At 41.9% G+C, this 144,179-nt stretch overlaps 1 protein-coding gene, 1 long non-coding RNA gene, 1 other non-coding gene and 2 pseudogenes across 4 annotated transcripts; 2 read left to right on the forward strand and 3 right to left on the reverse strand.

Annotated features, from left to right (window-relative positions):
* Nucleotides 1-822: 822 nt before the first annotated feature.
* LOC140709479 (uncharacterized) lies at nucleotides 823-7,327 on the forward strand. Its single transcript, XR_012089983.1, has 3 exons — nucleotides 823-2,925; nucleotides 5,364-5,589; nucleotides 6,891-7,327. It is a non-coding gene; the product is annotated as an uncharacterized lncRNA (long non-coding RNA).
* Nucleotides 7,328-9,020: 1,693 nt separating this feature from the next.
* On the reverse strand, nucleotides 9,021-74,189 carry CTTNBP2NL (CTTNBP2 N-terminal like). 2 transcript variants are annotated; one of them, XM_007977557.3, is made up of 6 exons: nucleotides 74,066-74,189; nucleotides 58,575-58,700; nucleotides 54,670-54,777; nucleotides 20,227-20,457; nucleotides 14,681-14,788; nucleotides 9,021-13,313 (listed from the first exon to the last, which is right to left on the reverse strand). In XM_007977557.3, the coding sequence occupies exons 3-6, from the start codon at nucleotides 54,766-54,768 to the stop codon at nucleotides 11,832-11,834; spliced, it is 1,920 nt and encodes a 639-aa protein (XP_007975748.2). In that variant the 5' UTR covers nucleotides 54,769-54,777; nucleotides 58,575-58,700; nucleotides 74,066-74,189; the 3' UTR covers nucleotides 9,021-11,831. The 2 variants fall into 2 exon arrangements, with proteins under 2 accessions (XP_007975748.2, XP_007975749.2); XM_007977558.3 differs by lacking the exon at nucleotides 74,066-74,189 and adding an exon at nucleotides 73,753-73,990.
* LOC140709478 (large ribosomal subunit protein uL23 pseudogene) lies at nucleotides 38,098-38,677 on the forward strand (annotated as a pseudogene).
* A 23,067-nt stretch (nucleotides 74,190-97,256) lies between the features above and the next one.
* On the reverse strand, nucleotides 97,257-97,360 carry LOC119624644 (small nucleolar RNA U13). Its single transcript, XR_005240797.2, has one exon. It is a non-coding gene; the product is annotated as a small nucleolar RNA U13 (small nucleolar RNA).
* Nucleotides 97,361-104,951: 7,591 nt separating this feature from the next.
* On the reverse strand, nucleotides 104,952-105,271 carry LOC119624232 (thioredoxin pseudogene; annotated as a pseudogene).
* Between the last annotated feature and the right edge of the window lie 38,908 nt (nucleotides 105,272-144,179).

The raw sequence follows: 144,179 nt of genomic DNA on the forward strand, positions 1-144,179 counted from the left end.
AACAGAATTGAAAACTCAGAAATAAATCCACATATTTACAGCCAACTCATCTTCAACAAATCGCCAAGGACATACAATGGGGAAAGAACACCCTCTTCAATAAATGGTGCTGGGAAAACTGAATAACCATATGCAGAAGAATGCAACTGGATTCCTATCTTTCACTAGATACAGAAGACAACTCAAGATGGATTAAGAACTTCAATGTAAGATGCAAACTATAAAACTAGTAGAATAAAACACAGGGAAAATTCTTCAAGGCATTAGTCTAGGCAAAGATTTTATGGCCAAGACCTCAAAAGCACAGGCAACAAAACAAAAAAAAACAAAAAATAGATAAATAGGACTGTATTAAACTGAAAAACGTCTATGTAGCAGAAGAAACAATCAACAGAGTAAAGAGACAACCTCGTGAATGGGAGAAAATATTTGCTAACTACTCATGCAACAGGTGACTAATTCCAGAATATACAAGGAACTCAAACAACTAAACAGTAAATAATAATAATAATAGTAACCCCATTAAAAATGGGATAAGGGCATGAATAGACATTTCTCAAAAGAAGACCGACAAATGGCCAATGGACACATGAAAAAATGCTCAATGTCATGAATCATTAGGGACGTGCAAAACAAAACCAAAATGATATATCATCTTACCCCAGTTAGAATGGCTATTATAAAGAAGAAAAAAATCACAGAGGCTGATGAGGGCACACAGAAAAGGGAACCCTTATACACCATTGATGGGAATGTAAATTAGTACCACTATGGAAAACAATATGAAGATTTATTAAAAACTAAAAATAGAACTACTATAATCCAGGAATCCTACTACTGGGTATCTAGCTAAAGGAAAATAAATAGTATATCAAAGGGATGCCTGCGTTCAGATGTGTGTTACAGCATGATTCACAATAGCAAAGATATAAACCTAAGTGTCCATCAACAGATAAATGAATAGAGAAAACTTGGTATAGATACACAATGGAATATTATCGGTTATAAAAAAGAATGAAATCAACTCATTTGCAGCCATAAGGATGGTGTTGGAAGTCATTATGTTAAATGAAATTAGCCAGGCACAGAAAGACAAATGCTGCATGTTCTTACTCATATGTGGGAGCTAAAAAAGTTGACCTCACGGCCGTAGAGAAGAGAAAGATAGAAACCAGAGTCTGGGAAGGGTGGTTGGTGGGAGGGGAACCAAGATAAGTTGATTAATGGGTACAAACATACAGTTAGATAGAAGAAATAAGTTCTAATGTTTGATAACAGAATAGGGTGACTATACTTGGCAATAATACTTTGTATGTTTCAAAGTAACTGGAAGAGAGGACTTGAAATGATACCAACACATAGAAGTGATAAATACCCAAGGTGATGGATATCCCAAATATCCTGACTTGACCATTATACATACTACATATATAACAAACTTGATCATTATACATACCACGTATATAACAGACTTGACCATTATACATACCACGTATATAACAAACTTGATCATTACACATAGTATGTATATGATATATACCCCATAAATATGTAAAATATTATGTATCAAGAAGAAAAGGGGAAAATTAAGTACAAGTATTAAACAAAGTAGTGTTTCACTCAACTTACTTTTAGTTGAATTCCAAAAATGCTTATGGCTACCACTCCAAGGCCGTCCAACATGGGGGAAAGTGTGATACAGGAGAAAGAGTGAAAAGAGACAGCAGTGTTAACTGATTGCAGTTAAGATTTATCTTATTTTGCAAATTTTACAACCACATTGCTTGGGCTCTTCAGGGTTTGGAAGGGGCCATGCCAGTGATGGGCCTCGAAGCTTAAACCTCATTAGCTTCTTGGTAAATGTGCCTGTGCTCATGATGTTCCTCAATTCAGGCTTCCAGCGGCCCACCAAATAACGGCCCAAATTCTTCGCCTGGGCAGACGACGCCCTTTCCTGTCGAGTTCCTGCTTACTTCTCCTGATCTAGACTTCCATCCCAGGCTTCTCACCAGAAACATGGCGCCTCCTGGCAACTTGGTGCATTGTATATGCTATCCTCATTCCTTGGAATGTCCTTCGTTCTCTTCTTCACCTGGGAGCATCTACCTCTCCTTCAAGACCAAGACAATTGTTCCTTCCTCTATGAGACCTTTCCTCACTCCACCGGGGGTTAACCGTGCAGCCACAGCTTGTTCCTCTATTTATTATTATCCACATAACACTGCGTTTCATGTTTGTCTCTCCCACGAGCACCTAAAATCCCTAACGGCCTGTAACTTATTTATTTATCTATCCTAGTGCCTCTCCCAGCGCCTGGCACCTAGTAGGAACTGTGGCATGGATATTTCAATAAAGGAAATCTCTTTGTTTTCCTCCCAGAGTGCTGGCTCTTGCTTACTTACTTGGCTTATTATGGGTCTTGTAGTTTACAGCATCGACAGTATGAAAAGAGCAAGACATTTCCGAAGCATAATTAAATGGATGAATGCATAAATAGAGTCCTCCTTGTCCCTTTTTAACAGTTATGCGCGTCTACTATAAGTCAGCCACTGTTCTAGGAGCTACATAATACTAATAGCTATCACTTTTTGAAGGTTTTCTTATGTCAATGACCTGTTTTAAGTCTTAAATTTGCTCATTTAAGGCTCACAACAATCCTGTGAGGTGGTGGTTTCTGTTCTCCTCTGTTTTTTTACGCAGTCTAGGCTTCGTTCCGCTTTTCAGGCAGGGTAAGCTGCTGTGCTCCGAACTTAGACACCAGAGAGGCGGCTGAGCACGCGGACGAGAGGAGGCACATCCTTGTTTGCACCGGCGTCTGAAGTGGGCCGCTTCCTGGCCACTGACCCTGTCCTTTCCTCAGAGAGGTAGCGCGCGCCCAGACCTCGGTCGCGAGAGTCACAGCATGCGGAACACCAGGGGGCGCGAGTAAGTCAGCTTTCCGAAGAAGGGCGGGGCTGCCAGCCGGGAGTAGCCCGTCGGGCACGTTGCAGCAGGGCCTTGGCGTCAGAACCACTTGGCTTCCAATCTAGACAAGCAACTTCTATCGCCGCGCCTTCACCCGTAGTGCCGCTCCACAAAGGGAGCAGCAAACCCACGCAATTCTTACTGTGTGCTGGGCACGTGCCTGCTTTATCTCACGGAATTCTCACAAAACCCTGAGAGGGAGGTTCGCATCTTTATTTCACTGATGCTGAGATGGAGGCTGGCAGAGGTTCACTCACTTGTCCAAAGTTGCGCACAGAGCGACAAAGCTCCTGTTCTGAACTGCTTTTCTTGCTCAGACTCCTTGCTGTAGTGTACCCAGAACCATATCAATGCAAACCGATCTCCTTCTCTCTTTTATTTAGAGCAGGTGCTTCTTAAGTCTCTAGACCCACGGATTTCCAGTTCTCCTGAATCTTAGGGGCCCCAACCCTCATTTGGAGCACTTGTAATATCCTGCCCTGCACAACCCTGAGAGTCACCTCTTTGAGACATGTTCCTCCACCAGAGTGTAAATGCCAGCCCTTAGCATGATGCTTGCTTGACACAGAGTCAGTGCATAATAACTATATGCTGAATAGATGAAGGGCAAGCACAGCGAGTGTGTGGTGTGTGTCCCCTTCTCAACCTGGGTGAGGTCCGCACAGAGCCAGAAGCAATAAAACCGGGTGAATATGTGAATAAGGATTTATTAGCGTAACATTTCTATTTTGTTCTACCTCCTATATGTTTGTATCCAGCTGGGCCTGCAAACTCTCAAAAGGCAAGGATGAGGGGTGTGTGTGTGTGTGTTGCTGGGGGAAAGTGAGGCGGCACAGGGCAGGGAGCAGAGCTTTCCCATGGTGAGAATAAGGCCCACATAGAGAATGAAGGAGTGAGAGATGCCAAGATTTGAGCAGAGGGAAAGGAAAACGAGCCCTGAATAGGAGCCTTGTGCGTGGCCCTGTGGCTCTGACTCACCAAGACTCAGGAGAAGGAAAACACGCTAGGGATGAAGAAGGGGCCTGTGTGCTTTGGTCGCCACCCCTAAACTGCCCCACCACCCTGAATCCCTTTGGATCAGGGTCTTCCTGAGGACACCCTGTCTGCTCAGAGGCACAAACCATCCTAGAAGGCTTTGATTTGGGTTGGGTGGGCTTGAGGGAGAGGGGGAGTAGGAGGGTAGGCACTACAGAGAAGGGAAATGGATAAGTCCTTTGAAGACACAAAAGACAAAAGCTCCTTCCCAGCAGAGCTGTATGTTTGAGTTCAGGTGCGGAAGGCCTCAGAGGAAGAGGAGGAGGAGGAAGAGGAGGAGGAGTCTCCCCTCAAGCACTCAGTTGTTCCCTCCTCCGCAGGCAGGTGTGGTAAGTCAGACTCCCGAGCAGGGAGGGGCTAGATGTTCAGGACTTTGGTGGCATCTTGTCCATGCCTGACCTGAGGAGCAAGACATGCCTGATGAGTGCTTCCCAGAGCTGGTTCTAGACAGATGGAGGTACAGCGTGGGAGGAGAAGCCCCACCACCCTCCCCGCTCCTACCCTTGCCCCAGCCGTCAAACCTGTTCAGAGACACGGGGACAGGATTTTTGTGGCAACAAGTGTGGCAGGCAGACAGCCCTAGGCAGAGGGCTAGGCCTGGAATATGGGGCAGCCCAGGTGAACAAGATCAAAGCCAGACATGGTAGAGCAGGTGAGAGGGAAGGAGTGCTCCAGGGAGCAGCCAGGGCTGGGCTAGGAACTGCTGGTTTCAGGTCAGCTCAGGGAGGAGCAGCTGGCTGAGGCAGGACGAGGGAGCCAGACTTTCCCTACAGGCCGGGCCTTGCTGTGAACTAGATATGTACAATTGGGCCTGTCCCCTGGCCTTTCTAGGGCTCATTTTCCTCATCTAGATTATGAGGGAGCTAGAATTAAGGGTCTCTAAGATTACCTCTAGCTCTAACATCTGATGACTCCATGTGTGGGGAAATCATCCTTTTCCTTTCTCTGCACCAAAACCCAATTCCTTCAGTATCTTGTTTCTAGCTGAAGGTCTCAAAGAAAGCTAGCTGATCAGTGTGCTTATACTTGGGTATTTGACTGACAAAAAGCTAATATTCAAAACTCCCCAAATGTATCATTACTGTTTTGATACTATAGTGTGGCCAGCAGAAAGAGAGTGGACTTGAAAGCCAAATAGGGTTTCAACGATTGGAATCCCAGCTAACACTGAATCTCAGCTCTGCTTTGCTGTAGGACCTTGGGCAATTTTACTGTGTCTCAGCAGGGGTTAATGATCACACCTGTGAAATAGGGATTATCTGCCTCTTTTAGTAGTTGTTGATTAAATGAAGTAACGTGTAAAATATCTGATTGAGAGCTTGGCACTATATAAATACTCAGAAAATGTGTCCTCCCTTCTTTAGAGGACTTCATCATGACCAAAGGAACAGAGTAGACTGAGATGGAGATTATGATGGAGGCGGCTTACTTGGGAATGCCCTTGGGATCCACACCTAGGGAATGGAAGCAGGATTGGGCAGAGGGAGAAGATGATCTGCAATATAGTCTCAATAAAGGTCTCAGGCAACTCTACAGGTGGTTTTGAAGCTGAGATGAACCTTCGGAATTCTCCTAATTTGGGACAAGAGGGTCAGTATAAACTTTACATCAATTAGTCTTTGAATTATTTTGTTTTTTTGGTTCGTTTTTTGAGACAGAGTTTTGCTCTGTCACCCAGGCTGGAGTGCAGCGGCAAAATCTTGGCTCACTGCAACCTCTACCTCCTGGGTTCAGGCGATTCCCCTGCTTCAGCCTCCCAAGTAGCTGGGATTATAAGTGTGTGCCACGACACCCGGCTATTTTTTGTTTGTTTGTATTTTTAATAGAAATAGAGATGGGGTTTCACCATGTTGACCAGGCTGGTCTGGAACTCTTGACCTCAAGCAATCCACCCGCCTCAGTCTCCCAAAGTGCTGGGATTACAGGTGTGAGCCACCATGCCCAGTCTTTGTATTAATATATGAGCTGTCCAAGTTGATTTTCTTTCAGTGAACGCGATTCCCATAAGGGGTTATATCTGAGGGCCACTTACTGTCAGCATTCCCCGCACCTAGGGAATTAAATTTCACTCCTGAAGGGGAACCCATGTGGCACATCCTAGCGTCTCACACATTGAGTTAATGAGTAGGATTCTTGTCAGGTTAAACGGGTGACTCCCCAGAGATAAGGCCAATCTTGTTTTAACACTTCCCCCAGTAATTTCTCAGAACCAACAATCTCACAGTGGTGTGGACAGAGCCACATGTTGCATGCTCCTTGTGCTCCAGTCTAACAGTGAAACAAACATTACCACTATTGGGAGAAGCTGCTGCCACATCCTTCGGAAGAAATAAGTCCTCTGCAAGTGTCCCAGAGGGACTCATCTGATTCTGTTCAAAGCTTAGTTTGCATTCCCCTCATTTGCTTATAGAGATTTAGAGGGTGTGAGAAGGGAAATGGGTAGGAGAGGACATTGATGGGTAATATGGTATTTTGGCAACCAGGTCCTTTTTCAAACCGCCTTTTGCGTGTTCCTAGATCTTCCCTACACGTTACCGGACAATGTATTGCAGAATGCTGTGACCTGGAAGCTCTTTCTTAGGTCAGCCCCAACCCTTGCAGAAAGCACTCACTGGTGTCTGTCAGTCTCCCTGAGACAGAACTCAGCTCTTGGGGACGTCCTGTGCTTCTGACCTTATCCTAGAATCAAGACAAGCCAATGAAAACAAAAAGCAAACACAGGGACATGTTACAGAACTCCAGGTAAATAATGCCCTGGAGAGAGGAGAAAAGACATTCATTCCCTTTCTAGTTAACGTTTTCCTGCCCATAAAGAGCTGTGTTACCTCTGAGCTACCAGAGTGCTTTTACCAGAACCACCTTCAATAACTCTGTATGGTTTTATTTTTTAGATGGAGCCTTGCTCGACCATCGCCCAGGCTGGAGTGCAGTGGTGTGATCTTGGCTCACTGCAAGCTCCGCCTCCTGGGTTCATGCCATTCTCCTGCCTCAGCCTCCTGAAGAGCTGGGACTACAGGTGCCCGCCACCACGCCCGGCTAATGTTTTGTATTTTTTAGTAGAGACGGGGTTTCACCAGGTTAGCAAAGACGGTCTCGTTCTCCTGACCTCGTGATCCGCCTGCCTCGGCCTCCCAAAGTGCTGGGATTACAGGCGTGAGCCACCGCGCCTGGCCCTCCCTATGGTTTTTAAAAGCTCGCCTGCATTATTCTATCAAACTGTTGCCTCTGGACTCATTATATATCATTTTGTTAATGTTTTGCTTCCCCAACTAGATTGTGAGTAACCTAAGGGCAGGGAACAGGATTAAACTTGTATCTTTCTTAATAACTACCTTGCTTTCTGGTTCATCTTAGATACTTAAAAAACATGTTGTTTGAGGGGAATTAATGATGTTTTGCTTTTGTTCCATTTATCTGACCTGATGCAGGTCTTCTGGCATTGGTTAGGTCCGATGATCCATTTTTGGGGGGGCTGTGGAGCAGTATGGTGTCCTGCAGGATATTCTAAACTTGCTCTATCTGAAGAATCACCAAGGCATTTATCTAGAGCTCCACCTTAGCCTGCTGAAATCAGAATCGCCAGGGGAGGAGCCTGGGAATCTGTAGGTTTAACAAGAGCTCCAGGAGACTCTCATTTGGGAAATACCGGTAGTGAAAGAACAAAGCACCAGGATTTAAATCCTGGCTGTCATATGCTGAGGGTGCTTGTACAAATCTCTACCCTCAACTACCTCATCACTACACTGGGGATAATAACACCACACAGCACCCGTGTGAGGATTAATAAGGTAATATGTATGTGAAATCATTAGCATGGTGCTTGGTACTCATGTAGGCACTCTTGACTCTGAATATCGCTGACATTCTGCTAAACCAGTTTCAGAAGCTTAGGACATTTCCTTAGGTCAGAGGCAAATAGCAAGTTGTTGTGAAAGAACAGGTAAGGGCTACGAAGGGCTGTTGCTCAAACAGACTAGCTGCATCAGCTCGTCAGAGGATCCAATCTCCAGAAATCTTTATTTTACCTGGCTTCCCAGGTTATACTAACACACAGTAAAGTTTGAGAACCACTACTCCAGTCTCCTTTCTCCTCCTTTATTTTTACTAATAAATTGGCCATTGATATACAAATAGTGGGTGGACAGGCTCTCATTTCTCAACTAGTTTGATAGAAATTAAATTAAAAATTATTCCTGTGGAACAATGCTCACTGCCCACTTTTGATTCATTAGGAAAACACATCCTATTTTGAAGCCAGAGTTTCGAAAGACATTTGAAGTTCCATTTCAAGAACTATGCATCAGAAGCACTCCTTATGAATTCACACACACACACACACACACACACACACACACACACACAAATTGACAAGGCAGCACTGCTGACAGGCTATTAAGGGAAACTGGATATAGCTACTATTTGTTGAAATGATCATTAATTGGCTTAAATGCTGGCAACATCAGATATGTAAACATCCACACTGTTTGAACATTTTTTGTACATCAAAGGATTTTCAAGTGCTTCTGTCTGGCTTGCATTTGCTAACATTGCAGCAGCAACAGCACTGGAGTAGTTGAAAAGGGTTGCATTAATCATTTGTAAAATGAGAGGGCAGAACAAGACTATGCTTTCTTAAGCAGGAATACATGAGCCATGGATGGCTTCAGGGTCTTTGGATCCTGTGAAGCCATCAAACAAATTTTGCATATAGGCATATTCATTTTTCTAGGGATAAACTTTATGTCTTTTCTAAGATTCTGCAAAAGGTCCAGAACCACCAAATGGTTAAAAAAATCACAGACTGGATTACTGTAAAGGTCTTTTCCAGCTCTAAGACTCTAAAGAAAATCAATGTTTTAGTTCCTTAGGGAGTCTAACCTGGATGGGTCATTGACTTCATTTGGTTTGTCAAAGCCACAGTCAAGTGCTCCCTCTATACCACCCCCTCTTCGCAACAAAATATGCCCAAATTGTGCCATTTTTCACTTTGTACAAACAAGACTATTTTTCCCCCAAACAGCATGATTTAACTTGTTTTAATGTAGTCTGTTATAAAAATGAAGACTTCTGCATGGTGTATTTGGCTTTACAAACGTTAATGCCTAGTTAATGCTTGTGTTATATGGTACACATCATTACAATCTGTTGGCCAGTAACAGCTTTTGCAACATGGGTTAATACTAAAATTGTGAATCATGGAACTTTTACTTAGCACACACACACAATCTACAGCAAACTTAAATACTAATCTATAATACCTAACTGGGTTATTGGATCCATTGCAAGATTGTGCTTATTTATCTCAGAAGATAGGCAACTAGCAAAAATACACATTTCTTTTGCATATCCCCACCCCCATATTACACTGTAAAAGAAATGCATTATTCAGTGCACTTCCTAAGAAATAAACTTCCTTATAGTATCTCTCTCTATATATATCTATCCCCAAACAAAGGAAGAGCACAATGCAACTTTTAAGATTACCATTTAAAGCAAAAGAGACAATAACTCTCTGGCACTGTAGCCTCCTCTCCAGTTTAGAAAGTTTAACTATTTTACCAACACTATTCATTTTGGCTCTGCATAGTTTTATAAAGTTCAATGCATGATTGCTTTGGGCGGTTTAAGATACCTCCTACATCATTTTGATAGACACCTTGGAGCATTAGTAGCATTTTTATTTTTCACGTATTTGCCTTTATCAAACTATAAGCTGTGGAGTCGCCAATATACTCCATTGTGATTTATACACTGATTTCCATCACCTGCCTTTTTACTATCAACTCTTATTAGACTAAAAGGAAATAGACTTAAATTATAGCAGGAGGTCAGGGCTGCTGGATAGATGTTGGCTAGGAGAATGTATGTGAGGACACCAAGGCCTCCCCTGTATGGACACAAAATCCATATAACCACTGTGTCTGAGCTGGGTTGTGGATAGTCTTATTTGGCAGAGGGGGATAGTCATTATATTCTATGAACCTTGCCAGCTGTACTGGCCTACACACTTGGAAAGTTTGGAGGCTTTTGTCCACATAGACTTGCTATGATGAAAATGACAGAAGTTTCTAGAATGAAAGAGGTTGCAACTTGGCAGCTTGCAACCTAAATCCAGCTGCAGAAGTGTTTGTTTAACCAGCACTATTTAAACATTTTAAAATCAGTTCTTGATATTTAAAAATGAGAATGTTTCTCATGAAAATCTGGATTTCAAAAAATGTGAAGAACTGGTTATCCTGGTTTAGCATTCTTGCATGGCAGCAAGCAGATGGAGCTGAACAGATGCCCTTTTGAAATGGGGCTTGGGCACTTCAGTTTGCCACAGCTCCCACTACTCCCAGCTGTTTTACACCGCTTGAGAGGCCTGCTTCACTCATTTATATGACCAGTTGAGTTTTGTGACACTGGGGCTAGTTTAGTTCTGCCTATTTATTTTTTTTAATAGAGATGGGGTCTCGCTATGTTGATGAGGCTGGTCTTGAACACCTGGTCTCAAGCGATCCTCCCATCTCAGCCTCCCAAAGTGATAGGATTACAGGCATGAGCCACTGTGCCTGGCCAGCTCTGCCTTTTTATGATACTGAAGATCTGGGCTTCATTTGGAATTTCCCCACCATCCTGTGGACAAAACTCCTCCTTTGATTGCGTCCCAGCCACATCTAGTTGCTTTGGTAGGTAATCTTAATGTGCAGTTCTACTTGTCCTTTATGCTATATTGCAAACTCCAAAGATATAATCACACTAATATTTATGTGTTTAAGTGTGTGTATGTTAAACATGTAAAGGGGTAAAGTTTCTGTACAGATCTATGTATACTTCCCATTTAAGCAAAAGTTAATTTGGTTTTAGAGATACAGATACCAGGTTCTGGCAGCTTGGAGAATAAGTGTAACAATTTGGTAAAACTTGTATAATTCTGACTTATAATATTACAAAGAGTGAATTTCAAGTTATTGCTTTTTGATTACAGAATAAAAATTTCATTCTGTTGCAAAACTTTTATACAGAATGAGTAACCATTTCCTATTCAAGTAACAGCAATCAGAATCAGAAGTTCCTTACACAACAGTAGATGTCTGAGACATTTTTTCAATGGAGATGTGATTTCATTCTGTTCAAGAACTTATGCAGGAAACCGGGAGTGACTCAATTTTTCAAAAGTACAAGAAAATCAGCACCCCAACTGATTTTCTCAGGAGGGTTTCTCAAGGGCTCTATAAAGCTCAGCTTGTGGTGAGTTCACACCCACCTTTAGAAGGATTCCCATCCTACGTATGCAGCCTTGTTTCAGAACACAAAGCTTGTATTAAAACATTAAAAGAGAATCAAAAGCAGTGTTGGTTTTTAACATTCAAAATTCGCAGAGGATGTCATTTTCTGCAATTAAATGATCCATTTTGTGTTTTTTGCTGCAGAATCACATTCATGTGGCAGTCATATTTCAGGCACTTTTAAAACATGTTCATCTGGAATAAAAATCTGCATGAACCACTTCTGCATAATTCAAAATGAGTGTTGAGTGATTTTAGTTCCCAAATAGATACCAAATCACCACCTGGTGATTTGCTTTCTTCATCACAACATGACGGTGACTGCTGAGCTTGAGACATCTTTGAGGTGCCTTTCTGGCTTCAGTAAAAAGATGTGAGCCATAAAAATCCAAACTACTCAATTTCTACTTAAAAAATACAAAATGGTGAAATACACTAAATGTATTATACAGATGGTTTCAGTTACTATCAAAATAAATAACATAATCTGACTCAAAAGTCTGACTGAGCTCTTGGACGAAATCTGATGGAATGTCAAACGTGGACACTCCCTCCTAGGGACTAGCTGCTGGTAGGCAAAAGTAACTCAACATCCTTACCATTTGCTACAACAGTATTGGAAGAGCAGCTGCTGGCAAGGTCTTCTGTGGTGGTCAAAGAGGCTGCCTGGGAATGAGTTTTGGTCAGTGGAGTGGTAGCAGATGGAGAAGGGGTGAGGCCAGGTTTTTTGGGTGGGATGGGTGGAGGGTTTCCTCTCTCAGCTCTGGGGATGGTTGGGGACTTGATTCCTGGAGACAGGGGGCTCAGGGGACTGGACACTTTCCCTGGAGTAGGTGAATGGCTTGTGTCACCTCTTGCATTGGCAGTATTGGCCAGATTTCGATAGTCTGTGCCAAAGGGAGAGCTGTTGGGAGAGACTGGCTTGATTGGCCCTTGTTGGCTAGTGAATCTGGAGAGCACCTGAGTGACAGTGTTTCGGGCCAGCTGCTTGGCGGCAGAGTTGTCTATGAGGGTGGGGGATAAATCCCTGGACGGAGGGCTTTGTAGGCCACTGGCTTGTTGCTCCTGATCTGCTTGGGACTGAAATTTGTGCCGAGCTGCATGGAACCGTTGGTTGATCCCTACTTGGTAGGATGATTGGTAGCCAGGGCTGCTAGCTGATGACCCCAATAAACGCTTAGTGAGTACCGGCGAAGAGCAAGGAGAGGATGTTAGAGAGGAGGAGGCAGTGCTGCTGGGAGACAGTGAGCTCCCACTGGAAGGGAGTGGACTGGGTATTGGGACTGGAGTCTCAATCCCCACAGGACACCCACCATTCTCCACTGGTTTCTCTTGGGCCAGTGCCACAGATTTTTCCCGTGGAGGCACTTGGTTTTCTACATGGTTGCCTGTAGTCAGCTCCCTGGTAGTTTGTATCTCTGGGTCACAATGGCCATTGGTTTTTGCATATGAGTAAGCAGGAGTGGCAGGACCAGGCAGCCCAGTGTTTGTCATCTTGGCTATGTTGCTCCCATGGGTTCTTTCTGCTGGAAAACTCTCTGTTTGGCAAAACACAGACATTAGCATGAGAGGCTCAGTTGCTGTGCCTTTGGACACGGTTACTGGTTTCTTCAATTGCTCATTAGGGCTACTGTGCTGGTGGGAAGCCTCTAGGTCCTTCACTATCTTCTTTAAGCTTTCCATTTCTTCTTTCAGAGTTTTGGTCCGGTTCTCTTCTCGGTTCAGTTTTGCTCTCAGTTGTTCCCTTTCGATGTCAAACTCTGATAACTGCTTCTCTACCTGGGCCTCAGTCTGCAAGCCTCTCTTTCTCTCAGCTGCCAACTCTTCTTCCAGCTTACTCACCCGGCTCTTCTCCTTCTCCAATTTCAGGCTCAGCTCTCCTGCCTTCTGTCCTTCCTCGGCTGCCTTGTTGGTGGCTTTCTTGCACTCAAGCACAAGCATGGATGAGAGCTGCTTATGGCGGGAGCGCTCATCTTCCAGCTGACTAGAGAGCTTCTTCTGTTCTTTTTCAAACTTTTTCACTTGGGATTTTTCAAATTCCAACTAGAAAAAAAGAAAAGAGAGATATACTGAAAAACTATGATCAAGGAGAGTGTCTTTGTTAGCTGTTCTCTGGTATACAGGATTAACATGCATATCACAGTGCTTAGATCAAGTACTTCTGAAGTTTTAGAACACCTAACAAAAAATGCACATACTATGATTTAATCTTTCTTTGATGATTTGGGAGGCACTTCTAGTTCCTGTACTGTCTTGGAGTGATTAGTGGGAATATGATGTATCTTTGCGTTTCATGTATGTGCAGAGCATCAGAACCAATCAAAACAAGGTAACAGAAAGCTGTATCAACCACGTTTTGTGATGAATGTTGCTGAAAACAAACCTTTTAAAGTTTCAGCAATAATTTTCTTGGGTCTTAGAAACAAACAAACACAAACAGTTGCATTTGAATCATACTTTTTTTTTGAGACTGAGTTTTGCTCTTGTCTCCCAGGCTGGAGTGCAATGGCGCAATATTGGCTCACTGCAACCTCCGCCTCGTGGGTTCAAGCGATTCTCCTGCCTCAGCCTCCCAAGTAGCTGGGATCAGTCACGTGCCACCACACCCGGCTAATTTGGTATTTTTAGTAGAGATGGGGTTTTTCCATGTTGGTCAGGCTGGTCTCAAACTTCTGACCTTAGGTGATCCGCCCTCCTAGGCCTCCAAAAGTGCTGGGATTACAGGCGTGAACCACTGTGCCCAGCCTGAATCATAATTTTTACACAAATCTGGTCTGTTTTAATTGTCTTCCCAACCCTATTTGAGGCAGAGATTCTCTGTGAGAAGGAAAGGGTTGAAGAAACTCAGTGTTTTTCAAACTCTGAGATCCATTAACAGATGGGGAAACAAATTGAGCCATGACTAGAATTTTAAAAAAATATATAAATAGAAAATATCAATGTGTACTGTAGCAGTAGGGGTTTTATATGATTTCATGAGATTTTTGTTTTACGCATAACTGTGTGTGTCTACATATACTGGGTTGTGACATAAAATATCATTTCTTACTGGGGGTTTTAAGTCAAAAGATTGAGAGCTACAAGCCGTAAGTTACCATTCCCCAAAGAGTGTTCTATGGAACAATAGTCCCACAGTGAGGGATCTATGCCAATAAAAGATTTTATAAAACCATGGATTTTCTAAACACAGAATACCCTATCTTGTTCTTCAAGACTCACAATGTGCTTCTGCATACTAAAGATCCTAACAAAGTTAGAAACCTGTTTAACTTTGGTTAATCCAGTAGTTCCTAAACTTATTTGACCACAAAGCCCCTTTTTTGAACAATACCAATTGGCATCCTGCAAAATAATCTTTGGGAAATGCGATTCCAGGCAAATGCTACCGTGAATCCCTCTACCTTAATTACCTGTTGAGTCAGCCTCTCTCTTTCCTTCTCTAGCATGTAGGTGACATCATCTCCTTCAGCCGTATCCTGTGCATGCCGCTGCCTTTCTTCCTCAAGGTCTAGGATCACCTTTAAAGAATTTTAAAAATTTCATTTCCAAATATCAAGGAGTCACATTGATTAATACAACCAATAGTAAGTGCCAAATCAGGCACCTAAGATAGTTCCAGAGATCAAACAAATGAATGAATGAAACCCAGCAAGGGCTATCAAGGAGCACACTGACTTACAGTGAAAGACATGAAAGCTCTGCGTTTAACAGTAAGATATTTACTTTACTTGAAGTATGCAGAGAATGATATGCAAACAGAGAGAAGAGAGCAACTAATTAGCTAGAGGGGTTGAGGAGGTTTCGAGAAATAACGGCAATTCCAAGAAACTGCAGGCAGTTTGGTGTTACTGGGGGCCAGGTGCAGGTGATGGAGCAAGACAGGATCACAGAAACCTGAAAGCTGAGACTTTCCTCTCAATGCTCAAATCACCGGAGGCACCAAAGGAGGAGCCTGAAATTCAACATTTCAAATAGGTGACATTCTAAGTGTGCCTTGTTTAACTAATAATATACCTTTTTACATAGTTAGGTAAGAGGTGAAAAGACTCTCTTGACTTCCTACTGCATGAAAAAAGGCTCAATTATACAGATCTTAAATGGAGATTTTTCATAAGGCCTTTTATTTAACCTGCCTACCCCTATTCCACTTATCCTGGTGCCAAAGGATTAAGCCCAATTTTAAGGAGAAGACAAATATATTTATTTTTCGAGACAGGGTCTTTGCTCTGTCACCCAGGCTGCACTGCAGTCGTGCAATCATGGCTCACTGCTGCCTCAGCCTCCTGAGCTCAAGCAATTCTCTCACCTCTGAGCCTCCCGAGTAGCTGGGACTACAGGTGTGCACCACCATGCCCAGCTAATTTTATTTTTTGTAGAGATGTGGTTTTGTCATCTTGCCCAGGCTGGTCTTGAACTCCCAGGCTCAAGTGATCCACCCTCCTCAGCCTCCCAAAATGCTGGGATTACAGGTGTGAGCCATCACACATGGCCGAGAATACAAATTTAAAGCGACATTTTTCACATAATCCCATCTACAACTGCAAATATTCTGATTGCTTAGTAGCTTCTGCTCATGCTTCAGAAGTGCCTTGGCCCAGACCTCCAGGGTAGAGCACTCTTGTCCCAAAGGCCATTTCTTAGTCTTCTCACTAAAAATTTTTATGAGTGAAGAGAGAAAATTTTCTGGGACATGAAACTGCCCTATAAAAATACAAATGAGCTCATGCCTGTAATCCCAGTACTTTTGGGAGGCAGAGGCAGGAGGATCGCTTGAGCCCAGGAGTTGAAGACCAGCCATTTCTTTCTCCCCTTTCCCCTTTCTCTCTCCTTCCTTCTCTTCTCTTTTCTTTTTGGGGACACAGGGTCTTACTCTCACCGAAGCTGGAATGCATTGGCGTCATGTCGGCTCACTGCAATCTTTGCCTCCTAGGTTCAAGTGATCCTCCCACCTCAGCCTCCTGAGCAGCTGGGACTACAGGCATACACCACTATGGCCTGCTGATTTTTTGTAGATAGGGTGTCGCCATGTTGCCCAGACTGGTCTCAAACACCTGGACTCAAGTGCTCCTTCTGCCTCAGCTTCCCAAAGTGATGGGATTACAGGTGTGACCCACTGTGCCCAACCCAAAACCCTATTTCTACAAAAAAATACAAAAATTAGTTAGGCATGGTGAGGTGTGCGTGTAGTCCCAGTTACTCAGGAGGCTGAGGTGGGAGGATCACCTCAGCCCAGGGAGGTCGAGGTTGCAGTAAATCATGATTATGCCATTGCACTCCAGCCCAGGCAACAGGGCAACAGAGTGAGACTTTGTCTCAAAAAAAAAAAAAAAAAAAAAGGCTGGGCACAGTGGCTCATGCCTGTAATCCCAGCACTTTGGGAGGCCAAAGCGGGCAGATCACCTGAGGTTGGGAGTTTGGGACCAGCCTGACTAACATGGATAAACCCCATCTCTACTAAAAATATAAAATTAGCCAGGCGTGGTGGCACATGCCTGTAATCCCAGCTACTCAAGAGGCTGAGGCAGGAGAATCGCTTGAACCCAGTAGGCGGAGGTTGCGGTGAGCCAAGATTGTGCCATTGCACTCCAGCCTGGACAACAAGAGTGAAACTCTATCTCAAAAAAAAAAAAAAAAAAAAAAAAAAAAAAGAGTGACTGGTGCTGTGGTGTGTGCTTGTAGTTCCAGATAATTGGGAGGCTGAGGTGGATCACTTGAGCCCAAGAGTTCCAGGATATAGGTTGTTATGATCGTACCTGTTAATAGCCACTGTACTCCAGCCCAAGCAACATAGCAAGACCCTGTCTCTCAAAATAAAAGAAAGAAAAAAATTTGGCACATTTCCTTTTTTCATCTAATTTTTCAATTTAATAGAAAGACATGCTTTTGGCCAAAAGTGGTAAGTCATATCTTCTCCCATTTGAGAGTCCTCTAAAATTACAGAAATGGAATAAAAACACTAAAACCCCACAAAGACAAAGGAGAGAGCCTCTAGCAGAGAAGGAATTTTAATAATATTTTGAAGAAGAAAAGACGCTGGAGGAGTGGTAACTACTTTAATTTGAAGGAGGGAAGCTGTTTTGCCTTGCAGAGCCCCAAAGAGATGGTACCTGGAGGTGGCAGGTACTACAGAGGAGAAGTGAAATGTAGAACAGAAAACAGGAGAACTGGCTTAAAGCCTGTTTTTGTTTTGTTTTTGAGACAGAGTCTCATTCTGTCACCCAAGCTGGATTACAGTGGTGCGACGTCAGCTCATTACAACCTCCACCTCCCGGGCTCAAGCTATTCTCCTGCCTCAGCCTCCCGAGTAGCTGGGATTACAGGCCCGCCACCATGCCTGGCTAATTTTTGTATTTTTAGCAGAGATGGGGTTTCACATGTTGGCTGGTCTGGCCTTGAACTCCTGAACTCAAGTGATCTGCCTGTCCTGGCCTCCAAAAGTGCTGGGATTACAGGCATGAGTCACCGTGTCTGGCCTTTAAAGCCTGTATTTTCAGAATTATTTGTCCCCTCACTCTGATTCCTGCACACAGACCATCAACATCTAGCATCTGTCACATTTAGTATTCCCAAATCCTGAGCCTGTCACACTCAAGAAATAGTGTGACACAGAATGGTGGTGGGAAAAGAGGATTAAATTTGTTCTGGGTAAGGGTTAAGGAAAGGGAGGTGGGGTGTAAGATAACTAAATATGCACCTATACAAAAGAAAGTAATATAAAAGTCTAAAATTGATAAAGCAAGAGAGAACAGTGCAGTATTTAGAAATATGGAGGTTAGCTACCAAAGTGAATGGCTAAAAGAAAAAAGTGGTTGCCTGTGAATACTAGGGAGGATGGGGAATGAGAAGAGGTGGAATAGGAAACTCTGTTTTTCATTGTAAGCACAATGACCATGTAATTTATTATTCAAATCAGAACATTTCTGACAGTCAAAGGGAATATGGTTAATAACTAAGCCAAGGTGACAGGCATAAGCTGAGACTATGAGCACTCTAATTATAAGCCTCTAGGTACTCTTTGATTTCTAACAAAGTCAGCATTCTACTTTGATAAACCACTTAAACTTGAACTGGGAGGCAGAGGTTGCAGGGAGCTGAGACTGCACCACTGCATTCCAGCCTAGGTGACAGAGTAAGACTTCATCTCAAAAAAAAAAAAAAAAAAATAGATAGGTACTTTGTTTCAAAAATTTAGTACTTAAATTAAATTTAGTACTTAAAACATTTAGCACTGCAATATAGTATTAAGAAATTTTGAATTATTTTTAACTTGTTCCTCTCTCCAATTACCTAGAGCCACAAACTGTCCATAGTACACCTTCCATGGGCATGAAAGCTAGCCCAACTAGCTTCAACACAACTCAGTCACCTCATGGATGAAGTGGAAATAAAGCCTGCCTATTAACCAAGAATGTTGTGAAGATTTTTTAGAGGATTATGTAAAAGCCGCCCCCCCGCCCCAAATTTAGGCAACTAACTCCCACCCATTGATAACCTTTTAAATTGGAGTGTAAATGTTTTCAGATTACTTCATTCTAATCAGAGGTTAAAACTTTTTTGGGTTCTGGGTAACTGGTAACTTGGAGAATCTAATTAAAGCTATGGAAAAAATACATTTCCTACAAAAATACATAAACTCTGAACATTCTATTTTCTGGGGGATTGTGGAACATCTGAGGCTTATCCACATGGTTAAGAAGTTCCACTCTGGCCTTTCATTTGGCTTCTGTGAAGGGAAAGAAAAGATCATGTGCGAGACCCAGAGCCTAGAAAATTTATCAGATGCAATTTAAGCAGATGGCTCTAATGCTGGTAACCAGAAAAGTAAGGTCCACCAAATTTTGCAGCTGCTAACCCAGTTTTTCAGATGAAAATGTTTCCTACCAAATGCACTGATAACCGCCTTGTTGGCATAAATCTAAACTGATAGTGTTTTAAAAATGAAGATTGTAGCCAAGCATCTTTTACAGGCCAAATTTGAGCAGTAAATGACAAGATGACAAGTTGGTGAATAAATTCACAAGCACTAGAATTCCAGTAAGATGAAGCAGAGGAAAGCACTGGTTTGCCTTCTTAGGGCTTGTTAGAAATGGAAACACACACACACACACACACACACACACACACACACACACTCTCTCTCTCTCTCTCTCTCTCTCTCTTTACTGATAGGGTAGAACAGCTTTAAGGTAAGTAATGTAAATAACCGTAAGGTTTGTCTTCCTAATGTAGGGCTCGTTAAATATGGAAACACACACATACACACACACACACACACACACAGATACACTCTTTTCTAATAGGGTAGAACAGCTTTCAGGTAAATAACTGTAAGGTTTGCCTTCCTAATTTAGGGCTCGTTAAATATGGAAACACACACACACACACACACACACACACACACCACTTCACTAATAGAGTAGAACACCTTTAAGGTAAATAAACCTAGGGACTGTTTATGGTTTCATGAGCAATAAAATGCAATGAAACTCAAAACTAGGAATAACAGGAATAAATGAAAATAATCTATTGGCTTCTGTGTTTATCCTCAGGTAAATTCTTTCTCTCCCTTGGATATAGCATGCCTCAAATACCTGTTAATCTTTTTATTTATCTCTTAAGTAAGCAAATAGAGAACACTCCCTTCAGCTACAAGCTTGGCCAAACCCCAAAGTTTGAATGATCAAGAACTGAAAAAACATACAAAGTGTTTTGGAGTGATATATCAAGAAGGAATGCCGTCTTAAATAACGTGTCTGGCACATTCTCTAAACTTAACACTTGGAATAAGCTGTGTTTTCTTTTCTATCTCCTGACTCTTACATAAACTAAGGGGCTTTTTGATACCCGCGAGATGCCCAACTGAATTACTGTGAAAAACTGGCAGCTGACAAGAAAGTATCAGGCATAATTTATAAAGACTTCACAAAGATTTACACATCAACTGAGGTGAACCTACCTTTCGGTGCCTGCTCTCAGCAGCAGCCAGCTGGGACAGCATGCGCTCCTGCATGTTCTTGCACTGCTTCATCACCACCTTAAGAATAGAGAGTGGGTTTGTGCAGACTGGCTGCTTTTCGCCATCATTTTTCTCCTTCAGTGTTTCAAAATCTCTCTGTAGAGCCATTAAAGGATCACTGATGTTATATTTTCCATAGCGTTCTTCAATGAAAGTATCTCTGTGTTGGGCCTGGGAAAGAGGAAAAAAAATAAGCATCTTGTTTTTTAAAACTACTGAGAAGGGGGTATTTGCTATCCAGTGGTTATACATTAAAGGTTGTGGTATTAGTATAAATGTAACCTGCTAATTACGAGTCAGATTGAGCCATCTAAAGAAACAGCATTAGAAAGGTGGCATGGTATATTAACACGAACAAATACTTATAAAGCACTGTGTATTAGACATTGTTCTAAATATTTATAGTCATATTAACTTGTTTAAAATGTACAACCCTGTAAGGTAGTGCTATCATCTCGATTTTGCTGATGAGAAAACTATTCCTGATTATTCATCTAGCAAGTTGTCTGAATTGGCATTTAAACCCAGGCAGCCCGGCTCCAAAATCTGTGTCCTTAACCTCTGTGCTTACTGCCTCTGCTTGTATCTGCTTATGAATGCTTATATTACCAGCAGATACATCTTATTTTTTCCCCATGTTATGGCACTAGCATTCCTAAAATATGTTAAGCATGACAATTTTATGAGTTTATATATTTAGAGACCTAACAAAATGCCAGCAGATATATAAAGTGTGCAAAATGTAAGTAGGATCACATTACAATCTAGGACGACTTGTGATCTGTACATATGAACCATTACTCAGTTGTTGATGGGTCAAGAAGGATGGAGGCACCTCACAACCAGAAATGCACACAAAATCTCTTCCACCTGCTGCCAAATTCCACCCCCTCTTCTTGTCTCTGTTTGGTTGTTACTCTCCATTCTCTTTTCTGTCTCTTTCAAGGCTTGATGAGCCTTGGGGATGAGCATGTAAGAAGGGGATGCAAGCTGGTGCTTGGAGTCTGGTCAAGGGCTTTAGCCCTGGGTACCCAGTTGGAAGTATAAGGATCAGGAGGTGGGTGGAAAGATATTCCTAGGCTTCCTTCCCTCTTTCCTTATCTCTGTAGGAAGACCTTGAAGAACTTCATATGAGCATCACATATTACACGCACATTACTTTTTACTTATTACACAGATATTTAAAAGTTTCTTGAGATATTTTGCAATGAAAAATGAAGTGTTAACAGGGTTGAAGAAACTAAAAAATTACAGCAAAGTACTATGTAATTTAAGCTTTCAAATTAAATCTATTCATGAAAACTATTATTTATCCATTTTAAAAAACTAATCAGTAGTTATGTTTTCTTAGCACCGCCATCCACAAATAGGAGCCTGTTTAAAAAGAAACGGAAATTTGCAATTCAATGGCTATGCTTTAATTTAAAAGAATCTTTAAGAAAATAATGCAAACATGGGGTTTCTTTAACACAGAAGTATTTCAGTGCTGAAAATTTGAAGACTTCTTCATTGACTGTCCAATTTAGGCCCCAGGAATCACTTAGTCTTATGGTAAAATTTTATGTTGTTATTAGCTGGCAAATATTCAAAGCAGTTAGAAGTTCGGGGTTTTACTTCTGGCTCGACTACAGCCATCTTACTTTATGACATTACTGGAGTATTTGGATGGTATTTGTATACTGGAAATATGAATAGAGAAATCCATTTCTTTAAGTTACTAATAACCATCTTTCTAGCCTTATTGTGTGTATATGTGTGTGTGTGTGAATTAAAGTGGGGGAGGTATAAAACACAGAGTCTAAGATGAAACCTGACTTTTTTCAGCTCCAAGTTAAAAAGGAAATTCACAGTAAAATTTCAAAATAACATCTAGTCCATTTAGGATGCGGAAAGAAAAGATCAACTCCTGAACCAGTCATTCTTTTTCTTATTTTAAAACATGGCGAATGGCCAGGTGCAGTGGCTCACATCTGTAATCCCAGCACTTTGGGAGGCAGAGGCAGGAGAATCACTTGAGCCTAGGAGTTTAAGACCAAACTTGGCAAAATAGGGAGACCTTGTCTCTACAAAAAACAAAAAATTAGCTGGGCATGATGGTATGTGCCTGTAGCCCCAGCTACTTGGGAGGCTGAGGCAGGAGGATTGGTTGAGCCCAGGATCTAGGCTGCTATGAGCTCTGATTATACCACTGCATTCCAGCCTGGTTAACAGAAGGAGAACCTGTTTCAATCAATCAATCAATCAATCAATCAATCAATCAATCAATAAAACATAGTGAAAATAAAACCAAAAAGCTAGTTATATTTTAAAAGCAACAGTGCCAAACAACATGGGACTCATCAATGTTTCCCTTTTACCATGTTTCTTTTAATTTCTTTAAATTCAGCTAAAAAACCTGAAATTGATTACCTATAACTCACTGAAAGCAAAAAAATTTTTTTTTTTTTTAAGACAGGGTCTGGCTCTGTCAACCAGGCTGCAGTGTAGTGCTGCAAGCTCACTGCAGCCTTGACCTCCTGGGCTCAAGTGATCCTCCCAACTCAGCCTCTTGAGTAGCTGGGACTAAAGGCACATACCACCTCACCCAGCTATGTTCCCCCCCCCCCCCCCCCACTTTTTTAGGCCATGTTTAGAAAAATAGAAAAGTTTAGAAAAAGAAGCAAAAGAAAAAATAATCTCTTTATGCAGCTGAAATACTACTTTTCTAACTGCCACATTTCTTATTCATGATAGCCATTTCAGCATGGTTAGTGATGGTAAAGGAATAATTATTGGCATTGTTGGTTTAGTAGGGCAAAAAGGAAATAGAAAAAGTACACCCAAATATTTTTAATAACCTTTTCCTTTTCAGAGCACCATGAAGAAAGTGGGATGGAAGAGTAGGAGCTAGACTACAATTCATGACCTTGACATCAGATCTGCTGAGAAGCTGTCTCTCTGGTTTGAGTAGTATATAGTTAACTAATCCCAAAAATATGACTTTTAAAACCCACACTGTGATTACTCTGTATAATTAATAAGCACCACAGAGTTATGAGTAATAGACAAAGAGCTTCTTTGGTGAGGTCTCAGCCTGAGAACAGTTGTTTGGCTGTCTGCTTTCTCTTGCAGTACTTCATAGTAATTCCATAATCACTTACATAGTAATTACAAGTTGTATAATACAGACAGCTTTGCCTGTAAAGGAAAAGGATCTGTGGAATAACCTAAAAGAGACTCCTTGTCAGAGAGCGATTCTCTTAAGTACATTCTAATATGGGATCAAATATAGGAAAGGTGAATTCAAAGTCTATATTTATTATATCAAACACTGAACTGGAACATGGAAGACAGAACATTGTATTTTTCAATCAACTTAATGATTCAATCAGCTGAACTATATGGATTACAGGTTTAATAATATAAATAATAATGAAACCCCAAAACAGATATTAAGATTTGAAGAATGAAGAAATGTAATGGGGGTGTGTAATGATCTATTCCTGCATACCAATCACCCCCAAAGTAGGCAGCCTAAATAATAAACATAAAAAAAAAATCTCACAGTTTTGGAGGGTCAGGAATCTGGGAGGGGCTTAGCTGGGTGGTTCTGGTTCAGGGTCTCATGATGTTGCAATCAAACTGTTGGTCAGGGCTGTAGTTATCTGAAACCATGACTGTGACTGGTGGACCCACTTCCATGCTTACTTACTCACATGACTGTTGGCATAGGCCTTGGCTCCTTACAAGTGCCAGCTTCCCACAGAGCAAGTGACCCCCAGAACCCTAAAAGAGACAGAGACCAAGATGCAAGTCCCAATGTCTTTTATAACCTAATCTTGGAAGTGACACACCATCATTTCTGATGTATTCTATCAGTCACACAGACCAACTCTGGTAAATTTGGGGGCAGACTACTCAAGGGTGTGAATATCAGGAGGTAGAGATCATTGGGAGCCATCTTGGAGGCTGGCTACAAGGTCAACGACTAGATGTGCTACTACTGTCATTTATATCTCATGTCAAAATTTGAAGGCCAAACACCTATATTCAAAACTATCAAAGCTGGGTTTTAATATATTAATGATATTTCACTTATTTTATAAGAAATTTTAAATGATCTTAGATTTATGTTTTGAGGGGGTTTAGTAATAAAAATAAAGTAAATTCAATTTTATTATTTTTAATCCAATAACAACATACACTTTAACTGAACAGAAATTACTACATTGTCAGAAAACATGATGGTCTTTAATTGCAGACAACAGAAAAATAAATGGCTGGTTAGACAGATTCAATAATAGAGGGTATTACCACAGCAGCCAGAGCACACTAGTCATCTATTACTCATTTATTTTTACTGTCACAGGCTGAATGAAACACACCACTACTGAAAGCTTAAAATCAAATCACATAATATTCTTAGAGTCGGCCATACTTGCTCTCCAGAAGTTTCAGTTGTGTTATTCCTAACTTCAAAACGAAATATGAAGTAGTCATCTCCACCCCACTTCCCAGGATAGTGTGTGTGTATATTCCAATCTTAAAGTAGGAAATCAATTTCTTTTTATTCTTTGGCACCAACATGAAAAATGGTTCAAAATCCAATAGTGAAGAATTAAGGCCCATTTAATTGGAAGTTTATATTCGACTATAAGGTTTTATTTTCAAGACTAAGGCTGGTACCATAACTGGATTAGGATGCATTTTTGCCACTAATGAGACAATTCTGAAGTGATATTTTAAAAAGTAATCAGCAATATGAACATCATAGGCCTTCAAAGAAATCTGAATACTTCATGCCAGGGACCAGAACAAGAATATGATTCCAAGCATTTGGTTAATGCTACCAAAAGCAGGTTAAAAGGAATCATTTTCACATGCACATTGAACCTATTTATTGTCAAGTAATTCACACTATAGATAAGCTATAAATAGTTTATAGCAACCTGAGCAACTGGAAATAAAGCAAACATTCTGGATAAAGATGATAACAATATTATAAGAAAATCTGGTTCTGGAAATTCCTTTACAATTGCTGAACAAGAACTAGATTTTAATGTTTGATACCAATAAGAGAGCTGATTTAGCCTCATTTAAATTAAACTTTAATTTTTGGAAAATAGTATAAAAATTTAACATGATAGTAAAGGGAGAAAATTTTCATGATTTAAAAATATTTCAGGTCAGGTTCAGTGGCTCACACCTATAATACCAGCACTTTGGGAGGCCAAGGCAGGCAGATCACTTGAGGTCAGGAATTCAAAAACAGCCTGGCCAATGTGGGGAAACCCCGTTGCTACTGAAAATACAAAAATTAGCCAGGTGTGGTGACTCACACCTGTAATCCCAGCACTTTGGGAGGCCAAGGTGGGCAGATCACTTGAGGTGAGGAGTTCAAGACCAGTCTGGCCAACATGGTGAAACCCCGTTTCTACTAAAAATACAAAAATTAGCTGGGCATGGTGGCGCACGCCTGTAATCCCAGCTACTCAGGAGGCTGAGGCATGAGAATCGCTTGAACCTGGGAGGGGAAGGTTGCAGTGAGCCAAGATCGCACCACTGCACTCCAGCCTGGGTGACAGAGTGAGACTCTGTCTCAAAAATATTTTAACTAACTGTGAAATAGAATGAACTTCAAATATTCCCTTTGGAGTCAACCTGACCATAAATATTTATAAGAGCAATTATTTACATAAGGACTGATGACCATTTATTATTATTTGACTGAAGTGTACTAAATTCAAGACTAAAAATAGTTTTGTATAAATAGGTACAAGTGTGGCACTTCTAGCCCCTAGGCTGCTTGTTGACAGCATGAGAATATGAGTAAACAGGCTGGGCACGGTGGCTCACGCCTGTCTGTAATCCTAGCACTTTGGGAGGCCGAGGCAGGTGATCACCTGAGGTAAGAAGTTCGAGAGCAGCCTGGCCAACATGGCGAAACCCCGTCTCTACTAAAAATACAAAAATTAGCTGGGTGTCGTGGTGGGTGCCTGTAATCCAAGCTACTTAGGAGGCTAAGGCAGGAGAATTGCTTGAACCTGGGAGGCGGAGGTTGCAGTCAGCTGAGACTGCTCCACTGCACTCCAACCTGGGTGACAGAGCGAGACTCTGTCTCTTAAAAAAAAAAGAAAAAAGGAATATGAGTAAACAGCATAATGTAGCTGCTTCAACATTCAATTTCCAGAGTCCTGTGAAATGTTCTAATGAAACTGAAATCAAACGTGTTGAGATTTTTTTTTTTCTTTTTTTCTTACTTGTTCAGTGTAGGTAGGTGGTTGAAACAAATTATATGTACATTCTGAACTGAGTCCATAATAATAACCTTTTGAGGTGGGGAAGAAAATGAGTTTAGGAATTCAACAAGTACCGAACAGATTAATGAACTAATAAAGGGAGAATGCTCTGAATATAAATTAAGAATTTTAAAGTATAATTTAAAAATAATTTATTTTTCGCCGAGGTGGGCAGATTACCGCAAGTCAAGAGTTTGAGACCAGTCTGGCCAACATGGTGAAACTCTGTCTCTACTAAAAATATAAAAATTAGTATGGCAGCACATGCCTGTAGTCCCCACTCAGGAGGCTGAGGCAGGAGAACTGCTTGAACCTGGGAGGCAGAGGCTGCAGTGAGCTAAGATCACACCACTATACTCCAGCCTGGGCTACAGAGTGAGACACTATCTCAAAACAAAACAAAACAAAACAAAAACCAAACAACTTTATTTTTTAGAGCACTTTTGGGTTCACCGCACAATGCAGTAGAAGATACAGAGATCTCCCATATATCCCCTGCCCCACACAGGCACAGCAGACCCCATTATCAGTATCATCACCAAAGTGGTACATTTGTTCCAACTGAAAAAAGTATTATTTCAAATGATACATTAGATCCTAATGTCTTTTTTCAGGAGACTGTACATTTCTGAAAATACAATGAGAAGATGCATACCTTACACCATATACAAAAATAGAAATGCATCACAGACCTAAAGAGAAAATTGCAATAGGCAAAAGCATATGAAAAAGTGCTCAAGTCATTAGGGATCAGGGAGGTATAAGTTAAAAAAATAAGAAGATACCACTATACAGCCACTAGAATGGCTAATATTACAGACTGACAACATCAAATGCTGGAAAGAATGTAGAGTAACTAGAATACTCACACATTGCTAGTGAGAGTATAAAATAGTACAGTTACTTTGGAAACTGATCTGGAAATGTCTCATAAAGTTAGACAAATCCTACCTGTAATTCTACTTCTAAGTATTAAATATTAATCCAAAAGATATAAAAAGACATATCTACAAAATAGTTTTATACAATTACCTATAGCAGCTCTATTCATAACAGCCCCAAACTAGAAATAATCAGATATCAATCAACAGGAGAATAAACAGAATGTGGTGTATTCATAAAATGGAATACTAGACAGCAATAAAAAAGAACAAAGTGCCAGGCGCAGTGGCTCAAGCCTGTAATCCCAGCACTTTGGGAGGCTGAGACAGGCGGATCACGAGGTCAGGAGATTGAGACCATCCTGGCTAACACGGTAAAACCCCGTCTCTACTAAAAAATACAAAAAACTAGCCGGGCGTGGTGGCAGGCGCCTGTAGTCCCAGCTACTTGGGAGGCTGAGGCAGGAGAATGGTGTAAACCTGGGAGGCAGAGCTTGCAGTGAGCTGAGATCCGACCACTGCACTCCAGCCTGGGCGACAGAGCAAGACTCCATTTCAAAAAAAAAAAAAAGCAACAAAGTGCTGATACATACAGTGACACTGATGAACCTGAACATCATACTGAACAAAAAAAAAAGAGGCCAGGCATAAAAGAGTATGTTCCATGAGACTCTGTTTAGATGAAGTCGTGGAATAAACAAAACTGAACTATGGTGAACAAAAAATCAGAACACTGGTTTCCTCTGGGGACAGGGGGATGAATGGGAATGGGCACAAGCTCCTGGTGTGATAAGAATGTTCTGAGTCTTGACAGGAGTGTGGGTTATGTGGATGTGTGCATCTGTGAAAACACACTGAATTGAAATGTTTAAGATCTGTGCATTTCACTATATCCAAATTATACCTCCAGCTAAACAATGTAGAATGTAAATATATGTAATAAAGGTTAAAAGGAAACAAGTTATATGTAGTATATGTTTCACATACAGTATTTCCAAAACAGATAGGAAGGTCAAATCAAAGTAATTTTAACAATAATGACAGCAAAAACAACAGAGACGTTAACAGTCGAGTGTTTATTGTGAGTGCTGAGCATTTTACATATCTAATCTATTCCTAACAACATTCCTTATGAAGTAAACATCACTATTATCTTCATTTTGTAGAAAAACTGAACATAAACATGTGACTTTCCCAAGGTCACAAAAGTAATTAAGTAGTGAAGAACAATAAGTGGTATATATAGTTAAGTGCTGACTACGTTAGCTGATTGAGTGATACAGAAACACATCCCCAGGACTTTGAAGGAATGAATTTCAACTTAGTAGGTCTTGATCAATAACTTAAAAATGAAACAAAACAGAATAAAAAACACTGCAGAGCACTGAATGTTACAAGATGCATTTTGAGGAACTTTTCTTCTAGCATAAGAATACAGGTGTGTACCCTGTATTCTTATGCTAGAAGTACCCTGCAAAGTCTACTTTTTAATACGTGTTACTGTCCAAAAAGTTTGAGAAACACTAGAATGGAATGAAGAATGCAAGAAATCTGAATCCTGAATCTATCATTTTAAACAATTTAAGCCATGATAAACATGGAAATTCTAACAAATGATAAGTAATCAGTATTATTGTTTTATTTTAAACTAACAAATGTTATAAAGTCTATAAACCAGGAGAGGTTTGGTCTAACATCAAATATACACAATGTAACAAAAAACAAACAACACAACACATTTCTGTGTTATCAGGGTTAAACAACCAAAATATTATTGGAGAAATGTGGCAAAGTTTTCTGGACTTGTGTGTGATTTGCAGAGCCTAGGCTTTGAATGGTTTGATTGAATACTTAATGTTTGCTGGGTACTGTGTATTATAAGTGATGTGAGTAATGACATGGGAATAGAGATGTGACTATGTAAGATGTAGTCCACTGCCCTCAAGGAGCTTAAAATTTGCTAGACAAGTATAAGGCCTAACATCAACAATGAACAAATAGCCTCTCTGTTTAAATGTTTTCTAAATGGTATCATTAATGTTTAGAGGAACACCAAGTACAATTTATTTGAGATCGGAATTTTCTAAGACTTAGACTTTACATTCACAAGGAATAGGAAGGAAAAGGCCAACCCTGGAAGTGGGTGGGTTCTGGCAGATAAATGGAGCAATTGGCAATTTAATGAATTACAGGAAACACCATGAGGTTGGCGGGGTTCGGGTAGAGGGCCCACACAACCCAAAATTCTCTCTGAAGTATTACACAATGAAGCCCAGCCTACAGACTATAGCTGTGTGTGACACTTTAAATTAACCCTATGAACTTGAAAAACCTTTGTTGGAGATGTGCTGGGCTCTTTCATTCACTATTAACAGAGAGTGCAGAAAACTTCAAGGTTAATATATTTTAAAAGAGCTCAGTAAACAAGATGTTAAAGGATATCCTCATTTCCTCTCGTTAAGGTACTCTATGGGAGAGAGATCTGAAGCTGCGTAACTGTGAGATGGGTCTTAACTCTAAAAATTTATTTGAAGCAAGTTTCTTAAATTATAAACAGACTGATATCACACAGAAACATGCCAAGAAACAAGCTGCTCAAAAGTAAGGTCCTGGGAAGAGGGCCTTATCATAGTTAAGAAGTAGAAACTATTCATATTTAGAAGTAATCAAGTAACAGGAATAAGAAATTTGTGGGGGAAGTGGAGGTGGAGGTGTGAAAAGAGACAGGGCAGAATGAAAAAGGGGATAGTAATACTTTAAGATCCCCAGCGTGGTGAGAGCAGGATGCCAGGGCAGGCAAACAGAAGCAAGGACAGTGTAATCATACATCCTAATGACAGAAGATGGAATAGTGTATCTAAGTAACATATTAAGAGAAAGAACAAGCCCTATGTCACAAGTCAGCAGATGGAAAGGGAGCAATTTCGGCTGTCACTGTAGCCTTATGTAGAGAGAAGTAGCTAGCTAGCTATTCGGTTTCAACCAGCAGTCAAATAGATAGATTGGGACTCAAATTAAGGAAGGATCATTCTTCTTTAGAGAACAAAATGGGGAAAGAATAAAAAGGTCAAGACTAAAAAGTAAGAAGTGGGCTATCGTTGCATTGCAGGGTGTTTAGTGATAATTTTGAATATAACCTGGCAATGGTCATCACTGCAATAAGGCACAAATATATGGTGAAATCATGCATGCTAAAGTTGACCACTGCAACTATTAAGTCCAAGTAATCCCAACCTAAGACTGCCTTTATCTTCTGTTCATAACAGAAGTATACAACAAACCCACAACCAACATCATACTGAATATGCAAAAGTTGGAAGCATTCCCCTTGAAAGCTGGCAAAAGACAAGGATGCCCTCTCTCACCACTCCTATTGGAAGTCCTGGCCAGGGCAATCAGGCATGATAAATAAATAAAGGGCATCCAAATAAGAAGAGAGGAAGTCAAACTATTCCTGTTTGCAGATGACATGATTCTATATCTAGAATAGACACAGAAATATAGACTACAGAAAATCCCATAGTCTCAGTCCAAAAACTCCTTCATCTGATAAACAACTTTAGCAAAGTCTAGGATACAAAATCAACATACAAAAATAACCAGCATTCCTACACACCAACAACAGCCAGACTGAGAGTCAAATCAGGAACGTAATCCCATTCACAGTTGCCACACTCAGAATAAAATAGCTAGGAAAACAACTAACCAGGGAGGTGAAAGAGCTCCACAATGAGAATTAAAAAACAATGCTCAAAAAAATCAGAGATGACACAAATAAATGGAAAAACACTCCATGCTCATGAACTGTAGAATCAATATAATTAAAATGGCCATAATGACCAAAGCAATTTATAGGTTCAATGTATTCCCATCAAACCACCAATGACATTCTTCACAGAACTAGAATCAACTATTTAAAAATTCATACAGAACCAAAAAAGAGCCTGAACAGCCAAAGCAATCCTAAGCAAAAGAACAACGCTGGAGGTATCATGCTACCCAACTCTGAACTATACTACAGGGCTACAGTAATCAAAACAGCATGGTACTGGTACAAAAACAAACACATAGACCAACGGAACAGAATAGAGAGCCCAGAAATAAGGCAACACACCTACAACCAACTGCTCTTCAACAAAGCTGACAAAAACAATGGGGGAAAGGACTCCTTATTCAATAAGTGTTGCTGGGATAACTGGCTAACCATATGCAGAAAATTAAAACTGGACCCTTTCCTTACACCATATACAAAAATTAACTCAAGATGGATTACAGACTTAAATGTAAACCCAAAACTACAAAAACCCTGGAAGACAACCTAGACAATACCATTCTGGACATGGGAAATGGCAAAGATTTCACGACAAAGACAACAAATGCAATTGCAACAGAAGCAAAAATTGATAAATGGGATCTAATTACTTAAGTGCTTCAGCACAGCAAAAGAAACTATCAACAGAGTAAACAGACAACCTACAGAATGGGAGAAAATGTTTGAAAACTATGCATCTGACAAACGTCTAATATCCAGCATCTATAAGGAAGGAACTTGGCCAGGTGCGGTGGCTCATGCCTGTAATTCCAGCACTTTGGGAGGCTGAGGCGGGTGGATCACGAGCTCAGGAGATCGAGACCATCCTGGCTAACACGGTGAAACCTTGTCTCTACTAAAAATACAAAAAATTAGCTGTGTGTGGTGGCGCATGCCTGTAGTCCCAGCTACTTGGGAGGCTGGGGCAGGAGGATCGCTTGAACCCAGGAGGCGGAGGTTGCAGTGAGCCAAGATCACGCCACTGCACTCCAGCCTGGGCAACAGAGTGAGACTCCGTCTCAAAACAAAAACAAACAAACAAAAAAAACCTGAAGGAACTCAAACAACTTTACAAGAAAAAAAACCAAGCAATTCTATTAAAAAGTGGGCAAAGGACATGAATAGACACTTTTCAAAAGAAAACATACATGTGGCCAACAAGCATGTTTTAAAATGCTCAATATCACTGATCATTAGAGAAATGCAAATCAAAACCACAATGAGATACCATCTTATACCAGTCAGAATGGCTATTATTAAAAAGTCAAAAAATAACAAATGGTGAGGTTGCTGACAAAGGGAACACTTATATACTATTAGTGGGAGTGTAAACTGGTTCAACCATTGTGGAAAGTAGTATGGCAATTCCTCAAAGACCTAAAAACAGAACTACCAGCACTCCCATTACTCAATATACACCCAAAGGAATATAAGTCATTCTACCACAAAGACATGCACATGAATGTTCACTGCAGACTATTCACAATAGCAAAGACACAGAATCAACCTAAGTGCCTATAGTGGTAGAATGAATAAAGAAAATGTGGTACATATACACCACGGAATACCACACAGCCATAAAAAAGAATGAGATCATGTCCTTTGCAGAAACATGGATGGAGCTAGAAGCCATCATCCTTACCAAACGCAGGAACCAAATACCACATGTTTTCACTTATAAGCGGGAGCTAAATGATGAGAACACATGGACATAAAGAGAGGAACAACAGACACTGGGGCCCATTTGACAGTGGAGGGTGGGATGAGGGAGAAGACCAGAAAAAATAACTACTGGGTACTAGGGGTGATAAAATAATCTGTACAACAACCCCCCATGACATTAGTTTACCTATATAATAAACCTGCATATGTACCCCTGAACTTAAAATAAAAGTTAAAAAAAAAAGTATACTAAAGGGAGCCAGGCACAGTGGCTCACGCCTGTAATTCCAGCTACTTGGCAGGTTGAAGGAGGAAGATCACTTGAGGCCAGACATGTGAGACCAGCCTGGGCAACATAGTGAGATCTATCTCTAAGAAAAAAAAGAAGTGTGCTAAAGAGGACTGGGATACGGATGGATAAGAACAGGAGTGACCTTTGGTGGCATGAGCTCTTCTTTTCATTCTGAAGGGTAGCAATACCATATAGAAACTTCAAATGTCACCAGATAAGAATAGAATAACCAAGACCCCCTTTTCCATTTTAATCCTATAAGAATAGGAAAATTGGCTCTATTCTAGGCCTCTTAGACTCTGTTTTGGCACCTTCTTCCTTTAATAATTTCTAGGTCTGTTGTGAAGATGTCAGTCATTTGTCCTATGACAGATATTCACAGAAAAGGATGGACAAGAGCCTGAAAAAGACATTTTAAAGGTTAAAGAACTCGAAGTTATCAATTTGGAAAGCAAACAGACAAAGGGGGATGATAAAGATTTTGTGAAAGCCAAAGAAACAAACAAACAACAACAGTAAAACGGGACAAAAAATAAATAAAAAAGCAAATCTCAAAAAAAAAAAAAAAAATCACAGGCGAAATGGAGGATCAGTCGATACATTCCGAAAGATAGAGAACCCGTGTAATTTAGACAGATGACCATAAAGGTCCTTAGCTAAAAAGTCTGGGAAATAATATTTTTGTATGTATTCAGATGAAGAAAGACAAGCAACACCGTACTCTTTTTTTTCATACTGAACTATTTTATCTGATAAAATAACCTGTCAGGGAATGCAGATGATCACGTCGCAGTCTGATAGGAAAGGATACTAAGATTAAATGTCAGTAGAAAATTAACAAATAATAGGAAATAATTTCCAAACGATTTTTTCTTTAGATGAATACAAAATAGTGAGCAAAAGCACATATTCCAATTATGTGGTATCCTTCACTACCAATAAAGAAACAAACACAACGCAATGATTTCCTGTCTGAAGAACAAATTGTTCCTTCTTAGTACAGGGTAAGATGTACATAATGTCACTAAATGGAAATTATCAACAACAGTAAAAGTTATAAAACTGTATTACTAAAGTTAAGCTTCTTTTCTGAGAAATATGAATTAATAATTAGCAATCTATTTTGAGCCTTGAATATATTCAAAGTAGACTTACAGGGTCTGAACTCATTCTCTTGTATGACAAATACTTATGAAGTACTTACTTGGGTCAAGATACCTGGGATATAGTGGCAAATAAGATTAAGGACCTGCTGCCCCCCCCCCCCCCCGCACCGAGGGGCTTACATTTAGTGAAAAAATAAAAAAATAATAAAAAAAGTAAACATAAAGAAACTAGACAAATCCCTATAATCTGTGATGCTTATCAGCACAAATACGTAAATTCTCCTATTATCACTAATTCAGTGTAGACAACAGAAAAAGAGAAACCATGTTATGTATGATTCAATTTTATGAACATTTATTGGGTACACTTTTTGTTTTTGAGACAGAGTCTTGCTCTGTTGCCCAGGCTGGAGTGCAATGGCATGCATCTCGGTTCACTGCAACCTCTGCCTCCCGGGTTCAAGTGATTCTCGTGCCTCACCCTCCCGAGTAGCTAGGGTTACAGGTGTGTGCCACCACGCGCGGCTAATTTTTATATTTTTAGTAGAGATGGGGTTTCACCATGTTGGCCAGGCTAGTCTTGAACTCCTGACCTCAGATGATCCACCTGCCTTGGCCTCCCAAAGTGCTGGGATTACCAGCGTGAGCCACCACACCCAGCTGGATACACTTTTTATATGAAGGGTTCTAGGTGTGAAGAAGAAGGAAAGGAAAATAGTATTCCAAGCAAGGGAACAGTTCAAGCAAGGTTATAGAAGAATGAAAATGCATAATTTGGCTACAGAGGTCAGATTTATAGCTAGTAGACTGGCAGGAAATGAGACTAGGTTCCAGCCAGTCTGTAAATGTCTTGAATTAATGTCTTTAAAGCCTAATTTTCTAGGCAGCAAGGAGTCACAAGAAGTTTTCAAAGAGAAAAATGACAAGATCAACTTGATACTAACGATGGTTAGGCTACAAATCTAGGATATAAGATGAGTAGCAGAGTGTCAGATAGGAGGCTAGATCCAGACACCATTTGGATCTAAAGTCAAAATATAAGAGGGAAAGAGATACCACATTTAAGGGGTATTCTGGAGGAAGAGCCTATAGGTTTTGGCACCTCGTTAGACATGAAGAGGGAAGACACACAGATACTTTGAAGTATTTAGGTTGGGTGAGTGGATGGTTGGTGATACCCTTAACCAAAACAGAGAACAAAGGCAGAACACATAGGCTTTTAGGGAAGGATGCAGAGACTGTGATATGGGATATTTAGGTACATATGTCAAAAAGGCACTTGGATATATAGGTCTAGGTATAAGAAAATAACAAATCTGGGTGTTAACAACCCATAGAAACCAATAAAACAGATGAAATCATCCACTGAGGAAAAGAGTAAATAGGTTACGATGTGACAGGGCTAAGAACAAAGTATCAGGAAACATCTGTTTATGTATTATTTATTCAGCTAACATATTCTACATACCACTGTGCTATGCTAGGTGTAGACCTGAAGTCACACAGGAGGCCAGGTATGGTGGCTCATGCCTGCAACACCAGCATTTTGGGAGGCCAAGATGGAAGGATTGCCTGAGCCCAGGAGTTCAGGACTAGCCTGGGCAACATGGCAAGACCCCGTCTCTTTAAAAAAAAAAAAAAAAAAAAAGCCACATAGGAGACTCAGTAAAATAAGTGTATACTATGGAGTATGACACAGCAGATAGAAGCAATAGATCATGTGAAGACATGGCAACATGATGGATTGCAAAGGCACAGTAATTATAAAAAGTAAGAAACAGAATGAGCTAGATAACAAAATACCATTTATGCAAATTGATACACACAAGGCAATACATTTCACAAGAATATATACAAATAAAAAATGTATAAGAATAGTTGCTTATGGAGACCAAGAAGGGCATGGGAGTAGAAACTGAGGATACAGGGAATTTTATTATTATTATGTTTTTCTTTTTTGAGATGGAGTCTTACTCTGTTGCCCGGGCTGCAGTGCAGGGGCACAAATCTTGCCTCACTGCAACCTCTGCCTCCCAGGTTTAAGCCATTCTCCCGCCTCAGCCTCCTGAGTAGTGGGATTACAGGCATGCACCACTGTGCCTGGCTAATTTTTGTATTTTAGTAGAGACAGGGTTTTGCCATTTTGGCCAGGCTGGTTTCGAACTCCTGACCTCAAGTGATCCACCCGCCTTGGCCTCCCCAAGTGCTGGGATTACAGGTGTGAGCCACTGCGCCCAGCCATGGGGAATTTTAAAACAAAACAAACACACACACAACCACACAAAAATGGTAACACTTTGGCTTCTACCCTTTAGGATCTTAAAAGTCTATAGGGCAAGAGACAATGCTATTTCAATATAGTTATGAAAAGTGCTATAGTAGATTTTGAACAGTATGCAATGGGAACTACAGGAAAGGACATTTTATCTAGTCACAGAAGATATCAAATTTAAGAGGAATATGGAAGAAAAAAACACAAAGGAGTCTGAGAAGGACCAAGACAAGAATATCACAGAAGCCAAAGAAAGAAGTTTAACAAGCAGAATGGTCAATGCCATTGAATGCTGAGTTAGGTAACTGTAATCGAATTAAAAGAGGCCATCAGAGGTTACTTTTAACTTCAAAATGTAAAATTCATTAGAGTAGTAGAAACAAAAGGCAAATGAAAAACGAGGAATGAGAAACTAGAAGCAGGAGTACAAATTACATTTAAATATTTCAGTGTAAAGGGAGAAAGAGAAATAGGGTGATAACTCAGAAGGACGGCAAGATTGAGAAGGTTTCTTCTTCTTTTTTTTTAAATATAGAATGGAAAGTTTCAGACAGGCTTTAGCCAAAGATAAGTAGTAGTATTAAAAGAAGAAACTGGGTCACTAAGCGAGAAGGCAAGGTGTAACTGATGGAGTAAGGTCATGAAGAAACAGGGTAAAGATAAGATCAAGAGGACAGGTGGCATTACTCTTAGAATAGGCTGGTGTAAGAAAAGAAGAATGTGTTATTAAATGGATGAAAAAAATCTCTAGACATTTCCAATCAGTAAGAACAGAGACTTAAAAATAATACAATCATATACTCATTTCTACCAATGAATCCAGTCTCCTTGACATCCCACTGTGCATACTGTATTTCTTAAAAATTTTTATTTTAATTCCATCATCAGTAAATATTTTCTCATAAAAATTCAAACTATAGGCCAGGTGTGGTGGCTCACACCTGTAATCCCAGCACTTTGGGAGGCCAAGGCGGGCGGATCACGAGGTCAGGAGATCGAGACCATCCTGGCTAACACGGTGAAACCCTGTCTCTACTAAAAATACAAAACATTAGCCAGGCGAGGTGGCGGGCACCTGTAGTCCCAGCTACTCGGGAGGCTGAGGCAGGAGAATGGCGTGAACCCAGGAGGCGGAGCTTGCAGTGAGCTGAGATCGTACCACTGCGTACCACTGCACTCCAGCCTGGGTGACAGAGCGAGACTCTGTCTCAAAAAAAAAAAAAAAAAAAAAAAAAAAAAAATTTTAAACTATATAGATAAAGCTGAAGCTGTTCCTGACCATAACCCCCTTTCACGTTCCTCCCTAAAAGTTCTTAGTATGTTAGGTATCCTCCCAGACCATTTCTTTTTCTAATTTAGGTTTTTTAATTTAATTATTTGTAGAGACAGGGTCTTGCTTTGTTTCCCAGGCTGGTCTCAAACTTCTGGCTTCAAGTGATCCTCTGTGCCCAGCCGCCATTTCCAAGAATATACATACATTCACATGTGTGTGGTGTCTGTGTGTATAAAACCTAAATACGGACCCTTTTCACAAGATGGCGCCGAAAGCGAAGAAGGAAGCTCCTGCCCCTCCTAAAGCCGAAGCCAAAGCGAAGGCTTTAAAGGCCAAGAAGGCAGTGTTGAAAGGTGTCCACAGCCACAAAAAAAAGAAGATCCGCACGTCACCCACCTTCCGGCGGCCCAAGACACTGCGACTCCGGAGGCAGCCCAAATATCCTCGGAAGAGCGCCCCCAGGAGAAACAAGCTTGACCACTATGCTATCATCAAGTTTCCGCTGACCACTGAGTCTGCCATGAAGAAGATAGAAGACAACAACACACTTGTGTTCATTGTGGATGTTAAAGCCAACAAGCACCAGATTAAACAGGCTGTGAAGAAGCTCTATGACATTGATGTGGCCAAGGGCAACACCCTGATTCGGCCTGATGGAGAGAAAAAGGCGTATGTTCGACTGGCTCCTGATTACGACGCTTTGGATGTTGCCAACAAAATTGGGATCATCTAAACTGAGTCCAGCTGCCTAATTCTAAATATATATATATATCTTTTCAACATAAAAAAAAAAAAAAAAAAAAAAAAAAAATAAAACCTAAATACATAGATATTATTGTGTAAAACCGTTCTGCAATTTGTTTTCACTGTCTGAAAGAGATCTTTTTAAGTCAGTACATAGCTTTTTTTCTCATTAAAAAAATTATATAATATTCCATACTAAGGATGCACCAGTTTATGCAGCCATTGATGGAACTTAGTGATGAACATTTATGTTGTTTACAGTTTCCAATACTGTATGAAACAATGCTGCAATAAGCAAACTTGTGCATATGTGAGAGGACTGTTTTGTAGAATAGTTATATTACTATGCTTTTCTAACAAAACAATTTTACATAATAAAACTCCCAGTTCATTCTATAAATGCCTCCTTTCCATAAAGATTTTCAGCAAACATACAAGATGGTTTTCTCCTATCTTCCAAATTATTCTTACAACTGGCTAACTGGAATACTAAATGATACACCATGGGTTTTAGTTTTAGAAGCAACCTCTTTGTCTTCCTTTGCTTCTCTTCTCTTTATGGGGACAACTAGAAATAACCCCTGATTAATCTCAAATCACAAGGCTAACACATGCAAGGAAGATACAATAAGAGGAAGTCAAAATAGAAATAAGCTATTTCCCTTTTTTATTTGTTTTAGTTACAGGCTGAATAAATGCAATGAAATTCCTCACTGCTGTAATCTTTCCTGAGCTCCTCCATAACTGCTGGAAAACTATATGTTCTCTAAATAGGTACTGTTTTATGAACTGAATTTCCCCTTTCTTCAAAAACATTAAAACAGCAACAACAACAACAAAACGAAACACAGAACCCACAGGAAGACATCAGTCAAACGAGAAATTTGCTTATTCTTCTGGCATCTTCATTCTTGAACCCCTAAATGCCACAATTTGTAATATGAATGATGACAATGATAAAAAGTTATACAGTGAACAGCTGATGCCAGACAATAATTTTTAAGAGCTAGCTGGCCAGGCACACTGGCTCATGCCTGTAATCCCAGCACTTTGGGAGGCAGAGGCAGGCAGATCACAAGGTCAAGAGATGGAGACCATCCTGGCCAACATGGTGAAACATGTATTTTAGTCTCTACAAACATGTATTCTAGTCTCTACTAACATGTATTTCAGTCTCTACTAAAAATACAAAAAAATTAGTTGGACGTGGTGGTGTGCACCTGTAGTCCCTGCTATTTGGAATGGTGAGGCAGGAGAACCGCTTGAACCTGGGAAGCAGGGGTTGCAGTGAGCCGAGATCATGCCACTGCACTCCAGCCTGGGCAACAGAGTGACACTGTCTCAAAAAAAGAAAAAAAAAAAAAGAGCTAGCTATGGCCTGGTGTGGTGGCTCATGCCTGTAATCCCAGCACTCTGGAAGGCCGAGGTGGGTGGATCACTTGAGGTCAGGAGTTCGAGATCAGCCTGGGCAAAATGGAGAAACCCCATCTCTACAAAAAAGTACAACAACAACAACAACAACAACAAATTAGCCAGGTGGGTGTGGTGGTGCATGCCTATAGTCCCAGCTACTTAAGAGGCTGAGGTGGGAGGATCACTTGAGCCCAGGAGGCGGAGGTTGTAGTGAGCTGAGATCACGCCACTCCACTCCAGCATGGGTGACAGAGTGAGACCCTCAAAAAAGAAAGAAAAGAAAAGAAAAGAGAAGAGAAGAGAAGAGAAAAGAGAGAGAGAGAGAGAAAGAAAAAGAAAGAAAGAAAGAAAGAAAGAAAGAAAGAAAGAAAGAAAGAAAGAAAGAAAGAAAGAAAGAAAGAAAGAGAGAGAGAAAGAAAAGAGCTAGCTGTTATACATGGTTTTCTGAATGTTTTTCTGAATGGAGCAAAGACATTTACTCGCTTAAGAATGCAGTCCTTTTTTTAAATAAATAGCCAATTTATGAACAACCAACACATATGACTAGCCTGTCCTGTACCTTTTGGCTCTTTTCTGTTAGGGTACTCTACCGCTGAATCTGGCACTTCCCTCTTACTAATTTCATGCTCTTCCTAGAACAGATCATTAGAGGAGTTCCTACCATTCTCAAGAGAACCAAGCTAAAAGGAAGGAAGGAAGAGGCTTTGTGAGATGTATTTCTGGCTTCACCAGTGCCAACTTAATACTGTCTTTTTTTAAGAATTTAGTACACAGCTCTGTGACTTTATTATATATAAAGATCTTCTATTTTAATAGTTTCACAGTATTTTATTCTACAATCATACCATAATTTACTGACCAGAACCCTAATAAGAGACACTAAATTGTTTCTGGCATTTTGTTTCTATGAATTATGCTGCAATGAGTATCTTTACACATACACTTTATTGTGTAAAGATCAGGTCTAAGAACATCTGTACTGTAAAGGCTTAAGAACATCTGTAGCAGAAATTCCTAGAAATGAAATTTCTTCTAGATACATGCATTTTTTTAAGAAAGAGGTAGGGTCTTGCTATGTTGCCCAGGCTGAAGTACAACAGCTATTCACAGGCAAAATCATTTTACACTATAGCTTGGAACTTCTGGCCTCAAATGATCCTCCCACCTCAGCCTCCCAAGTAGCTGGGACTATAGGCGAGTACCACCATGCCTGGCTCTGCATTTTTAAATTTGATAGATATTTCCAAACTCTCCTCAACCAGTTGAGGACAACAATATAGGTGAGTGCCAGTTGCTCCTCACCTTTACAGGTACAGTTTGTAATGAAACATATTTTATCTCTTATGGTCAGATCCTATAGTTCATTTAGCTGAGCACAGTTAATCTGAAAATAATATGTTAAATTACAAGAGATGAGCTCCAGGATCTGCATCTAGAATATCAACTTCACATGGGTATAGAGATTTCAGCAACATATCACACATAGAAACACTCTGAAAACTATAGAGGACTATATACAATGCTAGTTCTTGTTAAAGGAATTAACTTTGGGAATAGCTTATGATTCCATAGCTCAGCAAAATTCTTTTAGAATTTTATAAGAAACATACCTAAATAAATCTTATTTCCAGTCTCAGGACCTGGCAAGATGAAACAAAGTACAGTTTTGCCACTATAAAACAAATTAAGACATTACAAGAAGTGCTTTAGACTAATGTTTTTCAAACTTTGGATCACAGCTCATTAGTGGATCATAAAACTAGTCTAGTGGGGTCACAATCAGCATTTAAAGAAAAAAGAAGTATAACAGAAAATATTACAGTACAGTATGGTATAGTGCAAATATTATAGTATAGTAAAACACAAAGTAAATTCTAGTGAAATTTTGGTTTTAGTTAATATAAGTATATGGGTGTGCATATGTGTCCTGGATTATGGTGAAATGTGAAATGTATTTCAAAAATGTTTAAAACACAACTCTTTAGACTGTGGTACGATAAAAGGTATCTTTATTCCAGTCTTCTTTTTTCTTCCCCCAAACTCTGCAATCTTTTTACTGGATAGTTTGGAAATTTAGGTTGGTTTTTAAGGCAGAGACAGGTGAGTTATTTCAGGTGGGTTGGAAAGAAATAACATTAACTTAGTATCAGGAACAACAAAAAAAGAAGAATTTAACGGTAGGTCTGATTAGCTCTAACTTATTTTCCTACAAAGTGAATAATAGAAGGCTAAAGTATCTTCTCTGGGCAAGAATGTTAATAAACTGAGAGTTGAGAAAAAAAATGTGTTGTACAAGATTATTGTTACTTAGAAAAATCAACATTTCTGAAATAAAAGTAATTAAGATATAAAGCAGAAGCTCTGAAGAAAAAATTAAAATATGCATACGATTCTACTACCTAGGGCCAACCACTATTAACACTCAAACTACAAATTTCAATGTATTTGCTTGAGTCTTTTACGTGTGTATATATGTGTGTTTGTGTATATATATATTATATATATATAAAATACTTACAATTGAGATTAAAGGATATATTTAATTTTGTCCTAGGAACACTACTATGTCATTAAAAGTTCTTCATATGCATCTTATTATAAAATGGTTTCATAATGTTCTATCATGTGGATATACCACCCAATTCATGTACCTATTAATAAAGGAGTTACTTTTTTTTTTTTTTTTTTGAGACAGAGTCTTGCTGTGTTGCCCAGGCTGGGGTGCAGTGGCGCGATCTTGGCTCACTGCAACTTCCGCCTCCTGGGTTCAAGTGATTCTCCTGCCTCAGCCTCCCAACTAGCTGGGACTACAGGCGTGTGCCACCATGTCCGGCTAATTTTTTTGTAGTTTTAGTAGAGATGGGGTTTCACCATGTCAGCCAGGATGGTCTCGATCTCCTGACCTCGTGATCCGCCTGCCTCGGCCTCCCAAACTGCTGGGATTACAGGCGTGAGCCACTGCACCCAGCAGGATTTACTTTTTCTGAAGACTTAACTGCCAGATCAATATAACTATGTTATCATGGGTTGTTTGAGGGGTAATTGGAAGTAACATACAAAATGTTGTTTCGTAAATGGATTTTTAAGTAAAATCATGTCGACTACAGCAACTCTCCTCAATAGGTGTCTTAAGATTAGTAAATTCAGTAAAAGAAACCAACCCTGAATTTTTTTACCCAAAAGTAAAACAGAGAAGCAATACTGTTTACTTATTCTGCAACAACTGACTTTGGAGCAGCATTCAGATATAGGTGATGTCACCTATAAACACAATGCCCTTTAAAATGCATGTTCTTGTCCTCCCAGATTAACGATGACAAAAAATGCCTTCGGAAAAATACTAAAGGAATGGTACATTTTGATGTCTATTTCCTGACTGATCCACTAAAAGTCAATTTAAATGGTTTACCATAAAAGGAGCCTTTAAGATTGTTTCAAATAGATTATTTCTGTTATTCTTGGGAAAGGGGTAATAATATTCTATCAGGTATAAAAATTCACACTTTGTATTTTTGTCTTTGGAAAAATGATCATAAGCAGCCAATAAAATATTAAAACTAATAAAAGACAAAGGAAAGTTGCTTTAAAGGAGAGGAGTTCACAAAAGCAGTAGAGTTATTCTTTGTTTCTTCTGTTGAAATGTTTATGATTTTTAAATTATTAAGTTTTGCCATTGGGAGGCCAGGTGTGGTGGCTCACTCTTGTAATCCCAGAACGCTGGGAGGTTGAGGTGGGCAGATCACTTGAGGTCAGGAGATTGAGACTAGTCTGGCCAATATGGTGAAATCTCGTCTCTCCTAAAAATACAAAATTAGCTGGATGTGGTGGTGGGCAACTGTAATCCCAGTTACTCAGGAGGCTGAGGCAGGAGAATTGTTTGAATCCAGGAGGCAGAGGCGGCAGTGAGCCAAGATCATGCCACTGCACTCCAACCTTAGTGAAGGGCAAGACTCTGTCTCAAAAACAAAACAAAACAAAAAAGTTTTGTGATAGGGAAAATGATTTAATTACTGGACTCTACTCAGCAAAATTTTACTTTCTTTTCTTTTTTCTTTTGAGATGGGGTCTTGCTATATTGCCCAGGCTAGTCTTCAAGTCCTGGCTTCAAGTGATCCTCCTGCCTTGACCTCCTAAAGTTCTGAGATTACAGGTGTGAGCCAGTGTGCCCAGCACAGCAACATTTTAAAAATTAAATTACATGTAATCCCAGCACTTTGGGAGGCCGAGACGGGCGGATCATGAGGTCAAGAGATCGAGACCATCCTGGCTAACACGGTGAAACCCCGTCTCTACTAAAAAATACAAAAAACTAGCCGGGCGAGGTGGCGGGCGCCTGTAGTCCCAGCTACTCGGGAGGCTGAGGCAGGAGAATGGCGTGAACCCGGGAGGCGGAGCTTGCAGTGAGCTGAGATCCGGCCACTGCACTCCAGCCTGGGCGACAGAGGGAGACTCCGTCTCAAAAAAAAAAAAAAAATTAAATTACAGAATTTAGTTTCTTTTTTTTTTTTTTTTTGAGGTGGAGTTTCGCTCTGTCGCCCAGGCTGGAGTGCAGTGGCCGGATCTCAGCTCACTGCAAGCTCCGCCTCCCGGGTTCACGCCATTCTCCTGCCTCAGCCTCCCGAGTAGCTGGGACTACAGGCGCCCGCCACCTCGCCCGGCTAGATTTTTTGTATTTTTTAGTAGAGACGGGGTTTCACCGGGTTAGCCAGGATGGTCTTGATCTCCTGACCTCGTGATCCGCCCGTCTCGGCCTCCCAAAGTGCTGGGATTACAGGCTTGAGCCACCGCGCCCGGCCACAGAATTTAGTTTCTAAAAAGCAGCAGAATAAATCTGAAAAAGCTACCCCACATCACTCTACTTGATCTCAGAGAAGGTCAATAAAAAAGGGGATGAAGCTCTCTTTCACACAATACTTCAGACACACAACAAGGACATAAAATTTTTTATGCTTTTAATAGGTACAGAAAAAGCAGGACAAAATCCAGTATCCATTCCTGATAAAAATTCCCTGCAAATTAAAAATAGAAATTTCCTCAATCTGATAAAGAGCATTTGCAAAAAACCTACAGCTAACAACTTGACAGACTGAATGCTTTCTGGGAAGAAGACACAGATATCCCCATCATTTCTACTTGACATTGTACTTGAGGTTCTAGTCAATGTAGTAAGACAGAGAGACAGACAGACAGACAGACAGACACACACACACACACACACACACACGGCATCCAGATTAGAAAGAAATAAGTAAAACTGTCCTTATTTGCAGACATAATTGTCTGTAGAAAATCCAATGAAAATGACTGACTGATTATTGATTGAGCCAGGGTCTTATGCTATCTCCCAAGCTGGAGTGCAGTGGTGCAATTATATATAACTCATTGCAGTCTCAATCTCACTGATTCAATCAAGTCTCCTACCTCAGCCTCCCTAGTAGCTGGGGCTACAGATGCAGGCTACCACCCCTAGCTGATTTTTTTTTTTTTTTTTGACAAGGGGTTTCACCATGTTGCCCATTCTGGTCTTGAACTCCTGGACTCGAATGATCCACTTACCTAGGCCCCAAAATACTGGGATTATAGGCATGAGCCACTGTGGCAGGCCCCCATGGAATTTATTTTAAAAGCTACTAGAATTAATAAGTGAGTTTATTGGCATGGTTGCAGGATATAAAATCAATGTATACAAAAATCAATTTTGTTTCTTTTTTGGAGGGGACAGAGTCTTGCTCTCCCACCCAGGCTGGAGTGTGGTGGCATGATCTCAGCTCACTGCAAGCTTTGCCTCCCAGGTTCAAATGATTCTCCTATCTCAGCCTCCTGAGTGGCTGGGACTACAGGCATGTGCCACCTCGCCTGGCTAGTTTTTGTACTTTTAGTAGAGATGGGGTTTCATCATGTTAACCAGGCTAGTCTTGAACTCCTGACCTCAGGTGATCTGCCTGCCTCAGCCTCCCAAAGTGCTGGGATTACAGGTGTAAGCCACCCCACCTGGCCAATTTTATTTCTGTAAAACAGCAATAAACAATCAGAAATTAACATTTAACAAACAATACTGGCTGGGTGCAGTGGCTCATGCTTGTAATCCCAGGACTTTGGGAGGCTGAGATGGGAAGATCACTTGGGTCCAGGAGTTCAAGACCAACTTGGGCAACATAGTGGGATCCTATCTCTCTAAAAAAAAAAAAAAATTCACCTGGGCATGGTGGTGTGTGTCTGTAGTCCCAGCTACTTGGGAAGCTAAGGCAGGAGGATCACTTGAGCCTGGGGACTGCAGTGAGCCATGATCATGCCACTACACTCAGCCTGGGTGACAGAATGAGACCCTGTCTCAAGAAAACAAACCAAACCAAAACAACAACAACAAAACCCAATACCATTTACAGTATCATCAAAAGCATGAAACACTTAGGGGTAAATCCGACAAAAAAATGTGAAAAAGTTATACACTAAAAGCTACAAAGCACTGCTGAGAGAAATTAAAGACAACCTAAATAAATGATGAGATATAGCATATTCATGGATCGAAAAACACAATGTTGTTAAGATATGAATTCTCCCCAAATTGATCTCTAGATTAAATACAATCCCAATCAAAATCCCAACAAGATTTTTAGAGAAATTGGCGAGCTGATTCTATTCATATGGAAATGCAAAGGACCATAAATAAGAAAAACAAGTTTCAAAAAGAATACAAGTTGGAGGACTAACACTAACTGATTTTAAGTTACCAAAGGCCATGATAATCAAAACAGTGTGATATTGGCATCAAGGTAGACAAATAGATCAAAAGAACAGAACAGAGGGTCTAGAAATAAACACATGAATATAGGGATAACTGACTGACGAAGATGCAAAGACCATTCTAAAGAGGAAGGATAATCTCAGCAATTGGTGCTAGAATAACTGGAGAGCTATAGGCAAAAAAACAAAAAACAAAAAACAAAAAAAGGGTCCACGCGTTGTACTACATAACATTAACTGAAGATATATCATAGACCTAAGTGTAAAACTTAAAACTATGAGACTTATAAGAAAAACAACAAAAAAACAGGAGAAAACAGGAGAAAAACAGGCAAAGATTTCCTAGATATAACATTAAAAACAAAATCCATAAAAGAAAAATTGATAGGCCGGGCGAAGGGGCTCACGCCTATAATCCCAGCACTTTGGGAGGCTGAGGTGGGTGGATGACCTGAGGTCAGGAGTCCAAGACCAGCCTGACCAACATGGTGAAACCCTGTCTCTACTAGACACAAAAAATTAGCCGGGTATGATGGCATGTGCCTGTAATCCCAGCTAGTTGGGAGGCTGAGGCAGGAGAATCACTTGAACCCAGGAGCCAAAGGTTGCAGTGAGCCAAGATCGTGTCATTGCACTCCAGCCTTGGCGATACAGCAAGACTCCATCTCAAAAAACAAAACAAAAAAAAATTGATAAATTGGACTTCATGGAAATGAAAAACTTTTGCTCTTCAAAAGATATAGTTGAGAATGAAATGAGACAAGGTTAAGTATCTTTTCTTAAGATACAGTTAAGAGAATGAAATGAGACACAGTTAGGTATCTTTTCTTTTTTCCTGTCTACAAAAGATGCACTTTTTTTTTCCTGGTCTAGATTATAGCTGGGTTTTTATTTATTTAAAATTTATTTTTTAATTGATAAAAAATTGTAAATATTTATAGTGCATCACATGATGTTTTGAAATATGTATACACTGTGGAACAGCAAAATGGAGCTAATTAACATATGTATTATCTTACATATCATTTTTGTGTAGTGAGAACATTTAAAATCTACTCTTAGTGATTTTTCAAGTATACAATACATTGTTATTGACTATAACAGTTAAGTATCTTAACTGTAAAAAAAACAGAGTTAAGAGAATGAAATAAGTCACAGACTGGGAGAAAATATTTGCAAGACATATATTTGATAAAGGACTTGCATCCAGATATATAAGAAACTCTCAAAACTAAATAACGAGAAAACAAATAACTTTAAAAAAATGGGCAAAAGATTTTAACAGACACTGCGCCAAAGAAAACAACACAGGCTGGGCTGGTGACTATCTCTACAAGCCCAACACTTTGGGAAGCCAAGGTGGGAAGATCACTTAGGGTGAGGAGTTTGAGACCAGCCTGAGCAACATAGTGAGACCTCATTTCTACTAAAAATTTTAAAACTTAGCCAGGCATGGTGGTGTGTGCCTGTAGATCCAGCTACTGGGGAGGCTAAGGTTGGAGGATTGCTGGAGTCCAGGAGGTTGAGGCTGCAGTGAGTCATAACTGCACCACTGCACTCCAGCTTGGGCAACAAAGTGACATCCCATCTCTAAAACAAACAAACAAACAAACAAAAATAAAAAAAAAAACCCCACAATACAGAGAACAAATTAGTAAGTACATGAAATGATACTCAACAACAGCCAACAATATGGAAATTGTAACTATAATGAGATATTACACACCTATAAGCATGGCTAAAATGAAAAAGATTGGCTATACCAAGTTTTGGTGAGGATATGCAGCAACTGGATATATCTGTGGAATGTAAAATGGTACAATCGCTTTGAAAAACACTTGGGCAGATTCTTAAAAATTAAATATACATCTATCATATGATATAGCCATTCAATTTCTAGCTATTTATTCAAAAGAAATGAAAGCATATATCCACACAAAGTCTTGTACATGACATGAATGTTCACAGCAACTTTAAAGTCCCAAATTAGAAACAATACAAATATTTATCGACAGATAAGTGGATAAAACCAACTGTGGTATATACGTATAATGCCAACACTATTAAGTAACAAAGAAATGAGCTATCAGTATACACAACAACATGAATAAATCTCAAAGTAATTATGCTGAGTGAAAGAAGCCAGGCAAAAATGGGGTATGTTCTGTATGATTCCACTTACATAAAATTTCCGAAAAAGTCAACTAATTTCTAATAACAGAAAGCAGATCAGTGGTTTGGGGTAAGGGGCAGGGAGTAGTGGGGAAAGTTGGGCAGGAGAGGTCACAAGGGGGCATAAAAATTTTGGGGAGCAATTTTGGATATGTTTGTTATCTTGATTGTGATAATGGTTTCATGGGGAAATACATATCAAAACATCAATTTGCACATATCAAATAATACAGTTTATCATATGTCAATTATACTTCAATAAAGCTGTTTCAAAAAAACAAAATAAGCTGAATCAAACAATGGAAGAATAAACAAATCAAAGAAAAAAAAGATCTGCTACAAAGCCTTCTGCATTATCCCTGTATTTCCTGTTTTCATCATAAAGAGAAGGAACTATAACATCTGCTCCATGCCCCAGAGTACGCCCTTAACCTTTGCTGTCTCAAAATACATGCTTTTCGGTGTGTGGATGGGAATGTGTCAACTCAAAACTGTCAATTACAATAAGAAAAACAAGATAATGGCCAAGCTCCACTAATAACAACAAAGATTTAATTGAGAAGAACTGTCATTCTCCTTAAGAAGGACAGCATATTATCAGTATTTCTTTCTTCCTCTTCTCTCTCTCTCTCTCTGTTTTTTTTTGTTGTTGTTGTTTGTTTGTTTGTTTTGTAGAAAAGGGGGTCTCATTATGTTGCCAAGGCTAGACTCAGACTCTCAGCACTTCAGGTTAGGAGTCTGAGTCTAGCCTTGGCAACATAATGCCTCCTGCCTCGGCCTCCTAAAAGTGCTGGGATTATAGGCATAAGCAACAGTGCCTGGCCTTGTTAGTATTTCTTGCTTTATGGAATGTATCTTTGTCCCTAAATGGATGGCTGGACTTTGAACCTATGTTCTAATAATAATAACTAACAGTAAATGAGCACTGAGCACTTCAATTAGCATTTGCTATCTCATCTGGTCCTCATAATAACCATAACATTTTACAGATAAAACTTACAAGGTAAAATAATTTGTCTAAGATCACACTACAATTGAGTGGCAGAGCTTAAACCCTAAGTCCATCTCACTTGAAAGCTCACGTTCCTAACAGCTACACTTAATTGAATGTTCTGGTTGATAGTTTTTAAGAGTGCCTAGTAATTATCTTTATGTTTCTTTTTAGAAAAGCCAGGAATCCATGTATAAACTTTACTCAGAGAGAGCAGGAACTGGCTGGCACGGTGGCTCGTGCCTGTAATCCTAGCACTTTGGGAGGCTGGGACAGCAGAATTGCTTGAGCAGGAGTTCGAGACCAGCCTGGGTAACATGGCAAAACCCTATCTCTACAAAAAATACAAAACTTAGCCAGGTATAGTGGCATGCCCCTGTAGTCCCAGTTACTCAGGAGGCTGAGGTGGGAGGATTACTGAAGCCCAGCAGGTTGAGGCTGCACTGAGCTGTGCACTCCAGCCACTGCACTCTAGCCTAGATGACAGAGTAAGACTCTGTCTCCAGAAGAAGAAAGAGAGAGAGCATAGGAATAAAAATAGCCACTCCAGGCTGGGTGTGGTGGCTCACGCATGTAATCCCAGCACTTTGGGAGGCTGAGGCGGGTGGATCAGGAGTCAGGAGTTCAAGACCAGCCGGGCCAACATGGTGAAACCCCATCTCTACAAAAATATTAAAACATTAGCTGGGCATGGTGGCACATGCCTGTAATCCCAGCTACTCGGAGGCTGAGATAGGAGAATTGCTTGAACTCAGGAAGCAGAGACTGCAGTGAACTGAAATCATGCCATTGTACTCCAGCCTGGGCAACAGAGCGAGACTTCATCTCAAAAAAAAAAAAAAAGAAGCCACTCCAACTCTAAAAAACACATTAAAATACGGCCACAAATGGTCACTGATTAATTCATTAACATGTTTTATAATAAAGGTCATGAATGTAAATATAAAAACCTTATAACTCAGTAACCTAAATAAAGTTCTGTTTTTACCCTATATCCCAGTTGGGAACTAGACAGAAATTGGACTTCTGTCAGTTATAGCCTATGTTCATGTGTTCAGGTGATCTTTCTCAATGATTGAAACCACCCATCCCAATCTTAAAAGCTCTTCCTAAAAACCATCTATTAAAATGGGATTATTTTTGGCCAAAGAATTGTTAGGTCCAGGCTTATGGGTGCCAAAGAATGTTTCAACTTGAGTCCATTTAAGACTTTCAAAGATCTGTTATCAAGCAAGTTAATATCTGATTTTTTTAAAAAATGCAAACTCCTTTCATAGGCTTATTAGTATAGGACAATGTATGGTGATTGCTAAGTTCAATTTTACCTTTTTCCATTTCAGACCAGTCTTTATAATAATCTGCTTCCATAATAAGTACAAGGCCATGACCAAAAGCAGATGTTAGACTATGGACTTACAGTGAACTTGAGATATTATCTTTTTTTAATTTTTGGTGCCACAATTTGGATCCAAACTGAGGTTGCTGCAGGCACAACACAGAGTACTAACCACTATATGATCGTAGCTATGATGTTCTTAAGCCACAGCACCTTCCATGGTAACTTTTATTTTGTTTTCTGTATCTGGCACTGTCATTAGATCCTTATGATTATTTTTTCAAGAATATTTTCAGTGAAAGTAAATTATTTGTATCAACACAGACATAACATTTAGATTTTTTCATTTTAACCCTTTGTGGCTGAAAAAACTCACAAAGTTAAACCTATAGAATGATGTATTACATAATCTCATACTCTAAATATACTTCTAACTTTGTCATGTCTGCAACACTTTTACCCGTAAATCTTCTTGCTTTGGGAATTTTGCAACAGCCTTTGGCCAAACACAACAAAGTTCTATCCTCAGTTTTAAAAGAGTTATACCTGCTGTATGATTGAGGCATCAGTGAAAAGGAATTCAAGACTCCTTAAGTTAATTCCACATGAAAGCTGTAATATTTCACTATTTATCATTGTATAGATGATTTAAAGAATGCTTTAAAATAAAGTGATACCAATAAATGCAAGGTGGATTCTATTTAGTCACAGAAGCCATTTAGTGCAGCTTTGCATCAGATCTAAGATGTGCAGATGTAATATACCTGATGTGGAATATTCAGAAATAAACTATTTAATCTAAATTTTATTAGCAGTCAAATCTATTTTTCAGGTTTTTAAAAATGATCATTGATTAACCTTCCTTTATTCTCCTCTGGAGCAATCACAGACTCTAGTAGGAAGCCATTTACTAGATTTGCTTGGAATTAATGAACTGAGGCTTTCCTGCTGAACTGTGTGGTTCCACTCTCTGCTTCCCCCAGACAGTTCACGAGCAATGTAATTTTCTTTCTTTGTAGAGGGTATTCCTTTAGTGTTCTTATTCATGAAATTAAAGTAATAAAAGGGAAAGATGTTCATAAAGAAGGTTTTTTTTTTTTTTCTGACATGATTCCTTCTAAATCAGAAAACCACTTTAAATAAAATTTAATTAGGACCAAATATAGTATAGGTCCCCTCTGTAACAATTAGATTTGAAATACACAAGACACTGAATAATTTGTTAAATTATTTTCTATTGGCTTTCCCTGGTTCTATGCCAAACATGTCTTGGCTGCAACAGAGAGTGAGTGAGGAGGCTTCTGGGAAGAAAAAGAACATAATTATGGGGGCTCTAGAAGAGCACAGCTGCAATCTGGCACTTTGCAGAAATTTTGGAATAGGAATATAGCTCTTTTACAATTCTAACTCTACAGGTAAGGTCAACTTATAGCCTATGGGAGCTTTACAACATATCCCGAAAGAAACTCAAGCCTTGCCAGAGAAGTGACAGTAAGCCATATGGTTTTGTTTAGAGATATAAGGTTAAAGAATAGATTTTATGTACAGACAAAAATCTATTTTGAAGCTAGGGAGAAAATAAAAAGATTTTTTTTTTTTTTTACTGGAAGCAAAACAGAAAAGAAAAACAAATCATAGCTATTTAGAACAAAGACTAAAACCTTTTCAACCACTAAGCATCATTTAGGAACCAATATTAAAAGGAAGAAAATTAGTAAGTTGCCATATTAGTTCATAAAGTCCAACAAGTGTTTATTGTTAAGCAAAAGCTATACAAATAATGCAGTAAAATCATGATATATTGGAGAACCAAAACAAATAACAATAAAAAAATCCCCAAAACTCCATAGATAAAATGACATTCAGTTTCAAGAATGCTATGGCAGTTACTTTTCTTAAAGGATTGAAACAATTTTAATCCCAGCTGCCCCCTATTTTATCTAACAATAGATTGTTTAAATATGTGTCACTTCTGGTGAAGCTATTCATTTCACCTAAACTGCACAGAGTTAAGCCTCAGAATAATTTTATCACCTACAGACCATATGCAGACTAAATACAACACTTGTGCCTGATTCTGAATGGTATCTTATATCAAAATGCTCCCTTAATTTTAGCTCTTGCTTCTCAGGCTTCTCTTTTAACTTATCAGAACTGCCTATAGTAACCAAAATTGGATTCATGCAGAAAAAAATATATTTTAGGAACACATGTGCAAAAAGCATCTAAGCATCTGTTAACATTAAAACCAGAAGGCAGTGTATGCTGCAGAGCACATAAGAAGAGGCTTTAAAATTTAGTAACTCACAACATCCACTTAGAAGTATTATGGTAGTCTTTTAAAGTAACACACCACAATGGTACAATCATTTCATTTGTTCAACAAACATTTACTGAGCATCTACATGCCTGGCACTAAGCTGGGTACTGAGGATACAGTGATTAGTAAACAGAGATATAAACCACTACAGGTTTGTACAGTTTCTAAGGCTGAAAAGCAGAGACGTTATCTTGGTAAAACTATAAAAGAGAAAACAAGGTCATCCTCTGATTGTTCCATTAGAGGCAGCTGTCACCCCTACTCCTATCCTAATTATGAAGCGATTGAGACAGACGATAAATGGGGGAAAGAAGTGAGAATAACAATAGGTAATTAGTGGTGAGAATTAGAAATGGGCTAAAACTACCAAAAGTAAGAATTCTTAATCTGGGGTCCAAGGAATCCGTGGATGTTTTCACGGGATCCTTGATCTCTCAGATAACTATATTTCAAATTCTGATATATGGATGTATATACATTTATTAGGAAGTTGGTCTTATCAAATCTAAAAGGGGTAGCATTCAAAAACAGCTAAGGGTCACTAAACTAAAAGAATGAAGTTCTGCCGGGCGCGGTGGCTCACGCCTGTAATCTCAGCACTTTGGGAGGCCGAGGGTGGGGGTGGATCACCAGGTCAAGAGATCGAGACCATCCTAGCCAACATGGTGAAACCCTGTCTCTACTAAAAATACAAAAATTAGCTGGGCGTGGTGGTGTGTGCCTGTAGTCCCAGCCACTCGGGAGGCTGGGGCAGGCACTTGAACGCAGGAGGCAGAAGTTGCAGTGAGCCAAGACAGCACCACTGTACCCCAGCCTGGTGACAGAGTGACATTCGGTCTCAAAAAGAATGAAGTTCAAGGTCTAGACATCGGATCGAGAAACTAAGCCAACTATTTTGAAAACACAAAGGTTTCACCAGTGTCCCTAATATCACACCATGTAGGTGGCTACCTATCCAAGTATCTGTCCTCCATTCAACTTCAATGGAAACTACAGAAATACCTTAGTTAAATAAATTACAACCAATGCATGACTTTCAAAATGTATGATGACCTCTCTTTTTTTTTTTTTTTTTTTTTTTAACATACCTTTAAGGCTTCTATAACAAGGTCCCTTGCTTCAAGCTCTCCTTCAAGAATACTAAATAGTGTCAGGAGTTCAGGCTTGCTGAGTTTTTCCAGATTCATCTTGAAAGCCTAAAACAAAGGTAACAATCAGACAATCTCCAAAGACATCGTTAATTTGATACAATTAAAGAAAAAATAAAGTGAGAGATAAGGGCAATTATAGTATCAAATGCCTTAATAAAGGAAATAGTTGCAATTAAATAGAAATATAAGTTTTCTGATGTTAATCACAAACTGAGCAGCAACAGAAAATAAAATTCACTTTAATTATTGATTTCACTACCACTCACAAAGATCAATTTTTCGTATTTCCTCCAGACATGTTTACAAACAAACATCCTAGAAAATCTCAGAAAGAATTAGCCGCTAGGGCTGGTCGTGGTAGCGCACGCCTGTAATCCCAGCACTTTGGGAGGCTGAGGTGGGCGGATCACGAAGTCAGGAGATGGAGACCATCCTGGCCAACATGGTGAAACCCTGTCTCTACTGAAATACAAAACATTATCTGGGCATGGGGGTGAGCGCCTGTAGCCCCAGTTACTCAGGAGGCTGAGGCAGGGGAATCACTTGAACCCAGGAGGCGAAGATTGGAGTGAGCCAAGACCATGCCACTGTACTCCAGCCTGGGCAACAGAGTGAGACTCTGTCTCAAAAAAAAAAAAAAAATTAGCCACTAATTTTTCAGGTAAAATTGTGTTATAATGAATACCATTTCTCTGAAAAATGATTAGACCATCAAAAGATTTCCCAGTTTTAGATAACCAATTTCCAAAACTGTATATAAAACATTCTGATATCCCTCTTCAATTGGTTAAAATAAAATTTGGGCAAAGAGATAATGTTGCTGGGAGTATGGGAGAAATTTTTCTTTTAAATTGTCTACCTTCACAGACAATAGCTATCACAATATTTATATTTTGTATAGTAAAATAGACTTAATTCAACTATATGCAAACTTACTTTTAAATGAATTCTTAAAGTATAATGTTTAAACATTTTTTTTTTTTTTTAAGACAGGGTCTTGCTCTGTCACTCAGGCTGAAGTGCAGTGGTGCAAACATGGCTCACCACAGCCTCAACCTCCTGGGCTCAAGCGATTCTTCTGCCTCAGCTTCCCAAGCAGTTAGGATTACTGATACATGCCACCATGCCTGGTTAATTTATTTTTTATTGTTTGTAGAAATGGGGTCTTCCTGTGTTGCCCAGACTGGACTCAAACTCCTGGGCTCAAGCAGTCCTCCCACCTTATCCTCCCAATGTGCAGGGATTACAGGCATAAGCCACTGTGTCAGGCCTATTTATACATCTTAATTGGCTAGGCTACTACAAACTGAATTTATCTGACTTAATAAGTTCACATTTCTCTGAGAATCTGCATGTTCCAAAGTATGTTAAATGGCAAATTGCATGGCACAAGCTCAATCCTTTCTACAAGACTAATTCTCATAAAACACATAAAGATAGAAGTTAGACTGCTGTACAATCTTGGAAGGGCCTTCTGACCAGTGTGTACGGTTAAGATATACTTTATAATTTCCAAAGTAGAACAAATATTTCTCTCTCCACTTTTTATTTCCAAATCGCCACTCTTAAGGAAAATGAATCACAACATGACCAGTTCACCCATCCTCCAGTAATTTATCACTCTTACTAAATTTTAGGGGCCACACACACAAAAAAGTGATTCCTTCCAGAGCTACTGCTTTTAAGTGAACATGTATAAAATGCATACTTCACTTTGTTGTTAGTTTGTGTTCCAAGACATGCTGCACAAGCCTTTTAAAGCGCAGTAAAACATCTTCAATGTAACCTCAGCTCTAATTGCTAATTTTCTTTTTTTGAAACGGAGTCTTAGTTGCCCAGGCTGGAATGCAGTGGGGTGATTTCGGCTCACTGCAACCACCGTCTCCCAGGTTCAAGTAATTCTCCAGTCTCAGCCTCTGAGTAGCTGGGATTACAGGTACCCGCCATCATACATGGCTAATTTTTGTATTTTAGTAGAGACGGGGTTTCACCATGTTGGCAAGGCTCGTCTTGAACTCCTGATCTCAGGTGACCCATCCACCTCAGTCTCCCAAAGTGCTAGGATTACAAGCGTGAGCCACTACACCTGGCCTTTTTATTTGTTTATTTATTTATTTATTTATTTATTTATTTTGAGGCAGAGTTTTGCTTTTGTTGCCCAGGCTGGAGAGCAATGGTGCAGTTTCGGCTCACTGCAACCTCTGCCTCCCGGGTTCAAGCGATTCTCCTGCTTCAGCCTCCCAAGTAGCTGGGATTACAGGCACATGCCACCATGCCCAGCTAATTTTTGTATTTTTAGTAGAGATGGGGTTTCACCATGTTGGCCAAGCTGGTCTCCAACTCCTGACTGCAGGTGATCTGCCCACCTCAGCCTCCCAAAGCACTGAGATTAAAGGTGTGAGCCACCGCGCCGGCCTCTATTTTCTAACAAGTGAATTTTAGCAACTAGTAAATGATGTTCATTTTAGTATCAGGGATATATCTCATAACATTTATTTTAAAACTAAAAACTAAACAAAAAAATTCTAACAAACCTAATAAAGCTACACTTTATAAGAGGTTATACTGGAAAGAACATGTAGCTTGGTAGTCAGATGCCACATCTGCATCTTCCTAGTTGTATGACTGGGCAAGTTATCTGACTCTGTTTTCTAATCTGTGAAAGGGGGATGATGATATTTAACTCACAGGGCTGCTATGAAGATTGAGTTAATAAATGTAGAACATCTTACCACATTGCTGATACCTGGTCTCATTATTAATGGTTTCATTATTAGTAACTATTACTCTGTCTCATTTTTCAAAAGAATTTAAGAAAGGCACTATCAAAAATTGCAGACAGCCAAGATCGATGACCTCAGAAATAACTTCAGCTGCCCTTTTGTAATTGGGAAGTCCTTCTTGGTTCCATTTTAAGCTTCTAAGTAAAAATCAAGTATTATTTGTTAGAGTCTAATTAAATAAAAATAAGAGGTACATATACAAAGAACTAAATTACATTGTACCTAAAGTCTTTGACATGTAAAATGAAAAAAGTCTTTGATCTGTTATGATAAATATACATCCTTGTAAAAGAGTAAAACTAAAACAATCTTCAGAGTCACTTTAATTACAAAACAGTTCAGCCCAGGCAAGAAAAAGTTCTATTCCTTGTCAATTACAAAGAATTCTTTTATTATCTCTGTGTTTACAAATCACTTCTGCACACAAATGTTAATAACTGGAACATTTCACTAGTATGTCCCAGCTCGGGTGGGCATGGTTACTTGTGCCTCTAATCCCATCCCAGGACTTTGGGAGGTGGAGGTAGGCAGATCACTTGAGGTCAGGAGTTTAAGATCAGCCTGGCCAACACGGTGAAACCCTGTCTCTACTTAAAATACAAAAAATTAGCTGGATGTGGTGGTGCACACTTGTAGTCCCAGCTACTCGAGAGGCTGAGGCAGGAGAATAGCTTGAACCTGGGAGGTGGAGATGGCAGTGAGCCGAAATCACGCTACTGCACTCTAGCCTGGTCAACAGAGTGAGACTCTGTCTCAAAAAAAAAAAAAATACCAACTCAGCTTAGTGTCTACATGAATACAATACAAATATTACACAGAAGGAAAGAAAGGCCACTGCTGTGTAATGTAAGAACCAACAGATCTGTTTTTGCATATTCCAATAACCACTATTTATAAGTATTAAAATTTAACAATTCCTTCTGTTCTATGCATTTGAATGTAATCTCAATATATAGGACAATGCAATAAATTTTTGCCTGAAATATAAAAGAATGATAGTAAAACTGCATTAGATTTTAGGAGAGCAGTGATATTCTTGGAGGTGGGGGTGGTACTGACCTGACAATCAGCAGAGTCACACTTCAGTCCTCAAGTATAAACTCTTCAAGTTTTCTTCAGTAAAAAATTGGGAAAATTGCCAAATACATTTAAAATGCCATTAGCATGGTGGAAATGTGTCCAATGCTGCAAAATAAGGAGAAATCTATTGTTCATGTGATTATACTATAAACAATTTGGTAAATCTCATTAATGTCAACTGTTATCACTGATGAGGTCTGACAGCTGTAGGTTGATAATGACAAGAAAGAAGAAAATAGCCAGTTCTTCAAGTTGAAGTTGAATAATATATGAAAAATACCAGGAATCTGACTTCCCTTTGGTAACTAAAATAAGGAGGGGTAGAGGCTTTCGAGATCTTTCCTACTTTAAGATGTCCACTGCCATTTTAACTTCTGACTTTTCTCTTTCTGAAATGACAAAAACCTATTTGCTTGAATCACCACGACTTAAGCACAACGCACTCAGATTTAGCCGGGCGTAATGGCGGGTGCCTGTGGTCCCAGCTACTCCTGAGGCTAAGGCAGGAGAATGGCGTGAACCTGGGAGGCAGAGCTTGCAGTGAGCTGAGATCACGCCACTGCACTCTAGCCTGGGCGACAGAGTGAGACTCCGTCTCAAAAAAAAAAAAAAAAAAAGAGAAAAAAAAAGAAAAAATAATAATTACAACGGAAATTTTTAAACTGCCAAATTCATATAAGGAAAATTCTCATCTCCTCACCTCCCAACAATCCATAAACAAACAAATCAGCCTCTTAGCATCTCGACTTTGTCTATAAGGTTGATTACGCATCCTCAGCTTCTACTCTTTCACATTTATGATCAGATGTTAAATGTTAAATTATACGTATTTTTTTTGTTTATGATTTCCTAACAGTGTATTAGGCCCAACAAATTTTATTAAAAATGATAGGACTTCACTTTTATTTGATAAAATGTAATCTTTGTTTTGTATTTTAAGGCACTAAGTCTGAAAGCCCATTTGAGTTGCTGAAACCTAACAGTCAAATGGGGACAGTGTCAAAGAAAGAAATAATGCTGCAATAAGTCCTTGGTTGCTTCATTAAAACAAGAATCAGTAATTAAACTAATTACAAATCTCTCAAGTTAGGACAGGAAGTATGAGTTTGTTAAACAGTCAAGAATATAGACCCAACAACATATACACAAACCACTGAATAAGCTATTCCAGCAATTTCTGCCCAATATATGGGCAGAATTATGTGGCCAAGGATATTCAGAAAAAGCGTATTTCTAGCCCCATATTCATTATCAGAAATATGATTGACGGATATTTGGTATGCCACATTGTGTCTATAGACTCATTCCCTACTCGTGTTCTAAGTAAGCTGTCACTTGTCGTTTTCATCATCAGTGACTGAGGGATAAGATTAGTTCAACTAGATGCTCAGCTCATTCCTTCCAAGACCCAAATTACCTTAGAGTTTAGACACAGATATTTCTATGAGTCTATGGACTCATTCCCTACTTATTTTCTAAGTAAGCTGTCACCTGTCATTTTCATCATCAGTGACTCTGAAGGACAAGATCATTTCAACTAAATGCTCAGCTCATTCCTTCCAAGACCCAACTTTCCTCAGAGTTTAGACAGATATTTCTAAGGAATGCTACAGTCTATAAATGTGAAATAAAAACCACCTGTAGACAAATTGTCTGGATACATTACCATACACTGTGGTATAGCCAGCTATAGCTATATTAAGCTTTATAGTTTTCTCAATAAAAAATACACATATAAATATATACAATAAAAAAGATAAAGATATTTATCTTTAAAAAAGATTTAATAGTCTGGAAAAATAAACCCATTTAAGGGCTAAGTATAACCCCCTTTTTTTTTTTGAGATGGAGTTTCGCTCTCGTTGCCCAGGCTGGAGTGCAATGGCACCATCTCGATCACCACAACCTCCGCCTCCCAGGTTCAAGTGATTCTCCTACCTCAGCCTTCTGAGTTGCTGAGATTATAGGCATGCGCCACCACGCCCAGCTAATTTTGCATTTTTAGTAGAGATAGGGTTTCTCCATGTTGGTCAGGCTGGTCTCAAACTCCTGACCTCAGGTGATCCACCTGCCTCGGCCGCCCAAAGTGCTCGGATTACAGGTGTGAGCCACTGTGCCCGGCCTACACTTATTTTTATGTTATCAATAAGTGATTTCAAATGAGCCTGCCCAGCATACCATTTGGTCTATTCACAGGTTTCATCCCACGATGAAACCTTAGGCCAATAGCCAGGAGAGCATGAGTCTTTTCTGGATGAACTTTATTGTGCCAATAGTCAGAAGTTATGGGTATTAAAAACTGCATCCCCCCAACTACCCCACTGTGCCTCCTTAATTGTAGTACTGATTTTGCCTAGAAGTATGTTGGTGGGGCTTGGGCTCTGTTCATTTTATTCTGATATTTTCCCCTTTCTGGATACCATCCAAGCTCCACTCATTCTGGTTTCGGTTATGCTTTTTTTTTTTTTTTTTCCTTGAAGAAGTCCCAGTTTCTGCTCTGGAATTCTGACTTAATTCCATAAGATAACAAGCATTGCTGCCACTTTATCATATAGAGACTGAGTGGCAGAAAAAGAAACACCCCAAACAGCTTCTATAGCTATGTAAACAGTAGGACAGGGCAGGGCAGGGCAGGGTGGAGTACAAGCAAGATGTTTGTCTCTCTATTATCTGGGTGTGAGCATATCTACATAGTACTGAGGCTTTCTTTCTTTCCAGGTGGTAGGTTTTTCCACATAAGGTAGGAAAACAACATTTTTAGATGAGGCTTTAGATAGTTCCTGACATAGAAATGCCTCAAAAAAATCTATATAGATCTATTTAAATAAATCAACTGGACTAATTTTTTTAATCAGTAATTTAACCTAGGAGATCATTCTTGCCACACTGGATAAAAATCACTTTTTAATTATATACTCAGATATCAAATTTAAGAAATTTATACTCAGCTATCAAATTTAAGAAATTTATATTTGGACTACAAATAACTCAGATTAAGATAATTCAGTGAGTTTTTAGTATTGGTGAGCAAAGTGATTAGTGATCAGTGAGCAAAGATATAAAGGAGATTGACTCCAATTATGTAAAGATTCTTTTCTTTTCTTTTCTTTTCTTTTGAGATACAGCCTGACTCGATTGCCCAGGCTGGAGTGCAGTGGCGCAATCTTGGCTCACTGCAACCTCTGCCTCTGCAGTTTAAGCGATTCTCCTGCCTCAGCCTCCTAAGTAGCTGGGACTACAGGTGCACGCTATCATGCCTGGCTAACTTTTGTATTTTTAGTAGAGATGGTGTCTCAACATGTGGCCAGGCTGGTCTTGAACTCCTGACCTCAAGTGATTCGCCCGCCTCAGCCTCCCAAAGTGCTGGGATTATAGGTGTGAGCCACCATGCCCAGCTCGTAAAGAATCTTTCAATACATATAAGCCAAGCCAAAATATAGGAGGCCAGTAAATTCTTAAAACTCAAAAAGCCAAGATGGACAGGTGAAATGGGTGTTTTTGATAGTTTCCCACTAGATCATGTACTTTCTTAAAACCCAGTATACATGAAATAATAATAAAAAAGAAACTTGCCACATTTACAAACACTAAATCTGAATATGAACAGAAATGCACTGCTATTTTAAAAAATGCATTTAAAGCTTCAGTTAATCGGGTTGCTCCTTAACAAAAAATTAAAATGTATTCAAAACAACCTCATATTGGGGGTAGAAGGTGTTGACACACTACCTTGACTATCTCAAAAGATTTAAGATTCTAATTTTTCAGAAGGATTATTTATTCATTTGGAATAAAAGAGTGACAACATTCTAAATGGTCCCTTTCATTCCTCTTTGGCATTTAAAGGTTAGGTCAGGAAGCAAAACATGTCAACGTGCTACTAGAAAATAATTTTCTGGCTGAGTGCGGTGGCTTATGCCTATAATCTCAGCATTTTGGGAGGCCAAAGCAGGAGGATCAATTGAGGCCAGGAGTTCAAGGCCAGCCTGGGCAATAGCAAGGCCTTGTCTCTACAAAAAATAAAAATAAATAAAAATAAAAAAAGAATTTTCTGGTTAAGAAAAGCAGATCTTTTGTACATTTGTTAAAGAAAGCTGTTTTTGAAGGCTGTGGCTCACACCTGTAATCCCAGCACTTTGGGAGGCTGAGGCTGGCAGATAACCTGAGCTCAGAAGTTTGAGACCAGCCTGGACAACATGGCAAAATCCTGTCCCTACAAAAAATACAAAAATTAGCCAGGCATGGTGGCGTGTTCCTGTAGTCCCAGCTACTTGGTAGGCTGAGGCAGGAGAACTGCGGCGAGCCCAGGTGGTGGAGGTTGCAGTGAAGCAAGATTACGCCACTGCACTCCAGCCTGGGCAGTACATCGAGACCCTGTCTCAAAAAAAAAAAAAAAAAAAAAAAGAAAAAAGAAAAGAAAGCCGTTTTGTTACTATTTACAAAAGTTCTCAAATTAAGGTATGATAACTAATCTCATTTTATTCAATTCCAATATTAAACAGTATAAAATTTATTATATCTCAAATCAAGCTTCTCTCAGTTGAAGGTGAAAGATATTACTGGAATATTTGGATTACTATAATACATGTGTTAAATATACATAACACAGGCTGAATTGTACCTCCCAAAATTCGTATGTTGAAGTTCTAAGCCCAAGTACCTCAAAATGTGACTGAATTTGGAAACGGGATCTCTAAAGAGATAATAAAGTTAAAATGAGGTCATTAGGGTGGGCTCTAATCCAATATGACTGGTATCTTATAAGAAGAGGAAACAGAGATATGGATGGGTCAGAGTGAAGACAATGTGAAGACAGACATCTTTATAAGCCAAGAAGAGATGCCTCAGAAGAAACCAATCTTGCCCACACATTGATCTCAGACTTCTAGGCTCCAGAATTGTGAAAAAATAAATTTATATTTTTTAAGCCACCCCATCTGTGGTACTTTGTTATGGCAGCCCTAGCAAACTCACGCAACATGCTAACCACTAACTACTTTGACAGACTATTAGAACAACTAGATCTAATCTAATTGTAAGTAAGGGGGATCTAAGCCTTCCTCTTATCATGACAGCACTACAACATAGTATTTCTCAGAATGCCTTATTTTGCCTTATCAGTCTGTTTTTTCCCAGCCACACTATAGATAGCATTATATAAAACAGAATGGTTTGGGAACATTTTTAGAGAAAATCAATTTCAGGATCCCACGAGGAAGGATGTTTTGAGCTATCCTGAAATATAATATGAATAGTGCACTTACAAAGAAATTACAATGGTGCCAAGGGGTCAGGATGCTTGTTTATTCAATACTGCCAACATAGACTTTGAAGTAGGCCTCAAGAGGTCAGCTCTATAATTAAGCTAGTAATTTTTAGGGTCAACATTTATAATACTGTAGTACTCTATTCAAATACATAGTGCTCTATTTATATTAAAGCAAATTCCAGGTTACCAGATTATCTGGATCTATGCTTAATAGAGAAATTAATTATGATACACGATCAGCAATAATCATCACCACTTCAGAGTTCTATAGCATAGTTTTCTAAGAAGAATTTAAACAATAATAGTAATAATGAAAAAAAGATAAACATTTATTGAGCTAAACATTAATGTATGCCAGACAGTGTTCTAAGTACTTGACATGTACAGGTATTAACTAATTCAGTCTTCACAACAACCTTAGGTGATATGCTATAACCATCCCCAACAAATTCATCATTATCATCATCCTCCTCATTTAACAGATGAGAAAGCTGAGGCATAGAGGCTAAAAAACTTGCTCAAAGCCTCACAGCTAGTATGTGGTAGAAATGGGATGTGAACCCAGGTAAACTGACTCCAGAGACTCCCTTGGTAACCACTGCTTACATCTGATCCTCTCATTTTATCAGCCTTAGGAATTGTATGGTGGAAAAACCTCAGCTAAAGAATGATCCACAAAGCTGGAAGGAGCCTCAGCAATAATCTAATCCAGCACTCTCATTTCACAGAGGCCAGAGTTGTTAATGTGAATACAGTTAAATAAAACTAGGTCTAACACACATGTCTTTTTAAGATCCAGTCTAATTTGCTTTCTGTGACAACATAATAGGTATCAGGTTTTTATTTTGCTTAGTTCTAAGACTCATGCAACTGTGCTGTATCTCTCTGTGAGTGTGAATGTGTAAGTGTGTGTGTGTACACATCTGTCTCTTTCTCTGTCTCTCATATATGGTGTCAGCAAGATTTATATGTATACTGAAGAAAAGAAGGAAGTAGCCTTATGCCCATAAACAAACATTCAAATATCTTTTCCCTCAAATGAGAACATTAGCGCGAAGTTATTAAAAACAGGTCTGGGCTGGGTGCAGCGGCTCACGCATGTAATCCCAGCACTTTGGAAGGCCGAGGCAGGCAGATCACCTGGGGTCAAGAGTTCAAGACCAGCCTGGCCAACATGGTGAAACCCCATCTCTACTAAAAATACAAAAATTAGCTGGGCGTGGTGGCACACACCTGTGATCCCAGATTCTCAGGTGGCTGAGGAAAGAGAATTGCTTGAACCCGGGAGGTGGAGGTTGCAGTGAGCTGAGATTGCACCACTGCACCCCAGCCTGGGAGACACAGCAAGACTCCATCTTAAAACAAAAAAACAAAAGGTCTGTCTACTTGGGTATCTGTTTACACCACCTCAAGTATTCTCATCTGAGACAAGGCCAAACTAGAACTACATTAGTTAAGCTACTGGAATGGATGTTAATGAAAATGAATAACAACTTTCATTATTACCAGGAGACTGGTAATAATAATAAAATTTTTGTTTTTTTTGATGTGGAGTTTTGCTCTTGTTGCCCAGCCTGGAGTGCAATGGCACAATCTTGTCTCACCTCAACCTCCGCCTCCAGGGTTCAAGAGATTCTCCTGCCTCAGTCTCCCAAGTAGCTGGGATTACAGGCATGTGCCACCATGCCTGGCTAATTTTGTATTTTTAGTAGAGATGGGGTTTCTCCATTTTGGTCAGGCTGGTCTGGAACTCCTGACCTCAGGCGATCCGCCTGCCTCGGCCTCCCAAAGTGCTGGGATTACAGGCATGAGCCACTGCACCTGGCCGAATCATTTCTACATAATTTGTTAGATGGCTTTATTTCGTTTAAATGAAATTGTAACATGATTTCAATTAAATATGTATCTGACCGTCTCTACTGTCTGTCCATCAGTCCCCTAAATTTTTGCTTTTCTGAAATAATGTCACCATAACTTGTAAAATACCACAACAAGGGAACAATAACACGTAGATTGATTATTTTCAGTAAGATGATTCATGGGCCACAATTCTAGAGGCAGCCTGGATCGCAAACCCTTCAAATGCTAATGTAGGATGATGACGTCACTGATTCCACTAAGATTCCACACTGGGAAGAAACTCCACAGAGTATGGTATGAAGGATTAACCATCAAACAGTTAAGGAATCTGTTTTAGCTATGCCCAGAACCTGACTTTATCTGAACTGCAAAAAAAAACTTCAAATAATCCTCTAACAGAAATATAACTGGTAATGTTGTTTTGTCTTCTAATCTTCTAAGTCAGATAACTGACTTAAAAAAACTTTAACAATTTAGTATCAGTTGAATACTAACAACAACAAGCCTGTCAATTTTTGTTCTATGGTTCTTCAGGGACAGTAATTCTGCCGGAGACAATGTGTTATAGTGGAAAGCACATGGATTTTGGAATCTGACAGAGCTGAGTTTGCATCCTGGCTCTGCCACTTGCTCTTTGATCAATTTAACCTTTGAACTTCAGTTCTTTATGTATAAAATGGACATAACAATACATACTGTAACAGGAGGCTGCATGGTTTAAATGAGTTAGTGACTGGTCAGTTTCTCATTTCTCATCCTTAAAGAGCATACTTTTGGTTTCATCTGCAAGGATAATGACCCTTTTCCAATGGGTCATCATTGTCTATCATTCATATGTCTAATTTACAAACCAAAACAAGTTTACTTCTGACTTCTGGCAGGTTGACCTGTTCCAAAAAGAAAGAGATGGCCTGGCCAGTTCCTGGGAAAGTCAGTTTAGGGACATGTTCAAGCCAACTTTATCTGCACAATACTTGGGCAAAGAAAAGGCCATTCTTCTTAGATTAGTTTTTTGTGCCTTTAGCATACAGGTAAACGCATGCCTTTGTTTCTACTGAATTTTAACAGGTTTTAATCAAGTCACAACTTTAACTTGTGATGACTGAGAAATGGGTTTCCTAAAAATATCACAGCTCTTTTTTACATTAAATTAAATGCATAATGGACATGTATCTACATTCGTAATTCAAGAGCAGTTACCACATTCTATTACATCAATTCACCTGTTTACATATCTGTCTTCTGTCTCACAAGACTCTGAACTCATCTGAACAACTACTCTGTTCAACTTGATCACACTTAGCACTAGGAGTCTCTGGTTCAAAGAGATACTAAAAAAATGCTGGTTGGAAAGAAATGTACAGCACTTTCAATCTCAGCCAACACAACTGGACTTTACCTTTTAGAAAATGAGAAGCCACTCAACATTTTTAACCTGGTGAAAATCATAACAAAAGCATAGTTTCAGGAAGGTTAATGCTTACAGTATAGAGCTGACTTGACTGAAAGAAAAGGGAAACAGAAAGAGTAGTCGGGAGAAAAATTTAACAGCATAGGTATGAGGCAAAAATGTATGAACTAGGATGGTAGCAATAAGAATGGAAGAGACTGACAAAAGAGACATTAAAAAGAATTTACTTAGTTATTTAAGAATTTACTTACTGTAAATGACTGATTTTCATTTAGGGAGGTAAGAGGGGAAATAATCCCAGATCAGTTGAGGTTTTGAGACTGGGTGACTAGAACGATGATACCATTAGCAAAAACAGGGATGTCAGAAACGGAACTGCGTTTACTGGGGAAATGATGACTGTGATATGAGACAGGCCGAATGAGAAGTAATTCAACCCCTAAGGGGAACGTGTTAAGAGTCTGTTAGTGTGGTGACAGCTAAGGGTTTAGAAGTGAAGAAGTCTTTGGGTATAGAGCCTTTTAAGGAAATTTATTCTGTGGCCTCAATTTAAGGACAAGAGGCAACAAGATGAAACTGATATATAGGGCTAGACCAGATCATTGTTATACCCTCAAACATTAAGTCAGTTAAGAACTAGATTGGTTCTGCTGTTACTTCTGTAGCACCTGCTACAACAGAAAGGACTATTTAGCAGAAACTAAGTAATGAGGGCCTCCCCCAAGCCCCCATTCTCCAACAAAAAAACCAGTTTGTGCTTCTTTCTTTTTCCTATAACCTACCTGTCAGTTATCCTTCATCCTTCTCTCCATTATCACTTACAATTCTTATCTCGTGTTAAAACAATTTATCCCTGCTTCTCCTTTCTGTTCTCCTTCCCTGGCTCTCACCTTTCTTTTTTTTTGAGACGGAGTTTCACTCTTGTTGCCTAGCCTGGAGTGCAATGGCGCAATCTCAGCTCACTGCAACCTCCGCCTTCTGGATTCAAACGATTCTCCTGTCTCAGTCTCCTGAGTAGCTGGGATTACAGGCATGTGCTACTATGCCTCGCTAATTTTGTATTTTTAGTAAGATGGGGTTTCTCCATATTGGTCAGGCTGGTATTGAACTCCCAGCCTCAGGTGATCCACCTGTCTCGGCCTCCCAGTGCTGGGATTACAGGTGTGAACCACCATGCCGGGCCTGGCTCTCACCTTTCTATGGTGGGTAGACCCAGAGTACACTTCAGCTTCAGCCTAGCCTTTCCCAGCAGTTTTGCACATAGAATCTATGCAGATGCTCCCAAAGCTCAGGGTCAGGAATCTTTGTCTGTAGATACCATCATCCTGTGCTTTCCTATTTTCCTTTCTTGTTTCTATTAAACTCAGTAACAATTAAGGGTTGCATTCTTTAAATTCAGTAACAATTGAGAACTATATTCTTTGTGGCTCCAGAAGTTGGAAAGGATTCATTAAACAGCAAATGACACATTTAGATTGGAAGTTCTGGCTCTGTACCTGAAATGTAGAGTTTGGAAATAATTGGCAAAGATGAGCCATATTACAGCATATTGCATTATCTAGTTCGATGCCTCCTTGTAGTCTTGTTTTCTCTAACCCACAAACTCCCACCCTTCATGTTCCCCCACCTCTTCTCAACTCCTCTATCCATGTTTTCTTCTCACTCCAGTTTTGGTTGTTCCTGTTGTCGCTCCTTACTTTGGGGACAGTCGGGGAGGTTGTCTTCAAAAGTAAGGTAAAAACCACTTTTAATCAAAATTACCATTAAAAGTTCTTTAAATTTCACAGAAGGTATAACTCTGCACAGTAATCACAGTATCCATGAAACCATTTATATGACATTCAGGATGGTGCTACTTAAAGAGAGTAGAGCTTGGAGTGGAGCAACTGACAATTCAGAAAGAAGACATCAGCTAGCTGAATCCCTTGCTTTTCTTTTTTCCTTGGACCAAAAAACTCAAGAAAGATAATTTGCATAACAAAATTATTAAATACACATACTCCAAGACAGATATACACTCTCCTAAAACTCCTTGGCTCAGATGCTTGAGATCATGACATATGCAAGCAAGCTTTCTTTTCCTCTATTTAGGACTTAGTCATATGTTGAAAAATTTAAAACAAAACCAATCAATAACTAAAATCCAACACTAAGTCTTCACCTTTGCTAAAATGCTGAAGGAGTAAAATAATGTTTAATATTAAATTCCTTAACTCACATGCCAAGTGCTAATAATAATACCTGTCAATTACTAAGTGCTTCTTACATCCTGGGTACCTTGCTTTGTGATATGTGTGCGTGTGTGTGTATATTCATGTAATCCTTTTTTTTTTTCTCTTGGAGACAGTATTGCTGTCACCCAGGCCGTAGTGCAGCGACACAATCTCAGCTCACTACAACCTCCGCCTCCTGGGTTCAAGCAATTCTCATGCCTCAGCTTCCTGAGTAGCTAGGACTACAGGCATGTGCCACCATGCCTGGTTAATTTTTGTATATATATATTTTTTCTTTGAGACAGAGTTTGGCTCTTGTTGCCCAGGCTGGAGTGCAATGGCGCGATCTTGGCTCACTGCAATCTCCGTCTCGGGGTTCAAGCCATTCTCCTGCCTCAGCATCCGGAGTAGCTGGGATTACAGGCATGCGCCGGTTAATTTTGTATTTTAGTAGAGACAGGGTTTCTCCATGTTGGTCAGGCTGGTCTTGAACGCCTGACCTCAGGTGATCTGCCCGCCTTGGCCTCCCAAAGTGCTGGGATTACAGGCGTGAGTCACTGCGCCTGACAATTCTTGTATTTTTAGTAGAGATGGGGTTTTGCCATGTTGGCCAGGCTGGTTTTGAGTTCCTGGCCTCAAGTGATCCACCTGCTTCGGCCTCCAAAACTGCTGCGATTACAGGTGTGATCCTCTGCACCTGGCCGATTCGTGTAATCCTTAAAGAAACCTCTCCAAGTTATTTCTATCTCACAGCTGAGGAAACTGAGACTGAACTATGGTGAAGACAGAAAATTTTTCTCTTGCCCTGGATCACACAGTGAACAGTAGCAGAGTTGGGATTTGAACCTAGGTTTGCCTTTAAAGTCTGTGTTGTAAATAACTACATTCTTGAGGCTCATAATAAATAAGCCATTTTCTCACTAAAATGCTTTAAATTGAACTTTGGAAGATTTAATTTTTAGTTAATAGCAGCAAATATTCAGAAATTTTAATTTTGTTAATTTTTTATTTTTTGAGATGAAGGTTCTCTCTTGTCGCCCAGGCTGGAGTGCAATGTTGTGATCTCGGCTCACTGCAACCTCCGCCTCCCAGATTTAAGCCATTCTCCTGCCTCAGCCTCCCTAGTAGCTGGGATTACAAGTGCCCACCATCACACCTGGCTAATTTTTGTATTTTTAGTAGAGAAAGGGTTTCACCATGTTGGCCAGGCTGGTCTCGAACTTCTGACCTCAGGTGATCTGCCTGCCTGGACATCCCCACGTGCTGGGATTATAGGTGTGAACCACCATGCTCAGCCAAATATTCAAAAATTTTAAAATGGCCTTTAGAAAACAGGCTAACAAGCCACTCCTGGGGCCAACCACCACAGACGGAACAAATTTCCTCTAGAAGCATATCTCTGCTTCCTGCTTCATGACGCCAAACACCAATTACACAGAAACCCCCAAGAAACACCATTCTGCTCCACTCAGTAAAACCAAGAATTCAAATTCTGTTCTGCAAACTAACTGGTAGCACTGCAAATGTGATTTTGCCAAGATACAAATGCAGAGAAGACCGATTGTATTATGCCCACCATAATCAATAATCAGTCTGTATAATTACACTTAGGGACCCAACGCTGCTCTGTGCCCCGTTCCTATTTTTAGTGTTACTTTAAAAACACAAAATAACTAAAAATCCATTTTACAAAACCAAACACTCAGGAACTATTCTTTTTTTTTTTTTTTTTTTTTTGAGATAGTCTCACTTTGTTTCCCAGGCTGCAGTGCAGTGATGCAATCTCAGCTCACTGCAAACTCTGTCTCCCGGGTTCAAGCAATTCTCCTGCCTCAGCCTCCTGAGTAGCTAGGATTACAGGTATGTGTCACCACACCCAGCTAATTTTTTACATTTTTGGTAGAGATGTGGTTTCATCATGTTGGCCAGGCTGGTCTCAAACTCCTGACCTCGTGATCCACCCGCCTCGGTTTCTCAAAGTGCTGGGATTACAGGTGTAAGCCACGGAGCCTGGCCTCAGAAGGTCAGATATTTAAAACAATAAAATCCTAAAATGATTAGCACTCATTATGTTCTTAAGTCTGGTGCAAATTTCATGACAGTAAAATAGTATTTTCTAACCAGTAGATTTTATATATATATATATATATATATTTTTTTTTTTTAACTGCTTTTTTTTTTTTTTTTTTTAAGAGACAGGGTCTCTTTCTGCTGCCCAGGCTGGAGAGTGCAGTGGCATGATCATAGCTCACTGTAACCTCAAACACCCGGGCTCAAGCAATCCTCCTGCCTCAGCCTCCCAAGTAGCTAGGATTACAGGGATGAGCCACCACATCCTGCCTCACAGATATTTCTTTATAAGAAATTCAAAATTTTAGTCACTTAAGACACTGGAATTTCATAAGACAGCAGATGGGGAAAATCAAGTTAAATGAAGACAACAAGTAGACGGTTTATACTAACAAGTTGTGCCACATCTAATCAGTGCATTGCCTTTCAGTCTACCCTAAGGTGACAGCTTCAAACTAAGTTAAACAAACACTCATTAAGTCATACTATATACTAGGAACTGTGAAAGAGACAAAGACGAAAAACAAAAAATACTACTATCTGCCCTCAAAGAATTTATAATTCAAGGAGAGAGATCAGACATATATCCCCTGCATACTATGCTTTTCTTCATCTGGCATGACCAAACAGGTGTTGAAAAGGTTAAAGGAAAGATTTTCAAGACCCAAAAGTGTAACAAACAGATCTTGCTTACTGTGCTAAATAATAAAAGAACATTATTTGCTTTTTCCTATTAAAGCTCAGCAATCACCACAATTTTGGTTTGCTTAGTCTCTTACCTTAGTTTATTTTCTGTTCTCTGCTGATGTAATACAACTTATCTTTTTGGGATTTTCTGTTCTACTTTTAGCTTTTTCTGCTGTTATTGCAGGGAGCCCATGTTTTACCCTTCTATTGCAGCACACATTGTGTTTGCTAGAGACACCCTCCAGTTTCTTCTTTGTATTTTCTTATTGGAGATTTGGAAACGATCACTAAGAAGATCTGTGAGCACTCTGAAACCTTCAATTCTAACTATTCAAAAATAATTACCCTCAGGAAGTCTAATCAAGAAGGTAAAAGACAACAGTCATTACAATCACCCTCTGTGATTCCAACTCCTTGAACTTCATTGCCATCAGCTTTGGCTATAGCTGACAGCGGGGAGGTGGACTTGAGATTGAAAGCAAAAAAAAAAACTATGCTAAAAATATGGTAAATTTTAATATATAAAAGTGCTAGCGATAGATGATTACTGGGGATTCAACGACATTAACTTGAGGTCAAAATCAACACTTTGCACCTGCTGAAATGAAGGCCACTTGACAAAACCTTTAGGAGCACACTAGAGGCACTTTTTGGTAAACATGAATAGCTAGAACACCTTGCCTTTATTTACTCTTATCTCTGAGATTAAAAAATTGTTCTTACTTTTCATCGTCTAAATTTTGATAGATGATCGTAAAACCAATCAAAATATACATGAATGTTTCCTGGGGGCGGGGGGGACACTATAAAAAAGGGGTTAGAGAGTAACCAAAGGACACAGGACTAGATTAATCATAAGCCTGGATGACTGACCCTGAATTTTCTTCAAACACTTCCTGCCTTTTGTTTCAAACTGCAGTATACCTTCAAGGTTAACTGCAGTCTCCCTGAGCAATGGACCAGCCCATCCTAGACTGGGATATACTCATTCCTAATCCACTGCTATTTATTTACTTATGTATACTGTTTCATTTGAAAACATGGTGTTATTCATTGACTGTCAAGCAACATACACTGCATTCCTGCCCACACAAAGCCAACTCTGCAGATATCCAACACACCCACCTCACTGTGAAATATAAGATGGCTTTTCATCAAGTTCTCAGAGAAGAAATAGGGTGGAAAAGGAAAAATGAAACGCAATTCAAACCTAAGAAACCCTTAGAGGCTGGGTTCTCTCAGAAGGAACAGAAAGTAGAAGGAAGGTACAAAGGGCGAGGGAGAGGAGGTCCTAGTTCTCCCTCTTTCAGAGTCCAAAGAAGTCCCAAAACAGGAGAGCTCTCGACTCCTCACAAGAGGCCAGAGGATGCGAGGGGCGGCGGGAGGAAGACTGAGCATCAGAGAATGGGGGATGGGAAGAACTTAAGTGGGAGAAGCCGTTTCCTCGGTAAAGCTGGCTGTCTAGGTCGGTCTTTGATTTTTGCTTCGCCCCATCCCTCCTTTTTGGGAAACACTAATTTTATCTTACGGAGGAAAGCAGCTCCAGTCCCACCCTGGAGAGCAGAGACAGGTGTAGGGAGGGATGTCTGGCCTTCCGGGGGTGCAAAACGGGGTTGGGGGCGGCAGCCTAGAGAATCGGTACGGTACCTGTGAGTCCTCTCCGCCAAGGCTGAGGTGCGGGGTGGGAAGAGCCTTTGAATGAGGGGTATCAGAGGGAAGCCCCTTCTGAGGAGCTGGGAATCGACCAGGGACAAAAAGTAGCTGTGAGGACCCTCAAAGGATGAGGAGCCGCCTCCTCGGGGAATACCGGGAGGTGGAGGAGACGGCCCCGCCCCCTCAGGGGATGGGCCCAGAGGCCGTTAGGACAGCGGCGGGAGGCTACCGGTGCCCCTATACTTGCTTTGCTCTTGAGAACCCGGCCTCTCAGCCATCATCAAGCCCCAGGGAGTGTGGTTCCTACCTTTCCACGACGCTCCGAGATCCGCTCCCCTCCGCCTCCACTCCCCATCCACAGCGGCAGAGGCCCCGCCCCCTCAGCCGCCCGGCGGGGGCATTGGCATTCACCAGCGCCAATCGCCTCCTTGCTTCTCCAGCATCGTCCCCAATCCGCGCCGGCTGGAGGCGGAGCTTCTCCAATGTCATTCAGGCTCCTCCCGGGGCCCCAAGATCCCTTTTGTTTGGGAAGAGCAAGGCTGGGATTGAGCTCGCGTCACTTCCGGGAGGAAGCGCCGTCCTCGGTCCCCGGCTTCAGGGTGGGCTCGTGCCCTTCCCGGCCCTTGGTCTGCAACTTTCCACCTCTGCGTGGTTTCTGGGCAGGACCGTGGCTAGTGCTTCGTGCTTTTCCCTGACTGTACGGGGAGTTTAGGAAAGGAGGGCTCTGGTGGCCTGATCGATTGGGATTTTTTCCAGACTGTTAATAAATGAAGTGGGCTTTGGTCTCTGCGTTGGAATGAATTAGTTGTTGAAAACCTGGCTTCCTTGCTTCCCCCCTTTTTTTTTCTTTTTTCTGGACGCGACTGTGGGCGTGGTGCTGCAAGCAAGGGTGCAAAGATGAAACACCTGGAGATCACCTTTCTCTCAACCACAGTTTGTACAGAAGAGAATACTAACTTTGGGGGACATAAATCCAGCCGACCTGCTTTCCAGGCAGAAGTCGAATAATTGCAAATTTGTGTGGCAGGTTTTTCCACACTATGCTTGCCAGCTGAGGCGACTTTTTTCTGTCCTTGGCCTCATTATATTGCGGGGAATGGTGTTTGCCGTGAAGTTGAAACAATGGAGAGTACAGAGGATGCAAGGAATGTCTGCCTTGTGAACACAGGAATGCAGATCTTGGTGGCAGCAAGTCTTAGGCAGGACCAAGTAACTCAGAAAGGGGAGTGGATGTATAACTAGTTGTATCCCTACCTGAAGTCAAAGTTTCTGAATTCCATTTCCACAGAATGGCTGTCAGCTCACAGATTGATTCAGCTGGTTACATTTACGATAACCACATTATTTTAAATACAATATAGTAAATATTTGAGACGAATATTTATAATGCGCAAATAATGTAGTACACTTAATACATTATCCCTAAACTTAGCAATCATAATTCGCAAGACAGCATTAGGGACCTAGTACTTGCCTAGGCAAACAGTCCTCAAGGCAGATGCCGCCTGCCTCATGCAGTTTACAGTCTGACTGAGGGATGTGATCAGTCTGTGTGATTATAGTCTGAAAGAAGTAAACGAGTATTTATCATGTTATCACTGTGCCATGTACTTTCATTTAAATGGTATTTGATGTCATGTTCAGTACTGTATGAGAAATCTGTCCTACAGTGTAGGATAGACACCATTGTGTCCAATTTACAGATGAGAAGATAGAGATTCAGAGAAGTCGAATAAAGTCATAGAGCTAGTAAACAGTAAATAATTTCCAGTAAGGATGTATGACTCCAAACTTATGCCATATTCTGCTCACTTCACACTGGCTCTCACATGGTGGACTAAGAATGGGTGCGGATGATTGTAAAGCAAACATTAGAGCCAGAAAGAAAGCTCCATGCCTCCCCCTGTTGATTTTAGGCTTGGGAGGGTCATCTCTATACATGAAGGATAGCAAGACTATGTGTGGAGGTGCTCAATAGCAGCGTAAGTGAATCTGGAGTAATGATGTGGGGTATACCGAACTTCAGAAAGGCATCATGCCTTGTGTTCTGAAGACTGACAATCTGAAAGGTAAGATGAAGGGCCAGGCACAGAGTAGGTACTCAATAAATACTGACTCGAAATAAAATGTCTGAAATGATTACAAATACGGAGTGTTAGGTGCTGGAACAGGCAAAGGAACTTGAAAAATCCCATTTCCTCCTCCTCCCCTTTGCTCTGCCTATGGGTATGCAATGAGGAAATGCCTCATCGCCTGACAATGAAGCAGATGTGGGAGAACAGGCTATTTTCTGCTGGCTTCTGAGTCACTCTAAGAGTTGTTCTAGTGAATCAGCTCCTCCCTTGTTTTTTTTTGTTTTTTGTTTTTTTTCCGAGACAGAGCCTTGCTCTTTTTCGCAGACTGGAGTTGCAATGGCGCAATCTCTCACTACAACCTCCGCCTCCTGCCTCCCGAGAAGCTGGGATTACAGGCATCTGTCACTGTGCCCCGCTAATTTTTGTATTTTTAGTAGAGATGGGGTTTTGCCATGTTGGCCAGGCTGATCTCGAACTCCTGACCTCAGGTGATCCACCCACTTTGGCCTCCCAAAATGGCTGGGATTACAGGCATGCGCCACCATGCCCGGCAGGTCCTCCCTACTTTCCCTCATTCCCTTTGTAACTGTTAACCCACCACCACCCATTCTTTTCCCTGGCTGAGTGGGTGGGAGCAGTGCCCTGTGACCTACTTCCTTTAGAGCAATGGGCAGCTCCCCTGACTTCCTAGCTTCCCTTCTGCATGTTCCTAAATGAGTGTAGATGGACTCAGCAAAAATGAAAACAACCCTTGTAGGATTCAGAGTCCTAAGGCTGTTCAGATTGCTTTCCTTTTAATTTTTCACCCCTAGAAGTAGGGAACAGGCAGGACTTGTGAACCTCGTGTATCTTTCAGACGGCAGCAGTGAGAGAGTTATGGAGCCTTGGGATTCTTCAATATACAAACCTTGTAAATAAATTTAGAGTCTGGTGCATAGGTGTATGCAGAGGTAAAAAATGGTTCATAACAATATCTTAGATTTGTATAACAAAATATAACATTTTAATGTCTATCATTTTATCAACTGGACAGTAAAATATTTATTAAATACCTATTGTGTGTCAGGCAACAACTTAAAGTGCTTAAAAATTATAGATTGTGTCGATTTTTTCCAAATAAGTAAACTTTCTAAGAAGGTATTCCATAAATGTTTGTTGCTGGCTTGGGGAGGCAGTAATGGAGTAAAAGAGGCCTAGACTAGAGGTTAAAAAATCTGGAGTCTAGTTCTCATTCTGTCATCAACTATAGTAGTTTCCAACTGGGTGGCCTAAAACAACAGAAATGTGTTCTGTCTCAGTTCTTGAGGCTAGAAGCACAAAATCAGGGTGTTGGCCAGGTGCAGTGGCTCAGCCCTGTAATGCCAGCACTTTGGGAGGCTGCGGTGGGCAGATCACCTGAGGTCAGGAGTTCCAGACCAGCCTGGCCAACATAGTGAAACCCCGTCTCTACTAAAAATACAAAAATTAGCTGGGCGTGGTGGCAGGAGCCTGTAATCCCAGTTACTTGGAAGGCTGAGGCAGGAAAATTGCTTGAACCCAGGAGGTGGAGGTTGCAGTGAGCCAAGATCGTACCACTGTACTCCAGCCTGGGCAACAAAGAGCGAAGCTCCGTCTCAAAAAAATAAAAAATAAAAAAATAACAGGGTGTTGACAAGGTTGGTTCCTTCTGTGGTCTCTGAGAGATGCTCCATCCCATGTCTCTCTCACCTGGCTTCTGGTGGTTCCCGGTGATCACTGACTTGTAACTACATCATCCCAATCCCTGCCTCTGTCTTCACATGGCCTTCTTCTCTCTATGTCTCAGCGTTTCTGTATGTCCTCTCCTTATAAAGGCCCCACTCACGTCATACTTAGAGCCCACTCTAATCCACCATGATCTCATCTGAACTCATGACATCTGCGAAGACCCTATTTCCAAATAAATTCACAGTGTGAGATGGGTGCACATGAATTTTGGGGGGACACCATTCGACCTGATACACAAACTTAGTTGGCAAAGTAGCCTTCTCACTTAACTCCATTTAAGTTCATTGATAAAAGGCATGAAAGTAGTGGACTAATTCCTAAAGATCATTTCAGCCTATGATTTAATATAATGATATATGCTAGATGCATTAATCAAGCTATTCAATCATGTGCTAAGCATTATGCAATTTTTTTATATGATATCTCATTTCATCCTTAAAAGAATTCCACAAGATAGATGTTAACAGTCCCCTTTTGCAGGTGAGGAAATTGAGGCACACAGAGGTCAAAGGTCATGGAATTCATAAGTGATGAACATAGAATATTTACTTAGAGCTGATTCCAAAGTGCACCCTCAAAATTACTATGCTCTATCATCTCTCCATCATGCTAAGTGGGTTAGGAAGATGGGGAATGCAACAAATATTTTCAAATTTGATATAGAATATTTGGAGCTGAGTAGCAATTTCCTGGAATTATGTGTATAGTTTGGACTTTATTTATTTATTTATTTATTTATTTATTGAGACAGGGTCTCACTCTGTTGCCCAGACTGGAGCACAGTGGCCCAATCTCTGCACACCGCAAGCTATTCTCCAGCCTCAGCCTCCCAAATAGCTGGGATTACAGGCGCGCGCCTTACCGCTGGCTAATTTTTGTATTTTTAGTAGAGACAGGGTTTCACTATGTTGGCCAGGCTGGTCTCGAACTCCTGACCTCAAATGACACACCTGCCTCGGCCTCCCAAAGTGTTGAGATTACAGGTATGAGCCACCGCGTCCGGCCTGGACTGATTTTAAAACAAGGGAAAGCAAGAGAAGTGGGGATAGTGGGTGGCAATAAAGGCTTGGTAGCTTGGAGGAGAGCTATGGGCACTTACCTGAACTTGTTTCCTTATTTGTTAAATGAGGTAATAGCCTCTGTCTACATGACCAGGTGGTTGTCAGTATCCAAGCGACCTGATGTACATGAAAGTATAAACTACCTGGGAGATCTTGCTCAATCCTCTTCTCTGAGTTCCAGCCTCCAACTAAACATCTGCGGCTCCATAAGGCTCCTTCTAGCTGTGGCCCACTGGACTGGGACTTATTAAGATGCTGAGTGCTGAGTGAGCTAGACGTAGAAGTTGAAATGAATGGGAAAAGTGATGAAAAGAAATGCTTGCTTTCTTCTGGCTTGTCTTCACTATCTCCTTTTCCTCACACTTCCCGGCCCCGCCCCTTCTCCCCGGGGTTGATGAGGAGGTCAAAATCTGAAAGCCAGACAGGGCTCTCCAGCCCGGGACCAGGCTGAAGCCGAAGGGAAGGTGTGCCCTCCACTGCCCCCTGCATTTCTGCATTTTCTCCCATCATTTGTTCCCACAAAGGCTTTTCTGGGCAGTTCTTAAACGTTCTCTTCTTGCTTGGATCTGCCCTATCTGGGGAGACTCGGGCACCGGGAAACGAGATTGCTGGGTGTGGCCCTAAAGTGTTCCTGAGCTTATTGTGCCCCCTAGTGTCGAGTAGTGAATCCTGCAGCCATCGGCTTCCTTTCTGACGGTCCCTCTGATGCCTCCCGCCAACACAGTTTTTCCTTTTATGGGTGTGGGCTGACAGCACAGCAGGTGGGGACTCCAAGGACTGGCAGCTCAAAAATCCACCTCAGGGACAGACAGATTCTTTGGTTTTTGGCAAAATGTAGGAGCCAGCTAGGCCATGATGGAAGCTTTAAACTCTCTCTCTCTCTCTCTCTCTCCTTTTTTTTTTTTTTTTTTTTTTTTTGCGACGGAATCTCGCTCTGTTGCCCAGGCTGAAGTGGAGTGGTGTCAGTCTCGGCTCACTGCAACCTCCGCCTCCCGGGTTCAAGCGATTCTCCTGCCCCAGCCTCCCGAGTAGCTGGGATTACAGGCGCCTGCCACCAAGCCCCGCCAATTGTTTATTATTATTATTATTATTTTGTATTTTTAGTAGAGACAAGGTTTCACTATGTTGGCCAGGCTGGTCTCGAACTCCTGATCAGAAGTGATCTGCCTAGTCCTCCCAAAGCACTGGGATTGCCGGCGTGAGCCACTGTGCCAGTCGGAAGCTTTAAACTCTTATGCTAGGTTGCATTAGGGGAAGTCCAGAAGTGAGAGGCATAGAAATCTAACCTTGGGTGCTTACCAGGTACATATGTGACATAAATAATCCTTGTAACCTTTACATATATAATTATTGCTACAATCCTGAAAGGTAGTTTTTATTACTTCTAGGTTTTCAGAAGAGATCGCAAGTTCAGAGAGGTTAAGTGTCTTCCCCAAGGTGACATAATAGCAATAACAATATGAGAGCAACATTAGCCAATTATTTAGTGCCTACTCCACACCAGGCATATGATTTCTTTTACTCCCCACAGCAACACTTTAAAGTGGTGATCATAATCTTCATTTTAATGATGAGGTAACTGAGATTTGGACAGTGTAAGAAAGGAATAACTGAGAAGCTGCCTGAGGTCACACAGTGAGGTCCTCCTGTTTCCAGTCCCACACTGTTTCCATTCCACCATGGCCTCATGGAGCTGGTGGGTGGTAGAGGTGGGACTCGAGCCCAGGCCTGTGTGACTCAATGTTCTTTCCATTACTGCTGCTGCTTGGCAGTTCTTCCTGAGGACCAGGAAACCAGGAAACCAGGGTCATGTGGTCTTTTGGAGTTCCCCACCTGAGATGATGGCAATGAAAACACCAAGGCAGAAGTCCAAAGGATCCTGGGGAAAATTTGCTCAGGGAAGCATGTGACCAGAGCAGCACTATGGGAACTGCACAACTATATTGCTGTCAGAGGCCCCGGGGAGGGTGTCAGAGGAGCTGAGTCCTGTCTCCCTTCAGTAATTCTGTTTCCCTCACATGTTTCCCTGAAGCTGGTGGGCCAGGATGGGGAATGCAAAGCTCAAAGGGACCTAAAAGGAAAGGTAGATGGAAAATTCCTGGCAGTAGATGAGAGAGAAAATTCCAGATAGAAAATTACCGGAAATAAGCAGGGCACAGTGGTGTGTGCTTGTAGTCCCAGCTACCTGAGAGGCTGGGACAGGAAGATTGTTTGAGTCCAGGGATCTAAGACCAGTATGGGCACCATAGTGAGACTCCTTCTCAAAAAAGAAAAATTTACTGTAAATATATAAGCTATACCACAGAGTTCCCAAATCATCCAGCAAAGTTCCCCTCACACCCAAAATATAGATTAGTCATAAGTGCCTGGAATAATGCTTTATGTCCCTTTGGGTGAGTCACAAATTTTCTTTTTCACTTTTCTCTTTTAAATTATTAAACAATTATTAAATTGTCACCATCACATATGCCAGGTGGTAAGTTCGCAAACTGGTTGACGTTATGTTTGTTATTTCGAGGTGTAAATTTCATATAAATAGTCTGGTGGGAAAAGATATCAGTTGGGAACTATTTTTTAAAAGCTAATTTGTAAGTCACCTTATTTCATTAAGGAGTAACTCTTTTCCTCTCTTCCCACCCCTCCCCTTACTGCCTCTCTTCCTCTGTCCCAGGTCCCTTCCTCTCCAAAAGTGTGGAGCCAGATTCCTTTTCTGTCCTCGTTGGCTGTTAAGACAAAGCTCTGAGCAGCCTTGCCGGAAGGGCTGAAGCTGACCCAAAGGCTGGTCCTCTTTCTTTTTCTCCTCTATTCCCCCTTCTTTCCCACACATAACCTCACATTAAGCAGAAAATAATTTCTGTGCTAGGGCCAGAGACAGAGCTTCAGCTTGGCTAGGCTGCCTTACAGTTTCAATTTGATGAAAGCCAATTACACATTTCCTCTGGTCTGTTATTTCAGCTGAAGCCCCACACAGTTGGCTGAATGGGTCCTTGTTGCACACAAAAGGGAGAAATATTTGTAGGGAAACTAATGACCCGGTTACGGCTGCACCGTCATTTCTAGGCAATTTCCTGGTAAATGGCTCTTTGGAACAGTCTGGTGCTGGAAGCTTCTGTGCCCTCATTTCCTGCTTCATGGTTCCTGCTGGGCTCCTGCAGGGTCAGTCTGCCCTGAACAAAGTGACCAGGTGACCCGCTTTCTTGGGAGGAGTTTATACATTTCCCATCCCCTTTTCTTTCTGCCACTTGCCTTTTTCTTGTCCTCCTTTTATTCCTAAAGATAACCATTAATGCCTGTTAACATTGCAGTGATAACTAACACAGGATTTGGACCTCAGGGCACTTAGTCTTGAATGGAGGTAGACTTGCGTAACTCCTTTCTGCTGCCGTACTTTCCAAATAAAATAACTCAAATCCCTATCTTACATCATCGTTGAGACTCCAGATGTAAGGGACAGAAATTGTTATCCAAAATGAAAAAAGGATTTTTATTGGAGCACACAATAAGAAAGTCCAGGAGTAGTCTGACCTCAGATGAGGCTTGATCAGTTTTCTCAAAAATGTTACCAGGACCACCAGGTTGGTTTCTTTCTTTCTTTCTTTCTTTCTTTCTTTCTTTCTTTCTTTCTTTCTTTCTTTCTCTCTCTTTCTTTTTTTCTTTCTCTCTCTCTCTCTCTTTCTTTCTCTCTCTCTCTCTGTTTCTCTTTCTTCTTTCCTTCTTCCCTTTCTTTCCCTTCCTTTTCCTTCCTTCCTTCCTTCCTTCCTTCCTTCCTTCCTTCCTTCCTTCCTTCCTCTCTCTTTCTCTCTTTCTCTTTCTCTCTTTCTGGTCTTGCTCTGTCACTCAGACTGGAGTGACAGAGCAAGTGGTGTGATCATAGCTCACTGCAGCCTTCAACTCCTGGGCTCAAGCAATCCTCCTGCCTCAGCCTCCCAGGTAGTGAGCCACCAGGCCTGGCTGATTTTTGAATTTTTTATAGAGATGGGGTTTTACTATGCTGCCCAGTTGGTCTTGAACTCCTGGCCTGAAGTGCTTCTTCCACCTCTACTTCCCAAAGTGCTGGGATAACAGGGGTAAGCCACTGTGCCCAGCCAGGACCAGGTTTCTGTCCCTGTGTCTCTCAACTTTGCTTCCTCTGTGTTGGTTCTGTTTTAGACATGCGTTCTTCCTCAATTGGCAAAAGCACAGTAGCTCAGGCTTCATATTTTATCATATTCAATAGGAAAGAGCACCTGCTCTTTTCCAGAAGTGGGAGACATATCCCATTGTCTCCTTGGCTCTGCTTGGACCATGTGTTCATCCCTGAACCAGTCATTGTGGCCAGGGATAGGCTGCTTTTATTGGCTAGATCTAGGTCATGTGCCTGCAGACATGGATGAAGAGTAGGGGAAAGTTATAGCCAAATGTTATATCTATCTATCTATCTATCTATCTATCTATCTATCTATCTATCTATCTATCCATCCATCCATCCATCCATCCATCTATCTCTATCTATTACCAGAAAAAGTGGGGATGGATGTTTGGGAAGAAAATAGTATCTGCTACATACTTGAGAGCTTGTTTCACATTTGCTCTCATGCACAGGTCAGCTTGAGCTGTCATCTCTCCAGCTCTGGCTAAGCCTGGGGCTTTTACGAGCCTCAGAGGGGACGAAGTGCATGTCAGTTGGTCCATGGGCAGCCCAAAAAAGGCACCACAAGTTCTCACTCGGGTCAGAGGGACTAGCAGCCTGGCCTCCAGCCTTCAGGCCCTCCCTGGCCTGAAGGTGGGGCCTCATCAGAGACCTGCCCCCTTCTACCCAGAAGCCTATCTGCCTCCTATTGCTGTCCATGGTGCCCAGGCTGCTCCCACCAAGGGGTACCTGCAGGCCAGCTCCAACCTGCCCTCTGCCCCACTCAGCTCCCCCAACCCCACTGCCCCTGCAATCTGTCCCAGTCCTGCTCTGAGATCAGAGCGGGCACCAGGAGTGGGGAGAGGCCAGGCAGTGGGAGAGACACCCTTGAGCCTGTGGAGGCAGCAGGGACTTTCCTGGGCCCGTGAGGATGCAGAGCACAGAGATGCCCAGGTCCTGTGCCTGGGAGGGCGGGGCTCTCACCCAGTCCCTGGATCATGCACGCAGCTCCGGTGGCATCTCCTTGCAGTCTGGAGTGGGGGGCTCCAGGTCCTCACTGGGCCCCTCTCTGCCCACCCCTGCATGCCCAACCACCCTCCTCCCCTGCTAGTGGGTGGCTCGGCTGGCCTCACTGTGGCAGCCCCCACACAGTGGGCTCTGGGGGATTCTCACTTGTCCTTGGCTCCTGCTGGCTCTTTCTTTTCTTTTCTTCTTCTTCTTCTTTTTTTTTTTTTTTTTTTTTTTGAGATGGAGTCTCACTCTGTCACCCAGGCTGGAGTGCAGTGGCGTGATCTCAGCTCACTGCAACCTCCGCCTCCCAGGTTCAAGCAATTCTCCTGCCTCAGCCTCTCAAGTAGCTGGGACTACAGGCACGGGCCACCACCCCCAGCCAATTTTTGTATTTTTAGTAGAGACGGAGCTTTCACTATGTTGGCCAGTCTGGTCTCGATCTCTTGACCTCAGGATCTGCCCTCCTTGGCCTCCCAAAGTGCTGGGATTACAGGCGTGACCCACCGTGCCCAGTCACTCCTGTTTCTTCATTAATTTCCGTCCCTGCTTCTCTCCAGACCCTGCCTCCCATCTTCTCTTCCAGAGATAATCCCCTTCTTAAAGCAAATTCATTCAACAAAAATATGTTGAGTACCTATGTGCTAGGCACTAGGGTTACAGTGATGAGCATGATGGTTGTAGTTGTCCATTTTGCATTGCCATAAAGGAATACCTGTGACTGGGTAATTTGCACTGTAAAGAGGTTTATTTGACTCATGGTTCTGCAAGCTGTACATGCATGGCAGCAGCATCTGCTCAGCTTCTGGTGAGGCTTCAGGAAGCTTTTACTAATGGTGGAAGGCAAAGGGGGAGCAGACACGTCACATCGCAAGAGAGGGAGCAGGAGAGAAGTGCAGGATGTCCAGGCTTTTTTTAGCAATCAGATCTCATGGTAACTAATAGAATGAAACTTCAGTCATGACTGTGGGGAGGGCATCAAGCCATTCATGAGGCATCCATCCTTATGGCTCGAATACCTCCCATTAGGCCCCACCTCCAATATTGGAGATCACGTTCCAACCTGAGATTTGGAGGGGACAAACATCCAAACTATATTTATGGCTATGGTTCCTTCTTCAAAATTCCTGTAACTTTGTCATGCAGAGCAAGTTAACTTCTTTGCCCTAACCTTTCTTATCTCAGCAGTCTTCAGGGGCCCTCACTTTTTATAGCCAGATAAACCCAAGAAGTCACTTTCTTCAGCAAAGGAATTGATTTGTACTGTCCTTGGAGATCAGCTGGCTTAAGCTGTGGCCGGCTTTGTGATAATATTCTTATTTATTTTCCTGTTTTATAGGCAAACAGATAATGAGAATATTGTAGGTGAAGTACCATGCTATTAGTAGAAGTATTGACTAGGTACAGCCTTCAGTAGTGCAAGAGGAAAGAGAGCATTCTTCAAGGAAGAACTGCTTGACTGCTGTATAACATAGTGGAGGGGGGCATCACTTTACAGCCAGACCTACCGGCTGTGTGATCCGGTCATGTCGCTCAAGTACTTTGAGTTTCAAATCCCTTATCCATAACATGGAGGAAATAATAATGTGTTTCACAGGGTTATAGTAAAGATTAAATGAGATACCAAGCCATTTATTGATACCTTTTTCTCCCTACCACCATTCTATCACCGAGTCCTGTCAGTTTCACCTTTTACATTTGTCAAATTCCTCTATGTCTGTTTCTATCACCACCATCACCTTGTTCTGCCCATTTTCTTGTCTCTATCCATGACGATAGTACTGGCAATCTAACTAGTCTTCCAGCATTTCCTTCTCGCCCCCTCCAGCCCATTCTCCACACAGCAATCTGAGTAGATTTTGAGAAAACACAATCTGATGATGTCATATAACTTTCCTCCCAATTACAACTTCTCAGTGCTCTTACGAGAACTAGATGTGCAAAGCCTTGACTGCTGTTCGTCTCTCCAGAATAAGCCAGAGGAGATCTGCCTCCTCTCTCTCTGTGCCCCAGCCAACTGGTGACAAGGACTCTCTCCTTGACCAAACTTTAGACAGGCTGCTAAGTGAAATAAGCCAGTTATGGAAAGATAAATACTGCATGATTCCACCTGTATGAGGCACCTAAAATAGTCAAACTCTCCCAGGCTGTTGGAATGAAATAAAATAAAATAGTCAAACACACGGAAGCAAAGAGTGGAATGCCAGGGGCTGAGAGGGGAGGCGGAGATGGGGAGTTACTAATCAATGTGCATGCATACAGTTTTGGTCCAGCAAGATGAATACGCTCTAGATATCTGCTGTATGATATCATACCTATAGTCAACAGTAATGTATTGTATACTTAAACATTTATTTAGAGGGTAGATCTCATTTTAAGTGTTCTTGCCACACATACACAAAAGCAGGGTGCTGGATGCCTCTGTTCTGGGACATGACTTCTACTTCGACCTCCCCCACAGTTCTCCCTGAGACACTGCCTGCTCCCCATTCCCACCTTGCAGTTCTCTTCTTCCCTTTGCAGTCTCACTCCTGCCTGCAAGTGAAACTGCACCATTAAGATTTGCAAACATCATCTTGTTGATAAACTGTGTGGATATGCCTGGGCCCAAACTTGTGTCCCTTGAAACCTTAGACACTGGTTTCCTTTTCCTTTTCTCTTGGGGGCCATGACGACATCAAGCTTTCTTGCTCGGTCTCCCTCATCTCTCCTCCTTCCAACTCTTTGTGGCCAGTTTTCTTCTTTTTTCTTTTCTCTCTTTTTTTTTCGAAACGGAGTCTCGCTGCTGCCCACGCTGGAGTGCAATGGCACAATCTCGGCTCACTGCAACCTCTGCCTCCTGGGTTCAAGCAATTCTCCTGCCTCAGCCTCCTGAGAGGCTGGGATTACAGGCATGCACCACCACCCCTGGCTAATTATATATATATATATATATATATATATATATATATATATATATATTTATTTATTTATTTATTTTTTCAGTAGAGATGGGGTTGCTCCATGTTGGTCAGGCTGGTCTTGAACTCCCAGCCTCAGGTGATGGACCCTCCTCGGCCTCCCAAAGTGCTGGGATTACAGGCATGAGCCACCCCAACTGGAGCATGGCCAGGTTTTTTCTTTGTATTTTCTTGTTAGGAGAGACACTAACACTGGATGATGTGGCCAGTTCTTTTCTTCTTTTCTTTTCTTTTTTTTTTTTTTTTTTTGAGACGGAGTCTCGCTCTGTCGCCCCGGCTGGAGTGCATGGCCGGATCTCAGCTCACTGCAAGCTCCGCCTCCCGGGTTCATGCCATTCTCCTGCCTCAGCCTCCCGAGTAGCTGGGACTACAGGCGCCCGCCACCTCGCCCGGCTAGTTTTTTGTATTTTTTAGTAGAGACGGGGTTTCACCGTGTTAGCCAGGATGGTCTCGATCTCCTGACCTTGTGATCCACCTGTCTCGGCCTCCCAAAGTGCTGGGATTACAGGCTTGAGCCACCGCGCCCGGCTTCTTTTCTTTTTTCTATTTTTTTGCTTTGAGGCACGGTCTTGCTCTGTCACTCAGGCTGGAGTGTAATGGTGGAATCATAGCTCACTGCAGCCTTGACCTTCTGGGCTCAAGTGATCTTCCCACTTCAGCCTCCTAGTAGCTAGGACCACAGACGCGTGCGACCTTGTCCAGGTAATTTTTTTTTTTTTTGAGACGGAATTTTGCTCTTGCTGCCCAGGCTAGAGTGCAATGGCGTGATCTCAGCTCACCGCAACATCTGCCTCCTGGGTTCAAGCAATTGTCCTGCCTCAGCCTCCTGAGTAGCTGGGATTACAGGCATGTGCCACCACACTCAGCTAATTTTGTATTTTTAGTAGAGATGGGGTTTGTCTATGTTGGTCAGGCTGATCTTGAACTCCCGACCTCAGGTGATCTGCCTGCCTTCGTTTCCCAAAGTTCTGTCATTACAGGCATGAGCCACTGCATCTGGCCCAGGCCATCTAATTAAAAATATTTTTTTTCTACAGATGGGATCTCCCTACATTGCCCAAGCTGGTCTCAAACTCAGATCTTCCCACCTTGGCCACCCAAAGTGCTGGGATTACAGGCATGAGCCACTGTGCCTGGTCTTGCAAATTCTTTTACTTCACACTCTACACACGCTCCTGGATAAGCCGCCTAACCAGCTGGCTTAGTTACCATCTGTATGTGGGTGATTCCCAAATGTGTGTCTTTTGCCCAGGTCTCTCTCCTGAGCTCCAGACTCAGATAGGACATCTCTCTGGCATCTGTAACCCTTCTTTCCCCTCACCCACCACATCTTCCCCATCACCAAATCCTGCCAGTTCTACCTCCTTGATCCACCAAGTTTTTCTGCATCTCTAGTCACCACCTTAGTTCAAGCCTGTTTCCTCCCTCTAATGGATCCTGGCAACAGCCTTCTGTCTGAGTTTCCTGTGTTTGCTCTGGCTCTTGCCTCTTCAAACCATTTCTGCATGGCAGCACTAATGATTTTTGTAAAGTGAAAATGTGATCAGGTCACTTATCTGCTTAATTTCCTAGTAAGCCATGTGCTTCCCATTAACTTCAGGACAAAGTGCAAATGTGAGCATGTCAGTCACATCTCCTCTTGATCTGGCCTTTGTGTATATTTCTAGCTCCAACTTTTGCTCCTTCCCTGACCCCAGGCAACACTAACCCTCCTGAACTATGTGGATTCATTGTGATTTCTTTGGCTTTAGGACCATCTGATTTGCTGTTCTGCCTGAACCACATTTTCCTGGTCCTTCCAGTCTAGACAAAATGCTCTTTCTTCAGTACTCTCCTCAGATGTCACTTCCTCCAGGAAACTTTCCACCATCTCTTAATGCCTGATTAGATGCCACCCCCACCTCTATCCCGATTGTTCTCCATGCACCCTGTGCCTGTACCCCTTGTCCTTTTAGTTGTATCTGTGTTTCCCTCAGACTGAAAGTTTCCTCAGGGCACATCCTCGGCCTGTTTCATGACTGTATTCCTAGTTTGTAGCATGGTGCCTGACACATAGTATGCATTAATTATACTTATTAAATGAAAGAACACATGATTTCCTAAAGCTTTGTCATAGCTTACCACAATGGTTAAGGACAAGGACACTGAAGCCAGTTGCCTCTGTTGGCAAATCCTGGCTCAGATGCTGACTATATGTGTACTCTTGGGCAAGCTACTCAACCTCTCCATGCTTTGCTTTGATTACTTTGAAAATGTTTCTTATCTCATGAGATTGCTTTGAGGATCAAATAGGTTAACGTTTATCTGCTCGGCATAAAGTAAGTGCTGTATAAATAGGATAACTTATTCTACTTTATGACCAAACATGATACTTTTGAGAGTGAAACAGATGCAATTAGTAATTATGCCAGGAAAATAGATGTTAATGGGGACCGTCTTGGGCTAACAGGGACATTTGGTTACCCTGTATGTAAGAGCTCTTAGGTAAATAAACATTTTCGTCTTTGTTGCTTTTGTTTTTCCGTGTCTATTTTCCTCTAGTGATTAGCAGTTAATTCTTCCAACCATAAAAGCTTGTGTGTTTGTCTTTAGAGACAACAGAGAAAAGGACTTGGGGGACAGCGTCCCAAGGTTCAGAGTTGGTAGGGTACCATTAAAGAAATAGAAATGAAGTTGAATTTTTAGGCTCTGAGTATAGAAAAAAAGGGGAACCTTTACATCCCACTGAAGATGAGTAGGCTGTATGGGTTTAACAATAGGAGGCCACGTGGTTTCCTGATGGTAGTATGATTTCAAGGGATCCAGCCTTTCCTGGAGCCTCATCTGGGGAAGATTTGTGAGCGAAGCAAACTGTACCAATCTGCTTGACATGTTTTTGCTGTCTGGTCATTGAGTGTGATGTTTTCTTTCAAATTGTTTCAGAAACATGTAGTTTCATTTGCTTCCCCAACAGGGAGTTCTTTTCATTACTTCAAAACAGTTGTTTTTATGAACTGGGATAAACACCTAGTGCGCAGAAGTTTTGCTGCACGGTCATTCCAATTTGAATTCTATTATTTCTCCTGCTTACCTGGGGAGGAGAAAAATATACCTTCTAAACACAGTTTTCCTTTTTCTGGTTTTCCAGACAGATGCACTATCAGATAACACACCTTGCAGCTGGCTACATCTGCCCAGAATACCAATTGCAGGCAGTTCTGGTGGTGACCACGATGTTGGAAGGGGGAAAGAAGGGGAAGAGGAGAGCAGCTTTTCTTATCTTGAAATACTGAAGCCTGTCAATCTGAGGAGGTGCCATTCAGAGATGTGTACCAACTCCATTCTCACCCTCTCTCCATCTGGGGTGGGAGTGGAGGTAGTAGTGGGGAGGAGAAAGGAATAAGAGAATGAACTAACATTTGTGGAAATAATTTCCACAAAGCATGTTGGTCATGAGCTTAATAATATAGGCGCTCACCAGAGAATTGAAGACATATTTGACTGTTAGTTATTTCACATTTCATTCATTCAACAAATAATATATAAAGTGTTTACTATGTGTCAGTCACAGCGCATCAATGCATATGAAGAATATTGTATAGGGCCAGGCGTCATGGCGAATGCCTGTAATCCCAGCACTTTGGGAGGATGAGGCAGGTGGATCACTTGAGGCCAGGAGTTTGAGACTAGCCTGGCCAATATGGCAAAACCCTGTCTCTACTAAAAATGCAAAAATTAGCCAGGGATGGTGGTATATGCCTGTAATCCCAGCTACTTGGGAGGCTGAGGCACAAGAGTCACTAGAACCTGGGAGGTGGAGGTTGCAGTGAGCCAAGGCTGCACCACTGCACTCTAGCCTGGGCAACAGAGCGTGACTCTGTCTCAAAAGAAAAATAAAAAAGAAAAGAAAAATTTTCTTTTTTCTGGTGTGGTAATTTTTTTTTAGAGATAGATAGACTCTTGCTCTGTAACCCAGGCTGGAGTAGAGTGGCACAGTCATAGCGCACTGCAGCCTCGAACTCCTGGGCTCAAGTAATCCTCCCACCTCAGCCTCCTGAGTAACTAAGACTACAGGCACATGCCACCATGCCTGGCTAATTAATTTTTTTTTTTTGTAGAGATGGGGTCTTGCTATGTTTCCCAGGCTGGTCTTGAACTCCTGGGCTCCTTTTGCCTTGGCCTCCCAAAGTGTTGGGATGACAGGCGTGAGCCACTGCTTCTGGCCTATGTATGGTAATTGTCTTAGTTTTGGATATGTTCAGCTTGAGATACAGATTTTCCATTAAGTATTTGGATATAGCTCTCTGGGACTAGTCTGTGCAAGGGAAAAGTCTGTGCAAGAAATATAGATTTGAAACGATCCTCAAATAGGTGATAGTTATAACACAAATACTGAGTGAAATAATTATGGTTATATGAGGGAGAAGAGCATCAAGAATGGAACATCAAGTAACCGCTGAGTTTCAAAGGGAAAAATGAAGAATTTATAAAGAAGATTAAGGAGGACTCTCCAGAGATGTTGGTGGAGAATCAGGAGAGAGGGATTAATTTAATTAGATTTTTTCTATTTTCTTTTTAAAAATCAACTTTATTGAGATGTAATTTACATATAACCAATGCACCTATTTTGAATATACAGTTCCCAGAGAGATGCCACCATCAGATGCTACCGCCTGAGCAGCTGACAGGCAGTTCTGGTGCAGTTTTGACAAGTATATACACTCGTGTTGCCCCTGCTCGAGAGGTAGAATATTTCCATTACATTAAAAGCTCCCTCCAAAGTAACACCAATTATTTTCAGACTATTCCAAAAGGACGAATAGGAGAGAAATACTTCTAACTCATTCCATAAGATAAGCATTACTCTAATACCAAAACCAGATAAGGATACAACAACAACAAAAATAAAATTACAGGCCAATATTCCTGATGAACATGGATGCAAAAATTCTCAACAAAATACTAACAAACATAATCCAACAATGCATTAAAAAGATAACACACCAGAATCAAGTGGGATTTATTCCAGGTATGCAAGGATGGTTCAACATACACAAATCAATAAATGTGATATACTGCATTGTACAATAGAATAAAGAACAAAACTACATGATCGTCTCAATAGATGCAGGAAACAGCATTTGATAAAATTCAACATCTCTTTATAATAAAAACTTACAACAAACTAGGTATAGAAGAAACATACTTCAAAACAATAAAGGCCATATATGACAAATCCATAGTTAACATCATGCTGAATTAAAAGCGGTTCCTCCAAGATCTGAAACAAGACAAAGATGCCCACTTTCACCACTTTTATTCAACATAGCACTGGAATTCTTAGCCGGAACAATTAGGCAGGAGAAAGAAATAAAGGGAACTCAAACTGGAAAGGAAGAAGTAAAATTGTCCCTGTTTACAGATGACATGATCTTATATTTAGAAAAGCCTAAAGACTCCACAAAAAAAACTGTTAGAATACATGAATTCAGTAAAGTTGCAGGATACAAAATCAACACACAAAAATCAGCAGCATTTCTATATGCCAACAGCAAACAATCTAAAAAAGGATACATCAAGAAAGCAATCTCATTTACAATAGCTAAAAAATTAATAATAAAATACCTAGGAATAAATTTAACCAAAGAAGTGAAAGATCTCTACAATTAAAACTATAAAACATGAATGAAAGACATTGAAGAGGAAACACACACAATGGAAAGATATCTCATGTTCATGGATTGGAAGAATTAGTATTGTTAAAATGCCCATACTACCCAAAGCAACCTATAGATTATATGCAGTTCCTACCAAAATGCCAATGACATTCTTTACAGAAATAGCAAAACAATCCTAAAATTTGGATGGACTCACAAAAGACATTGAATAGCCAAAGCAATCCTGAACGAAAATAGCGAAGCTGGAGGCATCACATAACCTGACTTCAAACTACACCGTAAAGCAATAGTAACCAAAACAGCATGGTACTGGCATAAAAACAGATACATACACCAGTGGAACAGAGTAGATAACCCAGAAATAGATCCATACATTTACAGCCAACTCATTTTTGACAAAGACACCAGGAACATACACTGGGGAAAGAACAATCTCTTCAATAAATAATGCTGGGGGCCAGGTGTAGTGGCTCAAACCTGTAATCCCAGCACTTTGGGAGGCCAAGGCAGGAGGAATGCCTGAGCCCAGGAGTTTGAGACCAGCCTTGGCAAGAAAGACTCTACAAAATAAAAAAAAGGATCCACATGTGGTGGTGCATTCTCACGGTCCTAGCTACCCAGAAGGCTGAGATGGGAAGATCACTTGAGCCTGGGAGGTTGAGGCTGCTGTGAGCTGTGGTTGCACCACTGCATTTCAGCCTGGGTGACAAAGAGAGACCTCTCTGTCAGAAAACTAAAAAAAAAAAAAAAAAAAAAAAAAAAATATGGTGCTGGGAAAACTGAAGCTCCATATGCAGAAGAACGAAATTAGATCCAGGTAAAAACTGAGCAAATGTTCTGAATAGACACTTCCCAAAAGAAGAAATACAAATGGCCAACAGGTATATGAAAAAATGTTTGACATCACTAATCATCAGGGAAATACAAGTCAAAACCACAGTGAGATATTATCTCGCCCCAATTAAAATGGTATTATCAAAAAGATAAAAATAACATGCTGGTGAAGATGTGGAGAAAGGGGAACTCTTGCACACATTTGGTGAGAATGTAAATTAGTACAGCCATTATGAAAAACAGTATGGAAATTCTTCAAAAAACTAAAAGTAAAAATACAACTACCATATGACTCAGCGATCCCACTGCTGGGTATAAGAAAGGAAATTAGTATATCAAAGAGATATCTGCATTGCCATGTTTATTACAGCACTATTTACAATAACCAAGATAAGGATTCAACTATTTTATACTGTCTTCAGTAATATGTGAGATTTCTAGATGCACTATTTTCTCACCAAACTTGGTATCATTACAATTTTTAATTTGTAGTCATTCTGGTAGGTGTGTGGTAGTACTTCATTGTGATTTTAATTTCTGTTTACCTGATGACTAATGATTAAACATCTTAGCATGTGCTTATTGGCCATGCATCAGGTCTATTTCTGGTCTATTTAGTTGTATTTGTGTATTTGTCTTTCCTTACCCTAATATTACATTGTATTATTTAGGGTCCTCTATCATAAGCCTTGAAGTGAGGTTATACAAGTCCTACAACTTTGTTACTCTTTATTTCAAAACTGTGTTGGGTATTCTAGGTCATTTGAACTTCCATATAAATTTTAAAATCAGTTTGTCAATTTATGTGAAATAAAGTCTGTAGGGTTTTTCACTGGAATTATATTGAATCTATCAATCATTTTGGTAAGAGTGGACAACAATATTGTGTCTTCCAATCCATGGACAAAATATATCTGTCAATTTATTTAGGTATTCTTTAATTTATCTCAGCAATGTTTTCTAGTTTTTCACGTATGGATTTTGCACATATTTTGTTAAATTTATTCCTAAGCATATTATGGTTTTGGTGCAATTTTATGATGTGCTTTGGTTTTTCATGTTTCTCGTGCCTGGGGTTTATTAAGTTTCTTAGGTTTCTGGACATCAAATTTTCATAACAAGTGGAAAATTTCAGTTATTATTTCTTAATATCTTTTTTCTGACCTCCCTTCTCACTCCCTCTGTCTCTTTCTTTTCCTCCCTTTGGAGTCTGATTGCCTCGTAGCTCACTAATGCTCTGGCCATTTTTTTTCAGTCTTTTTTCTTTCCATGTTTCATTTTGGATAGTTTCTATTGCTCTGCCTTAGACTTCACTAATTTTTTTCAATGTCTAATGTGTTGTTATTAATCTCAAATATTTTAATTTTTATCTTTACAGGTTCAATTTGGGCTTCTTATTTTTATTTATTTGTTTTTGAGACAGGGTATAACTTTGTCACCCAGGTTGGAGTGCAGTAGCCCAGTCTTGGCTCACTGCAGCCTTGACTTCCCAGGCTCAAGCGATTCTCCCACCTCATCCCCAAATAGCTGGGACTACGGCTGCATACCACCATGCCCAACTAATTTCTTATTTATTTTTTTATTATACTTTATGTTCTAGCATACATGTGCACAATGTGCAGGTTTGTTACATATTTATACATGTGCCATGTTGGTGTGCTGCACCCATTAACTCGTCATTTACATTAGGTATATCTCCTAATGCTATCCCTGCCCCCTTCTCCCCGCCCTCAACAGGCCCCAGTGTGTGATGTTCCCCTTCCTGTGTCCAAGTGATCTCATTGTTCAGTTCTCATCTATGAGTGAGAACATGCGGTGTTTGGTTTTCTGTTCTTGTGATAGTTTGCTGAGAATGATGGTTTCCAGCTGCATCCATGTCCCTACAAAGGACACGAGCTCATCCTTTTTAATGGCTGCATAGTATTCCGTGGTGTATATGTGCCACATTTTCTGTAAAAAATTCTTTTTGTACAGATGGGATCTTTTCTTATGGGATTTTTTCTGAAAAAAATTTTTTTGTACAAATGGGATCTTCCGATGTTCCCGAAGCTGGTCTTGAACTCCTGGACTCAAGTGATCTACCCACCTCAGCCTCTCAAAGTGCTGGGATTAGAAGCATGAGCCACGACAGTCAGTCCATTTGGTAATTTAAGAATATCTTTGATGTTTTTACTTAACATGCAATCTCGGCTCACTGCAAGCTCTGCCTCCTGGGTTCACGCCATTCTCCTGCCTCAGCCTCCTGAGTAGCTGGGAGTGCCCACCACCGTGCCTGGCTAATTTTTTGTATTTTTGGTAGAGATGGGGTTTTGCCATGTTAGCCAGGATGGTCTCGATCTCCTGACCTCGTGATCCACCCGCCTCGGCCTCCCAAAGTGCTGGGATTACAGGCGTGAGCCACCGTGCCCGGACTAATTTTTTATTTTTTGTAGAGACAGGGTCTCACTATGTTGCTCAGGCCAGTCTTGAACTTTTGGGCTAAAGTGATCCTCCCACCTCAGCCTCCTAACGTGCTGGGATTACAGGTGTGAGCCACCACGCCTGGCATTTTCACAATTTTTTATGGTAGATTCCTTAGGAGTGTCCATGGGCACAATCACGCTATCTGTGACTACAGAACATTTTGCTTCTTCTTTTACAACTTGTATTATCTCCTTCACTCTCTTCTGTGCTGGAAATGCTATACATTGTTGAATAGAAGCTGAAAGAGCAGCTATCTTTTTGCCTTCTTGATCTTGGGAGGGAAAGCATTCATTCTTTCACCATGAAGTATGATGTAAGCACTAAGTCGCTTTTCTACCTTTTTCTGAGACAGAGCCTTGCTCTGCTACCCAGGCTGGAGTGCAGTGGCGTGAATGTGTCTCACTGCAGCCTCAACTTTCTGGGCTCAAGGGATCCTCTTGTCTCAGCTTCCTGAGTAGCTGGGCCTATAGGAGTGCATCACCAGGCCCAGCTAATTTTTTATTTTTTGTAGGGCTGGGGTGTCATTATGTTGCCCAGGCAAAGCACTGTAGATGTGATTTATTTATTTATTTATTTATTTATTTATTTATTTATTTATTTATTTTTTTTATAGAGACAGAGTCTCACTATGTTGCCCAGGCCAGTCTCGAACTTCTAGGCTCAAGCGGCCTCCCGAAGTGCAGGGATTACAGGCATGAGCCACTGTGCCCAGCCTGTAGATGTCTTTATTGGGTTCAAGAAGACAATGTGGTGGGTAATGCAAGTATATTTTTGAAAGAAGGGGATAAGTTGAGAGTTCTTGGACTTAATTTTCTCAGTGAAGCAGGAGGCCAGGCTATCTGATGAGGGGATGGAGAGAATGAGGTGGATTTCTAATAGTCCTTCATGGGCCAGGCGCGGTGGCTCAAGCCTGTAATCCCAGCACTTTGGGAGGCCGAGACGGGCGAATCACGAGGTCAGGAGATCGAGACCATCCTGGCTAACATGATGAAACCCCGTCTCTACTAAAAAATGCAAAAAACTAGCCAGGTGAGGTGGCGGGCGCCTGTAGTCCCAGCTACTCGGGAGGCTGAGGCAGGAGAATGGCGTAAACCCGGGAGGCGGAGCTTGCAGTGAGCTGAGATCTGGCCACTGCACTCCAGCCTGGAGGACAGAGCCAGACTCCGTCTCAAAAAAAAAAAAAAAAAAAAAAAAAAATAGTCCTTCGTAAACCTCTCAAAACACAAATCTATGGCAGAGTGTACAGTTTTCTGTACCAGGACTCGGAGCTCCAGGTTTAGGACCAGGGTGGGCAGCTGTAGAACTGGGTTCTGTAGGGTTTTCCAGGACTTACGAGTGGAGGGAAAAGGGAGCATGGGTATTGAGGGAGCTGGTGGGAAATAATTCAAGTTGTTGGCCAGAGGTCTAGCTTGGGTTTTAAAAGACTGAAATCTGGGGATTGAGGGGAAGGGAAAGATAAACTGTGAGGCCACAAGGGGTTAAAGGGCTGGAACTCAGTGAGGCCAAGGAGTGGTGAAGTGGGAGGAACAGAATAGAGTTGGGAGGATTGTGGTTCAAGTGGGATGTTGAAGTTTCATGCTTTTCCACATCACAAGGGTAATGTGCCAATGTTGTGACAAGGTTTGAGGGAGGCACACCTTACGCATGAAAGTGAAAACCCAGTCATCACGCTTATGAACTACGAAAGGATCCAAAGTTTTTTTTTGAGAGGCAGTGGAGCTATGGTAGTAATGGTCTAATTGTGGCCTTGAAAAGTATAAGTAGAGCAGAAGGTTATTTGAAATGATTAGGAAAGTTAGGGGAAGGTTAGGGTGTGGGATGGATTGGGTTCGGCAGTTTGTCTCAGGATGATGGTGGAGGTTAATGTGTATGGTAAATGGGGGAGTCCTCAGCTGCTGTGAGCCAGGGTCAGTGACAGCCAGAAGAAGTAGAGGGCAATGAACCATTTGGTTTGAGGGGGGCTTTGACAAAGGTAGAAAAGTAATCATGTAGAACTGGCAGGGGAAGCTGGGAGACTGCTGACCCCAAGTGCCCCCTTCTTGGCTGGAAAATAGAACTCGTGGGAGGAAGAGCAGCTTTCCCTTAAGAGGGCTGCAAGGGAACCAGTGTTCTTGGGGCAAGGCCAGGCTTCCGTTACGGTAAGGAGGAGGAAGGTATAGTGAAAGTTCTTGCAGATTGTTATGGATATAGAAGAATTTGTTTTTAGTGGAATGAGGTTACCAAGAACACAGAAGGAAAACTGACAGGAAGATGGCTAGGAGAAAGGTGATGTCCAAGTGAAAGTGAAAGTCCCAGTGAAAAGACTTAAAGTGTGGAGACTGTTTCATCCATGTATCACAGTATCAGCCACATAGTAGGTGCTCATTTAATACAGCCAAGTGGAGGGCTGAATACAGTCCGTTTCTTGTGGCTTCTTACTTTGATTCTCTGAGACTTCATTTTTCCATGTTTCCTGGGGAATGCTGCTGCTTTTATCCCCCTAGTTCTGAAATTTATAGCAGTTTTCTCTCCAAAGTCCCAATTCTTTCCATCTGGCAGAGTTGATGCCTTATTATTCTATGGTGTAACACCCTAGGAGGGCCTGGAAAGCCAGAGGTGAAATCTCTCTCTGGTTACAACTTGGGAGAAGCTGAAGTTCAGAAAAAGCAAAGAGTTCGTTCAACAGAATAGATTAAGATTTACCATAGACTGTGAAAGAAATAAAGATGCTTCCCTCAGTCAAAGTTTGAGGCTACCAGCCTGTACTGTGGCCCCCAAACCAGTCCCAGCGGGGCGGCGTGTGGGACTCAGGGAGAGCAGTAGTCCAGGACGGGCTGTGGGCAGTCAGGCTGTGTGCAAGGCAGCCTCCAGCAGGTGGGGCTGTGGAGTCGCAGAAGGCTGGCCGCCTTGAGCGGAACGCGTCGCTGCTGCCACCGTCTGATTTGGATGGAATCATCCTTGCGATATGTGGAGTCAAGCTCGGGAGATTGCTACCTTCTCACGGAGAGCAAAGCTTGGGAGATTGACTTGGCTACTTTCTCATTCTCCACCATTACTACAGAGCCCTATTGCCTCGGAGGAGGAGAAGGTCTTGATGGGGAATGTCATCTAATGGAACGTTCACAGGGTTTATGAGTTTTAAGTCCCAGAGCAATCACATTCTAGCTGTGGGCACACAGGCCACTTGTTGGACCTCTGAGACTGAGTGATAATGGAAATATATGTGAAAGCCTTGATAGAGTGAAGACTAAAAATATAAGGATTTATTATTAATGCCTAATGGGTAGTTAAGAGCAAAAATATGTTCCTTGATCTATTCTAGAGAAGACGAACTCTGGGGAAGCTATGGGCTGAAGATTTTCCTATTTGCAGAAGAATCGGTCCTTCTGACTATATGTTTTCACTTCTGTAAGGTCACATAGTGGGGTGAGGGGTAAGAATGCCAATTTGCCACAGAACATTCTAGGGAGGTTGTAAGCCCTCAGAAAAGAGAATTCATAAAACTAATAGTAATAAACTACCATCTATATAACTACTATATACCAGGCACATTACATATGTTATTTAATTTAATCATCATAACAGTACAATAGGATAGGTGTATTTATCTATTGTAACTAGAAATTGAACATCAGCATCTGAGAGGTATGAATAGCAGATGGTTACACAGATAATAAGCAGTGATGGCAAGATTTGAACCCAGGCCTTTTTGGCTGTAATGGCTCATGGTTTTCCCACCATAACGTGTGAACTCATCCTTTATTAAATCTCTAGGCCATTTTCAAGGACCTGTCTTAAGCTGATTGCTTAAAAATCGCTCAAGGAACTTGTTAAAATGCATATTCTTAAACCCCACCCTGGGGGAGCCTCATGAATGATTTAGATTTTTCCTTTTCTCTCTCTCTTTTCATGCCATATTCCCTTCCATTACTTTAGTTGTTGAGCAGTCACAGTATTTTTCTCTCTCTCTCTCCTTTTTTCTCTCTCTTTTCGTGCCATATTCCCTTCCATTACTTTAGTTGTTGAACAGCGTTCAGGACTTCTGTTTTTTGAACGCCTTGTGCCTTACGCCTTTCCTTGAAAACAATGGCAAATGCAAACTCATTTTGTCAAGCCAAGGATCCCTGAGTTTCCCCACCAGAGGATTATACAATCAGCAACTCCTTTTTGTTTCAATAACACATTTTTATCTCCCTTATTTTGCTGGGGGTGCAGGAGTTATGTTTGGACACAGATAGCTCACTACTAGGGAGAAGCTTCTACTTAGGGAGGACTTAGCCCTGGAAGGGAGATAGGAGCAGAAACCAAGTGGATTCCTGAGGTTTTATTCACCTAGATCAATCAACAAGTATTTATTGAATACTCTGTGCCAGACACTAGGCCAGGTATTGGTGCTGGAGCAATGCATACAATAAAGTCCCTACAGTCATGGAGTTTTAGGTAGGTAGAGCGGGTATTCGTGCAGAGATTCAAATGAAGTGGCAAAGCAAACCATGAACTTCTGGGGAGAAGCATACCTGGCAGAGGGAATAGCAAGTGCAAAGACTCCAAGCAGGAGTCTCCTGGGAGTGTCTGAGGAACAGCAAGAAGGCTAAGGTCCACCAGAAAGGCAAGAGTGGAGTGTGCAAGGAGGAGCAAGGTAGGAGGTGGGAGGGGAGAGGCACCACTGGTTGTATCATGACCTTCCAGGCCATTGGGAGGATTTTGGGTTTTGTTCCAAGTGAGACAAGGAGCCACTGGAGGGTTTTCTGTAGGAAAGTGACATGATCCAATTTACATTTTAAAAGGATGACACCAGGTGCTGGGTTGAACATAGACTTCAGGGGGCAAGGGTACGTGCTACCTGAATACCAAGGCAGCTCTGTCTTCTGTATCTCTTGAACAGTTCTGGCAGATTCTATTCCTCGTCTCTCCACCATGGTCAACAGGCATTAGTCCATTTTGCATTGCTATAAAGGAATACCTGAGACTAGGTAATTTATAAAGAAAACAGGTTTATGTGGTTCATGATTCTGCAGGCTGTGCAAGCATGGTGCTGGCATCTGCTCGGCTTCTGGTGAGGCCTCAGGAAGCTTTTTACTTGTGGCAGAAGGCATCTCACATGGTGAGAGAGGGAGCAAGAGAGAGACGCCATGCTCTTTTAAACAATCAGCTCTCATGTGAACTAATAAAGTGAGAACTCACTTATTACCATGAGGACAGCATTAAGCCATTGGCGAGGGATCCACCCCCATGACCCAGACATCTCTACCATGCACCACCTCCAACATCAGGGACCACATTTCTACATGAGATTTGGAGGGGACACACATCCAAACCATGTCAGAGGTCAAGCGTTGCCCCTCCATCAGTCCTCTCTGCTCCTTTTATTGACTCTCAATCATAGCACCATGTTTCTCAAAAGTTGCAAATTGGTTGCAGTAGTGGATTTGATAATTGTGAGAATGTTGGCCAGAATTAGTTACGTCTGAATACCAGACCAGCCAAGCCAAAATGCCGCCATTATACTAGAATAAAGCAATTTCTACTTTATGGACAAAGTGGCAGAGCCATAACTCATTTACTCACTGACTCCTTCACTCATTCTTTCAGCTCTCATTGAGCACGTACCATGTGCACAAGCCACTGCATTAAGCCACTGGAGAACTAGACATTTTTAAAAAGCTCCCTAAGACATAAACTCTGCCCTTGAGCAAACTCTTAAACTAGTTACTAGCATTTATCAATCACTTTTGACGGGTCAGACACTGGTTTAAGTGCTTTTTATGTATCGCCATATTTAATCCTCAAAATTAATGTGATTAGTTAGGTACTATTTTAGTTTTTTTTTTTTTTTTGAGACGGAGTCTTGCTCTGTTGCCCAGGCTGGAGTGTAGTGGTACAATCTTGGCTCACTGCAAGCTCTGCCTCCCGGGTTCACACCATTCTCCTACCTCAGCCTCCCAAGTAGCTGGGACTACAGGCACCCGCCATCACGCCCAGCTAAGTTTTTGTATTTTTAGTAGAGACTGGGTTTCATTGTATTAGCCAGAATGGTCTCGATCTCCTGACCTCGTGATCTGCCTGCCTTGGCCTCCCAAAGTGCTGAGATTACAGGCGTGAACCACTGAGCCTGGCCTATTTTACTATTTTAAAGATGAGGAAATCAAGGCACCCTGAGGTTAAGCAACCTGTTCAAGTTGGTTATTAGGTGAACTGAGATCTGAGCCCAGATGATGTAGCTCTCGGGTGTAGATGACTGCTTCTTAGGCTGGAGGGATAGCTAAACACATGATTATAATGCAACGTGATGAGTACCCACTAGAGCTACTGGGAAATTTTAACATTATTGAGGGGCAAGGCCCAAAGCCTTTTCAAATTTCCAATCCTGTTAATTCCACTGTAGTATAGTATATAACTTCTCCCCGTAAAATGCTGTGAAGTACAACTAAGATTTTTAAGTGATCCTTCCAGATTCTTAATAAAAGATTAAAGTAATTTATAAAGCTATTTTCTGGTTAAGGACCATTCCATTTTTGGACTGTTTCACTCACTCATCATTTCCATCACCAGATGATAGTTTTTTGTTGTTGTTGGCGGAGAGGCGGTGGGGGCGGGGGCAGTTCATTCTTCATAAAAGAAAAAATAAAATTTGTTTTTGTTAAGTAGATGCCAACCAAGTTGGTTTGGGTTATGAAGTCTTGGGGGTGGGTTGGGGCTTGTCTTACTCACTATTTCATCTACTCCTTCTCTGTAGGGACTTCATAGCTGGCTGGAATCAAATTTATGCCTCAGGAAAATGACAAATCAGTACAAGTTGGGGGACGTTTATGGTCTTTTGGGAACAGCTGAAACCACAAATCTTACATCCTAGAATATCAAGGGGGATATATTACTGGATTCCCAGTTGCTGAGAGAGCACAGACTGAGCCACAAACTAACTCTGCCTGGAGAAGACAATGAAAGCTTCAGGGAATAGTTTAGATTTCAGCTGGGTTTGAAAGATACATTGATATTCAACAGCAATAAGGTGAGAGAAAGGTGTTCTAATAAAGGAAAAGTTTGTGTAAAAGATCTGGGGAAGCGTCAGCCAACTGGGCTTTCTGGGATTATTCCATCCTAAAACCCCAAGTCCTTTGGGTGGGACAGGATCTGAGCTGCAGTCTCTGTCACATTGTTTCCATTTTGTAGGATGTTATCATGATACTTTTTTTTTTTTTTTTGAGATGGCGTTTCGCTTTTCAGCCCAGGCTGAAGTGCAATGTCTCAATCTCGGCTCACTACAGCCTCCACCTCCCGGGGTTCAAGCAATTCTCCTGTCTCAGCCTCTCGAGTAGCTGGAATTACAGGCACCTGCCATCATGCCCTGCTAATTTTTTTTTTTTTGTATGTTAGTAGAGATGAGGTTTCACCATGTTGGCCACGATGGTCTTGAACTCCTGACCTCAGGTGATCTGCCCACCTTGGCTTCCCAAAGTGCTGGGATTACAGGTGTGAACTACTGTGCCTGGCCTAATGATACATTGTACATTTACTCACGAATTCTCTCTCTCTGTCTTTCTTTTTTTTTTTTCTCTCTTTTTTTTTTTTTGTTTCTCTAGCTTTATTGAGGTATAACTGACATGCAATAAACTACATATGAAGTTTACAATTTCATGAGTTTTAAACACATCCACAGAATCGTCTCCAAAATCAAGACAGTGAACATACCCATCATCCTCTGGAGTTTCTTTGTATACCTTTGCTGTTTGTCTTTCCCACCCACTTTTGCCCCTTTCCCCCAGCCTCGGGTGACTACTGATATGCTTTCAGTCACTATACATTTGCTTGCATTTCTAAAAATTTTATGTAAATGGAATCATATAATATGTACTTCTTTTTTCAAGAGTCTTTCACTTAGCATAATTATTTTGAGACTCATTCACATTGTCCTGTATAACAATAGTTCATGTTTTTTTAAATTGCTGAATAATACTCCATTGTATGGATATACCACAATTTGTTTCTCCATTTTACCATGAATGGGCAGATGGGTTGTTTCTGTTTTTTGGCTATTACAGATAAAGTTGCTATGATGAATCTTGTACAAGTCTTTTCTGAAATTATGCTATCTGTTCTTTCAGGTAACTATCTTGGAATATGTTTGGTATGTATTTAACTTTTAAAGAAACTACCAAACTGTCCAAAGTGGTTGTACCATGAAAGTTCCACCGGTTCCACATTTTTGCCAATACTTGTATGGCCATTTAAAAAATTTTAGCCATTCCAATAGGTGTGTAGGGTGCCTCATTATGGTTTGAATTTGCATTTTCTTAATGACTGATTATATTGAGCATCTTTTCATGTTCTTACTTTCCATCTATCTTCTTTGTTGAAGTGTCGGTTCAAATCTTTAGCTCATTTGAAAAATCAGTTGCTTTCTTTTGTTGGATTTTTAGAGTTTGTTGTATTTTTCTGGACATAAGACCTTTATCAGAAACGTCTTCTGCAAAGAGTCTCTTCAAATGTATGGCTTGTCTTTTCATTCTCTTAGCAGTGTCTTTCAATGAGTAAAATTTTTAGTTTTGATGAAGTCCAATTTATTTTTTTGTCTTTTATGGATTGTATTTTTGGTGCCATAGCTGAGAAATTTTTACCTGAGACTCAAGTTAACACAAATTTTTCTTCTATTTTTTAAGTTTTATAGTTTTAGGTTTTACATTTAGATCTATGATCTATTTTGAATTAATTTTTGTGTGTAGTAAAATGTGTGGATTGAAGTTTATTTTTATTTATTTTTAATTTAATTTAATCTTTTTATCTTTGGGCAGCCTTTCCAGCCAGAGCATGCTCAGAGAGACTCCTTAATTTTATTTTTGATATGATATCCAATAACTTCAGCACCATTTGTTGAAAAGTTATTGTTTCTCCACTGAGTTGCCTTTGCACTTTTGTCAAAAATCAGTTGTCCATATATGTGTGGGTCATTAGTTCTTTTTTTTTTTTTTAAAGAAGACATGACCATTTCATAAACTTAATAAGCCATATCAGTTGTTCATTATGAAGACATGATGCTTCATAGCCTTGGATCATTTCTTGAGGTTTGTGGTTGAATCTAGTTTCACAACTTGGTCTAGGCACTGGCCTCAGATTAGGACAGAATTATTCCTATAAGGCCAGATAACTTTTTTGTTTGTTTGTTTTAAAGGGTAGAATTAATATTTGTTTGTCATTTATAATCAGATGGCAGTTGGGTATATAGTCTCCATACTTCATTATTTTTGGTAAATAAAAAACTACAAGTTTTAAATAGTTAATGGCTTATTATGTTTTCAGAAAACTGATTAGACTAATTTATTAATGGTGGCTTCAAGTTTTCCCTTATTAGCTCCAAAAACTGGAGCCCACCCACCTTTCATTCCTTTTAAAAAAACTGGAAGATGGCATGCATTTCTTCATACTCTGAAGCGAACATCCCATCCTGACAGTTATCCACATCTGCTTTGAGGGACACCACGCTGGAATACTTTTCAGCAAGGGAATGAAAGAAGGGCTTGATCATTTTGCAAGGCCCACATCATGTGGCTGAGAAGTCAACTACAAGTTTATCCCCTGCAGCATCTGAGCCTTCCTGAAAAGCAAACTTTCTCTTCTGCTTCACCATTTTGACTGTTGGGATCTGATGACTGTAAGAACCGATGGAAATGGATTCAAAGTGCTGGACTGAGCTTTGACCAGAGGACCTTTGTCTTTTGGATTGTCCTCTAAACCCTGATGTTGAACTCATTTTCTAATAGGAAGGACAGACTAGTATTTCTGTTTTCTGGTTGACTGATCGGTTTTCCTGATTGTCCCTAATGCCACATCTGGGTTTTCACCGGGTCCCAGCTAGGTCTCTTCTTTTCTCCCCTAAATGAAAACTTTAATGACTTTACTTAATCTAGTCTCTGCCCTCAAGTATCTGAAATATGAGCCTCTTAGACCAAAGATAGGCAGTTTAATTTTATCAAAGACCATGAGCCTGGGGGGAGGAAATCAGTCAAAGGTCACTTAATAAGCCAGCTTAATTGAAGTGGTTTGGTCTCCTTAGGGAAATGTAAAATATTCAGCTCAGCAGCTTAAAAATGTTTTTATTGAGATATAACTCACATATCATAAAATTTACCCTTTAAAGTTGCACATTTCAGGGGTTTTTATTATATTCACAAAGTTGTGAACCATCATCACTATCTAACTCTACCCTAAAATAAACCTTATACCCATTAAGCAGTCACTTTTCATTTTTTCCTCCTCCCAGCCCCAGGCAAGCACTAATCTACTTTCTGTCTCTATGACTTTGCCTATTCTGGATGTTTAACATAAGTGGCATCATACAATGTATGGGCTTTAATATCTGACTTCTTTATATAGCATAATGTTTTCGAGGTTCATCCATGTTGTGGCACGTATCAGTACTTCACTCTTTGTGGCTGAATAATATTCCATTGTGTGGATATACTTCATTTGGTTTATCCGTTCATCAATTGATGGACATTTGGGTTCTTTCTACTTTTTGGAAATTACGAATGATGCTTCTGTGAACATTTGAGTATGAGTTTTTATGTGGACACATGTTTTCAATTCTCTTGGATATATACCTAGGAGTTGAATTGTTGGGTCATATGGTAACTCTTTATTTAACTTTTTGAGGAATTGCCAAACTGTCTCCCAAGGCAGCCATACTATTTTACAGTTTTACCAACAATGCATGAGAGTTCCAATTTCTGCACATTCTTTTCAACAACTGTTATTATCCATTTTAAAAATTATAGCCATGCTCGTGGATATGAAGTGATATGTCATTCTGGTTTTGATTTGCATTACCCTAATGACTAATGATGTCGAGCATCTTTTCATGTGCATGTTGGCTATTTGTATATTTTATCTGAAAAAAATGTTTATTCAAATTCTTTGCCCATTTTTAATTGGGCTGTCTTTTTACTTTCTTTGTTATTATTATTATTTTAGAGATGGGGTCTTTCTGTGTTGCCCAGGCTGGCCTTGAGCTCCTGGGCTCAAGTGATCCTTCTCCCTCAGCCTTCTGAGTAGCTGGGATTATGAGTGCTGGCTTATTTTTGTACTTTCTTAATAGTGTGCTTTGAAGCACAACATTTTTGGTTTTGATGAAGTCCAATTTATATATTTTTTTCTTTTGTTGCTTATGACCATCTGTTTTTTAAATTAAACTCAGAAATCCTAAAGCTTTTCCATTAAGCACAACAAATAATAAAACTACATATCTTAATTCCATGTTGTAGCAACTTAAGTGGGTGGAATTGATATCAGGGAAAGGGAGAAGAATGGGGGTCGACTCTTTACTTGGACTTTAGACCTCAAAGTATGAATGTTAGCAGCTGCCTTTGAGCATTGAGCACATAATCATCAAGGACAACTAACTCTTTGGGAACTGCCCTAATCATTAAACCTTTAGTAGCTTTCTTCTGGAAGGGGAGAAGCCCCTGCTACCAAGAGGGAGCTCACTCTCTGCACTGCAGCAGTGTTACCTAAGGACAAGTGAAAATGAAGATAAAGTGTCAGAAAAAGGGAGAGCTTTGCAGTTAGGCTGTTGGGAGTCTCCATTGGGTTCTCTGGAACTAGATGCTGCAACAGAGATAGAAGTGCAACGGGGAGGACATCTGTGAGTGGAAAAGGGAGGCAGCAGTTTGGCCAGGAAGAGCTCTTGGCCTCTGATGCAGACTTGACAAAGCCTCTGCCAGTCTAATGGGGGACTCCGAGCAAAAATCGCTTGTTGGAGGAGTTCCACATTGGTAGAAGAGGGATGGGCCATTGTGCTACCACCTTGCTCAGCCATTGGCTGGGAGCTGCCTTAAGAAGAGAGTGACTGTGGCTTAAAAACTGAGGTGGTCCTTGAAGGAACTAATTGCTGGGGGCAAATAAAACCAACATTCTTGGTAGCAGGGGAGTGAGTCCTTTATTGAAGGGGCAATGTAAGCATGGAATCTCCATGTCTGCCATACAGACAAACACGAAGTTCAAATTCCAACAACATGTGACCTTAGGCAACCCCTCTTCTTCAGTTTTTCCATCTGTAAAATGGAGAACATGCTTTCCTTACAGGGTTGTGGGAGGATTAAATAAGGCAAGAATGAACATAGTGTCTGATTCAGCACAGGCATTCGATAAGTATTAGTTCTTCCCTTTCCCCTAGATGAAAATAAGCCAAGGGAACATTCTATTCTGCAAACCAGTTCCCACCCTGCTCTTTCTAAACTTCATTTTCTTTCAATTTCCAGGAGGGGACCAAGTCTCTGTGGCAGTTTCCTGATCTTCTGGATATGCTGCCATGCTGTCCCAAGGCTGGTGGTGTCCCCTGACTTGTTCCTCTCCTGACTTTCTCAGCCTGGAGACTGAAAGCTCTCTTTGACTGTTGGCCCTCCCAGGCAGAGTCCACCGGCTGTTAGGGTGAAATGGGGCTGATGCTTCCTGGAATCCACCAGAAGTATGCAAATTGCACCATCTCTTTCAGCTGCCTGCGCCTGCATTCCATCGAAGATTCCTGTAAGAAGAAACCATCCTGTTCCTCTTTGTAAGTGCCTCATTAAAGCTGGAGGACAAATTCCTCCTGCTTCACTTGCCCTGGGAGGTGAGATAGCACCTGAATGGGAAGAGGAGGATGTGCTCCACGTGATGTCATCCTTCTTGGGGTATTCTGACCACAGGGACACTGGTGTCCAAGGCCTGGGTACTTCCTGTGTGCCTGATTCACTGGGAAGTCTCACCTCGTTGGGAGTATAAACATGAAATGATTTTATTTCTTCCAGTAACTGCCCTGGCTGTGCTGTGCCAGATCTCTCTTTCCTGCTGAGGAGCCGCTCCCTTAACGATGTCTTGGTCTGGTTCCATAACTTTTCAGCCACTTTCGGTTACTATAACAGTCTCATTCCAGTAATTAAGACTCAGCCTCTTATATTTTTAAAACTTTCATCGCAAACTCGATTCAGAGCTCTTCTCTCCCATTCCCTCCACGACAAGTGAGAGTTGGGTCCTGGCTGTTTGGAGCAGCGGAGGGGAAGTAGGGCCTGGCTTGAAGGTGCCTTACCTCCTCCCTCCTCAGGCCTCAGCGTCTGTATTTGAGCAGAGGGGAGGGATGGAGAGTAAGAGACCTCTTTACAGGAGTGTCCTTTACCCTTTCCTGTTCTGTGTGTCTCTGTTAGATGCTGAAGATCTCACACCACCCTCCTCTATCACTGAAAACCACCCTTTCCCCCTCTTTCCCTTACACAGATGCACCTCCCTTTACCCTCAACAATAGTACAGGCGCCCAATGACCCTTTGTTGACTTGGCCATGGGTACCTGGGCAAACCCTCAGCTCCTGCCCTTCTACTGACTTTCATGCATCTCCATGTAGAGCTGCCGGGCCTGTAGGGATCCTCTCCCATAATCCTTCAAGGGCCCCACAACCCTGGGAAGGGAGAGCTGCCCCCATCTTCTTCCCAGTCATGCTGCCCCAGGATCCTTCGAGCCCTGCTAGAGGGGCTACTGTAGTGGGCCTCTTGCTTTCAGAATCTCCCGGATTCAGATGGGTACCAGTCTCTACATTCAAGTGCAGTCCCAGCCCTCAAAGTAAGTTCATCAGGCATCCCGCTTTTCCTTCCCACAGCTGGGGAGGGGAACAACAAGGGCACTGGGCTGCAGTTCTAGGCTCCCAGGGTGACAAGGACTCTGACAGTGGTCTGTGCCTCTGAGGCATCAGGGAGAGTCTGGATTCCCTCTCCCTTCACACTGGGGCAGGAAAGCACCCCTATCATCTCCACAGGGGCGAGGAGGGTGACTCTCCCTTGTTCTCTCTCAGTTCTGCTCTTGACTGGAGATGGGCTGGATGCCGGTCCATTTAGAGGTTGCTGCTGCCTTGAGCAGCGGTGTGTGGAGGTGGCTGGCTCCATCTGCTGGTGACTTGCTGGTAATTCTGTGGGGTTACTTGGCTCCTCTTGGCTGCGGGTCTAGCATAATGGGGAAACACGCTAGGACATGCCCAGCTGCAGGCAGTGCTATCCTGTCTCTTCTCTTTTAACCTGTGTTGAAGTTGTCTTTCCTCCTGGAAGGATTTCTTGATTAATTCCTACCATTTGACATGCTCCTTCACTGCTCACCCTCAGCACTCAGACTCTCAATTGGTAGTAAGTTCATGTGCCCACAAATGAAATGTCTCTTGAGTAGTTTTCACGTGCTTAGAGGATAGCTAGTGTTTATTGAGCGCTTCCATGTGCCATCTACTGTCCCAAGCATGTCACATACTTCATCTCATCTCCTCACACCACAATCCAATGAGCTAGGTACTGTCACTGTCCCCATTTTACAAATGAGAAAACTGAGATAGAAATGTTAAATAGCATGTCTTAGGTTTACAGTCAGAAAGTGATGTAAAGAGGCACGCTGAACTCGGAGCTCTACTGTCTACCGATATTCTGTTCTGCCTACTTGGTTTCATACTGTGATCCCTCTGCCTCCTCGCCTCTCCTCATTCTTTACCCCGAAAGCCTTAAATAAGTATATGTGGATCACAGTGAAGTACTCCCCATAATATTTTTTTTGTTTAGACTAATGGAATCTTCCCAGTTGGGGCTTGTGCAAGAGCTGAACTACCCCTGGTGAGATTGTGGTCAACAAATAAATGGGCCAAACTGTGTGGTCATGTTGAAGTCATTAGCACAGAGCCTTTGGACACAAGGACAAATCCTGCTCTAATATCTTAGATTAATTTTTCCCAAGGAGGCCTAGAATCCTGACTATATACTCCTGAGAAATACTTTTCTTTTGAAAAATGAGAATCTCTATTGTTTGCATAGTGCATGTACTTTCATCGTCTCCTAGATATATTTGCAACCACTCTGAGCAGAAGGTGTTAATATCGCTCTTGTTTCATGGGTGAGGAAATGGAGGCATGGAGGTTAGCAACTTGTCTGAGGTTACACAGCTTGTATGTGCTGAAACTGGAATCCAGAGCCCAATATTCTGCCTCCACCCTGTCATGCCAAAGGGGTATCCTTACTGCCATTTGCCAAAAGCCTCAGGCTCCTGACTCCTTTCTACAGGCTCTGTTTCTCCGTGGGCATTTCCTTCACTTTTAGCCATGTCCATGGCCCTTGATCCTGTCTCTTCTAGCCTCCCCACACTGATTTGACCCACATCCTCTTCATCTTTCTCAAGGGCTGGTAGTACCCCTTGGAGTAGGGGGACCCGATCTTGAAGCCTTCTCACCACGGCCCCCAAGGCCCTGAAAGGGCTGTTCATTGCCTTTATCGGCTCTAGTCATGGCGGATGTTATTTATTGTCAGATAAATGTATTTCCAAATAAAACAGAAAACGAACAAATAAACACAGTGACAGAGCTGTAAAAAACCCTGCCGGCTCGCTCACTTGTAGAAAAGCCTGCACAACTAATTAACCCGAGTAGACCTCCGTGGTGTTTGGAAACAAGTTTGGAATTAATATTGCCATTCTCAGCTGCTGGAACCAGCCTCTAAATCTTTATTGGGTAGTAGCAAGAGAGAGACACAGAGAGTTATAGAGACAGTAAGAGGCCAAGATGGAAGCAGATAGAGTGACAGAGGAAGATAAACGCAGCTAGCCATCTGCCTCCGTACCCATCTGTATCACCTTAGCTACACTCTGAATCCTAGACAGACAGACAGAGAGACAGATAGACTGTGTTTCCTAAGAGCGAGAGGTAGGAGAAAATAGAGCCTTTGTGAAGTTCAGAGTACATTTTGCTTCCATATCATTGAAGTCAGAGAATCAGAGGCTCCTGGACTGGAAGGGGCTTGTGAGAGGTCATCTAATTCAGTGGTTTAAGAATTATTTTTAGCAGCGAAACCTTTTCCTGAAATGAAATCATACACAGAAGGGCCATGTATAAAGCAGATGAAAGTGCACCTGCCCCATTTCGAGCTTGCTGCTCCTCCAAGCCCCTCCCCTCTTCCGCTACAGGGCAGGCCCTGTGTCTTCTGGGTCTTCAGGGCTCAGGAGAGCACAGCTGGAAAATTAAAGCTGCTTGGCCTCTGGGTGGCAAGCCTTTGGGAGTGTTCCTGGTTCTTCTCTGGATTTAGGCTTAGCCCAATTTGAGAGTCCCCCAGAAAGGGGGTGTGGTGGAGTGGATACGCCAGTTGGTAAAAGAGGTGGGTTACCCAAGGGAACGCCTACTCTCTTGCTCTGAACATGTTTGGTTCTTGAACTTTGATATTCACTTTCCCTGGAGATCTTTGTTGGCAGGAACTGAGGAACTGATTGGTTGACCTTGAGGTAAGGGTGGCATCTCAGCTGGTGAGCTTCAAGAGCCAACCACCTGACCCAGACTTTGCCTGGAGGAGGCTTGTCATAGCTCCACATCAAGTTCAGGAGGGGAGGCCAAGAGTACAGGAAGAACATCTCCCTTCTCTTTAAGTGTGGAAGGTGGCCAGGGGGAACTTCCCTATAGACCATTCAGCTATGCTCTACAGGGATGACTGGTGAGCTACCGGGAAATTGTACTTTGTACCTTTTTTCTTGCAGAGGAAGGAGGGGCAGTGGCCTGAGGCTGGGAAATCCCCCAGCTGAGTGGCACTGTGGGGATTAGTCTGGCCTCTGCTTCTGGAAGCCCCGTTCTCAGCCTCCAGAGCAGAGCCCTGAGGCTGGGTGGAAAGGCCCCTCTCTCAGAGTCAGTGGTGGATGGGGAAGGACAGGGGAGGAAGACCAGGCACTGTGTTAGGAGCCTTCCTGTCTCCTATTAACCCCGAGTGTCCTTGGCTCAGGCCTAGGCAACAAAGGGGGCACAGCAAGAGGAGAAACACGAATCAAGAAGTGATGCTTTTTTTGAAGGAGAAATTATAAATTGCAATTTAATCACATAATCACTTTGACACTCTCAAGCAAGCTAATTTCTTCCCTTGCCTCATTTCATCCACTCGGTGAGATGAATCTTAATGAATAATGTCCTATGAATATTTAATTTTTGATCAATTTGAATTTTCTCTGGCATACCTGCTGGAGACATAAATCAGCTCCTTTCTGCCCAACAGAGTGAATTTGGACAGCAGCCTGAGTAGATCTCTGCCCATGGCCACAGAAGATGTCAGCCTGAAGTTTTTGATGTTCTTGTTTGCCACCATCTCAACATTGTGACTTGGACCTCCGTCGGTGCCATCCCTAAGCTGTGTTTTCTAATACTGCTCTATGAGCAGAAGTCTGAAGCTGTGGTTGTCTGGGCAGATAAGATGCATCTGAAACTGACTTTCCACAGCTGGCCCCTTTTCCTTCATCCTTTTTCTTCAATGACTTAAGCCTCCCTTCTGACACTAACTTTATCTTTCCTGGACTCTGGAGACAACTGTTATGGTTCAAAAGATGAAAAGAACCATTCTCAGTTGCTTGAAAAGGCTTCTTTCATGAGATAATACTTGATATTTGTATATTGTGTTACAGTTTGCAAAGTGACTTCACATACATGTTTTCTTTCCATGTTTTAAAACATCGTTGTGTTTGATCTTTCTTTCCTGACTGTGAGGTGAGGAAATAGGGCTGGGTAAGTTCTTTCTTACCCTGGGTCAAGAAGGGTTAGTACTGTAACTCACACGCTTGAAGAATGGCTAAATTCAAAGCCGGGACAATGGGTCCAAACTGAGCTGTGTATAAAGAGGGATTTAGTAGCTGGGACTAGGGTCTGGAGGAAGAGGGAGGGTATCCTTAATAGGCAAGTTGGAGGTGACCTCAATGAAGAATTGATGACAATAATGGTACTTTTGGAGAAAATACTCCAATTGCTTAAGGCAATAGACAGAGATAGCATGTTTAAAATGTATTTTGGGTGTGTATCTGTATCCTGTACATTTTGTTTTCCTGGGGTTCTCCACCTATGATAGCAATAGGTTTTAGTGCTTTAGGAAGGGCAGGAACCACCTCAACACAGAGGTTATTGTTCAGTTTAAATCTCAGAGCCAAGTTCTTGTTTTTGAGTCCATCAAGACAAAACAGTCTTGAAAGTAAGATTTTGTGTAGAAAGCAAATAAATTTCTAAATTCAGCAACCTCCCAATAATATGATCATAGAATTTCCCTGTAAACAATAGGGTAGAGATAATTCAGATTATGGTATGATGGAAGTCACTTGGGAAGCTCACCCCTTCTCACTTGAGGGGCGTGGAGAAAGAAGGGAGAGGTGGAGGAAGGACAATGGAGTCAGAGTGCTGGGTCCTCATTTTTATTCCTGTAGGCCAAATCACTGAACACAGCAGAAACTTTCAGATAGAGGCTGGATCCAGTGGCTCACACCTGTAATCCCAGAACTTTGGGAGGCTGAGGTGGGCAGATCACCTGAGGTCAGGAGTTCGAGACCAGCCTGACCAACATGGAGAAATTCCATGTCTACTAAAAATACAAAATTAGCCAGGAGTGGTGGTGCATGCCTGTAATCCCAGCTACTCGGGAGGCTGAGGCAGGAGGATTGCTTGAATCCGCGAGGCAGAGGTTGCGGTGAGCCGAGATCATGCCATCACACTCCAGTGTGGGCAACAAGAGTGAAACTTCGTCTCAAAAAAAAAAAAAAAAGAAACATTCAGATAGATATGAAGGAAGCTAAGAACCTGGTGTTGCTGTCTCCAGACTTACATTCCCCTCAACAGGAGCTAAAGTGAAAGGACATGGGTAATTAGATGAGACTGAGGCAATGCTCCTGTTCTCCATAGCCTGGAAATGTTGTACACTGGAACTTAGGAGTCCTAATGTGCTCTGGTTGAGGTGCTGAGAGAGCCTGTAGTCCAGCAGAGGCTTGGGGATGGAACACAGTGTTCACTGAACAGGGGACTTCGCAACTGGAGAGAAAGGACCGAAACTGTGGCTTTTAGTGGTGGGAGCTCATGCATCATTCTGACAAGTCGTGATTGGTTATGAAAGAGTCTAGGAAACGAACTAAACAAATAACCCAGGCAGAGGTCAGCTTAGACCAGAGGTTAGTTCTCTCCCATTACCACAAGGTGAAGTGGGATCCATGATGTGCCTGCTACCAATAAGGAAGAGTCAGGGTAGTGGTGGAGTGTCTAGGGAGGAAATTTAGAAGTCTGAACATTTACCCTGGAGAAACTGAACCATCTGAAAATATGTTTATGTCAGTGCTAGTAATTTTCAAGTTTAGCTTATTGTCTTAAATCAGGTTTTAAGAACACAGAATTTGAGATAAAGATTATATGCTAAAGTTTTACTGAATGGTGCAGGCCTAGGGCAGCAAAAATAAGGGAAAAAACAAAAGCCAGGCAGGGAAGGAGAGAAGTAAGCCATAGTCTCACAAAAAGCTCATTTGGTTTCAGACATATGCGACTTCCTCCAGATGGGCCATGAGGACCATCATACCTCAGAATAGTCTGTGTGGGGAGGGGTGATTTGAATATATCTGTTGCATTCTCTTCTTTCTTGTCTTTCAATGATCACCATTTGCCCCATGGTATATTAACTCTACTACACTATGAGGTTGTATTACCTGTTCCCTATGGTAGGATGCTGAAGAAGTTAGAGTTCCAACGCTCAAGCCATAGTCCTTTACGGTAGTTTTAAAATATGTCCACAAATGCTTTCATAATTCTCTCTTTAAGAGGTGGAGCTTAATTCCCCTCTACTTGAGTGTGGGCTGGTCTTCGGGACTTGCTTCTGACAAATAGAATAAAGTGAATGTGACATTGTGTGATTGCAGAGATTAGGTCATAAAAGGCACTGTGTCTTCTTCCTTACTCTTAAACAACAGCTGACCCTTGAACAACATGGGGGTTAGGGGTGCCAACCCCTGCGTAGTCAAAAATGCATGTATAATTTTGATTCCCTCCAACACTTGACTACTAATAGCCTATTATTAATCAGAAGCCTTATGGCTAATATAAACAGTTAACACATATTTTATATGTTATATATAAGAAAATTGTAAGAAAGAGAAAATATATTTACTATTAATTAAGTGGAAGTATATCATTATAAAGTCTTCATCCTTGTAGTCTTCACCTTGAGTGGGCTGAGGAGGAGGAGGAAGAGGAGGGGTTGGTCTTGCTGTCTGAGGGGTGGCAGACATAGAAGAAAGTTCACATGTAAGTTTATCCTCTTGGTTCAAACCCTTGCTGTTTAAGGGTCAACTGTCCTTGCTTTGGGAGAAGCCAGCTTCCATTGTGACGATACTAAAGCAGCCCATAGAGAGGCCTGCATGGTGAGGACCTAAAGCCTCCTGCCAACAGCCATGAGAGTGAGGCATTTTGGCAGTAGATATTTCAGGCTCTGTCAAACCTTCAGATGATTGCAGTTCTTGTCAACATCCTGACAGTCATTTCATGAGAGACCCTCAGCCAGAACCATCCTGTTAAGCCACTCCCAGATTCTTGACCCACTCAATCAGTGAGATATTGTTTATTGCTTAAGCCACAAGTTTTGAAGTAATTTGTTAAAAAGCAATAGGTAATAATGTACCCTTTTTCTGAGTCTGGGAGTGGTGAGAGGAACTTGAACCTTCATAAGTCGCGTTGAGTCAGACCTGAGCAATACAGCCTTGTCTTCTGCCATGGGAGACACAAGAGTACCTGCTGAAGCCCTCACCACGGAGAAGGCTGAGATAGATATGATGTCAGTAGATGTGGCTGTGGTGGTAGTTGCTGGGACTATCCATTGAGTATATGGTTGAGGGGAGAGGCAAGTGGAGCAAATCTGGCGAGACTCATACACTGTGTCTGGTACAGTAGACTCCTATTCCACAGTCCTGTACTTTTCACTAGGATGGAGACTCTAGAAGCACAAGTAAGCACATTACAGAGAAACAAGCCATAAATGTTTTGTATATTTGCATAAAACATGAGTAGAATTGAGGCAACGGGATTTGTTAAAATAATAAATTCCCATTACAAAAAAGTAAAACAATATGGAAAAATACAAAGACAAAGCAAACATCACCTAACCCATAATACAAAGAGAACACTGTTATATTACTTGATTTTTTTACATTCGCCCCTTATATTGACATCTTCCCTTGCCAATAAATATAATTAAATGTATCTTTCCATGAAATATAGTAGACTAGATGTTCTATGAAACTCCTCCAGGGACAGTATGCCTCCAAATGATGGTATGTTTGTGTACACATACATGTATGTATATATAGAAAGACTAATACATGTGCACATACACACACACATATATATATTCCTGCCCCACCTTTAAAAATACATGAATGCATGGTTGAGTTGGCACAAAATTTTATTTATTTATTTATTTTAGAGACAGGATCTTGCTCTGTCACCCAGGCTTATTTATTTTTTTTAGAGACAGGGTCTAGCTCTGTCACCCAAGCTGGAGTGCGATCATAGCTCACTGCAGCCTCAAACTCCTGGATTCAAGTGAGTCTTCCACCTCAGCCTCCTGAGTAGCTAGGACTACAGGTGCATAACAAAGAGCAGCATACTCTCATGCCTGGCTGATGTTATTATTTTTGTAGAGTTGAGTTCTTACAGTGTTTCCTGGGCTGATCTTGAACTCCTGGGCTCAAGCGTTCCTTCTTCCTGGTGTTGGGATTATAGATGTGAGTCACTGCACCCAGCCAAAGGGAATAAGAAACAACAAAAAAAATTAAGTGAAAAGAATAAGTGAGTTGTTGAGCTAGTCTTTGTCTTGGGGTCTAACTGGGTGTCAGTAGGTAATGTGGGTCATATACATGAGAGATGAGAGATATAGTCCAGGGATCAAGCAGATTGAATCTATATACAAAGCTGGGATCCCTGAGGGGTGAAATTCTCAGTAGATGAACTAGAAAAAACACACCCAGAGGGAGAAAGAGAGTTGGTGAAGATATTTGGTTGTCATCCTTGACTCTTGGTGGAATAGAAGAAAAAAACAAAGAAAAATCTTTCTTGGAGAATTTCTAATCTTAAACTTAGATATCTCTCAAAAATTTGAAGTTTTCTAGATTGGTACTATCCCTAGGGCTCAAATAACAGCAGCAACACATTTTTCCAGATAGAACATTCTTTAAGCACTGGTCTCAGAGAATTCTCACAGATGAAGTTCCAGAGGACATGAACTTCACAATCAAAATTCAACAAACACATAAGAAAATAAATTACCCTGAGTGAGAACAGCATGTTCCTAGAAAATTGTAATGACCTTGATTTACTTATTTAATATCAAATACAAAAGAAATATATTTAATTTGTTTAGGAAATAAAAGAGAGTACTGTAAGTATAATGAGGAAACAAAAGACTGAGAGTAACCTAGTTAGATATAATAAAGAAATAAATAGAGCTTTTAGGAAAAAAATCATTGAAATTAGCAACTAAATAAATATGATGATAACTTAGGCACGGCTGAAAAGAGAATTGGCGATCTGGAAGCTGTTCTGAAGAATGACCTAGAATACAACAGAAAGACAAAGATATGAAAGATTTAGGAGATATAAAAGACAGAGTGGGGAGATACAATATACATATAATTGGAATTTCAAAGAATGACAGTGAGAGTGGGAGAGAAGTGTTTGAAAAGATAATGACTGAAAAATGTCCAGTTCTAATGAAAGAACAGTTCTCAGCTCTAACAAGCTCAGTGAATCCTAAGTGGGATAAAGGAAAAGAAACCCACATTTTATAGAAAAGCTGAAAACATGGATTATAAATCATTCTACTATAAAGACACATGCACATGTATGTTTATTGCAGCACTATTCACAATAGCAAAGACTTGGAACCAACACAAATGCCCATCAATGATAGACTGGATAAAGAAAACGTGGCACATATACACCATGGAATACTAGGCAGCCATAAAAAAGAATGAGTTCATGTTCTTTGCAGGGACATGGATGAAGCTGGAAATCATCATTCTCAGTAAACTAACACAGAAACAGAAAACCAAACACTGCATGTTCTCACTCATAAGTGGGAGTTGAACAATGAAAACATATGGGCACAGGGAGGGGAACATCACACACTGGGGCCTGTTGTGGGGTGGGGGGCAAGGGGAGGGATAGCATTAGGAGAAGTACCTAATGTAGATGATGGGTTGATGGGTGCAGCAAACCACCATGACAGGTGTATACCTATGTGACAAACTTGCACGTTCTGCACATGTATCCCAGAACTTAAAGTATAATTAAAGAAAAAGACAAACTGAAAACACTAAAGATAAAGAGAGGGTCCTAAAAGGAGTCAGAGAGAAAAGATAGATTATCTACAAAGCTGTAAAAATTCAATCCACTGCTTATTTCTCAACAGTAGCAATGGAAGCCAGAAGACTACGGAATGGTAGCTTTGAAATGTTAAGTGAAAATACCTATTACGTTGGAATTCTACTCCCACCAAAATTATCTCTCAAACATGAGGACAAAATAAGGACAGTTTAAAAATGTTTTTACAAACACAATTGGTACAATATACACTAAGAGACACTTACTAAAGAAATGTATAAGGATACACACCAGGTAGAAGAAACGTGCTCCCAGAAGGTGGTTTGAAATGCAAGAAGAAATGGTGAAGAAAATAGTAAATGTTTATATGTATAAATAAATATTGATTATATAAAATAATAAAACCTAATTTATCATTATTAAACTGAAATTATAAAAGTAAAAATCAAGTTAGAACTAAAATAATGCACAAAAGTATACAAATTGACCATATTTGAATAGAGATCAAAACAGGAAAAATGAAACTTCTTTTTTAGATATATATAGATGTGTGATTAAACTATAGAGGAAAGAAAGGGAATGATTAGTATAAAATTCGGGGTAGTGGGCCAAGCGTGGTGGCTCATGCCTGTAATCCCAGCACTTTGGGAGGCCGAGGAAGGCAGATCACGAGGTCAGGAGATCAAGACCATCCTGGCCAACATGGTGAAACCCTGCCTCTACTAAAGTACAAAGAATTAGCTGGGTGTGGTGGTGCGTGCCTGTAGTCCCAGCTACTTGGGAGGCTGAGGGAGGGGAGTTTCTTGAACCCAGGAGGTGGAGGTGGCAGTGAGCTGAGATAGCGCCACTGCACTGCAGCCTGGCGACAGGGCAAGACTCCGTCTCAAAATAAATAAATAAATAAATAAATAAATAAATAAATAATAAAATAAATAAATTTGGGGTAGTGGGTGACTAGGTTGGGGAGGGAGGAGGAGGGAATAGGATAGGGGCATGCAGAGGGCTTAGCTTTGAGGTATCTTAAACATTCTGTTTCTTAAGGTGGGTGCTGGGTACTGGCTGCTTATTTTTTTCATTATGGGTATTCTTTTTTTTTGAGATGGAGTTTTGCTCTTGTTGCTCAGGCTGGAGTGCAATGGCACGGTCTTGGCTCACTGCTACCTCTTCCTCCTGGGTTCAAGAGATTCTCCTGCCTTAGCCTCCCAAATAGCTGGGATTACATGTATCCACCACCATGCCCAGCTAATTTTTGTATTTTTAGTAGAGATGGGTTTCACCATGTTGGCCAGGCTGGTCTCGAACTCCTGACTTCAGGTGATCTATCCGCTTCTGCCTCCCAAAGTGGTGGGATTACAGGCGTGAGCCAAGGCGCCCAACCCATTAAGGCTTTTTTTTTTTTTTTTTTTTTGAGATGGAATCTCGCTCCGTCACCCAGGCTGGAGTGCAGTGCAGTGATCTTGACTCACTGCAACCTCTGCCTCCCAGGTTCAAGTGATTCTCCTGTCTCAGCCTCCCGAGTAGCTGGGATTACAGGCACACCACTACCCCCAGCTACTTTTTGTATTTTTAGTAGAGATGGGGTTTCACTATGTTGGTCAGGCTGGTCTTGAACTCCTGACCTCGTGATCCGCCTGCCTTTGCCAAAGTGTTGGGATTACAGGCGTGAGCCACCATGCCCGGCCTATGGCTATTCTTTAAAATCTAAATATCGATTACATGTACTTTTTCTATGGTATAATAAAAACAGACAAATTACAAATGATGTTGTGATGACCATTGTTGCAGCATGTATTATTTCACATAAAAAGTAAATTCCTAGAAAGATTTTGAAGAAAAGGGTGAGTACAGTAAGTTTACTTTGAAACTTTGTCACCTATCTTCCCAAAGGGTGCACCAACTTATACTTCCACTGACAATGCCTAACAAGGCCCATTTACCTACACCCTTTCTGTGCATGTTTTCTAAAATGTCCTCCAGTCATGTATGCCAGCATGGTGAGCTAGGCTTGTTTGAAGAGACTGGAATGGGATGAACAATTTATGAAACAGGAGTTATAATTAATCCCACTTTACCTATAAGGAAACTGAAAATCACTGAGATTGAGTGACTTGTCCAGGCTCACACTGTGGTCCAGGCTCACATTGTGGTCCACGCTCTTGCCTCTATGTTCAGTGCATGGTCTTTTTACTATATCCCACTGCTGGCCAAACTCCATTGAACCTGTGTGTTGCCACAGTCTGCTGCCGCACATAAAAATCTTTCCTAGTCCAGCCATATCAGAAAAGAAGGCAAGAAGAATGTGCACACTGTGGGTTGCTGGAGGTGGTAGAGTGGGCTGGGGAAGAAAGGTTTTCAACATTTATATCCTCAAATCTGAGGACCATTCCCTTCCTTGGCCTTTGTTGCTTAAGCCCCTGATTATACACTTTGGAGACAGAATGTTGGAGGCTTATTTAATCAGCCTGGTGTCTGGCACGTGGCAAGTACTAAATATTTGCTGGCTGTTGAGTAAACTCTGGTTGATATTTTTGTCACCAAATATGGAGGGAAAACTGTCCCTTTGGCTCGGCCAGGCTTCTTTCGCTGCATGAAGTGAGTCTAGTCCAGGGCAGAAGAAGAGATGAATTGACCTTCCAAGGTCTCTTCCTGCTGAAAAGACAAGGGTTTGTCAGCAGGCACTGCTGTGGAGAGCAGGCCCCCATTCCTGACTTCCTCAGAGGTACATTGGCTTTCTTTTCACCAAGTGATTAGCAGGGAGATTGGCAGGCAGTAGTGGCAATGGAAGTTTAATGTTCTGGAAACCCAGTCTTTTTCCCTTTTCTCCGAGGTTTTCCCTGGTGAGCCAGGGAAAGGTCTTGCAGCTTAACAGGCAGACAGGGATGGGGCCCTGGAGTTTTACCATCAGAGACTGAAATTTATCACTGTGACACCTACCCCAGGCATGACAGCATTTGTAGGGGAGAAGTGGCCGGTTAGGGGGAGGAAACTGCTGTCCTGCCCTGGGGATGCTGTCCCTGGCAGGGCACTGAGACCCTGTGGTGACCCTGAGATTTGACTGACCCATCCCTCCCTTGGGCCCGTGCTGCCCAAGGCAGGCCAGAATATTGTTGATTCATAGCCCCCCACACCCCCCACCCCGCCGCAGCTAAATAAATCAATGGATCCTAAAGTTCTGAGCTGGTACCCAACACTTGGTGGATCCTGAGTCCTTTATGCCTGTCTAACAGAGGACTCGATGTAGTGGGAAGAGCTGATAGCCCTGTCTGCCTCCCTGCCTCTTTCGTCTGCTGGAGGCTGCAATACACAATGTCTTCCCTTTTCTACACTTGACCTTAATATATTTGAAGAAAGCTGTCATGTCCCTTTTTAGTTTTGTCATCTTCCAGCTAAATATCCTCACCTGCTTGTTAAATCATATGACATTGTTTCCAGGCATCTCAACATGTTGGCCTCTCTTTTGTGTACGAACTGTTGGTTAATATCTCCCTGATGTGTTGCGTTCTGTATCTCAGGCTCAGTGCTTGGGATGTTATGAATCTCTTTTGGCGGTGTAATGCCATGATTTAAGAGCACAGGTTTTGCAGTTGGGCTGACCTGGGTTTAAATCCTGGCCCTGCCCAATTGAATAGCTGTGTGATTGTGCAGACTGCATTTTCCAAAGATGGCTTCCACAATACATCCTGTCCTGCATATTCTTCTTAAAGTGTGGCAACACGCATCCCATCAAGTGGTGGAGTCTATGTCCCTTCCACTTGAACCTGGGCTGACCTTTGTGACTACATGGCCAGTAAGTGATGGCAGAAGTGCTGCTGTGAGGCTAGGTCACAGAAGTGCCATGCACTTCCACCTCGTCCTCTTTGGTTGTGTACTCTTGGCACTCAGTCACCATGCTGCGAGGAAGCCCAAGCTGACCCAGGTGGAAAGAACCACTGGAGAGCCACATGTGGGTGTTTTGGCTAATAGCCGAGCTGAACTCCTCATCTATAGCTAGTGTCAAGCACTGGACATGTTGTGAGGAAGTCACTGAGATGGCTCCAGCCCTAGCTGCCATCTGACTGCAACATCATGAGTGAGCTCAGGCGAGAATCACCCAGCTAAGCCCAGATAGCCCCAGAATAAAATAATCATTTTAAGTCATTAAGTTTAGGAGTGATTTATTATGTAGCAATAGATCATCAGAACAGTGATCTTAGGCTTTGCTGGAGCTCCCGAGCCTCAGTTTCCTTACCTGTGAAATGAGGACTATGAAGTCTACCCTAGAGGATTACTGTGAAAATTAAAAGACAATGCATAAAAAGTACTTAGCATGTGCTTGCCACACAATAATTAGGCAATAAATTATTAACTATGATTAATGACATCACGAGTGAGATAGGAGGGGTGATCTGGATTGAGACCTCAGGTCTAGGTAGTGACAGAAGGATGGGGAACTGAACTTGCAGTGGGACAGCCTCTGGGGAAATAAGCTGAGAGTCAAGCCACAGGTGCCAACTGTGCAGTGAGCTGCGACAAGATTCAGGCAGCATCCAGTGTGAGGAAGACCAGTCCAATCTGGGGAATCTTCTACTTCTTCGTCTGCATGAAGCATGCAAACTGTCGGTGTTGAGATGAAAGGCAAAATCTGGTAAATCCTGGAGGTGGCTGCTGGGAGAGTGTGGGCAGCACACAGGAAACCTATTGCCAAAAGATTAAGCAGTGTTGGGGACTTGGCCACTGGGGTGCGCCACAGAAAACTCTGGAGGTGAGAGGGGTTGTGTGAATATCCCAGGAATCTGAGGTCACAGCTGGCAGAGTTAACAAAGCAACAAGGTGGGGAACCAGGGAGGATGCCTGATTACATTCTTCTGCATGACGTTTTCTTGTGGTTTGGTTCCCTGCTTCAGAGGGTCTCAGGATGTGAAAGGTGTAGTTTGCTGAAGTAGGTGTCTGCACAATTCAGGCAGCCAAGAGCCGTTAAATCTTACAAACCAAAACTAACCACATCTTCTGCAAAGAAATCTATCATCACAGAACCCTATATTCTACCTCCACAAACAATACATATGCTCATTTTAGAAAGATTAAATACTATGAGAAGGAAAAAGAGAAAAATAAAAATCTCCCAGATTCCTACAGCCCAGAGATATCCTGTTAATATTTTGGTATATATATATATATAGCCTTCCAAAATGTATACAAAAACAGAACCGTACTGTTTTGTAACCTGCTTTTATTGCTTAATGATATGCCTTGGACATCTTTCCATGTTATGAAATATGCATCTGTAGTTCTGAGCTTTTCAAATGGGGACGTGTAGCAGTGTGCTAGGGTTTCTACCAGCTGCAGGAAAATTGTGGTTCATCACACTACAGCATCAATTTTATTCAGTGCTAAGTTGCTTAAAATATTATTTTAATATTTAAACCAACCCAGCTATGGTGTGGAGCAGAGTACAAAATTTACATGAATTTTTAGGAGACAACATGAGACTTCAAAGACATATCCTTTGACTCATTCTTTTGTATCATTATTTTTTATGGCATGTAGCCATTAACTTATGGGGATCATTTGAGTAGATTGTGTGTAAGGGGAGGTGGGAAGAGTTAAGTGACAATTTAGAGACAATAAGGGCACCCAGAGTCCTTCCTTGAGGCACAGAGTCCCTTGCAGCGAGATGATATGGAGAGCAACGTGGGCATCTTGAAGTCTTGGTTTGGCCTTTAGAACCTGCGCCTGGGTGGGTGGCTTATTTACAAGCAGTGCCATCCCTAACATCCTCCTTAGCCTGTTGGCATAGAACAGTTGAAGGCAGGGGTGACACCAGGGTAGGGAAAGTATGGCTGTACCTGGCATGGTACTTAGAACTAACCCAGTAGCTCCACGTGAACTATGCACAGAGTGAAGTTATTCAGTCCTAGCTCTGCTATTCACGAACTCTGTGAATATAGGCAATTTACTTCTCTTTGCTTCAGTTTGGCACCTATAAACTGGTGATAAAAGCATCATCTCATAGGATTGTTGGAGGTATTAAATGAGTCAAGTACAGTACTTAGAGTATCATTTGGGACATAGTATGTGTTCAACATATGTTGATTATTATTATGATGTAATATACGTTGCATAGCTTCTCATGGTAAATGTGTCCCATTCTTGTTCAAACTGAGCTTGTGACTGAAACTCTTGGGTCTTTTTCATTGGAATTGTTATCAAGCTTGCATTCTCGGTGCTATTACTAGTTTTTAACTGCATGGCTTATTAATGTTCATTGCTTTGATTCTGATCTAGTATTCTAGCCTGTGGTAGTTATCCAACAACTAAGTCTTCCTTTTGAGAGTCAGTTGGGTTTCAGGTTCTAACAACATTTGTAATTTTGTTGCCCCCGTTCTGCAGATGACAAAACTGAGGGAAGGAAACTATGACCTCTTGAGTGAGTCTTTTGTGCCAGATTTTGCTGAGGGCCTCTTGGTTAATCCTCAGAGCAAGCTAAAGAAGCAAGATTTATTATTTCCATTTTACATATGCAGAAACCGCAGCTCAGAGTGGTTCGGCAAATCACCCAAGGTTGCTTAGATGGCTCAGCACTTTCCCCCTACATTACACTACCTTCTAGTCTTGGGTTTTCCGTAAATCTAACTGTCATGGTTGAATTTAAGCTGCTGAAGTAGGTATTTCACAGGACAAAGCCAAGGACAGAGACAAACCACTGGAGAACCCCTTCTAGGTAAATCTATGGCTCTTATGTCTGTCCCTAAATCAATACTTTTGTAGGGGATCATTCAACCACTGAAATTGGAATCAGATGCTGCTATTGGAAATTGAGGTTTAGAGTGTGTTAAGAAGTTACAGAGAAATCTGCTTCCTTCATTTCTTTAAGAGAAGCACCTCCTTGCCCCAGCTCTTTCCTTCTCCCCTCTCAGCAGGAGTCTGGATGCTTATAGAGTCACATGTCCTAAATCAATCCCAGAAAATGTTCCTTTTCAAGCTGTGTGTGAGAAGCTTTACAGAGTATCCTGGGAACAGGCAGCATCTGCCTGTATTTACTCTTGTTGTTGATTAAAGCTGACAGCTGGAGCACCAGGAGCCGAGGCTGTAGGCACACGACTGCTGACAAGAGGGGAAAGAGTCAGTGGCAGTGGCTAGACCAAAGGAAACCCAGTCCCTTCTTTCTCATGATTACAACCCTAGACTTGACAGAAGAGGAGTCAGGTCAAGGGAAGAGGGGGACGGTCATCTAAGGCAACTTTCTCCCAGGATGGAAACTTTCTCTGCCCCATTTTGAATGGAAAGAAGCAGTGGCATAGATTTCCATGGAGGCTGGTGCCAGTGGGCTCCACGGCTGTGGCCAGAGGCTGGTGGGAAGCAGCATGAATGGCATTTTCCCTAGAGGATGATGAAATAGTGGTGCCTGGAGCTTTGGATACTCTGATTAACTCTCTGACCCCCGCTGATTCAAGGATACCTCAAGCAGAATGAGAGAAGGGCAAGTTGAGAGAGAGTGCCCCCGATCACTGCTCATGGAATGATGTACCTATTGGAGTTGGAAATCCTCAGTTCCCATCTCTATGCTACATGATGGCAGGTGTAGTGCAGTGGGATGCTTGGACGTGGAATAAGCTTGCACTTCCAACTCCTCCATATGGCCCTTCTGGAGGGGGACGATTAAAGTAGCAACCCTGTGTCTTCTGTTGCTGTCCTTCACAGAGCTGCTCAAATTCTTCCAGGCTCCCCATCCCACTGAGAATGAAATCCAAAGTGCTCATCATGGCCCATGTACCCTGTGTGCTCCGACCTCTGCCTCGCTCTCCAGCCTCCCCTCCTACCACATGCCCCACAGGAGCCTCCATGCTGTGCTTTGAATGTGCCACGCATGTTCCTGCCTCAGAGTCTTCACACTTTCTGTTCCCTCTCTCCAACGGTTGCCAAATTTAGCAAATAAAAACACAGAATGCCCAGTCAAAATAGAATTTCAGAGAAACAATGAAGAATTCTTAGTATAAGTATGTTCCATGCAATATTTGTTCACCTGAATTTTGTATGTAACTTGGCATCCCGTGCTTTGTTTGGCGACCTTGAGGGCTCTCTGGAATGCTGCTCCCTTGGGTATGCGTGTGGCTTGTTCCCTCTCCCCCTCCAAGTCTCTGCTCACCTCACCAGAGGACTCGCATTCCATCTCATCTACAATAGCAATCAACTCTCTTATCCTGCTTTTTCTCCTTTAGAGTTCTTACCACTACCTGATGTAATATGGTTTATTTATTCATTTATTTGTTGACTTTATGTCTCCTTGGCTATTGTGAACTCTACCAGCATGGGATTTATCTTCACTGTGGTATCTTCAGTCTCCGGAATTGTTGGTGCTCAATAAATGTTTGCAGAGTGACCGAATGACCTTATCCGGGCTCTTCTTTTGTGATGTGGATCCCTTGATCTCTCTGATCTCATCTCAGGCCACTCCCCTTCCCACAGGGCATGAGCTACGCTGGCCATCCAGCTGACTCTCAGACGTGCCAAGCCCATTCCTGCTTCTAGGACTCAGGACTTGCTGCCTGGCACAAACCTCCCCCTGTGTTTGAATGGCTGCTCCTTCTCTTCTCCTGGGTCTCAGAGAGGGCTTTTCCAGCCTCTCTGCTGACATGAGCCCTCTGACCCTGGACCTTTCATTCACATGACAGTTTTATTTCCCTTAAATACCTTATTGCTGACCTGGCACAGTAGGTCATGCCTGTAATCCCCACACTTTGGGAGGCCAAGGTGGGCGGATCACTTGAAGTCAAGAGTTTGAGACTAGCTTGGCCAACACAGTAAAACCCCATCTCTACCAAAAATACTAAAATTAGCTGGGTGTGGTAGCACACGTCTGTAATTCCAGCTACTTGGGAGGCTGAGGCATGAGAATCGCTTGAACTCGGGAGGGTTAAAAGAAATCTTATTGCTCTTGAAAATTATTTGTTTAATGACTTTTTTTTCTTTTCAAGACAGGAGCTTGCTGTCGCCCAGGCTGCAGTGCAGTGGCTCGAATGATGAGCCCCTCCGCATTCCCTTTCCCCTTCTGTGGCTTGCTGCAGATGATGACAAGGCCCAAAGGGCTGGTGATAGCCACAGTGACCTTGGAGGCTGCTGTGGAGGATTGTGGAGGATTTAAGCATTCTCCCCAGGCTGTCACATGAAAAATAAACCAACTTCTTGTGTTTTCGGTCACCAAACTTTTGGTGTTTGTTACCAAAGTTAAGCCTGCACTAATTAATACATGGTTGTATTCACTGTGTCTAATATATAGAAAGTGCTCTATAAATGCTTTGTTGAGTTCCCTGGTGAGGAAGATCTGTCTATTCCCGCAAATGGAACAGAATTGTATTAAATAACTAAAGGGAACCAGCTGCTTTCTCTTATTTGCCCAGATAGCACTCATGTCCTCCTTAACTCCCTAAGGTCATCAAACTCACTGTGTGTGAGTCCCTCTTCTGGATTTATCAGGGGTTGAACTTTCAAAGCACAAGCAAAGAAGACTCTGTGAGAGATCCCTATGGTCAGCAAAAGGCAGCCATGATGGTCTTCCACTTGATCTGTGTTGCCCCTAAGACACCCTGGAGATAGATGCTACAGCACAATTGGTAAAAGATTCCTGTGATGAATTTCTAGGGGCTCTTTTGATGGAAATTCATCTTAGCAGGTTGATGGCAGATATTCCTGGCCCAACTGTTTCACGCTCTCTGTTTTTTTTTTTTGACGTATCTCCACTCTCAGACTGGTTTTCTGGCTCCTCAGTGTTGAATGACCCTTAAATTTTCTATAGCCTGGGGCTTAGTCGCACACTCCTTATTCTGTTTCTATTAAGAATTTTTGCATGAGATTTAACAGTTTTTTTCTTGTGGAGTCTTCATCTATCCTTAAAAGGAACCTTGATCTCACTTTCATTACATGTAGGCACTGTACGTAGGCATGGACAAAATCCCTCTGTGATGCAACCAAGCCTCAGCTTCCCAAAGTGCTGAGATTACAGATGTCAGCCACTCTGCTGTGCCTGGCCTGGATTTTTTAAAAAAGAAATTTTACTTCGAAGTCAAGGAAACAAAACAAATTGAAAAGTTGAGATCTGAAAGAGTTTAGAGAGCATTAGTTCCTGGTTGGCATAGCTTACAGTCTACCAGTTCATACATGAATCGCTTAACAAATGTTTACTGGGTTCCTTGTGAGGCGCTGCACTAGGCACAGGGGATTCAAAGATGAACACAGTGAAGACTTTGGCCTCAGAGCACTCCTAGTGTATACAAAAAACAAGTAGGAAAAGTTTTACAATATAGTGTGATAAATACAATCAGGGAGGCATGTAATGGTGGGATTTTTTTCAACACAGTTAAGAAGGTTCTAGATTCCTTCCTCTCCTAGGTGCTATCTGAGGAGCCCCGCTCCAAAAATCTCCTTATTCAGTTTTGAACACCACATTTCTCCTGTTTCTTTCTTTGTGAACCATTGCAGGGAAGAAAAGATTACAGAAAGGATTATGTTCTTTAGTACCCCTGGCAGCACTAAACACTGGATTTGGGGGGAGTCCTACATCTATGTATGGCATCATTCTTTTGAGTAAATGTGATTCAATTAACAGATAACTTCATGTGTTTTAATTTGTGTACCTTTATAGGAATTTGCATATAAACAAATATAATAAGTGAGAAAAAAATTCCCTTGAGTAGACTATATCCCCCTTTTTTGATTTGGAACATCTGGCTGCTCCTATATGTGAACAAAGACAGAAAGTAGCCTCGGCTGGGCGTGGTGGCTCACGCCTGTAATCCCAGCACTTTGGGAGTCTGAGGCAGGTGGATCACCTGAGGTCAGGAGTTCGAGACCAGCCTGGCCAACATGGTGAAACCCTGTCTCTACTAAAAATACAAAAATTATCCGGATGTGGTGGTGCATGCCTGTAATCCCAGCTACTCAGGAGGCTGAGGCAGGAGAATCACTTGAACTTGGGAGGCGGAAGTTGCAGTGAGCCGAGATTGTACCACTGCACTCCAGCCTGGGTGACAGAGCCAGACTCTGTCTCAAAAAAAAAAAGAAAAAAAAAAAAAAAGAAAAAAAAGGAAGTAGCCTCTACCATGGAACATTTGCTTACTCCTGGGAGAATCTGTGCCTCTAGCTGTATCCAGCAGTCCCCACCGTGCTCAGTCCTCAGGTTCCGTGGGAGGAGCACCAGGTTCTCGTGGCCACCAGTGTTTCCCCCAAGCAGCTGTTCTCTGGCAGAGGAAGACAGGAGCCCTGATCAACTTCAGAAGGGATATTCCCTTTGGGTCACCTTCCAGAGAGGTTAGAGAACCTCATCAAAAACAGCATCATCAGTCTTTACTCTCTTGATCCAATTCTGATTTGAAAGAAAATAAAGAACAGCAGGATTAGGAGAAAGAGAAATGGAGGGGTCCTCAGCACTGGGGTGGCAGAAGGTAGGGTTGACACTGCAGAGAAAGTTGTTTCTGCTCTGGTGCTCTTCTGTGGCGGTCACGAGGGGGCCTGTGAGGTTCACAGAGCATGGGGAAGATGACGCTGTCTTCTGTGTTGGGTTCTGCTTCTGTTCTTGTTCTTCTGTCTTCTGGTGGCTTTCTGGAAGGATGATCAGGATAAGGCAGAGGAACTGTAGATGACCTGGAAATGGGAAAGCTAGGGCTCTCCAGGATCAGAGGAGATCTCTTCATTCCTTAGGTTGGGGACATAGATGAGGAAATTTCTTTAGGAGCAGATTCTCAGGATCAGCTCTCAACTCTATGTGTGAGGAGGGAAGGAAAAAGAATTGAAATAAGCTATCCAATTTCTGAAGGACCCTGACGGGGACCCTGAAAAGTCCCCTGTGGTTCCCCTGTGGTTCCGCCTCCCAAGTTCAATTATACTACCCCTTCCTGTCCTACGGACAAAAGTCCCAGTGGAAAATACCTGGGTTTTAGAGTCCAGGATCTGAGGTTGAGTTCTAGTCCTGTGGCCTGCTAGCCAAGTAACTTAACTTCTCTAAGATTTGCTTTCCTTATCTGCAAAAAAGGAATGAAATGAGATAATGTATAAAAGTGCCTCTAAATATTAGTGTTGTGTAAGTGACAGGCTAACTTTACTGCAGGCGTTGGGCCCCACGTGGATATACCATCCTTTGGTTTTGTATCATAATACTTTGGGACTCTGTCCAGACTATGACCTTCTTCAAAGTCTCTCATCTTCCCAGGCTTCCAGAAGAACCAGGAGGTAAGAAGGGGGCCTTCTGGAGCCTTCTGGGATTCTCCTTGTCAAGGACTTACCTGAACATCTCCTTTCCCCTGTTTGTTTCTGTGCAAATGTTCTTCCCTGGGCTGTGGTGCCTCACCTGTCTTGTCAGTTAGGCTATTCCTGACTCATGGCCCAGGACAAACATTACCTGTTCTCTGTAACTTCCTCTGACTCTCTAAGAAAATCAATTTCTTGCTCATCGTGTTCCTGTACAACATTGTAGAGGCCTCTGTTATTGTCTAATCAAGACTAGTTATAGCTTTTCTAACATTTCTGTCTATCTCATTAGACTGTGAGCTCTTCTAAGCCAAGGATGAGTGCAGGATCAAAGATGTAGATGTGCTCAAGCATCTTTATTTTCATGGCTATGCCAGTAGGAGAGGGCTGGATCCCACTCCTATAATGCAGGAGAAGGAAGGGTTGCTTGGGAGTGAGTGGAAGGGAGGTATTTAGTGATGTTTCTCTTTGGCTATTCAAATGCCTGGAGGTAAAGAGAAAAGGAGATGACATGGGCAGGGCCTAGTCATTCTTAAGACTCCATAACTTGCTCAGCAACATGTACCCACAGGAGGAAGAAATTCTGCATGAATTAAAGAATGGACTGGAGCTAGAAGATCTGGGTTCAGGACTTGGGTTCAAGCCCATTTACTAACAGTGGCGTCTTGGGTGTGTCAAGCCATAGTTTCCTTCTCTGTGGAAAAATACTTGTCTAACGGTTTTATAGCAGAGACAGTGCAGTACTATCTGTTTACCAAATGTGGTCTCCTTTGTTCCAAGCACCCAGTCTCCCTTACGATTAGGTAAGCGTGTGACTAAGTTCTGGCAAATGAATGTGGGTGGAATTGATGTTCCCCATTTCCAGGCCTGGCTCATAGAAACATCCCCCGGGATCTTCTGCTCTCTCCTTCCTGGTCTGTGCACTGTGAAAAAAAGACTTAGAGGCTCTGACTTTAAGGAACACTTAGTGGGATGGCAATGCCAGAGATGAAGGAGACTGGGCCCCTGATGTCTATGAGGGACAGAGTTTCCTCTCCTTTCTACCTCCCTATATTGAATTGTGATGAGAACCAGAAGTACTTTCACTATGTTAAGCCACTGAAATCTGGAGGTCATTCTTTGTGGCAGTTGGCCTACTCTGACAGAGTTTAAATGGATAAAATATTTCAAATTTCAAAATGCTACTGGCTATTCAAAATGATACTGGTTGTTATTATGGCAGGTTTTTTTTTTTTTTTTTTTTTTTTGAGATAGGGTCTTTCTCTGTTGCCCAGCTTGAAATACAGTGGTGTAATTATAGCTCACTGCAGCCTCAAACACCTAAGCTCAAGTGATCTTCTTGCCTCAGCTTCCCGAGTAGCTGGGACTACAGGCATGTACTACCATGCCCAGCTAATTTTTATTTTATTTTATTTTTATTTATTTTTAAATTTTGAGACAGGGTCTCACTCTGTCACCCAGACTGGAGTACTGTGGCATGATCATGGCTCATTGCAACCTCTTCCTCTCAGGCTCAAGCGTTCCTCCTGCCTCAGCCTCTCAAGTAGCTGGGTCTACAGGTGTGTGCCACCATGCCTGGCCCAATTTCCCTATTTTTTGTGGCGATGGGGTTTTACCTTGTTGCCCAGGCTGGTCTCAAACTCCTGGGCTCAAGTAATCCACTGGCCTTGGCCTCCCAAAGAGCTGGGATTGCAGGCGTGAAGCACCAAGCCTAGCCTAATGTGTTTTTTTTTTTTTTTTTTTTTTAATAGAAATGGAGTCTCACTATGTTGCTCAGACTGGTCTCAAACTCCTGGGCACAAATGATCCTCCCACCGTGGCTTTCATTCTAGAAAACTTTTTGTGTGCACAGCTAGGGAGTGTTTTCGGGAGGGCTCCATATACTCCCTGCATTTTCTCAAGGATGAAGAGGAGAGGCCACTGGAAAATATGCAGTGGTCTGACTGCACAGAGGTGTGCATGAGTCGGTGTCGGGGTAAGACTCCTTCCAGGAAGAAGAGCCCATTTGTGGAGGAGTAGGCCTATCTCAAAATAGACACTGGGTGGTGATATCCAGCACCTGGGTGCATCAGAAGAGCCCGGGGCTGGCTGTCTTAAAAGTGACTGCTTGAGGGCTGAGCTACACCAGGACTAAAAAAGGGAGGTGAAATTGGATCAATTGTTAACAGAACCTGGGAAGCCTTGTTGATCCTGTGAGCCACCCAGAGCTCTGTTCTCATCATAAGCGGCTGCTCCCAGTGTTTGATCATACTTGACTTTTAACCATGACCTTCTGGCCTGGCCTAACAGAAGCCTGGTGGAAGACACAGAACACCCTAGAGATATTGACTTGTCCTGTGATGTGGGCGAGGAGTAGGGTGTGATATGGATGGATCCAAACACCAGTCTTCTGGGACATTTCTCCAAGGAAGTCATGAATAATTAGGGGACCACACTTTTGAATCACAGAAAGAAGAGGGAAGGGAAAGAGCTGGGCTCACTTCACTGATCACCAGTCACGGGCCATAACACTTAATCTACATTAACTCTTTTAATCCTTATAACAACTCTGAGATAGGTATTATTCTCACTCTTACAGATAAAGAAACTGAGGCCAAGGAGGTAGAGTCACTTGCCCAGGACCACATAGTTTGTAAATATTAGAGCCAGGATTCAAGCCTCAGTATCTCTGTCTTAAAAGCCCGTGTCCTGACACCGTATCTTGCAGCCTTCCCAACAAGGTAGAGGTATAAAGAAGAGGTCGAGCCTGATAAAGCGACCCCCTGATTCAGTCCTAGGCTTCCTCATGGTGTTGGCTGTTTTCGCTAGTAAGTCTGTCTACAGAAAAACACCTTTTTCTCCTGAGTTTTTGAGAAACTCCTGTCTGTGAGCATTTGAAGCCTCAGGTGAACAGGCAGAGGTCACCAGACAATAGGACTAGAGAGGGGGTCAGGGGGGTATTTAGGAGAAGGAAAGTGGAAGGAGTGAAGAGAAGAGGAAGAAAAGGAGAGAGAGGCAGCAGCTGAGATGGCACAAAACACAGAAAGGAAGGGAAAAGCAAGGGGAGGGAGGAAGACACTTCCCCCCTTGTGGTTTTTATCTTGAGCTGGGTGTTTTCTCTGTGGGAAGGGAGGTGGTGGGCTGCCCTGGGATGCTTGGGTGTCTTTTAGCACCTGAGAATAGATGAGGATTTGATGCCTCTCTGGTACATAGCTGCTTCCCACTTTAGCCTCACCCAGAAACTGAGAACAGTTTCATCTGTTTTCACCTGAGCAATTAATTATTCAAAGCCTAGCCCTGCTCTGAGTCTTTTCTTGGGCCATGCAAGCCACACATTCAGCATGTCCCTGCTTTTTCTTGGAATGTGTGCAGGATATATCCGGAAGAAGTCATTCACTCTAGTTTGGACATGCCTGGCCTGGGAGGCCACTGATGGATGCCACCACATGGTTTTCTGGTACACCTGCTATGGCCATCTAGCCAGCTCCCCCGAGAGATGCCTGGAATAATAACGTTATATTTGTCTTTCTCCAGCTGTCATTCCATTAATGTTTGTGTCTAACCCATAAAGCTTTCAGCAATAGCCATCACCACTTTTCTCTGATCCTGTTTGAGGGGAGAAATATATTAAAAGCAAATTACTTCTCCAGTCCCAGGTCTCTGGCTCAGGGAGGCTCCGGGCTAGGTCAGAGAACAGCAGGAGTCCTCCCGGGAGCTTCCCCATGCTCCAGCCTCCCTGCCAGTTTTCCCAGAGTCTTCTGTGGCGATGAGCTCCAGGGAAGGTAATGAGGATTCTGGCTCGTGGCTTGTGGAAAAGATGCACTTTGTGTATTTTTCTCAGAATTGGAATGAAGTAGGAGGAATGAGCAGCAGCTGGGCCTCTAGAAATACACCCTGCTGACCTAAAGATGTGCCGACGTGTTGGTGCTAGAAAGGGAAAATTCTTTAGGCAGAGTCTCATAAACCTCCTTACATGAGAATTCCCCTGTCGTGGAAAATCGAGATTCTACATGGTGTTTTCAAGTTAATCTGTTAGAAACACTTGTTTATTTTACTTCCAAACTAACCAATTTTTTAGGGAAGGAATGCCTTTAGTCGTGCTCCTAATTTTAAGAGGCTCTGCCGAGTTGTTTTCACTGGTTGAATTATAACAAGACCAGGGAGGTCGTATTCAGTAGATTAATGATGGCAAGGCTGGTGAGAAAATTCAACCTGTTTTGATAAACACAACTTAGCTACCTTAAGTGAACAATTTTCTACAGCAAATATTTTAACACACGTTATCCCCTATAGCAAACTTCAGTGGTCTACTAGTTAACAAGCCAACAGCTCTTAGAGCTCTTAAACCATTCAATACTGTAGAAAAGTTGTTTGCATTTTTTAGGAAGTAGACCTAGATGGAAACTCAACAATGACAAGATACAGAAAAAGTGTGGATTTAACCTAAATTTTGTATCAGATATGTAAATATGTTCTCACCTTTTTCATCTAAGCAAAGTCCCATGCTAGCCTGAGGTTTGACATCTTCAAAGCACTTATGTCAACAGCTTCTTTACTTCATGTTTGTTCTGAATGTTTTTTTCATTAGCTGCCATTTAATCATGGTTGAATAAAATAATCTGGAGCTTATTGTATACTATATATTTGGAATATATATGTGGAAAAATATATATGGAAATATATATTTCCATATCTATTTGTAATATTTGCTGAGAGAGCTGCTCTGCAATCTAATGGGGTAGGTTTGGAAAGAGCTGGAAGCTTGCCTTGGAAGCAAGAAAAGTAGTGGGGCAGCTTTATTCAAATTTGATCCTCTCCTGCGTACCACCTGTGACCTAAATTTGGAGGCCTTCCTTGCAAAGGCGCAAACCCTGGGAGAACATCAAAGCATAGCATCGAGAATTAGGAGGAACAGTATGGTGTTTTTTGTCTAATCCTTGTCCAGTGTGTGATTGTGTCTGAGCCATATTCGTAGCATGACTCCCTATGAGCACAGCACTCACTCTAGGCCTGGCCCACAGTGAATACTTATTGAATGTTGAATGATAAAGTAGATCAATGAGCAACCCACTGGGTGGAGGCAGAGCTCACCATCTCCCAAGCTGCCTGCAGTGTCTGGGTCCCAGAGAATGTATTGATTCCCTCTTTTAGGTGGATCCTCTGACTGTAGCTATGACTCTTGCCAGCCAGTGCCCGGTGTTTATCCCCTGGGCTTAGGCACTGAGTGATAGTGGGAACAGTTAGGAGCAGGCTGCTCCCAGCACATCCTGGCTGGCCATCCTGGAGGATGAATAGGCTGGGCATACTCTGGCTGTGCTTCACTGGGACTCCTTAGCCCAGTGAGCTCAAGGTGTTGTCTGTATCATCACCTCACGTGTCCCCCTGATGTCCCAGGGAAGGGCAAGATGATTCTATTCCACTAGATCAGGAGTTGCAAAGTTTTTCTACAAAAGGCCATGTTGCAAATATTTTAAGATTTGTGGACCATACAGTTTTTGTTATAACCACTGAATTCTGCCATGGTAGTATGAAAGCAGACGTAGATAATAGATAAACAAACGAGCATGGCTGTGTTCCAATAAAACTTTCTTTATAAAAACAGGCAGTGGACTCGATTTAGACCACGGGGCATACTTTGCACTAGACTGTGAGGTCCATGAAACAGGGATTGTGTCTGTTTTTGTCTGAGAGGGAGTATACAATTGTGATAAAGAGCAGGGTCTGAGATCAGACAACTTGGGTCCAAACCCTGTTCCACCACTTTCTAGCTGGGTGGCTATGGGCATCTTGCTTAATTTCTCTGTGCCTCAGGGTCCTCATCTGTCTACCTCCTAGGGTTATAGTGAGAATTAAGTGAGATAACATAAGCAAAGTGCTTAGAACACGTGGAACTTTTACGCCCATACATAAAAAGCATGTAGCTGTTATTAGTTTGATCTCCAATACTTAGCACAGTTCCTGTCACAATGAAGATGCTCATTAAATATTTATGTCATGAACCAGAAGTCCAGGAAGGCAAGACGTGCCATTAGATGTCTCAGAGTGAGGAGCGGCAGAGAATCATGAAGTCACATGGCTGACTTCGGGACTCCTGTCCTGTCTTCCTCAAGTCTTCCGTGGCACAACAAGTCCTTGTTAGGAAGACTTTAAATTATTTATAGTCTCATCCTTTGTAGGACAACTTTTGTGTAGATTCATTGCCTTCACTCTCCCATCCCTGAAAATTCTGAAAATCCTAAAAACCGCCTTCCCTAAGGGATGGGGGTTAGGAAAAAGCCCTTCAAGTTCCAGGTTACTTGTGTGTGTGTGTGTGTGTGTGTGTGTGTGTGTGTGTCGGGGGGGCACATGTGTGCTCCCCCACCTCCTCCAGTGGCCTCAGCATCAGTGTTTTCCAAGGCCTGATATAACAGCAGTGACAGGGGAGTGAGATGAAGTTTGCGTAATGGGGCGAAGGGGAGGAGAACAAAGAGGTGCATGGTAGAGGAAGGGGAGTCTCCTCTACGTGAGGATTTGCCGGCCTCACCTGTTCTGCCTCCTTGGCCATCTGGGCTGGGCCCCCCCAGCAAGTGAAGACTCCCACTTCTGAAAGACGTGGAAGGATGAATTTCACACCCCATTTAACTTTCCAGGGCTCACCAGCTTCACACCTGAGTAGCTGTTGATGATCCCTTCCCCTGCCATTCTCAGTTCCTGTCTGTTCTACAACACTTCCTTCCCCTATCCTCAGCCACCGCAGCCACAGGGTTGGGGCAGAAGGCGGGTGGGTGGGCTCTGCCCCTCCTCTGGTGGGCTGGTATTTCCTGGGCCTGGGGAGACTGGAGAAGCCTCAGGCAGCTGACAGATGGGGAGAGGGGAGGGGAGGGAGGGAGCCCAGAGCTGAAGATTGTGGGGCAGTGGAATCTATTTCTAGAGGGAAAGGGGTGGTGTGGATGCCCAGGAGCCATGGGAAGGGTGAGCTCGTGGAGGCTGCATGTGAATGGCGCTGAAGAGAAAGAGGACTGTGTGCGAAGACCAGGCCCCAGCGTCCACACTCAGATCTTCTGGAGGCGGTCCCTTCATCTCACCACAGGGAAGGAGCCACTCCAGCAAGCGTGACTGCCACCACCCCAGGAGGGGGATGGAGAAAGACCCTCTCCTCAGGGCTCCCAGCCACGCTTCTCTGGGGCTCCGTGTCAAGTGATAACAAGGTCCCTGCTCTCTTTCCCATGTGAGAGCTGGACTGCCCTCACTTTCAAAGGTCACCAGAGGTGGTTTGGGAGCTGGTGAAATGCCAGAGAGCTTTGGTTTGAGGTGGCTATGGTTGGTACAAACCAACTCTATCTTGGTTGGGCCAAAGTTTTCTACCCTCCTGGCAGCTGACTGTTTCCATAAATGGTGAAGGCTACCGGCCAAATGTCTCCTAGATGGACTTCTCTGCAGAGCCCGGAGAGTGAGTGTCCCCTTACATTTTGCACTGTGGGTTTTTTACTCACCTTGCCCTAGCCCTAACCTGCCTCCTGTGTGAACCACGAAGGCCCCAGGCAGCAAATCCACTGATGGCCCACTAGGGGGCCTTGAGGGGCAGAGGTGGGGGGTGGCGCTGCTACGGTGGGAGGAGGACTGCATGTCTTTATTTCCTCCCCAGATCCCAAAAGAGCAAGGCGCTGACAAGAGAGTGGTCTCAGGGGCTTTGAAGATAGGAAATTGTGAATTTGGGTTTTTCTTTGAAAAGAAAATGCCTTTAACTTTGCTCCTTGGTGCCCTGCCTGATTGCCTGTTAGCAGCTCTGTCCTCTCTTTTATTCTTCTCCAGCAGGGCTCCTTAATTTGGTGGCACCAAATGTTGGATGGGCTTCTGGAAGCCTGTGAACACCCTGAGAGGGCATGTAAGAGTGTGGGCTTATGTGTCTATGCGCATTTTAATGGGGATGCGCCTGTAGCTTTGATTAGATTCTCAGAGAGGCCAGTGGGCCCAAAGATGTTGAGAAATGCTAATCATTTGTCTATTGGAACAAAAAACTGTTCTGAGGAAGTTTGCCTGGGGAGTTCCTTATTTAAGGATGGAGCTTTTAATCAAAGGGTGGATGAATGGAAATGAAGGACAGGAGCTGGGGGACTTGTGAAAGCCATCTGTGCTCTGTCCCTAGACCTCAGGAGAACTTCCACTGTGAGGCCTTTTAGAGTGCTTATAACATTCACTTCTACTAAATAGTTCTTATTTTTACCCTTTGTCTCTTTGCTACTAAAACAAAACAGAAGAGAACAAAACAAAACATTAGAAATCAATGAACCTTAAGATAATGAGAAAGCAAGTCATAGACTGAGAAATATTTGCAAAAGATATTTCTGATAAAGGACAGTGATCCAAAATATACAAAGAACTCAAATATACAAAGTTCAACAATCAGAAAGCAAATATGGGCAAAAGACCCACACAGGCACCTCAGCAAGGAAGATGTACAAATGGCAAGTAAGCATATGACAAGATGCTCAACAGCATATGTCATTAGGGAACTGCAAATTAAAATGATGAGCTGCACTACTGTGTATACCTAGTAGAATGGCCAAAATCCAGAACATTGACCACAGCATATACTGGTGAGGATGTGGAGCAACAGGAACTCTCATTCATTGCTAGTAGGAATGCAAAATGGTACGGCCATTTTGGAAGACAGTTTGGTGACTTCTTAGAAAACTAAACATACTCTTAACCATATGATTCAGCAATTGTACTCCTTGGTATTTACCCAAATGAGTTCAAAATTTGTGTCCACCCAAAAGCATGCACACAATTGTTTACAGCAGTTTTATTTATAATTGCCAAAACTTAGAAGCAACCAAAATGTCCTTCATTAGGTGAATGAATACATGGGTACACTCAGACAATGGAATATTATTCAGTGCTAAAAAGAAATGAGCTAGCAAACCATAAAAAGATGTAAAGGAATCTTAAATATATATTACTAACTGAACAAAGCCATCTGAAAAAGTTACATACTGTGTGATTCCAACAGAATGACAGTCTGTAAAAGGCCAAACTACAGAGAGAGTAAAAGAATGGGTGGTTGCCAGGGTTTGGGGTAAGAGAAGGATGAACAGGCAGAGCATGAGATTTTTAGGGTAATGAAACTACTCTCTATGGTACTTTAATGGTGGATGTGTGCCATTCTGCATTTGTCAAAACCCATAGAATCTGCAACCCCAAGAATAAACCCTAATATAAACTATGGACTCTGGGTGATAATGATGTGTCAATGTAGGTTTATTGATTAAAACAACAGTGAGGAAGACTGTGCTTGTGTGGAGACAAGGGAAAACATGAGAACTCTGTACTTTCTGCTTAATTTTGCAGTGAACCCAAAACTGTTCTAAAAAACAATCTATTAAAAAAACAACCAGGCTGGGCACGATGGCTCACACCTGTGATCTCAGTACTTTGGCAAGCCAAGGCAGATGGATTGCTTGAGCCCAGCAGTTCAAGACCAGCCTGGGCAACATGGTGAAACCCCATCTCTAAAAAAAAAATTAGCTGGGTGTGGTGGTGCGCACCTGTAGTTCCAGCTACCTAGGAGGCTGAGGTGGGAGCATCACCTGAGCCCGGGAGATGGAAATGGAGGCTGCAGGGAGCCATGACTGTGCCACTGTACTCCAGCCTAGGCAACAGAGTGAGACCCTATCTCAAAAAAAAAAAAAAAAAAAAAAAAAAAAAAAAAAAAAAAAATTCAAAACCAAAAAACATTAACTTTTTGAGGTTGCATGTTTTCTTTTGGAATGCATGGTATAGGACGGGTGGGGTGGAACACAGAGGTGCTGTGATGTTCCTAGGTGGGTGAGGCTGAGGAGGCTCTGGTGACCACTGGAAGCCGGCAAGCAGGCTGGCTCTCTGCCGCAGAGGAAAGGAAGACAAGAAAGGGGAAATTGGCCCAGGGCAGAACTGTGCACCCAGAGGTTGCAAAGAAAGTAAAGGACCCCCAAAATAACATCAAAGTATCTTCCACCAGTCCAGTGCTTTCTTTATGCCAGGTGTTCTGTTATGCACCCTACAGGCATTATTTATTTAATGCCCACAACAACCCCATGGGGTAGGCAGGCCTGATATGGTATAATAATGGGCACTGACCAAGCAGAATGGAGGCAGCTGGAGCAGGGTCCTGGAGGTTGCTCTCGTGCCAGGCGCTGACCTTTTTAGTTGCTAGATTGTCAGGAGGTCAGGGTAATTCTAGGGAGAGGCCAAGGTGGAGAAATGGGGAGACCACTGGGGTGGGGGTGGGAAAGGCTTGACCAGGTATTCTCAAACTTTAGTGTGCATCAGAATCACCTGAAACATAGATTATGGATGATGAGGAGGCTTGAATCCACTCTCCCTGACTCTGAAGACCCAGCTGTTTCCGTTTCCAGTCTGCTGGCACCCTCAGGGTGCGTAGAGGTCTGGACCAGGGCTGAGGGTGAAGCTAGCAGCACGTTGCAAGCTCTGCCCACCCCTGCTGGGGCTCACCTTCTCTCTGCTGGCCTAGGGAATGCTCCTGAGATTCCTGAGTGGCTTGGCGCTGGCTTCCTTGGCCCCCTCCCTCCCAAGTAGCAGCTGTGAAGTTGACGAATTACGCTAAACTGTGATGCCTCCTCGGGAGCCTGTTCCAGGACGTGCTGTGATGGCTTCCCAAGAAGGCGACAGGCACGTGGTCTGCAAACGAGCCCGCTTGCTCCTTCGCTCAGCACAGCAGCTGCTCAGAGGCAGCGTGGGCTCTGAAAGGCCCGCCAGGGGAGCCTATTAAGAGCCACAACACTGTGAAAAGAACAGCAGAAACGCTCCATTAAATCTGGTGGGGGGCCTGCTTAACAATGGGACCTGCCCCAGGAGTCATCGCTCCATTCAACCCTGCCTCAGTCTCCAGCCTGGCTCTCCTCTCTCTGCCCCTGCAGTCTCTTCCCAAAAGGGCTTCGGGCTTGAGAAACTCGAGTTCCTGGCTGGAGCTGGTAAAACTGTGGCTAAAAGGGTGTAGCAAGGGCCCAAGCAGGCAGCGAATCCAATGGTAATGTTCTCTACACTGCCTGGGATGGGAATGAGCATGCTATTGGGTGTAGGGCATGATGTTGATGAGGATGCTGACAGCAAGGATCTGGGCACAGGGACTTCTGCTCTGGACCTGCCTGCTCTGACCCCCTTCCAGCCATAGTTCTCCCCAAAGGGCACTAAATCCTTAAGGCCTGGAGGATACACCCACCTAAGGACAGTGACCCTGTTTCTACACCATACTTCAGGTACCTGAGAACCTGCAATTCCCTGCCAAATGGCTCCACACCTGCTGCTGAGTCTGTGTAAGCTTCTTCCCAGCACTTCCTTTAAAGAATGGATTGTCCCACTGGGGTTGTGGACAGAGCTTGGACATGCGGGCTGGGTGTCTGCATGTGTGTGAGGTCCCTCAAGGGCAAGACAGAGCCCAGTGTGGGAAGAGGTGGGGGCAGCCTGGGGGTGGGAAGTCATCTTTCCTCATAGCTCCATTTGCCACTGTGAGCTCCCAGGAGCCTGGAAACTCTAAATTTAAACTTTGCAGGCTTATGAAGGTATATTTGTCAAGGTAGGAGGGTAGAGTATATTTTTGTTAACAGTTTGTTAACTTGATTTATAATTTTAGCCATCGTGCTCCTGGGTAAGTGTTTGGGGTGGGCCCAAGTGCAGGTGGTGGCGAGAGAAGGCTCTATTTATCATCTAAGTGTCTCAAGGAGGCCAGGCCAAGGGCCATGCTTTCAGACTGGCAAGCCAAGTGCTCAGTGAGGAGGCGAACACTGCATGATTCTCCAGGCCCTGCAGAAAAGGCTCATTTGTCTTCTGGAATCTTCTGCTCTGGGAAGAGAATGATAAAGATGAGGGTGCTGGTGAGCTGGCAGGAGCCCTGTAAAGATGCACTTGGGTAAGCCGTGGTCTTGTGAGGAAAGGGCCCTCTTCCAGGTACATCCTCCTTGACCTTTGACCATGACCTCACCAGCCTGTGGGAGGAGAGACAGACTTGCTACTCTTGCCTTCGTGTGCTGGTGCTTTTGAGATCGCATCTCTTCTTCTTCCTACTGCTTATCTCTATGTGTCCCCTACTCCCATCCCATCACAGATACATCATGAAGCAGTGCAATAACTCTTAGGAGGGAACAGACCACCAGGGGAGGAAGCCCCTTCCTTGAGGGTCCCCTACCCTGATAAAGACCTCTCTGTTGGATGTGGCAGTGTTTGCCCATGAGCAGTGCTACTGGAGGGCTTGTTTAGGAAGGGACTTGGAAAGGAGAGTCACCTTTGTGATTTCCAAGTGGCCTGGCTGCTACTGGCAGGAATGGGAGGAGAGGAAGAGAGTAGAAGACCCTTCTTACATTTATCAGAAATCAAAAATTTATTTGAAAGACTTTGCAGGATGTCCTTCATCTATGGGTCTGTCACCTACCTATCAGTCAGTCAACCTATCTATCTAATCTCTCACCCTTCCTCCATCTGTCTATCATCTATGTTTGTTGGTTTCTTTTTTCCAAACTTGAGTTTCTAACATACTGACCACGGGCCTCTATTTTCTAGGGTTACCTCATTTAATCTTTATGAGAACCCTGTGAAGGATTATCCTTATTCCATAAACGGGGAAACTGAGACTTTCAGAGGGGAAACAACCAGCCTGAGGCCACATAGGTCAGAAATGGCAGAGTTGGGACCTAAGTCCATGTCATCTGACATTGAGTTTTTTGCTGCTTGCACTGAGGGAAGATTATCTCTAGGCGAATTCTTTCTTTCTTTCTTTCTCTTTCTTTCTTTCTTTCTTTCTTTCTTTCTTTCTTTCTTTCTTTCTTTCTTTCTTTCTTTCTTTCTTTCTTTCTTTCTTTCTTTCTTTCTTTCTTTCTTTCTTTCTTTCTTTCTTTCTTTCTTTCTTTCTTTCTTTCTTTCTTTCTTTCTTTCTTTCTTTCTTTCTTTCTTTCTTTCTTTCTTTCTTTCTTTCTTTCTTTCTTTCTTTCTTTCTTTCTTTCTTTCTTTCTTTCTTTCTTTCTTTCTTTCTTTCATCTGGAAGAGAAATGCTGCCTTGAGTGTTTATCTCTCTCCAGCCAGTTCCCAGGGTCTTGGTTTCGGCTCTACCCCGAGGGGCCTGATGGGCAGCAGCACTGACCTTTCTGTGTGGCTGCAGGCTTGGCCCATCTGCTCACCAGAGCGCCTTGCCACTAGCATGCTGTCTGGGTGTGCCTGACAGTCAGACTCTGC

Source organism: Chlorocebus sabaeus, chromosome 20 (genome assembly GCF_047675955.1).
Source record: "Chlorocebus sabaeus isolate Y175 chromosome 20, mChlSab1.0.hap1, whole genome shotgun sequence".
In the NCBI taxonomy this organism is placed as follows: domain Eukaryota; kingdom Metazoa; phylum Chordata; class Mammalia; order Primates; family Cercopithecidae; genus Chlorocebus; species Chlorocebus sabaeus.

Bases quoted from the DNA above. Each gene is read 5' to 3' on its own strand.
- CTTNBP2NL (XM_007977557.3), bottom strand. From the start codon at position 54,768: ATGAATCTGGAAAAACTCAGCAAGCCTGAACTCCTGACACTATTTAGT. The intron at 20,458-54,669 runs GTATGTTAAAAA...CCTCTTTCCCAG, and splicing joins TTGTTATAGAAGCCTTAAAG to GCCCAACACAGAGATACTTT. The intron at 13,314-14,680 runs GTAATTAAGGTA...CTTTTTTTCTAG, and splicing joins GAGAGAGGCTGACTCAACAG to TTGGAATTTGAAAAATCCCA.